The 144179-nt window shown below is 39.7% G+C and overlaps 1 protein-coding gene across 1 annotated transcript; it reads left to right on the top strand.

Moving 5' to 3' along the window:
* Positions 1 to 40828: 40828 nt before the first annotated feature.
* brinp1 (bone morphogenetic protein/retinoic acid inducible neural-specific 1) lies at positions 40829 to 123295 on the top strand (the record flags this gene model as incomplete). The annotated part of the gene is made up of 7 exons (XM_083902571.1): positions 40829 to 41046; positions 67017 to 67207; positions 76024 to 76193; positions 94603 to 94708; positions 109718 to 109954; positions 112980 to 113202; positions 122155 to 123295. The coding sequence occupies 7 exons, from the start codon at positions 40829 to 40831 to the stop codon at positions 123293 to 123295; spliced, it is 2286 nt and encodes a 761-aa protein (XP_083758697.1).
* Between the last annotated feature and the right edge of the window lie 20884 nt (positions 123296 to 144179).

Here is a 144179-nt window from a genome sequence, read left to right as displayed (position 1 = left end):
TGTTTTGACAAAATAGTTCATGCTTTTTTGTACATTGCAAATCGTATACATTTTTAGTTTATTTGATTGACAATGTTAGGCATTCAACAACAAGATAGTGACTATACCCATACATTATTGTTTCCTGAATACCTGCTCTGACTTCACTGATTAGGACCTGAGCTTTTATTAAGCTTGAAAGTTTCCGTCTACAGCACAGCAGCAAGCCCCCGTGATTTATAGGTGTATTATCATTGAACACTCTTCTCTAGAGTGCTCGTAATAATGCATATGTGACATCCACACTGCTCGGCTGTTGCTCAGTATTCTGAACAACAGCGTGGGTTACAAGTTACAATGAGTTTTGTTTTCCTTTGTACATTCATACATAACATTCAATATTCATCTTGTCATTCCTTTGCCATAAATTGCTTCCCATTTGAGTTCACTGGTGATCGTTGTATCATGTTGGCAACAAAAACAAAAAAAAACGGTTATATGTTTCGGTAAATAAAACTTGATTAAATCACCTGATTATTATTTCATGGGGGAAATAATTTCAATCTCACTGAATTAAGAGGAAAACACAGTAGATGCTTGAGGCACTGGTTTAACCTGTTTTAATGACAACACCAAAATATAATTAAAAAAGAAAAAAAAGATATGTTAATCTCCTCTTTAGAAAAAACAGATTGAATTTTCTCAAAAATATTTTTAAGAAGCCCTGCCACATATAAAATCATCTTTTTTTAAAATGCTTTGTTAAACTATAATGTTAGAAGCCTTGATGTGCTTAGTCTTTTGCTTTTCTTGCGTGTGCCAGATGGGCTATTAGAAATATGGTACCTGCATGCTGAGCAGCCACCCACACGCCGACTACAACATTACCACATGGGGTGAGATTACCTGTAACACTACTCATATTATTTACCTAATTCAAGGTCCCCGTCGCTGAGTATAAAGCATTTGGTGTATTCTACACATAGATTTGACACTTATGATCTTGTCACAGCGGGTTTTAAAAGATGTAGTCGCATCACTGTGTCCTTTGAAACCTTAGAAAGTTCATACTCAGCACATTGTGCCAAATTTCAAATTGGCAACCATCTGATTGCAACCTCTCATCTATGAAGACTGTCAACATCACTAGTTTGACAGTGTTTCAACATTCACCTTCACCAAGAACATGATGCACATGATGTCAGCCAATTGTTACAAATACAGTTTAATAAGCGTGAGATTAGACTCATTTAACCCTTTAACATCTAAGCTTTTTTGCTTATTTTAACCGTAAAAGGGCCAGAAAATGATACTGTCAGTCAATATCTCTTGAATGTGCATGCTAAAATAGTGTATTAACAATTTCAAATTCAGAAAAACCAAACATTTTAATTAAAAGAACACTGTAGTTGTACATGAACACCAGATTGTGTGTGTTAAATTTTAAATTTGAACAATACAACACATACATTTTTGTCTCGATTGTCCAAAAACAGGCCCAAAAATGGAAACTATGTGCAGGCGTTTTTCCAACTCTTTGCTCTCTGGTGACAAAGTCGCTGATTCAGCGGCTTCCTGTGACAGCATGGGTGAAATTACTGCAATAAACACACGTAGGCTTTGACGTGCGACTTCTCAGCTTTCAGAAACCGTTCCTTCCTATAGCACAAACCACCGCCTAATTACGGTCATGCAAAGTGCGCTTGCGCAAACATGTACAACATGATAAGTTACATTTTAAATAAATTTGTGTTGAGTGTCTGCGTCTGTTGTCCAGAGTGTACCAAAACAAGACTAGGTGCACGTAATCCCCCCTTGTTTTCCTCTTTAATCAGCAATAATATTAGCATTATTTTGGCACAACTAGTCTCCCATCATTGTTTTCCTCAATTAAAAGTGTGTTTTTATCCAGGAGTTGTATATTGATTCACGTGGGAGCCTCAACAGTGAAGTGATACTTTAAACAAATAAATAAATAAATGTTGTCATTGTGTTTGGATCCAGCTGGCTGACTGTCCTATTACCCAGAAAACTTGCTGAAAATGTGTTTGTTTTTCATTAGTGTTGCAGGGAGGCCCGGGATGGTATTATCTGCGTTCATATGTGTTTCTCCCCAATTGACCTTCCCTTTCTCAACCGGTGAGAGATAAAAATCCTCCTGACTGATGGACCTGATGGCTATTTGGACATCTGTCTTCCCCTTCATAGCCTCGGCAGGCAGAGGTTTGGGTACAATGTGACAGGTTTCCGCAACAGCATGTGCTAACACCGGGCAGAAACATCTATGTGGCCTAAGCCTCAGAGATCAGCCATTAGTAGGTTGTCAATCTAGCGAGCTCTAATAGTCTTCTGGGCAGCTAGGAGGAAGATTCAGCCGCGTGGTTTCCAAAAAGGAGGTATATTTGAGATCATTACAGTCCAGATAAATTTAGCTCCTGTAAGGGTGTTATATCTGGGCTGATGTAGAATGTGGCATAATTATTGTGGTTAGGTGGATGATGGAACTGAATCTGTGCAGCACAATATTTTTTTTTTTTTTAACTTAACAATGGTAAAAAGCCTCGAGGGCTGTGAGCTACAAACTTCTGTAATGTTGGGCGATAAGGAACTAGAGCTGAAACAATTATTAATCCGTTACTAAATTAATCGTTAACTATTTTGATCGGTTAATCGGTTTGAAACTTTTTTTCATGATTAAATCCAAGAAATCATTAAAACGCAATCATTTTGGTTTGTGGACAAAAGAAAGACATTTGAGAACATCGTCATTTCCAGGATTGACAAACAATGATCAACATTTTTTTTTCTTTAACATTTTATGAAAGTTTATTGACCAAACAATGAATCGATTAATCGAGAAAATAATCAACAGATTAATCGATTACGAAAATAATTATAATTTGCAGCTCTATAAGGAACACACACTGATCTGTACTGCTGGATTTATTGTATTAATGATAACATATTACTGTTAATTTCCCCTCATAAGTCATTAAGGAAGTTGGGCATTTATTTGGTGATTAGTTTGTCTGACACTGTCGGCTACAGCGCTGATATTGTATATATATACCAGAAGTGCTTGTTTTTCTCATGATTTGATGTCGGAGACAAGGTTTTGGCTTATTTATGACATTATAGTTCTGTTAAATCTCCAATACCTTGATTGAAAACATACAAAAAGGAGTAATGAGGGCCTGAAATGCGAGGAACCTATTTTTTTCTGTTCAGTTGATAATTTTTCTCCGATGTTGCGCTAATTTTTGAGGGGCTTAACGTGCATAAAAACTCTTGAAATTTGAAATTTGGCATGGAGGTCGGGTTGCCAGAAAAAATTATATAGTAGCAAAGGGCCCCAGCCCGTGCTTCGCCCCAGGGCTCTATTGCGCCCCCAGACGTCGGGCTATGGACAAAATTAGTCTGATCGGGGCAAAATTAGGAGAGTGTGCTATTTTTATTTTTTCTGTTTAAGTCGCACATAGTTGTTCCAATTTGAACCAAACTTGGTACAGTTGTTGCTCTCAGGATTCCAAACAAATTTGTAATGTACTTCCATTAGCTCTGCCCACCCAGAAGTCAGCCATTTTGGAAAAACAAAAAATGACTAGTCTATGCATATAAAGGAACTCCTCCTCGCACGTTTGAGCTAGCCCCGCTAAAAACTTAGTACATATATTCCAGACAAGTTAATGATTAAATGTTTTAATAAGCTTTTATATAACTCAAAAGGCGTGGCCTCAGTGCTCCAACAAAGTTGACCTTAAAATTCCAATTTTTGAAATCTTTAACGTGAACAGAACTACATATTTCTCAGAATCATCAAATATGATGAGTCAATTGATATTTAATTTTTATTTTGAATTGTTTGGTTTTCTTTAAACTTTTTTTTGTTGGCTTGATGTGGAACAGAGTAATTGTGGCTCAGTATCACCTCGATTCTGACCGAGCCGGGCACCAGAGCTTAAGGCATAACTCCCTGCCCTTCAACTCCAAACGCTCAAATAAACAAGTTTGAATCCCGGTGGGAGCAACTTTCCGAGTTCTCTGTCCAATCACGTGCAATGTGGGGACTAGGCATGTGATAGACCCCTTGGCAGCCTATGTCATGCGCGCATCACCAACTCTACTGCGCATTTCGGTTGCAGAAAGCACTAATTGTGAGCGACACAACAACATGTCTTGTTGTGCTGTCGGTTGCACTAATCGGAAACGTCTTCGATTGCAGGCCATCAGGAGGAGCGAGTGGAATATTGGACACTTTAAAGTGAGCATGACATTGAATGCTATTTTTTTTTGTCTCTCTGTGACACTGTGATGGACTAAAAAGTCACATTTACGCTAAACTTGACACGAAGATTAATGCATGGAATTTGGCACAAAGTGTGTCCCTGAATTAAAATATAGCGAGATGACCATCGAGTGAGGGAGGCGGTGAGGTCGGGGAACTGCTGAGCTCCCCGAGTTGCGCTGAGCGAGGGCCCTCTCATGACTGGATGCAGTCCTAGTTCAGCCTTGTTTTTCGAATTCAACTAAATTATGTCAAAATTCTGGCTAATTTTAGTCATTATAAATGAATTAGTATTGTTATTGTTGCCAGGAGAGCAGGGATTTTGAGATACGGAACAAACAAACCTGTCATTTAACTACAGTATGTGCACTCAAAACAGTGTTTCTTATTAGCAACGGTACCGAAGAATATGGAATAAGCTATTCAGCATCTTAAGAAAACACTGTTGACACGCTTTTTTGAAATAGCTCTGACTGCTGTTGAGTAATTCTGGCAGAATGCTGGTGGACTGGGGGGGGAGAGACATAAGGGGTGCTCCCACATTATTCCAACACAGTTACATCCTGTTCAGAGTTCTTTTGAGGGCAAAATCATATGCTGTCGCAGAACAAAAAAAAAAAAAAGAAGCAAAAACCCCAAGAAGTTGCAGCCTTATTCCTGCTAGACTTAAAGAGTTTGATATGAGTCCAAACTCACTAATAAGACCTTCATATGTCTGTGAAACTGCCATTCTGTCGGCTATGCCTGAGGCACACAGTCCCCGAACTAAACCTGTCTGTTAGGTATAGAATCAGATCAACAGATCATATCTCATGCTTTTCATCTGTAGTTACTTCTTCAGAAGCTATCGGGCTTGAAATGCAGTATGTTTTGATCCACTTGGTGACTGTGTGACACACACACACACACAACTACACGTCACATTCAAATACTTCATAGATTTAAAAAAAAAAGAAAAGAAAAATTAAATAATAAATCGACTATTCTTTCTTGCCAATTTTATTCTGTCATCTCTTCTCTGTTTGCCGCTTCTTTTAATCCCCCCTTCTTTCTTTTTAGCGTGCCAACAGCTCCTCACCAGCCCTTCCCCTCTGGAGTTGTGGGAATTTGAAATATGGATCCTTCCAACACTCTTCTTGTTATCACACACACACACACACACACACACACACACACACACACACACACACACACACACACACACGCACACACTCACACACTCACACATGTGAATAATATGAGAATAATACATCTGCATTTGCAAGTTCAGCTTGTCACGTGTCTCCATCACTTCCGTGCTAATGACTCTGTAATAGCGCCATTTATCCATCCAGCCTTGTTTGAGCACCGTGCTGGGCCTGCTATACATTCTCTGTCTGTTGGTGGATGATTCAGACACTTGATTGCGAGTGGAACATTGGAGAGTTGGGGGACTTGCAAGGCTGTGATTGCAGCCGCTACAGTGATGTCAAAATCCATTCAAGGATCATCTTTTCCCCGTGCTTTGATGGACAATAACATTTAGGTGCTGTCGACCTGTGGATCATTACATGGGAAATTAGATTTTTCTACATACAGCATGTGCTTTCGTCATATTTTATCATGCCAACCAATGCTGCTATATGTCCACTATTCTGAAACCACATAATCTGTAATCTGAAGGAAGAACAACCATGAAACTGACAAAGAGAACTGACAGTTTTAACTGACAGTCCACCCATTTTCTATGGAATTCACATGACTTAAAACTCTAATTAAGGAATAAAATATGATTCTATGTCCTACCTGGAAAGCTCAACATCTTGTGGAAATAGTTTGTTATGACTACGACATTAACATTTATTAGCATGCATATCATCACACCAATTAAATGATGAATGCTATTCATTATTTTTCTTGAATTATGCCAATTATTCATATAATTTGCATGTGCAGCCTTCACTATTATAATTATATTGCAGTCAAGGGTGGAGCAAGTTCATGCTATTGTGAATCCATGAACACAGTAGACACAGAATACAGCACAGCAGGCTAAATTCCACGTTATTTGGGCTGTGTTAAAACTAAATAACTTTCCAAATTCCTAAGAAGGCCAGGACAATAAATCATAGTCATCAGCGTTATGGCATTTCATAAACACTGATGCATTGCCTCTTCGTTGTTTCTCCAAAATTGTAAAAATAACCTGAAATAAACGTATTTTGTTTCCTTTGTTGCCTTTTTTTTTTTTAAATCCCTCTTTTGTTGTTGAAGCTAAGTTTTAGCCAATGTCTGTATTTGAGCTGCATTAAGCAATATTATTGACCACATTAACACAATAGTGGAATGGTCATTATTGGTCATTTAAGCAAATCCTGTGTGTATATTCCACATTGAATTCAGTTCACATGGTTTGAGCCCCGGTTGGAACAAGGGCCTTTCTGCAAGGAGTTTGCATGTTCTCCCCGTGTGTGCGTGGGTTTTATCCGGGTTCTCTGGCTTCCTCAGAGAGTCCAAAAACATGCAGATTTGGGGATTAGGTGAATTGGTCACTCTAAATTGACCGTAGGTGTGAAAGTGTGAATGGTTGATTGTCTCTACATGTGGCCCTGTGATTGATTGGCGAACTGTCCAGGGTGTACCCTGCCAACACGTCAGCTGACATAGGCACAGCACCCCCGCGACCCTCCTGGGATAAAGTGGTAGATAATGGATGGAAGGATGTTCAGTTGACATGACATGTTTACTGTTGTACATGTTTCTAAAGTTTACTTTAAGAAAGCCCACGTGGACTCATCACAGTTTGTGGCTGATCATGTTGTTATTGCAGTTTTCCCTGTTGGGCCACACATTGGTGTAGTGGTTAGCACGCTTGCCTTGACCCGGTCAGAAGAAGGGCCTTTCTGTGTGGAGTTTGCATGTTCTCCCCATGTGGACGTGGGATTTCACCAGGTTTTCTGGCTTCCTCTCACAGTCCAAAAACATGCAATGTTGGCATTAGATAAACTGGACACTGATTATAGGTGTGAGTGTGCGAGTGGATGGTTGTTTGCCTATGTATGCGACCCTGTGATGGACTGGTAAACTGACTTTCCTGTCTATATTAGATAGAATTGTTGAATTATGACTAGCACCCTTTAGTTTGGCATATTTGAAGCACTTACTTACTTCACTTATTGAAGGTTGCTTTAGATAAAAGTGTCTGCTAAATGACATATAATGTAATGCAATTAATCTGTGGATCTAACTCACCTTTTTTCTTTCTCTTGTGTGTTTTATCTGGTATTAAGTAAAACACGGTATTTTCTACTGTGTTTCTGTATTGCTTTTTTTCCTAATTCATATTGAGACCGCATGGTCATGGCAGTTTTAAATGAATGAGTGGAGCAGAGGTGTCATGTTGGCCCGCAGGCCACATGCAGCCCCCCAATCGATTGCATGTGGTCCATCACTTAATATCATGTTATCATGAAAACATGGTTATTGTGAGACATACATTCCCTAACCCTAACCCTAACCCTAACCCGTTGTAATTATATCATTACTAAATGTATTGCATTATTTGTTTCTCTTTTACTTTATTTATTCATTTAATTCATCCATTGACAAAAAAGAAAGTGACATTTCCATATTCTGAATGAAAGGGAGCAGAAAGAAGAAGAATTAGTCAGATTAAATCTGTCCCTTTGTCGCAATAAATGCTTTACGAGTATTGTATAGAATTCACAAAACATAAAACAACAATAACAAAAAGCAAGAAAACAAAACAATAACTTCAGTTTAACTCGCTATACAGTACTCTCTACTTTAAATTATCAATTATCATTCATAGGTCATATATGTACACATATGCAAGTATAACATGTTTTTAACCTGTCAACCCTTCACTAACACAGTTCTTTAACATACTTTGAAATAAATAAATGTAACACTGGATTTATGTTCCTTTTAAGTTAATTTAAAAAAAAAAAGAAAAAAGTTTTAAACATGATTCGTTATATACTTTGGTCTACTAACTAACTTAGTGCATAAATAATGGATTCAACATTAGTAGTGTAGAGTATAAGCTTGTGTGGTGGTTTAATTACAGTTACTTAATGTTACATTTATTTCGCCATACATGTTTTTATTGTTATTATTCCCATATCCAAACAAACACTTTTACTTTGAAATCGTGTGCAATACCATCATGAATACCTGTATTGTGAAATCATGAGGGAATATTGTGTTATGAATGTAAGCTCACCTTTTTAACCAGACGAGACACTCATTGACCCCCAGGTCATTTGAGTTTCACACCCCTGAAGTTGATCCCTATTTCTATTTGAGTGCACAATTAAAGCTCAGTTCTTATTCTGCTTATTGTACTTCTATATTTTTATTTATTGCATTCTGCATTGTTGCAGACCACAGCAGATTAAACTGTGAATAATATCCTTCCATATGAACCAACCCCTCCACCAGCACCTTGGAGAACCCATTTCTCCTTCCTTTTTTTTTTTTTTATACATTAAGACATTCATGAAACATGCATGCATCACGTTGAATATTTTATACACGTGGCACTTTCTGAGCAACTCAACGCCTTCTCACCTTATGGTTCCAGGATGCTTGGAAGTTATGATCCCACATTCATTTGTTTATTTTTTAATAAAAAGACCAAACCATTTAATATGTGGGTGGTCAAGCTTTTTTAGCTTTTGCAAGGAAAAGTAACGACACACAGCTTCATTCTGATCCTCACCCATCCCCTCACTGTGTGTGCCATGACCGTCCTCTACAACGAGACTGTGTTCTTGTTCCTCCCCTTCTTCGCCCTCAGTCTGTGCATCCCAGCCTCCCCTTCCTAGATATCCACCCGCAAACGGCTCCCACGGTGAGCGAGAGAGAGAAGACAGAGAGGGAGAGAGAGAGAGAGAGAGCAGAACACTTTCAAACACGTCGGCATAAATCTGACATCCACAGCTGCCCCCCTCCACCACCTCCTCCTCCTCTCCCCCCCACACCCTCCATTCTTTCTTCTCCTGACGGACTTCATCACTTTATCCCTCTGTGCAGTTCCTCCGATGCCCGAGACCGGGGTGAAACAACGGATTTTCCTCTCTTGAGCATGAAAAGGATTGCCAAATCATCCGCAATCCAACATCACCAGCAGCAGCAGCAGCGCCCGAGCCGCCAGCAGCATGAGCACTGGATACATATGCTCCAGCAGAAGTTGTGGGCTAGAGAACTAACACGTCTCGGACCACAGACACAGCAGAGAGGGGAGAGTCAGTTTTAGGTGAGTGCGGCGTGAGAAGCCTCCAACAAGCAATTTTGAAGGTATCTCTCTTAAGTGTTTCTGTCACTGGCCACGAGGTAGTGGTTTGGGTAGGCAGGGCTCTAATGTGGCACAATTATGGCGATATTGCGTGGTCAGCATGTTACTGACGTGTCCTTTGCGGGATGGAGGCAATTTTCCTCTCACTGTAAAGGTGCGTTTATTTTTTTTTATTTTTCTTCTTCTTAATTATAATCCCGATAATGCGTTACAGTCCACACGCCGCGCAGGACTGCACGTCGACGCGGAGGTTGTTAAATAATTACCCTCATCGTGTCCAAAATGTTCATGTGCAAAACGAGTTGTTTTCTCCCACGATGAATATGCACCTGGTTTGCTCCGTGCGCGGTGTGAGGCGGCAGCGGCATCCCGAGATGATGCTGCAGAAGTGCGGACACAAAGGAGCATTAAAACAGCCGGGGATAATAATAAAAAAAGAGAGCGAGAAAGAGCATGAGAAGAATTAGGTTATTGCGTAAATGTGCACATTTACGCATAAACCTGCACTCGGACTGAAGGAGTATAGAGTGGCGGGCCTGCAGTTCACTCTGCCGTGGGCATCAATATTTGTATTCAGGCTTACTCAATGTTTTATTTTTCTACATCCATGTAGATTCATTCATCCTGGAACCTGCCGCATCCATCAGGCTGTGCTGTCCCAGCTTGGATTTGGATGAGAGGCTGTAGTGGGATGCGCTCATGCTTCCTGTGATTATGCCCCCCCCCCCCCCCCCCCCCCCCTCCTCTTCCCCCTTTCTCTCTCTCCCATGTTATGGATGAATTGCTGCCAGTAATGATTTCTGTGACAGCAGATATAGTCAGCTGCTTCTGTGTTTATGTGAACGTGCTGGTCTGCCTTGTACGTGGCTCTGAACGCATTAGGGGGGGGAGGCGCGCGCACGAGAGCAAGCACGTACTTGTTTTGTTGTATGTGCGAGTGTGTGTGTGTGTCACAGTCACAGTCGCACCACAGAGGCAAAGTTGCCGCTCTGTGTTCCCTGAAGTTGCTTTGATTGCTGTTCCACTGACTAACTGCAAGGGGAGCTCATGCTCCTTTACACTAGGTGTCATTAAATGGCTAAAGGCAAGATAGATACCTTGTGTATGATACTGTTACCAACTCTATGAAATTAGAGAAGCTGTTTCTGGGTTTGAAATTGGTCCGAAGGCATTAATCTGCACTTCTATGCCTGCCAATGCATGTTTTGTTTTGTCGCTAAATGATAACCTCAATATAGTGTTAAGAACAAAAATAAACCTTGTGCATTTATGGTTGCCAGGTTACGAGATATTTCTGCCAAAATTAAAATGGAAAAAAGAAAACAACATGGAAAAGGCCACATCGAGCATTGTAACAACTGTTTGTCTTGTAAAGAGCAAGTCGAGAATCTGTCTATGTGGCGCCCGACTACTGAGAAATCCTGCACAAACTGAACATGAACTTTAAGTCACTGTTAAAAATTAACATTGCGCTGACAGCAAATCAATCCAGCGTGCGATGCGCTTATTCTCGCTGTCTTCTCCACATGTGCAGCGTGGAGAGAGAAAAAATGCACCAGCGGCTGAAATGGCAGGAGAAAAAGCCACCCTATTCAGTATGCCTCAGTCAATCTGGTGGCCTTTTCAATGGCAAAGCGCTGGCATCATGTAATCATTATCTGAGGGGAAAGCATTCCACGTGTCATAGCCAAAATGAAAATGTCAGCAGTGGCTTCAAACTATATTGTGTCACGGCTTCAGACGACCTAATGTTGATGATTATCCGACAGGCTGAAAGAAGAAGAAGAAGAACTTTGGAGTGGCGGAGAGCCTTTTGGCAGTGCAACTTTGCCTACTGATACATTTGTCCCAAAGCATGTTATGCCTCATAAAAAATGGAAGAAAATAATCTTTGTAATTATGAGGAATTCATGCACAAAGTGCTGCTCTTTATATACAGTACATATATAAAAGTATTTACAGTCTTTACACTGGGGAGAGAACGCTACAAGTCTTCTATTGGCAGAACCCACGTGCACTCTCTTTATCTCTCTCTCTGCCATTCTCTTTTTTTTTCCCTTTTTCTTTGTATTTTTGTACTGCTGGCACGGCGTTGTTTTTATGTGGGTGCTGGCTGCAGCTGTAATGGCCAGAAGGCGGCCTCCCAAGAGGCTTGAATAAAGAAAATCTGTTTTTATCAGGGAACAAACATAACAATATGTGACAAAATCACACGTGGATGCCAGGGAGTCCACAATATTTCGGGCTGAATCAGAGGCTGAATGATTTTGACCTCCACTAGAGGCTGCCCAACCCGTGCTGCTGCGATCCGTTCCGTAATTCCACATGGTATCCAACCATGCTTGTGCAGTGTAATGTTCAAAAAGAATTGTCAGCTTGAGACTCATAATTAAAGGCTTGGTAGCTGATTAGATGTGGTTAATTGCATTCTTGCACACCATAAAATTTCAACCATATTAAGCCTTAATTAACAATTCAAGTTTTTTTTTTTTGACAATGCCCTTTAAAGAAACCCTTGATTTGAACACCATCCTTGTTCAGCTGGAGGAACAAAAAAACAAAAACACAAAAAAAAAACACTGACTCATTGTCTGAGAGAGCGACTGCAGTTTTTGTGAGGGAATGTTTTGAAATTCAAAGCCGGAGCCACTGTTCTCCGCCATCTTTGTCAGTTACTGAAGCCTCAAAATATGGGCACAGTGTGAAGCCTCGGGGGAGCCGAAAGTGGGCTCAGGAAATCATCACAACAAGGACAATTTTATTGTTATAAACTACTTAGGCATTCAATACACACAATTCTTCATCTGAATGCAGTGGCCTCTCTCGTCTTTCTCTGTATTGCCCTCTTTCTTCCCTGCCGGCAGGGGACTTCAGTCTGAATGTTTGTGAGAGAATTTTTTTTTTAAACATATATATACAATCAAGAAACACGTCGCACATCAGACGAGTGAGTATAAGCAACGAGAAATCAATTATTTATTCGACAAACATATATGCACCTTCAGCTCCTGAAAGTACAAAAAGCTTGCTGTCTGATAGTAAAAAAAAAAAATATCATTAAATATTGCAGGAGCTGTGGCTGTGGAGGTTTGAAATGGAACATATGTGCTATTTTTTCCTGTTTTAGTTTAGTATTTGTGACAAAAAGAAAAGAAACATCCTCAGTAATATTGGAATGAATGGCATATTTTGCCTTTATTAGTTAAGTTTGCTCAAGATTAAGGTTAAAAAGGAAAACCATGTATTTGCATTTGTTGTCTAATGTGCAAAAACACCCACATTTGGTCAAACACGATGCTTCCTGACCTTATATCATATTCCAGGGAGGAGCAGCTAGTGATGCTAAATTGTGCGTCTACAAAGCCAACCCCTGTGTCATTAAACAATGCCAGGGAACGCACATTACAGCTTAGAAATATGATACATTTGACGACACAGTAATAACTACAGTAATTCATCTTTCTTGACACTCCCGTGGTCTTGGTGATAGCGCTGGTCGTACATTAGCTATGAATCCTCATGCTTCGTGTTACTGTGCTCTCTCTCCCACGTTGCATCAAGAGGTCTGCACTGGCCCGGCAATTATGGAACCTTTAATTTAATTTGTCGCTCACAGTCGCTTCTCACGTTTCGTCCAGTTGCGTAATCCGATCCGATTCCCGTCTCGAGGTTGTGTGAAGTATCTTCAAGAAAATTCGTTTGTAAATATCTCAGGACGTTGAATTGTAGGTATGAATGAAATGAAATACGACACCATTCAAGGACTGCTTTGAGAAAACACAGGTATTTCCTCAAATAATTGGCAGTTTTAAAAGATATTTTTAAGCCTCTGGCTTTTTACGAAGGTGGTGTGCAAACTTTTTTCTTTAATTGGCACACATCTGTGGCACAGTTTACAAACCAGAGCTTTTGTGGTTTACTCCGCCAAAGATTTAATCACCAAAATTATTTAAACGTGGTTTTATTACTGATTTAGTAAAACATTGTTTTTACTCAAGTATCTAATCAATCAGTAACTGTTTTGTTAAGGATGATGCCCAAGTCCATTCATTGACTTATACAGTGTAATACATGAAAGTCAGTGCTGTAGCAGAATGGCTTATAAACATCAATAACTCTGGTCATCACTGCCAGTGTGTTGAGCTCCAATATGAATAACGTGTGTGCCACGCACACACAGTCGATGTGTGTTGCTTTTATAAATAGCTCTATAGACCACAGAGGTGATCACGGAACAACTCAGGGAGGAAGTCACGTGTGACGCACATCACGTTGCTTATTAATCGTGTAAAAAAAAAAAGAAGAAAAGACAATTAAACGTGGAAACAAGATAAGGTTTAAGTAGTTGAAGAGAAGTGTTCTAATGTGACCACTTGAAACACCTGCAGATGTTCTTGTTGTTTATCCAGACGAGAGCTGAAACAATTAATTGCCAACTATTTTGATAATCGATTAATCAGTTTCATTATTAAAACAAGATTTCTGATTGTTTTAGCTTCAAAAATGTGAATATTTTCTTCGTTTCTTGTGTCCACATAACAAATAAATCATTAAAACTGAATCATTTTGATGATGATCGTCATTTCCAGGTTCGACAAACACTGATCAACTTTTTTTTTAACATTTTATGGACCAAACGATTAATGGAGAAAATAATCGACAGATCAATCGATTATGAAAATAATCGTTAGTTGCAGCTGTCATCCAGGCAAGTTCATATGTTTGCCGTTTGGTGGTTTTGAACAAACTGGCGCACGTTGTCCAATACATGGTCCATCGTCCGTCTCATGTCTCCTTCAGAAGACAATCACAAAATCATCAGATGTAAGTCATTAAGGAAGAGCACAGACAATACCATAAAACCCACAAACCTGGACCCATGAGCCTGGACAAGTCTGTTATTTACACAACTTTTTCTGTTCCCTCATTGTTAAAAAGTGGAACAAAATATTTATTGCTAAAAGTTTTATTAGATTCCTACCTTACATTCATTATTCCATTTATAATTGCCTATGTGTAAACAAAGCTATATTCTATTGACTGCAACCTATTTGGAATGAAGAGGAAGTTTGAACTTTTTAATTGTTACTGAAATCCTGCTCCTATCCATCCTTATTGCTATAGTTCATAAACAGACTTATTAGTCACAGTGTGTGCTGCTGAAGCCACACCACAGGGACTTTAATCTTTACTTTGCCTATTTCATGCTGTCTAGTGAGTAGTGGTGGTTCAAAAATGTTAGTTCGGGGATATATATTGTCTTCCTTCCTGGTGCAATTCGATAATCGATACGTCAGGACAAATAACGATATTTTAATGAATGAATGAAGGTGCTTTAAAGTAGACTTTACGTTGTGAATAAATAGAGAAATCCTGCACTTTTAACTCTTCGCGGACGTTTTCTTTTCTTCACCGTGACGTATCGCTCTTTGTATCATTGTATTATTGGAGCTGTGGACCATGCCAGTTTTTCTTTGTGAATAAATAGACATTTGCTAAAACCGTTTGCCATTTAATTTGAAGATAGGAGCGACTGGGAAACTGTTGCTATTTTCAGTTCGGTGTAGCTTGTCCCATTTTTTCATTTGATAAATTAAAAAAAAGTGGTGAGGTAATTTGGAAGAGAGAGGAGATTCATAGACCGACCAGTGACGACTGTGATGATAGTGAGTCAATGAACTCTTGGCTCACACCAGTGGTGGCTCTTTGCATATGTGACCTATATTGCAGTGCAGGGGAGCAGGGGCAATATGACACATTTGGAAATTAAAATTAGTAGAGTAGAAATATATAAGCAAGAGTGTATTTAAAGGATAATTTTTGTGACTAAGCTGCTTGGGATTCCTGTGTTAACTCCACAGTTATCATATTGATTCTTCATGTATGTACTGATTCAGTTTGGTTTGTAAGAAGAACTGTGTATCCTCACTTGATCTAAGGATTAATGTTGGCGATATGTCAGTGCAGGCTGCAGGAAACGAGATATGTACATTTTCTTCATGACCACAGCCTATGATCATATCAGTGAAACAACATGCAACATTATATATATATATATATATATATATATATATATATATATATGTATATGTATATATGTATATATATACATATATATGTATATGTATATATGTATATATATACATATATACATGTATATGTATAAAGACTAATTTACTTTAATATTACCAATTTTTCCTTCGATTAAGCATCGTTTTCAATGCCAAAATTCCAGTTATGACTAAGTAAAACTACATCGACCATTTATGACAAACATCAACTGCTTCCACAGGTAGATGAGGACCTTAATGTTGACTGTGCCACGTGGCAGGCAAGTTTAGCAGCAGTGTGATCCCTTACCAAAATGTCATCGCTAAGATAAAGTAGACATCATTTCAGGGATATGCGCATGGCACAGCAATCTTTTCCTGAACTACTTTCTTATTTTTAAAGGTGTTGTGAATCTGACTAGCACTTGACTTGACACTGCACTTTCACAGAAGTACAAACCTACTTGGATTATAGACTTTTGTTTACCTGACCTTGCCTGTGCCAGTATATATAGAGTAAAACCTGGTCCTTATAAAGAACGACCTAGAAACCGATTCAGTTTTAGGTTTAAGATTTGAATTTTGGTTACATTCTGGTAAGGGTTAGGCATTAACTCGTTATGGTTAAGGTTAGGGATTATACTTTGTTTATGTCCAAAACAAATGGAAGTTTCCCTAAGAAAAATAGCTGTAAACGTGCATGTGTGTATTGTTGTGTTAGTGTCTGTTATATTAATTCTAATTCTAAACATAGCCCGTTAATCCCACACTTCCCGACTGGTGAACCATGGCTTTAATTTAATTCCTATAGTGGATAAATTCTACTGCCTATAAGCACTGCATCCTGTCACATATAAGCGGAGGAAAATTGACTGATTACACATCTGCGCACATCTGTGATCATTTAACATTACCTTCAGGGCTGTTGCTATGGTAACTCTTCTAACCTTGGATCATGTTTTTGAGCTGTGTTCCTGTATTTGGCCAGCCTAATTCCTACAATATTACTATTATGATTTTTGAATGAATTCAGTGAATGAATGATGGTAAAAAAAAAAAAAAAAACTTTATGAGCTGTTGAGGTGGATTCACTGCTGCAGCTGTCGATTTTTATACCACTTTGGGTTTTTAGTTTAAACACAAAGTTACACCTGAAGGCTGCAATATTTTTCTGGACATTATTAAATATAAAGTGGATTTGCCTTGAGATGGAGAATATGATTAAAAAGCAATGAATAAATTATGAAGTTGCTTTCAGTTGTCTCTCCATTGTTGCCATTATTGCCTGGCCTTTAGACAGTCTTTATGTTTTGGTAGATGTTTTAAACCCTGTGTTCATGATTTTTATTTACACTTTGCTTGCATGGGCAGCAAACAAGGCATCAGTACTCGTACATTTTGTATGAATGCACATGTCTGTTGCACATTCATAAAAAAAAACATTTAAGTCGAAAGACACTGAATTGAGATTTCACATTTAAAAAAAAATAAAAGCAAGAAGCAAACCTGAACCCTGCCAAATCTCATGTGTAATGTCTGCTTAAGATGAAGTAAGAAGGCCGATGTTGACTGTCAGATGCTGAAGCAAATCGTATCTTAAGATGAGATATTCTCAGAAGCTACATTCTGCTGTATAATTTGCCAGTAAAACCAACCCACACACATTAGGAACACCTTGGAAGTAACAAAAAAAACAAAAAAAAACATACATTTCACTCTAGGGTGCTCAATGCCAGTATATTATTTTTTTGCATAAAGAATTCCAGCTGCGTTATTAAAAGTTAAGAAAAATCCCGGATTATAAAGGTCAATCTTCAAAAGCTCTCACAGTTTGTAGCACAGGGGGTTAGGTTAGCTGTCAGTGTGGTTTCACATATTACGTAATTTAAATAAAGAGAGGGCTGTGACCAAGGATGAATCTAAATAGAATAAAAAAAAGCACAGTGGAACAAACAGTAAACTCAATGTTAATGAGTTAATGGCTCCAACCTCACCTTTGTACTTGCTTGCTAAAAGGGTTTATATAATTTGTTCTGACCATGAAAAACCTTTACACTTACGTCAAAGTCTTTATAACTGTAAATATACTTCAAGATTCCTGCTGCTCTTTTCAGTTTGTTTTCATATACAGTGGTATGCAAAGGTTTGGGCACCCCTGTAAATGTTCATGATATTCCTTTATTGGTTGTTTGAATAATACATTTCAGTTAAATGTATCATATAGGAGACAAGCACAGGGATTATTTGAGAAGTGAAATAAAGTTTATATGATTTACAGAAAGTGTGCAAGAATTATTTAAACAAAATTAGGCATGTGCATACGTTTAGGCACCACTCAAGAAAAATAATGCAGAAATAACAGCCTCAAAACACTTCCTATAGCTTCCAATTAGAGTCTGGATTCTGGCGGGAGGTATTTTGGACCATTCTTCTTTACAAAACATCTCAAGTTCAGTCAGGTTTGATGGTTTCCGAGCATGGACAGCCCGCTTTAAATCACACCACAAATGTTCAATAATATTCAGGTCTGGGGACTGAGATGGCTGTTCCAGAATGTTGTATTTGTTCCTCTGCATGAATGCCCTAGTAGATTTTCAGCAGTGTTTAGGGTCGTTGATTTGTTGAAAGATCCAGCCCTGGCACAACTTCAGCTTTGTCACGGACTCATGGACATTGTTCTCCAGAATCTGCTGATATTGAGTGGATTCCATGCGACCCTCAACTTTAACAAGATTCCCAGTCCCAGCACTGGCCACACAGCCACACAGCATGATGGAACCACCACCACATTTTACTGTAGGCAGCAAGTGTTTTTCTTGGAATGCTGCGTTTTTTTTCCGCCATGCATAACACCCCTTGTTTTGCCCAAATAACTCTATTTTAGTTTCATCAGTCCACAGCACCTTATTCCAAAATGAAGCTGGCTTGTCCACATCTGCTTTAGCATACCTCAAGCGACTCTGTTTGTGGTGGGTGCAGAGAAAAGGCTTTTCCTGCATTACTCTTCCATACAGCATCTCCTTGTGTGAAGTGCGCTGAATAGTTGAACGATGCACAGTGACAGCATCTGCAGCAAGATGATGTTGTAGGTCTTTGGAGCTGGTCTGTGGGTTGACTGTGACTGTTCTCACCATCCTTCGCCTCTGCTTATCTGAGATTTTTCTTGGTCTGCCACTTCTGGCCTAAAACTGTGCCTGTGGTCTTCCAATTCCTCACAATGTTCCTCACAGTTGAAACTGAGAGCTTAAATCTTTGAGATGGCTTTCCTTATCCCTCGCCTAAACCATGATGTTGAACAATCATCGTTTTCAGGTCATTTGAGAGTTGTTTTGAGGCTCCCATGTTGCCACTCTTCAGAGAAGATGCAAAGAGGAGAAACACTTACAATTGACCTCCTTAAATACCCTTTCTCATGATTGGATTCACCTGTGTATGGAGGTCAAGGGTCACTGAGTTTACCAAACCAATTTTGCGTTCCAATAATTAGTGCCAAAGCTATTGAAATCAATAAAATGACAAGGGTGCCTAAATTTATGCAAATGCATAATTTTGTTTAAATAATTCTTGCACACTTTCTGTAAATCATGTAACCTTTATTTCACTTCTTCAGGAAAATCATGAACATTTACAGGGGTGCCCAAACTTTTGCATACCACTGTATTCCCCAGGTTCCACAGCACAACTTTTCACATGGCATAAAATCAATAGCAATGAAGAGGGGTCAGTGTGAGCAATGGAGACATCTTCTTATTGGACTGAAAGTAAATTGCAGTTGTTCATATTTTTTGGTGGTCACAGGAACTAATTTAAAGGGAGGAGAAATTACATAACCCCCCATTTTTTATTTTGGTGCCAAACAATTTAGTTCATGGCAGCGTCCGAACACACAGTCATTTATTATGTGAATCCCCCTGATATATCCTGAATCACAAAGACCTCCTCTGTTTCTTGGGGTTAGAGAAACAATAAACGGAGCCGGGTATTGCAGATGGGACTAGTAGCGAATGTAGTTTTTACTATGAACTGCAAAAAAGTTATAATAACATCCAAAATGGCAAGAATTATTAGTGTAATGGATGTAACTGTACCAGTTGGCTTATAAATGATTAATATGTAGTCTTTAAGTCAATGTAATTCTTGTATGATAAATGAAAAACTTTCATGGTGAATAGATCAGACACAAGTTATCAGTGGCAAAACAACTTTAGTCCCAGCCAGGTTTGCTTGGAGTTGTTTTGTATTGTGTTGACAAAGACACATGACCATGTACACCATGTATATTTCTCTACACATACACATAATTTTTCCATAAATAAAACTAACTTACCTATGCTATCTAAGGGGAAAAAAAGGATGGATGAAGCCATTTTCTCTGTTATGGATTATGGGAATGTGATTTATATGCATGCCTCGACTTCCACTTTTAAACCTCCAGGTGCTATTCATCATTCTACTCTTAGGTTTATCACTAGTGATAGCATCCGGTATAAAAACACGACTTGTCTTCTCTGTCTGATTGGCTTGATAGGCTTTTGAATCTTTAATTATGTGCCTTTCATCTAAACAATGTTGGTGTACACTTGGTGTAATGAGTTACTTTCTTTGCACATCTGCTTTTACTTTGTATTCTGCCACCACCTGAAACCCTCGAAGAAGCAGCCTCTCTTTGGCAACACTAATTCAAGTTCATTGAATGGACTCAAATTCCATCCATACAGACACCATTTAAAGGAACAAATCCTGTTTAAAGGGCTTCATCTTTATCTTGCATGTTAATAAACTGTCCGTAAACCCTAACCCAGTGATTCTTAAACAGTTGTGTTTGCCATTTTGAAATCTTAACCTTTGTTAACATAATTTGTCCATCCCAAAGCGGCAATTTAGTTTTTGCCGAACCAATACCCTCACTTGAGCCATTTTCAGTTCTACTTTAGCTCATTTACACTTTATAAATAGACTTTGTAGCATATATTATACCAAACATGGGCCTATTACCAACTTCAATGTATATTATGGTATTAAAAAAGTTACTGTATCAAAATTAGGGGTGGGAATCACAAGGTACCTCACAATATGATAATGTGATACATGGTCCACGATACCAATAATATCACGATATAACGATCCTGTGATGATCAATATATTGCAAGGCAATCGCATAGCATTACAGCATCTGTCTAAAGAAAACTAAACGTTAAAGCTAAAGGTGCGGGATTTCACAACGTATAGAACAAAGTGCATAAAATGTATATGTAGCAATTGAAACGGTTTACTCTAGAGTAACTTCATTTATTAATTAAAATGTCTATATCTGCCCTTGTGTATTTATTATCGTACTGCACGAGGAAGGACGACAATATATCACCAAATCAATATTTTGACCTCTTTTTAATGAGTAAAGGAGTAACTCAGATTCCCCTCTTCCTCCGGTGTTGGTACGAGCAGTCGGTCCGCTGTGATTTTAAAAGGTGCGATGGCCTAAAAAGGTGACATTCTAGAGCTGTAGTTGCAATACCGTGATGCTGTGATGTTTTTGCTTCAAGCCATCATCCTGTCACTAGCTTTTTATTCATTTTCTATGGTGTGATGGTATTGCCCAGAGCCTCAACTTAACAGTCAAATTCACCTTCATGACAGGACGGGACCTAAACAGTCTCACTGCAGCAGAGGCTTCCATGCACTATTGAACTCTAGTCATCCCTCTTTGGTTTTCATCAAGGCTGTTGGGGTTACCAATAAACAATGGTTGTGGTTTGCCAACTGGCAACCTATCAGCATGATTGCTTGGTGGAGGGAGGGGAGGGAGGGAGGACACTGAGCCAGCCGGCTATTCGTAAAGAATGGTGCCGTCATTGTTCCTTATAGAGAACACCTATAGTGTTGAGTAGAGAGTGCTTGTTCCGTTAAACATCTATCATCCATTGTAGGTTAGACCTCGTCATGGCCCGAAGGCAAGAGCTGTACTGCGTGTTTATAGTGGCAGTTTACCAGTGTTAGGTGGCGAGTGTAGTGCTGTGTAGTATAGTATAGTTTTGCTGCAGTGTGAGCTTTGTGCCATTGTGCACCGGCCGCAGTCTCCTTATTTGAGTCTTGTACTGTGAGCCTCACTTCAAAGAGGAGACGGTCGGAGGGCGAATAAAAGCTCGAAGTCAGTCAATTGGCCTTGAATAGCCTGAACTGCAATATCAGCAGTGCAAAAAAAAAAGTGGCTGGCGTGGTCAACTTTTCTCCCGGCTTAACTTGCTCAGCCCCTCACACTGACATCAGGGCCAGGTGGATGGGGAAGAAGTGAGGGGAGAGGAGGCAGTGTGCTCGATTTATCAGTAATTATGGAGTGCTATTTTCTCTGTCTCCCATCTATGTCTGCTCTGGGAAGCAGTAGCCATTCTTTAATCTTGACACCCGGTGATCATGTAACGCAAAGAAGTGCCCATTAGAAGCGGAGAGCAATTGGAGGGGGCCTATCTCCTGATTCTCTTCCCCAAGGGATTTTGGGTGGCATAGACTGTGAGCACGGGGGGATTCATGAGTGAGGGGAGAAAGGGGTCAACAGGAGATGGAGGTTGAAGTAGTGAAGGCAATTATGGAGCTCGTTTTCCAAACTCAAGGGGTTGTGCACTGGAGGAGGTGTGAAAGGGGGCATCTGGGGAATCTTCACAAACTTTATTCTGTTTTTTTTTTTTGTTTTTTTTAAATACTGTCCAAAGGACACACAGATTAATTTGATAAACTCAAATTCAGTCATAAAATAAAGAGTTGAGTTTAAGTCTGTGTTTAGCTGGAAAAAGGAGGGTATGTTTTCATTCCATGACCTGAAAACCCCATTAGTTACAGGCATTTGCATGAAAGAGCATAATCCTGAGTCACATTGGGTGGGTTATACATGAGGCTAATTAGACATTCTAAATTGACCATGGGTGTGAATGTGAGAGTGAATCGTTGTTTGTCCCCATGTGTCCCTGTGAAGGAACCTGTCCAGACCTGTGTCAGCTGGGAATGGCACCAGCGCCACCTGCGACCCTCATGTGGAGGATAAAGCGGGAGAAGATGAATGAATTGAAAACTACTTCAGTGGGTTACACACTGTATCTGTAACGCCTTTAAAATAGCAAAGGCGTTACAGATACACATTGAAATCCCTCCTTTAATTTTGTCAAAAGCATCAAATCAGATTGTGCTGAGATTATCTGCATCAGGCCTATATGCTGTTCTTTACACATAGAGGACAGACACATGCAGGTGCTAAGTGGTTGAACTATGAATAAAGAATCACAAATGGCGCCCACAGTGGGCCTATTTGTTACACTGAATTGCTGTTCTAGCACGAAAAAGCGACAAAATCCGACAAGGGCGCCCGAGCCAGACAGAGAAACGGTTTGTGTTTCAGTCAGATTTATGTTTGAATCAAACTGCTGACTGTGTACGGTCTGTGAGGAGATGCACAGTGTGCACTGCAAATGCAGAACAACCTTTTATATGATGCAAACAGCTGCTGGATACTCGCATGTTCTGCTCCTGTGTATTTAATTCCCAGAAAATTAATTATGGATCTAATGCTACAGTGATGTTGGTATTCCACTGCGATGCTAAAGTCACGTTAAAGTGTAATACAATCCCTGCTCGAGGTTTGCTGTGTGTTGAAAGAGTATAGTGTGCAGCAGTGTGGCGGCTGTGTGGGCCTGCATTCTCTTTGTGTTGCCTTGGAATTGTCTTGTGTGTTTGCTGATGCTCTTGTTGCTCTTGTTTGCTCTGATCCTGAATAGATATTATGAAAGCTCTTGACATTCTCATTAAATGTTGAACTAGCTGGAGTAACTAAGTGTAGATAAAGAGAATTGTCAGGGACAGAGGAATTATTACTTTTCTTATTTCAATTTGCAATAATTGGAAACTGCATATTAATTAGACAAGGTCCAGATTGCCATACGTTAATGTACGGAAGAGGATAAAGTCAGAATTCTGACTTTAAACTAACCTCAGAACTGGCCCTAATCCTCTTCCGAAATAATGTAACAGTGTTTTGTAAAATATGACACATTGCCGATATGTGTTTCATTGATCTTGCCCATTGATTCTATATTTCTGCTCACTCAACCATATATATGTAGATACGTACAGGACATTTGAACAGTCCAGAGTACACTATGCCATATTTTGCAAATGGAAAAACATTGATTGAATCTTTGGGTATAAGGACTAATATATATTTTACATGAGCACATACAAGTTCAGAAAGCACGTTCACACACACAACAAAAAAAACGCTTGTGTGCGATCCCCAGAGACCTCGCTGCTGCTGATGGAGCTGGTGTTGTTAGTTTTAATGATGGAGAGGCCAGTCTGGGTGAAGCTTGCCTGAGCAGTATCCTCTCCAGTGTTTATGCACACTCAGCACACACCGACATGACACCAATGTAGGACAGAGAAGAGGCAATGTAGCATATTCAAGTCAAAGTGGTGAGTGGTGAGCGGTGTGGGGGGGGGGGGGATACAGTAGCCTTTGGCTGGATAAGAATCTGGCTACATTTAGGGTGTTTGAAAACAGATCACATTTAGAGGAGAAACATAAAGTGATGCACTCTGCCAACATATTATTGGGCTCAGAAGGCATTCTATACAATGTGCTTGTACTTTGATGCTCTGCTTCAGTGTTCTTGGTTCATCAGACAAGTCTTTTATCACTGCAAATGAGGTTAGCGAAAGTTTAATAAGGAGGGCTGCTTCATTTTTAATTTCTTCACCTCTAGGCTTTTCTTTCATTCATTACTCATTTGGAGCCACACCCCCCTTGGCTGCCATCCTTCTTTTACCCAGCTCCTTCCATTATCCGATCAATTTAAAATTCAAGAGGCAACCTCCTCTTAGTTCATCCTCCAATCAAGTCAGCTTAAAAGTCACTCCCTCTCTGTTATCTGCATCTGAGCTGAGCACAAATGTGTGAACTCTGTTTTTACACAATCAGATTATTCTTTGTACGAACACCTTATTACCACTAAATGGAGAGAAAAAAAGAAAACGATATTCCTGCTTTAATGTATGACGGCCATCCTGTAATACAAATCTGAAAGAACTGATGCTTCATTATAACCCAAAATTAACCATAACTTTTGGTATACACACATATTAAAGTCCTGCAAATTAAAACTAATTAAATGAGACATATGCAAAATCAACTTTTTAATCATTTTAATACTTACATTTGGGACTCTGGAGACCCTATGAGTCGGCAAAGTGTGAAAAAAGATGACTCACTCATGTTTTTGAGTCTAAGTACAGGAGATAAATCACGCAGTGTTGACTTCCGCACTCATTGCTGCGTCACAACGACACGTTCCTTGTTCCTTGTCTTGCGGAGCTCTGCTTTGTCCCTAAAAAACGTGAGAGTGCAGATGAGGGCAATAGTATCCGGAAGAGCGGAAGTCTGCGAAGTGTTCTATTCTTGGCTGCACAGTGCTGCACAGAGTTCTACACAAACTTCCAATCCTCCTCAAAGGATTTACATTTTCCAAATGCTAACTGCTGTTAGCTGCCGGAGCCTCAGTGACGCTGACGTAGTTTCCTGTGACTCATTTGCATTTAAAGAGACAGGCACTCAAAACAGAGCTTTCCGAACAGGGCTGTTTTGACCGAAGCATGTCACAGACATGTTCATTAGGACACCAGGGAACTCACTTGGAGAAATAGGGTATACTATGTCTACTTTAAAATGGTATGAGAAAAGAGTACCTAATTAAATTGGTGGGAAACCAGTGAAGCGGGCAAAAAATAGAAATCAACCAACCGAAAGTTTGCAAGGGCATCCGTTCTTATCGTCCCAAAACACACCATCATAATAATAAATTCTGTGAACAAAATTCTCTCTCTGACTACTTGAACTAAGTGTTTCAAATTGAATTGACAGCTTCAGAATGTCTTCTTTGCTGATACATGCTGCATATCGTCCACCTGTTGGTTACAATCCCTGTCGTTTATACTCCACTAAACATGTGTTGTTTGAACATTAAACTCTCGCTCCCTGTAGGTTTGAAACAGCAGCTTCATCCATTATGGATCCACAGCAGTTACAATTAAATCCACTGGCTGCCTTTGTTCAAGATTTAGAAAGTGCCAAAGCACTATATAATGGAGCAGATAAATTACTTGCCACCATCTTATTTTACTATACAATGTTTATGTTACGTTTCCCTTTAAAGGGGAAACCTAGATCTTTAGGGAGTTGGACCCGAGTGCAGAGCAGGACACAGGCGAGTATATATATATAATAATATTTATTAAGAACGAGAACATAAATATATATCTATATATATAAACACAAATACACGCGCTAGAGAGGGTGTAGAATGTGACAGTATAAGAGAGGGTGAAACAGCAGCAGACCAGATCCTCAGTGACTCCTTCGTGGCAAACACAGTTCGTTCTTTCACGTTCCCACGGAACGGACTCACTCGAGATGTACAGCGAGGAGGGTGTGATGATCCACGAAGGTTGAGGAGAGGTGAAGCCGCGTCGTCGTGGTGGAAGAGACGAATGCGGTAGAGAAAAACAGGAGTAGGCGATTCCAGGAGTGGTAGGAAATCCGCGGAGACTCGGTGTTCTTCTCTCGGCAGGAGACGTGGAGACCTGAATACGGAGATTGAGGTGAGTACTGGAAACGTCAGGAATTCTAGTAGCGTAGTATGAAAGCATTTACCAGCTAAGCGAAAACGTGGAACTGACACCAGAGAGACGCGAAGTCCCGCCTTATATGCCCGGATGATTGCTGATCAGGCGCAGCTGGGCAGGAACTGCGCAGGTGGACGTCATCTCTGGCGTCATGTGGGAACTGGGTCAACCACGCCCCCTGCAGGGTGAACACAGAGAGAAGAACAGAGAGCAGCAGGCAACAACAACAATAAAAATAGACGCCATGAAATGTGGATCGTGACAGTACCTCCCCCTCAACGGGCGCCACCTGGCGCCAAGGCAGGAACATCTGGGTGGTCACGGTGGAAGTCCTGGATCAGCGTCTGGTCCAGGATGAAGTGGCGTGGAACCCATGACCTCTCCTCCGGACCGTACCCCTCCCAATCGACCAAGTACTGGTGTCCCCGGCCGCGTCTGCGAATATTCAAAATTCGGTTAACTGTAAAGGCCTCACCGCCTTCGATCATCCTGGGTGGTGGAGGGGGGTCAGAGGGAGGGACCAGGTCCGACTCGATCACAGGTTTCAGGAGTGACACATGGAACGTCGGGTGAATCTTCAGGGATTGGGGTAACTTGAGGCGAACGGAGGTGGCGTTGATGACCTTGTCGACTGGGAAGGGGCCGATGAACTTCGGAGCCAGTTTTCGGGATTCTACCTGTAGAGGGAGGTCCTTTGAGGAGAGCCAAACCTTTTGGCCAGGTAAGTATTCAGGGGCGGGGATGCGATGGCGATTAGCTTGCTTCTGGGATTGGAGTGACGCTTTTTCGAGGGATGCTCTGACCTCTACCCACACAGCCTGGCAGCGTTCCATGTTGGCCTGGACTGACGGAACCGCTACCTCCCTCTCCTGGAAGTCGAAGAGTGGAGGCTGGTAGCCCAGGGAAGCCATAAATGGGGAGACGCCAGTAGAAGCCGAGGTGAGAGAATTGTGTGCATATTCTATCCATGGGAGGAAACTGCTCCAGTCTTCAGGGTGGCGAGCGGCGACACAACGTAGCGCCACTTCCATGCTCTGATTAGCTCTTTCCGTTTGGCCGTTGGACTGAGGATGGTATCCGGATGAAAGACTGACGGACGCCCCCAGTGCCGTACAAAAAGCCTTCCAGACCTGGGAGGAGAATTGAGGCCCACGGTCTGAGACGATGTCCATAGGGAAACCATGGATCCGGAATACGTGTTGGACCAACGTCTCGGCTGTTTCCATGGCAGAGGGGAGGGCAGGGAGGGGGATGTAATGAACCGACTTGGAGAAGCGGTCTACGACCGTGAGGACAGTCGTGTTGTTATTGGAGGGAGGGAGTCCAGTGACGAAGTCAACGGCGATATGAGACCAGGGGCGATGGGGAATGGGAAGGGGATGCAGGAGTCCAGCAGGCGGGCGGTTCGACGACTTGCCTCTAGAACAGATGGGGCATGCTGAGACAAAGGTGGCGACATCCAGGGACATGGTGGGCCACCAGAAGCGTTGTTTCAGGAATTGGAGTGTGCGCGCAGAACCAGGATGACAAACCAGTCTAGAGGAGTGACCCCATTGGAGAACTTCCGAGCGGGTAGCCTCCGGGACGAAGAGGCGGTCAGGAGGTCCTCCTCCGGGATCAGGTTCGGTCAGCTGGGCCTCGCGGACTCTTGTTTCCACCGGCCATGTGGCAGCGCCCAGAATGCAAGACGGTGGTAGGATGGTCCCCGGTTCCAGCTCCGGAGGATCTGGTGAGTAGAGTCGAGAAAGTGCATCAGGTTTCACATTCCGGGAACCAGGGCGGAAAGTCAATGAGAATTTGAAGCGGCCTAGGAACAGAGCCCAGCGAGCTTGGCGAGAGTTCAGGCGACGGGCGTTCTGGAGGTAGGCCAAGTTCTTATGGTCGGTCCATACTATGAAAGGTTGGGCGGTCCCCTCCAGCCAGTGTCGCCACTCTTGCAGTGCCAAGACCACGGCCAGGAGTTCCTTATTTCCGACATCGTAATTCTTCTCCGCAGGGGATAACCGGCGACTGAAGAAGGCGCAGGGGTGGAGTTTCTGGTCGTTGTGGTCTCGCTGGGAGAGGACCGCCCCTACCCCGGTGTCAGAAGCGTCGACCTCGACCACGAACTGGAGCTCAGGATCCGGATGGGAGAGGATAGGGGCTGAGGTGAACATCTCCTTCAGGCGGAGGAAAGCAGTCTCGGCATCATTGGACCACAGGAACGCCTGTTTGGGAGAGGTAAGTCTGGTAAGAGGTTCGGCAATACGGCTGTAATTCTTTATAAATCTTCTGTAGAAATTAGAAAAACCCAAGAAGCGTTGTAGCTGCTTCCGGGTGGTGGGTGTCGGCCAGTCTTTGACTGCAGAGATCTTAGTAGGATCTGGTGCAAGACTGCCTTGCTCAACAATAAAACCAAGAAATGGTACCGATTTTGCGTGAAACATGCACTTCTCGGCCTTCACGAACAGTTTGTTCTCTAAGAGTCTCTGTAACACCAGTCGGACATGCTGGACGTGTTCCTCTTCAGTCTCAGAAAATATCAGGATGTCGTCCAGATAAACAAAGAGGAATTTGTCCAGCATGTCGCGCAAAATGTCATTAGCCAGGTGTTGGAATACTGCAGGGGCGTTAGTGAGGCCAAAAGGCATGACTAAATATTCAAAATGTCCCATGGGAGTGTTAAACGCCGTCTTCCACTCATCCCCCTCTCTGATACGAACCAGGTGATAAGCATTGCGCAAGTCGAGCTTGGAAAAGATTCTGGCCTTACTGAGGGGGTTAAAGGCGGCGTCTAGAAGAGGGAGTGCGTAACGATTCTTCACCGTTATATCATTTAGCCCACGATAGTCAATGCATGGACGAATGCGGTAGAGAAAAACAGGAGTAGGCGATTCCAGGAGTGGTAGGAAATCCGCGGAGACTCGGTGTTCTTCTCTCGGCAGGAGACGTGGAGACCTGAATACGGAGATTGAGGTGAGTACTGGAAATGTCAGGAATTCTAGTAGCGTAGTATGAAAGCATTTACCAGCTAAGCGAAAACGTGGAACTGACACCAGAGAGACGCGAAGTCCCGCCTTATATGCCCGGATGATTGCTGATCAGGCGCAGCTGGGCAGGAACTGCGCAGGTGGACGTCATCTCTGGCGTCATGTGGGAACTGGGTCAACCACGCCCCCTGCAGGGTGAACACAGAGAGAAGAACAGAGAGCAGCAGGCAACAACAACAATAAAAATAGACGCCATGAAATGTGGATCGTGACAGTTTAGGTATTATTACACACGCTTACATGCTATTGCGAAATAATTCACTTCATGATTTCATTTTTTTTCCCCCATTTTGATAAGGTGAATATGAATTGAAAATACCCTTAAGGCAAAAACCTCTCAGCTGTGGGATAAAACGAGGAAAAGCTTAGGGGAGAACCACAGCAGCAGTGGGAGAATTTCAAAGGCAAGGGGTCAAGAGACACTCTATTTTTAATCTTGACGTGGGGATGGGTACAAGTGGGCTGCTATAACACATATCAAGGGCACATTTCTGCGACGATAACCTCACACGAAGAGGAGACGAAATATTATGGCGCACAAAAGAAAGAAAAGGGCTCTTCTCAGCAAAATTCACAATCCATTTCGTTGTATCAGGCCCTGGATATGTCTTCTCAGGTTTGCCCTTGTACATGTGGCTCTGCATACTGTGATTGTAAGCATGCATATGAGTGCACATGACAGTGTATACTTCCATCTATACTCTCTTCAAGTCTCACCACTATCCGCATTTGAAGCACTCAGTGAAAGGCAGTGCAAGCCATGAAATGATGGCATTCAACACAAAAGTTAAATCAATAACTAGTAAAATTAAAAAAAAAAAGCTGTGACCTCCATTTTTGTGATAAATCTTTCAAATCTATCAGCCAATCATATGTGTGCCTTTAATTAGATAGTGACAAACTCTCTAAATGCATCCAAATGAAAGATTTCCATCCGTCGTGGGACTTAATTTTTGTTGTCCTTGGCACTGCAGGGTAATCACTAAAAACGCTCCTGGGGCTGAATAGCAGATGCGTCCAATTCAGCTGGAGGCGTGAAGCAAATACAGAGACTCTTTCATTTAAGGAACATTGCAAATGCAGCGTGGGTTCGAGTCTAAAAAGGGACAAATACAAAGGTTTTCAAGGTATTCTCCATGGGGGCAAGACCTGTAATGAACTTTACGACAATGAATTACAAATGACTAATACTGCAGGTTAATAGATGACTCTACATCGCAATTGACATTGGACTGTATGTCCATTCAAAGTGTGTGTGGGGGGGGGAATACATTCTGGCACTGGACAAAACATCCTTAGAATATAGATATTCATGCAGAGTACTGACGCAATACCTGCACACTATGGAACAGTTTAGCTTAGCAATGCTTAATCTGCAAGGAATTTAGATAGAGGCACTTTTTTTTTGTTGTTTTCACCATCTGCTCTGCATCTCTGCAGATTTTTGCTGATTTATGGTTCCCACCGAGTCTGTTCTTGCTCCCCTGCTTTTCCTTCTATTTCCCAAATTTATGGCTTTGAATTAGGAACAATAGGAGCAGTGGCCGTCGCCTTAACACCCCATTCTTCCTCCTGCCGGAGAGCAAAGCGGTTGGTCAGATAAGGAACCCTTGCCAAACGGCTTGTGATTAGCAATTCGTCAAAAAGGGCCGAAGAGAAGAGGAAAGTAAACATTAAATTGAGAGGAAAATGAGGTCGGTAAATTCAGGAATGGCATGTCATCAGAGTGCAGAAAGTAAAAAAAGGCGGAAGCAGAGGCAAACAAAAATAACCCACTGCACCTGGACAAAACCTCCCTCCACATACTGTCAGTGGTCCAGTCCCTTGAGAGGGCAGCAGCTGCTACTATGTATTTCAGTCAGAGATCCACCGTCCTTAAATATGGGTAAAAGACGAAGGCTGTCGTGAAAACCTAAGTTGAATCAGCATTAATACTTTCCCCCTCCATTTTTCCCATGATTTATAAACATCAGCACACATTGCTTGGAGTTCAAACCAGGAAGGAATGAGTTTGAGAGAAACACATTGGACTGTTCAGGTTTCATCGTGTGCAGGAACTGATAAAATCCAGAATAGGGAAGAAGAAGAAAAAAGAAGAAAAAAAGCAACATTTCTTTTCCCCATACCGGAGTCCTGTACCTCAGATAATGAGACTGGATCAGCAAATCTCGTCGTCACCCTGATAAGGTGACACTTTCTCACATATGTCTTTTCTAAAATAAAACGCAGCTCTGCAATCCCATTTCAGACTTTTTTCGGTTGCCTCGCAACAACGCCTCACACTCCTCCCCTCCGGTGCAGATAGTGAGATTTGAATTAATTGTTACAGACACGAGCAATTATGACAGATCACTCACAGAAGGCAGCAAAGAGGAAGGTGGAGCTGCTGTTTCATTCTGCTGGTAATTACAGCTGCATGTCGCGATTGTTTTAATTTATGGAACGCAACTGTGGCATCGGGAATGAAATGATGGAAGACCACGCATTCAAGTGTAAAGCAAAGTATAGTGTGGGTGTATCTATACTGTAGTCATATCACAGACATGTATATCATATTAGTGCATCAGAATGTCTCAGACTGTTTGTTCCTCCCCCTTTTTTTCGGTGTAGACTTCAAAGATCTAATTAGAGGAAATCATACATTTGATAACGTCGCTTGACATTTACACGCAGGCAAAGTGAGGAACTGCTGTGAGAACAGCGTCGTTTACATCCTCCCAGCAACTCCTGCTCAGTCTCTGATTCGTGTCACAGGGTCTTCTGGGTTCATTTTGAGTGTGACCAATTAAAGGAATAGAACTTACTTAAATTTTTTTTAAATTTCCTTTTAATCCTATTCTTTTTTTTCAGTGCAACATAATAAGAAGAGGTAGCATGGAAAATCAGTTAAGGTTGAAGGTTAAGCTTTATTTTTTTCCCCGTTGCCTTTGTATAGAACGGTGAGAAACGACATATTCAAAACGAAGAGCGTGGCCAGCGAAGTAAATCGAAGGAAAGCAGTCAGTGGTTTCTCATCAATAAAAACACAGAGTAATTAGAGAAAGCACTTGAAAGCCAATTTGCAAGTTGACAAATGATCAATCTTCATCTGTAATGTGGCCTCAGTTGCATATAGAAGCAGTGGTGGATGTGCTAACAGATGGTGTCCCTGGCCATAGCTAGCATCAGTGATGCTGGATAGAGCGGTATTGTGCTTCTGTTTTTGCTCCTATCAGCTCAAAACACCTTCTCCTGGAAAGGTATGAAGTTACCAAAGGACTAAATCACAGCTGCCATGAATTTCCACATGTATTTTAGAGACATATTGTGAGTATAATAAGTTGAGCTCTCTCAGTTGCAGCAGTCATCATCATGGATGGTGTCAGTGCTGTGTAATAAAATCACAGAGCGAAGGGAAAAAAATCCGCCTGGAACAAAATTAAAATTCAGGTGTTGCAGTGTTTTCATATCATTCCTCCAGAATCCTCATGAATTTTATTTTTGTTTCATGATATGTTAAAGTCAATATGCTTTATTTATCAGACAGATGCCCAGAAACCTTCTACCGTTCCACCATCCACAGTGTTTGCTCTAATGCTTAGTCTGAAACCTTATTAATTAGTTTGCTTTATGACAGAGATGGTGGTTGTTTAGAGCCATCTCATAAACCGCCCCCACACTTTTGATGTTCAACTGAGCAGCTATCAAATAAACCTCCCAGCAAATCCTTTGCACTGCTTCACATGACAAATGCAACACACTCCCCCTTCCGTGCCTCCCCCCCAACCCCCCCCCCCCCCCCCCGCTCGCCGTGCATTGATCCTTGTCCTCGCAGAAGAGGTTTGGACACAATAATTCAGCATCCAGGTAAATTGGAATAACTCTGACCATTAGTGAATTAGTTTGCTCTTTAAAATCAGCCATTGATCCCCGAGCGGAGCTGATTGGTTGCTGACCAACCAGAGAATTTAATTATCCAGCACGGGTGTTGCTTGCTCAGCCATGTTTTCTGAAGGTCAGGGTGCCACTGCAGCCCGTTTTAAAGAAACACAAGAGGACACGAAGGCGAGAGATTGAGGGGAAGGAAGAATCCACTACAAATGAAGTTAGTTACAGCTGCACCCCCGCCCGCCACTCCCATTCCTGTGTTGCTTCCCAGCAATTGCATGTGGCAGACCTTTACCACACTTTTTTCCAGACATGGCTGTGAGCACAATTTAAACACATTTAAACACATGATATGCTCTCTCTTTCCTCATTTTGTCATTCCCTTGCATCAGTCTCCGCATAACCCCTTGGTCCTTGTGAGGTCATATTAATATGAGCTAAGTTAAAATGACCCAGAGGAGTATACATTGCATTTTTAGGCTGCCAGCCATCTGTAACCTTAAAGTTTTAACGCCACTGTGCACATAGTACACATTTGATTTGAGGCAGTCATGCTCATAAAGGTTCACAGAGAACTCAATTTTTATTATATCTATACAGTTCCATAAACACATAATGCAGGCAATGAATATTACATATTGGTGACCAAGGGAACAAGCAATGGGTAGAAGAATAGCAGTGTATCTACTCTAATTCCCTCACGTCTACCTGTCCCTTTGCAAAAGGCTTCATTTTTTCCTGATCTCTTGCCTCCCCGGGATTTAGAATACAAATAAGGAGAACAAGCCTCCCTTTTCTTATGAACTTTATAGAATAAAGAGGGACACTAAGGGCCCCACACAGGAGAGAGGGGAATTGATTGGCATAGCAAGTGACTGGACCAGAATGGAGATTGAATCCCCTTGAATTAACCAGAATGGAGGAGGAGTTGCGGCATGAATAAGGCTGTTTAAAACGAGGATGGAGAAAACAAGCCTCCCTTGTCCTATCTTGTGATTTCCTGAAGCAGACATCCTCCCCTTTTTGCTCTGCTTATTCAAGGGTAAACACGATCCACTCTCTGTCTCTTCCTCTCTGTTTCACTAATCCACTATACAAATAGGTATAATCTGCAAGTAAGAGCAATATATATATATATATATTTTGTCATACCACACGGTCGGGCTGAACAATGGATCATTTTCAAATAAAAATCAATCGTAAACAAAGCAATTAGCAGATTGCAAAGGCTGCAGTATTTGACTGTTTTACGTTCTGTGCACATTTAAAAACATGGAATAATAACCTTTCATATTTAGATGCAAATGAATCCTACGCAATAGTCTATTAATGTTTGGATGGTGTCGTGTGCTAATGCTCTATCACATTTAGAGCTGAAATAATTGCTCTATTAATAGATTATTTATCGATTACTATATGAATCGTCAACTATTTTGATAATTGATAGTTTTTTTCATGATTAAAACAAGATTTCTAGATAGTTTTAGCTTCTTAAATGTTAATATATTCTTAAATTCTTAAGACAAAGAAATCATTATAAGTGAATCATTTTGGTTTGTGGACAAAACAAGACATTCGAGAACATCGTAATCCAGGTTTTCTGACATTTTATTGACCAAGACTCGATTAATCGAGTGAACATATAATCTACGGATTAATCGATGATGAAAATAGTCATTATTTGTAGCTCGAATCACATTTTGAATCTAATACAGAGAGATTATTGAAGTGATCCTGCTAAATTTGATATCTTTCTACAAAATGTTCAGGCAAATTTGTAAGATCCATGTCTGATTTAGTGTCGTTGTATGTGATGATCAATACAACAACTGGACACATGATATCAGGAGTAAAGATAGGGTGAGGAAAACATGAAATTTGCTTGCGCTAACATATTAGAAGGCATTGGCCAAACCAGCTTTGCATATCTAATCTCTTCCAATAAGATTATATTCCATATTTCCAGTATTATGCTATGGTATAGGCGGGTGAGGGAGTTGCGTGTTTGCTCTGCAGCCTGAACCATTATACATTTCCTCCTTTGGCAGCCAGGTCCTGTGAGTATATTTCTCTCCATCATAGCGAGATCAGCCATAAGCGTCCCCCTCTCAAGGAAAGCATTTCCTCTTTGAACATATCAAATCCACTTCAGTGGAGATCAGGGGCACGGTGCCAGCATCGCTCCAGTGCTGCACTGCTTCAGTCCACAAACTTACTCTGACCTTCATGGCAGTATGTCACTGGCTTGTGCAACTCGGCGTAAGGTTTTTGGCCGCTGTGTTTTCAGAACATGTGGAAAATATACAGCTTGCGTAACATTAATTACAGTCGGTGAGCGTTGACCACTAACTTGACATTTATAATGTGTGAGATATGGATGATTTTGTGCATCACGTTCCCTAAAATCCGCCAATTTCCTTTCATACTTTGTAGAAGCAGCTCTGTTTCTTCAATACCTGTGAGGGACCGGCCGTTGTAGATGGCACCCGTCCAGCTGTTAAACTGTCCCTGTGGTTCTTTGCCAAATGGTTTGGCTCTCCTTGTGATGGCATTGAATCTGGGCAAAGATTATTAACCAAATGTTTTATTTCCTCCCAAGCTAATTTAATATCATCAGAGGCTTATTTACACGGTTGTGTATTCCGTTTGAGTGAGTCAGCACTTACTGCGTGTGTGAATGTGTGTATTACCGAGAGAAACTTTCCTGCGTCGTGAACACTGCTGATCCCTCTCTGCAGCATCCAAGTTTAAGTAGAAAGCCTGTCCGTATTCTTCCAAGGGACATAGTGTGTGGCGTGTCTTATTCCAAATCTGTCAATAATTTCCTGCTGTGCAGCTGGAGAGCGGTACAGCTTGACTCCAAGCCTTAAAATATGACAGGTTCGTTTACAGCGCTTTTATGTGGACCGGGGGTTTTTGCATCAACGTTTATTGATTTAAAGTGGGGTCCTCAAACTGAGACGGTGGCAGTCTCGCCGATGTCGCGTTAAACGTTTCACTCCACCACCGACCCCGTCCTTCCCGTGATGAGAACTGTGCATCTTAACCCTTTAACACAGAGCGCATCGCAGGTGACACGTTAGCGCAAGCGTTACTGTAACAACTCGACTATCGGAAACGTTGAAATAAAGACGTGTTTATTCCGGTGATTTCACTTGCACTGTTTCAGGAAGCCAGCTTATCAGCCTCTCCAGAAAGGAGAGAGATGGAAAAACGCCTGTACATAGTTTCTATGTTTTGGCCTGTTTTTGGACATTCAGACAAAAACTCAAATGTTATTTAAAATGTATTTTCTACTTCAAATTTCAAATGTAACACCTAAATCCGGTGTTTGTGTACAACTGAAGTGTTTTTCTTCATTTTGAATTGTTTATACACCATTTTAACATGCAGTAAATTGTAAACAATTGCCATATATTGAAAGTTATTCTGGAAAAATGGGCAAAAGCACTTACTCACAGGACATTATCTGGCCATTTTCTGGTTAAAATAAGTCAGAAAGTCCAGGCTTAGGTGTTAAAGGGTTAAAGGTGTGGACTAAGTCACTTTATAAATATTGATGTACCAAAAAACTCAAATATATTCACGTTTTATTGTACTCAGAATGCACTAATGTCATGTTTACCTTGGTTTAATTTGATAGCCCTCAGCTTGTGTGCACGCCACCCACCCTGGTCCTCTCTAATTAGACACCTGTGGTGAGAGGAAGGGACATGACATGGACGCAAGCGCTCGGGACCAAATGTCACTGCCAGTCTGTGGCTACGAGTGCACGTATACGGCCCAAACTGCAGTGAACCAAAGGGTTAATTTTGAAGCATGTAATTCAACCATATCTCGTTAGTTTCGTCTTATTTAAGGCACAGCGGTGTCCATCAACGCTGTCTGGCCAGAGGGAACATTAGCGAAACGTCACAAAAATTAAAACCAGAAAGGTTTAACAATGCATCTTTGATCAATTGTTGATTGAATGTTATGAACTATTTTCATTATAAAGACACATCTCTACTGAGGAGATGATTTGCGTAATATTAACAAACAGATCAGCCACACCATTGCAGTCAGTTACCACTTTAATGGCGCTGTTTGTTCCGTCCGAGTCCCGTTTATGTTGCAATAACTTTCGGTTTAAGGTGAGAAGATGTTCAAATCTTGCGTGAGATCAATACTTTTTTTTTTATGGCTGTATAAAGTAGAGAGATCTTAGATGAAAAGAAACTTAAAGCGGCACGGATTTACTCTCATCACGTGGCCATATGGATGCAAATGTAACTCCCTGCAGGAGGTTTCAGGGATTCGGGGCAACAAAGATACCTCAGGTGGTGGAAATGACTAAGCCTCTCGGTCAACTGCAGAACTGATTTTCATGGTGGAGGAGTGCTCTTTAGAGCATGCACATCAAAAAAAAAAAAAACTTTGCAAGGTGGAAATGTTTTGCTCCTTTAATCCTCCCTCAGTTTTCTACATACAAGGTATGAACATAGAGTGGAGCAGCATTGTCTTTCTGCTTTAATGTCAGAAGGTTTCGTCACAGAGCACCAAGAAGCCATGGTGCCGTACAGTTATTTGAATGAATACTTAGGTTATATCTTGTAAATATGTTTGTATTATATTATGTAATTGCGAAACCGAAATGCACACACTTCGAGGTGCTGGAAGGGAAAGTAAATTACAAATGATTTAGTTGCCGCACACTCAGTCTCAATCTTAATCACGTTTTATTAACCAAAGTTTCGGCCATTTGTGAAACCTGGCAAGCACTGTTTTAATACCGCCCATGCCACACGGAGGCATTATGGGTAACAGATGTAAAATAGGCCGGATCCACATAAATATAATCAATAGTGATGCAATCAGTATATTACACTACACCACAGAGGAGCCCACCCATTACCAGATGTAAAGACAAAACATATAACTAACAAAATGTATATCACAAACATACAAGATACCCGTATCTACAAATTACATTCAATGAGAATCGTAGGTATTTCTACCATAATACCATCACAAGGGGAATTTTTCCACAATCCATGTATTATATTATGCAATTTGATTTATAAAGTACTTTACTAGAAGATGTGAAAAAATGACAATTGAAAAAAACTAAGTGTAACACGTCAACAAAATAATTAAGTCAATTTATTCATTAAACATTGATTCACTCAAGCTCGGCTTTATTTTCCAGACACATTTGCATATGAATTATCGCTCACTTACACTCGCACCTTTACACAAGGCCGTATCATTATCAATACCCTCCTCGGCATCATTCCTGTTGATCAAATTACATTAGGCTACGTAGTATTACTTTAGTGTGCGAGCCAACCCTAATTCAGTCAGTGTAATTAGACTAAACCAGGCCTGTTAAGTATACACTGTCATATCCTGTCATTGCTGCCAAGCATCTGCCTGATGTGTGAAAAAGACAACTTTGTTTTTTTTTTTTTTTACTTGTCAAATATACAATTATAGTTGAAATGTTGTTTTCCAAGTTTAAGTTCTAAGTTATAGAAGTGTCATGACAGCCACAAGCTGATTTTTATAAATATGGCAGCATAATTAGTTACAGAAGTAGACACCAGTTCTCCTTTTTTTTTTTTTTTCATGTTCCTTTAACAAGTTGGCGAAGCATAGTTTTTTTAAATAATTTAATAAGGAATTAATTCAAAATGTCAAGAAAGTGATCTGCCACTTTTAATCACGTTGTGACAGGAGGAAAATCTCCCCTTTAGAAAGCGGCTGTGATTACTTCAAGTTTTGCAATCAAGTAGTTTATCATCTATTTATCAGGGAAAAGATTAGGCCCATTACATTTCCTCTGCTCTCTTATGATGTGTTATTGTCTAATAAGCCATGAATAGAATGGACTTCTTTTTTTTTTTTTTGCACACAGTAACATTTGACAGCACACTTTTGGGCCCGCCACGGTCGGGGGGCCAAAGTTCTGGAATGCAATTGCTTATGAAAGTCATTTCCTTATCAGTGGAAGAGTTTTCTTTTTGCCGAGTTTTTACGAAGTCATATTACTGTTTTTGTTGGAAATCTTGTTTTTTCTTTCTTTGAATCATCATGATGTGATGAGTTTTTCTTCAATGTAAAAGGCTTTTTTAATGCAAGATAAAACAAGATAAGTAATTATGAAGTGCTGTTGAGCATGTATGCTATTCATTATTATCTCTAGTCTTTGTGATTTTTTTGGACTGGAAAAAGACGCGCGCGATGTCATGTTTACATGCCGCGGCACCAGAGTCCAGGCACCTTTTACCTGTTAGCTCCGTTAGCTGCTTTAGCTCCTTAAGCGCCGTTAGCGCGCCTACAGTCGAACTGGAGCGGTCTGTTTATTAAAGGTGCCATATGTAAGATTGTGGCCAAAAACGGTTGCTACATTCAAATTCAAAATACTTTTCTTTTAGGTTTTGTTTTCTGACCTAACCTGGCAACCCGTGGTTGGTCGGCAGCTAAGAATCTACTGACTGCAATAATTGGTATACGGCGGTAGGTGGCGCCACATGTCAAAACTTGATTTCAAAACATAAACACGATTTGCGGTCTGCAAAATATTTTGGCTGTACTGTTGTTGGTGGTGAGTTCAGTATGTGATATGAATATTATTCCTGAGTCTGTGTGACATGCACCTTTAAATGAAAAGAGCAGCGTATCTGTGTAATGCATACGTGTGCCTCTGTTTTTAATGTTTAGCGTTACGTTAGAGACTCATTTCAACAACCGGGAGTCACGTAAACATGACGTCACGCGCATCTTTTTCCGGTCAGTCGTCCTGGAAACCCGTCATGCATTAACGTGCGCCCTAGTTTAAAAAAAAAAATAATAATCCTGTTGAGATCTGCTAAATCTGCGTCTTTTAGATGACGTCTTCTGACAACCATAGCTCCTTTGCTTATCTGTGCATGTACAGTTGTATTTTTAAAAACGTTTCTTCACTGGGTCGTCTTCTATATTCCAGTGCCACTGTGTAATACCATGGGCAATATTGGAATTGAATTATCCATCACTTGAAACGTTAGTGGAACCAAAGTGAAGTCTCATTGTGTGTTTGATGAATAAAGACGGCATTTTGTCTCGCAACGTTTTTAAACTATTCATGAAGTTGCGAGTCAATAGTTGAAAGTTTCCTGCAGCAGTAATTGACACCACTGGGTAAAAGGGAGATGGTGCTCTTCCACATTAGTGGCTAGATGTCATAACATATCATGAGGAAGCCTTGTAACCTTGTCAGAATGTATCATGACACCAATTATGTAAAAAAAAAAAAAAATACATTCACACAGATCTGCATGTACTGTATGCTCATCTGCAAAAGCCTTATATGGAGAGGCACTATCTGTGTGGCATTCTTAAAAAAACGATCCTCCAGGGAGGAGAAATTCAGTGAAAGGAGAAAACAAATACACATCATGTCACAGCAAAGTGACAGTGACAAGGGCACCATCTTATTTTGTTCAGTACAACACAATTAACCTAACACTATGACATTTTCTTGTTTTGCTAAGATAGACTTTGTCATGTAACAGCTCTCTCGTTCTCTCTCTCTCCCTCCCTTCCCTTCTTCTTCTTCCTTTCCCTCTTTTCTTCTCTCCCATCAGGTCTCCACATAATGGAGCGAGAATGAACAGAGAGCGGCTTAAAAAAAAGCATGAACTGGAGGTTTATTGAGGTCATCTGCTTCCTGTTTATATGGGACCATATAACAGTTCAGTCTTCCCGCCAGGACCCATTGGCAACTGAGCAACATGTCACCAAGCAATATGACTGGCTCATCTCGGACCGCGGACCTTTCCACCACTCTCAAAGTTATCTGTTCTTTGTGGACAAATTCGGCAAAGGATTTACGACCAGATATAAAATTTATAGGTGAGTTCACTTTCAGTCTGTGGACTGATTCCACACTAGCTTTTTAGAGCCTGTTTTAATGCTTTTTCTATTTTGAGATTTTAACTCCGAACTGCAACACTGTTGACATTTGAAATCTATTAAGTGCCTTTTTTTTTTTTTTTAATCAACACTCGCATTCACTCACTCTCTCTTTCTTATGACTTCTGCACTCTTTTTGCCATACCATGTCTTTTGTATTTCTCAAACTGAGTGACACACAGTAGAATAAAAGTAGTTCCAGTTTGAGTTGCACATTTTATTTATTTGTTGTGCAGGTTAACACGAGGTTGGCGATACATTGGACGCATGGGACGCACAGAATGAGAACAAATAAAATAAAGCCCTGATTACAGCTAAAACATTTAATTTAGTAATCGATTATTAATCGATTACTAAATTAATCGTCAACTATTTGGATAATTGATTTATGGGTTTCAAGCTTTTTTCATTATTTAAAGAACATTTCAGAATTTTTTTGCTTCTTAAATGTGAATATTTTCTTTTCCACATGACAAAGAAATCATTAAAACTGAATCATTTTGGTTTGTGGACAAACCAAGACATTCGAGAACATCGTAAAGTTTTTTCACATCTGTTGATTATTTTCTCGATTAATCGTTTGGTCCATAAAATGTCAGAAAATGTTACAAAACGTTGATGTGAAAAATAACGAAATGATGATGTTCTTGAATGTCTTGTTTTGTCCACAAACCAAAATGATTCAGTTTTAATGATTTATTTGTTATGTGGAGCAAAGGAACTAAGAAAATATTCACATTTAAGAAGCTAAAACTGTTTTAATCAGGAAAAATCTTCAAACCGATTAATTGATTATCAAAATAGTTGACAATTAATTAACAATCGATTAATTGATTAATTGTTTCAGCTCTAGTGCATTTGTTGTGCATTGGCCCAACTGAGATTTTTGGCACAAATGAGTAATTTGACATTAAACCCAGCCTCCAGTATTTAAATTTGTAATGTGTATCCTTAATCTTTGTTTTACATATCATAGTCGTTTTATGACATTTAAACGTCCATTTCTTACCTTAACCTGGATTGGAATCTTTACAATTACATCCATCTTTAAAGCGCGGACACAATGTCCATCTATTCTCCAACTTATACTGCACAGTTGCTTTGCATCGCAGATCTTCTGATAGTTGACATACTGAGGTACAAGGCAGAGGAATTAGACGGCGAGACATCCTCCTTCTTACAGACTCAGGCTTTGGCTCAGTATTCTTCTAACTCTGAACTACAGCGAGACAGAGAAAGCATAAGAGTCATTTGCCACATTCCTTTGGCAGTTCTTTCACGGAGTTTGTTCTCGCTTTCCCTTTCTTCCGTTCTCTCTTGGTAACTTGCCGCAACCCGCAGTCCCCACTGGCTTTCATGCCTTGATATTGTCACATGAACAGTAAACAATGCATTTGCATAATGTGTAACTTGACAGAGAGCGGGATGTTGCACAGAGACATGAATCTCCGAGGCAAAAGTACTAAAGCAGCTTTTTCGCAGGCACCGTACAGCAGTGGAGGGTTGTGTGTGTGATGCTGCAAGTGATTTATTGAAATAGAGCATGCGTATCCTTGAGTTTTGCCAGACCCAGGTGGCTTTAGTTGTTTCTAATTCTTAACAAACTAATTATAAGCGCCAATCTCATCCATCACATTATCCCTTTTTTTGTGACAGTTACAAGAAAGTATTGTTTTTAAATCCTTATCGAAGATTTAAAACTCTAGGCTCTTGAGTTGGTTTCCGTGAATCATGACTGATTGAGTTAAAAAAGAAAACGTTATTAAATGCACTTGACTTCCGAACTAAGTGATTCATTTGTGTCACAATGATCATTAGTAGTTGTTTTTAAAAGTTTGACATGGTGATATAACCAAGGTTGACTTAAATAATCCATTCGTCTGTTGATTATTGTCTTGATAAATAAATAAATTGGATTTGATCCATGCAAAAAATCTGAAAATGTTGGAGAATGTCATCGTTTCAAGGTCGAAATGTTGACAACTTAATTGTTTTGTCCGCAAACCAAAGTTATTCAATTCGATTAATTTCTTTATTTAAAAAAAAAAAAAAATGTAAGAACCTGAAAAATCAGAGCTTGTTCTGATTATTGAAATCAACTCTAAAAATAATTAAAGGGTTATTAAAAGTGATGATTAATTGAGTACTTGGTTAATCATTGATCAGCCGTTAATCATAGTATTGGAGTCTAGGGTGTGAAATTTTGCCCAAAGGTTCAAGTGTTTTCCAAGGATTTTTAACACAATGTGAACCATCAGTTAATACCAATTGGTACAAAAAAAAAAAAGTACCATCAGCTAGTGTAGTGTTTAGTTGGAATGAAGTCATACATACGCTCGGTCCTCCATGGCACATGATTGCCCGGCTCTTGCTGTACTCTAACCAGCAATGAGGACTGAATCGCTTTGTAAATTTCCCCCGGGACTCTCCCTGCCTCGACGATTTAGTGGTGGAAAGTGGTTTGGATCAGATTTGCAGGGAGACAAAGCATCCAGTCCACTCCGGTTCTCTTCCCAAGAGAGATTATCCCATGAGGCACTCTGCTGCATGGACAATACCAATCTGATCAGCAACAAACAAATCTGCCCCCCCCCAATCTTTAATAACATGGGCATTGTGCCTAATTTGAAGGATAAACACAGATTGACGAGGGTGGCGTCCTCTCTTGCCCAGCGCTCTGGAAAGGTCATTGCGGCTTGAAGGGTAAAAACACACCACTGGGCACCAATTACCCTCCGCTGCTATAAACGTCTATCACTTAAAGAAAATGATTGGAGAGGGTTTTGTGTAAGTAATCATACTGTGCCGCCGCTGATTGCAATCTCCCGACTGGATCCTGTTTTTTTTATTTCCCTGTATTGTGTACATGAATGAATGTTTCCCCTATATTCATCAGTCAGAAGAAAAGCCACATTCACCGCCGGCTTCGTTCTGCTCTTGTATCAGAGCCACAGCTCAATAATGTCTATCAGCGTGTGCTTCAGTAACTGTTGAAATTCGATGGCCTGTTTTGGTCATACAAGCATCTTTCATTCAGTCGCTTGTACTCTATTATGGGGGGGGTAGAATGTGGATCAGATGATGCGTGTTCTCTGTTTGGTCTTTGTTCGCAGAGCTCTATCTCAGGTTCTTGTGAGCTTGAGTGAAAATCCAATATAAATGCAAATCTAGTAGCCATTAATGCATTTTAAAGGGCTCAAATCAGCATTGCACTGTAATCAAAGAAGTGAGATGGGGACTGTTATTTAGAATAAAAATATTTATGAAAATGCATAGCTCTGATTGATTACACTTTGAAAAAGCCACACTGAAGTGTCTGAATAGAGAGGGTTGATAGACCCACTCTTGTCATTGGACCTCAGCTCATCAAAAACCTCAGCATCTGTCAATGGAATTGAACAAAGGCAAAATAACACTCCATCCAATTCAAAGCTTTTTTTTTTTTTTTTGCCAGCAGTGCTAACAAAAGCTGAAATTAGTTGAATGCATACTCAGACACAGTCATCAAGAGTGAAGTCTCATATGCTTTGTAAGTGTGATAGCAGGATGTATTAAGTAAATGGAAAAATCCCTACTCATTTGCAATGGAAAAAAATTGAGCCATTGTGTGTTTTCGTTCACTGTGTCATTGTTCCGTGGCTTGGCAATTATCTGTCACTTCGTTAAATTTCTGACTCATTAAATTCTGCATTAACGCACATTATGTTCTGCACGTGGCCGCGTCTTTGTTCGAAGAAATACTTGTGACACACGTCACATGGGCAAAGCGAAGCAATGGACCCACAGTGCAGGTTTTTATATATACACATCCGTTCAAAAGTTTGGGGTCACTTAGAAATGTCCTTATTTTTGAAGGAAAAGCACTGTTTTTTTAAATGACTATAACATTAAATGAATCAGAAATACACTCTATACATTGTTAATGTGGTAAACGACTATCCTAGCTGCAAACGGTTGGTTTTAATGGAATATGTACATAGGTGTATAGAGGCCCATTTCCAGCAACCATCTCTCCAGTGTTCTAACGGTACATTGTGTTTGCTAATCACGTTAGAAGGCTATTGGATGATTAGAAAACCCTTGAAAACCCTTGTGCAATGATGTTAGTACAGCTGAAAACAGTTTTTTCTGTTTTTTTGACGAAAGGGCAACATTTCTAATCTATTTATTCTCTTTTGATGAATAAAAGTGTGACTTTGAATGGAAAATTCAAATACATTCAAATGTATAGGTGACCCCAAACCTTTGAACAGTAGTGTATTTACCCCACTTCATAGTGACTAATTCTAACTCTGCCCTTACGCCGGCTTCTCTCTCTCTCCTTGCACATACACTTCTCTTAAAGGGGCCGCAGCATTCTTACAACACTAGTTTGCACAAATTCATCTTGCAGGCTGGATTGGACATTCTGGTAAGCCGGTTCTGGCCTGCGGGCCACACGTTTGACACCCCTGTTCTATTAGGAACCTTGCTAGAAGGAGCAGTGGGCAGCCACTGAGCAGTGCCCAGCAAGCAATGGAGTGTTGGCCACCCCAGCCCTTTGACCTGGTGGGGACCGCAAACCCTCTGGTTACAAGCCAGGTTCCCTTTCAGCTTGGCCATGGGCTGCTCTCAAGTTCCATTCAGCGTTTCAGTTGATGCCTCTACGTGTGCATGTCTCACGTTTGTGAGAGCAGGCTTGACAGATTGGCATTTGCAAGGGGGAAAAAAGGTGGAGGCGTTGTTTCATGACAAATCTGTTTTTGTTATTTCACGGATATCCAAGAATAATCTTTGTCATCCACCTCTAACTCTGTAGTCCTGCATCGAAACTAGCGTTTGATTACCGTTTTTTTGACAGGCATGACGCAGTTTTCTCACAGCACATTATGCATATCTCCAACTGAACATTTCCTCCATGAATTAATTATTCCCTAACAACCACTTGATCAGCACAGAACCTTGAAATGAATAATCTGCAGCAGGGATTTGCATGTGCAAACAACTTTAATTCAGACTCTTCATCAAATACTATGTTGAGACTCACGGCAGCTGTCATTTGAACTTTTTTTTTTATCCTCATTTATTCCAAACAATGGTTCCCAATGAAAACACATTGAGGTGACTCATATGCTAAGTGTGGGTGTGTCTGTCAGTGGTGATCTGGCTCCCGTTTGTTTTAAGCAGCAACAAGGTGTAACATTTGTCTGACTTGGGTCTTGAATTAGTTTGGATGAGCCATCTGTAATTGGATAGGCTGAGAGAAGGCGGTTTTGATGTAGTCGGCAGGTTTGCTGAGGAGAGAGGGGGCTGCGGCGATGTTTAATTCAGCAGGCTGTAGCCAAAGGAAGCGAGCGAGAGCAACACTCAGGAAGTCAGCAGGGATGAAACAGGATGAAGAAAGAGGACAGAGACATCAGTGAGGCCTGCGATGCCATTAGGCAGCGAGACTTGGAAGGTGCAAAAAGTGTGTGATCGAGAAAAACTCGACAAAATAGAGGTACAGTGAGCGGAGCATCACAATGCAATGCAAATCACAATGCAAAACAATGAATGGGGAGGCAGGTACGCAGACAGTGAGGTCACAGTCAAAGGAAGTAGTGAAGGGGTGTTGTAAATAGCACATAAAAGTGCAGCACTCTTCTAGAAACAAACAAACAAAAAACAACCTATATATTTATTTTTTTTCTGCAACCTTTCATAGTTCATAAACCATCACACATTCTCATTTACATCCATGACTTAAGAGAAAGCTTTTATGCTTTTTTCCCACTACTTATTTTTATACGACGGAGCATAAGGGACAAACTGAAGAGAATTATTTTTTCAACACTTCAAGAATGAAGTGGTAATACTGAAAAAGTTGTAATATTTATCATCATTGCATGTATTATTATTATAATTATTAGTTTTATTATTAGTAGTATTATTATTATTATTATTGTTATTAATAAAGTAGACATATTATAGCCTATTTCTCCAAGTTAACCTAGTTCCCTGGTGTCCTAATGAACATGTCTGTGACATGCTTTGGTCAAAATACCTTAAGGATGAAGCACCACAGCAGTTCGATCACCCTGCCAAAACAGCCCTGTTCAGAACGGACGGTTTTGAGCGCCTGTCTCTTTAAATGCAAATGATACACAGGAAACTACGTCAGCGTCACTGAGGCTCCGACAGCTAACAGCAGTTAGCATTTGGAAAAGCCATAATTTGCCGACTCCAGCCGGCACATTGCAGTCATATATAAAATGTATCCATTGGACACGTAAAATCTGGCTGGAAGTTTGTGTGGAACTCTGTGCTGCACTGTGCAGCCAATAATAGAACAGATACTATTGCCCTCGCCTGCACTCTAGTGTTTTTTAGGGACAAAGTGGAGTTCCGCGGGACAATAATTCACAGGAATGTGTCATTGTGAAGTCACAATGAGTGCGGAAGTCAACATCGCACACTTTATCTCCTGTACTTAGACTGAGACGGACCACAAAAACATGAGTGAGTCATCTTTTTTCACATTATGCTGACTCATATGGCCTCCAAAGTCCCAAATATACATATTAAAATGATTAACAAGTTGATTTTGCATAATATGTCCCCCTTAAATAGCCAGCCATAGTTCCACACCTTCTGGGTCCAAAGATTTAATTATCAATCACATTGTTTCTTGGTAAACGACGAAACCTCTTTGAACAGAACACAGATGGTTGCATGGTTACCAGTTATGTCTTCCTCCTCCTGTGATTCTGTCTTTCTGAAAACAGACTCACTTTCCAGCACCGTCTTTTAAAAGTCCTGATGGTAATGATAATGTGGGCTGATGTGCCGAAAGATTAAGTAAATTTCCTTATTTGTGAAGCCCAAACCAATATAGAACTTCACAAAATTATCATCTGAGATTTGGCCTGAATAATAGTTATGTCTTTATTCTCCAAAGATTTAAAAAAAAAGTTAACTTTGGCTCTGTCATATATTTAGCATTGCTCAGGAGGTGAAACATACATTTGTTTATAACTTTGACGACAGCTTTATTATCTACGTGCGACTATGCACCCTCCACCAATCAACTCTCTCAACTCTCGATTTCCAGAAAAATTGGCAATATCTCTTGAGCTAAAATAAATATATATGCCACCTGCACTGAGCACTTATGTCACTGAGTACAATTCGATGAAAGAGTTGCAAGTGCTGACCATATAATGTCTTGTTTTGTCCGCAAACCAAAATGATTCAGTTTTAATGATTTCTTTGTTATGTGGAGCAAAGAAACCAAGACAATATTCACATTTAAGAAGCTAAAACAATCAGAAATCTTGTTTTAATCATGAAAAAAGGTTCAAAATGATTATTCGATTATCAAAATAGTAATCAATAGGTGATTAATAATCGATCGATCAATTAATTGTTTCAGCTCTACTTAAGTTTGAATGTCACTTTATTATATAACAGTATAATATTAATGTAAAAACTTTGTAAACTATGAATAGTTTCTTCCTCAATGTATCATACATTTTAACATGAGACAAGTTTGTTCTTTAGGAAATCACAATTGCTCTTCCAGCTCGGTCTCACACGCACGCACACATACACACACACACACACACAAGGGAAAAATAAAATCTGTAACTCACAAATTTTCCAAGTGATAGATTTATGGAGTGATTCGGAAAATCAGACAGTCACCAGTGCAGGATCCTGGCCATCACTTCGCAGTTTGGCAGCAGACGTGAATTTCCATTTGCTGCTGACTGAAGCAATAACTATTCCCAGCACTTGGATTTCAAGCTGTTGTCTTAGCCAGTCAGGCAAACTGAGAATACATGACTATTGCTGGGCATCGACGTTTTGGGCATTTATTTTCTCCTGAAAATAAAATGCTACCATGACACACAGACCTTTTTTTTTGTAATGTTTAAACTTCAAATTATTAAAACAGTGTTTGTGCAGGACAGCAAAAACAAAAACCTTAAACCCCCATTTGTTTTCATCTTTTAATCCGCAGAAACAGATGCATAGACACAGTAAACACTGTGTCATCCAGGGGCTGAACTGTAATTACATTCACTGGGAGACCGCTGATACTGGGAGTGGGTTTGTTTTTTGGAGTTGGGGAGGATCAACACGGGCTGATCTGGGGGAGGGTCTTCATGCCACTTCCTTTTTTTTCCCAACCTCCTGATAAAAAGCCACCCCCACACCAATCCACCCTTCTCCTGCGGGATGACTTAATTACTGCCAAGGAAGGGGATGGTAATTAGAGGAGAAACAGGAGGCTAGAAGAAACTGTCAGGGTTAAGTACTGACTAATTCACTGCGTGGGACGCCTGTGCCACCTTCCCCCCGAGAATGGCAACGCAACGTCACCGAGAACAACAAGCTTTGAAGCGGCCATGTTTGATATGACCATTTGCAAATATTTAATAAGTAACTCCTCTCTTTTCTCATACAATATTTACTTTAAATCCACAAAAGTAACACTTAACCCCAGTTTCTGATTCTTGAATTCACATTTCAACTTTTAAAGGTGGTGTCCACAGAGGTCGTTAAATCTCCTCTGATCGACTATTGTTTTAGGGTAAGGTTATGTTGGTGCGGAGTTTCTGACATCCTCAAATTCTGTTTATTCACCAGAGGAAATGATGTTAGCTGTGTTTGCCCTGATCGCAACACAATAAACATAGTGGGGTCACGTAGATGTCAGTCAAGCTGGTGTATGCCTGAGTCTACTGTGAAAATGCTTTAATATAAAAATGGGAAATAAACTGTAATGGAACTTTCATTCAATCAAGTGGTAAAAACAGGTCTAATCTGACTACTACTACTACTACTACTACTAATTATTATTATTATTATTATTATTATAATAATAATAATACTAAGTTGGTCATCTAGGACATATTTTTTGCAATTTACATTACATTTGTTAAAATGTATAACATTCAAACACACCTCAACAGAAATGCTATTATTCAAAATCCTCTTCCCTGGCCTTGAACTGGAACAAAAAAAGGCTAATGCCAGGCTTCCTGCAGAACATCTGAGTTTGTTCGCTTCCAACAAAACCACTTCAAATGTTGCACATGTCATCTTAACTGTGCTAGAAAAGTGGAGTGCAACACAATATTCTCGTGCTGCGGAAACACTTGGAAAAGGTTACGTGTCCACAATTCATTCCAGTCGGACTTTTTTGGGCTATATAGCTCTGACGCTTTGACAAATTACCAGGTTGTCCTGTGATCCAGTGTTCATTTGCTGCAGCTCATTATACTTAGTGTAATAAAAAAGATGAATTATTTAAACATCTGTGAAATGCAAAACTCAATGTAACCATTTATTTGAGAGCAGGTGTGTCAAACTCAGGGCCACATACAGCACAATCTGATCTCAAGTGGGCCAGACCAGTCAAATAATAGCATAATAACCTGTTTACAACAAGCATCCCAAATGTTTCCCTGCAAGTTCACATTATGATCAGATTTTTATTTTTTGCAAATAAGCATACTGACAAAGACAATCTGCCATTATATATGTTTATCAAATCAACATACAGTTCAGTTATTGGTGTCTGGGGGACACTTATACAACAGCTCATATGCAAATCCCATCTTCGGGAAGCTCATAATGTTCAAAGTGTGAGCAAATGTTCATTCAAATATGTGGTCATTTTTCAGGCTGTAGTCGAACCATTACACTGAGAAGTGTTTGAAATAGTTTAATGTCCACTCCCCATCTACATTCATGAAGGGCAGACCATAGATAAACATTAATGTTCTCCAAAGGTGTCAAAGAAATAATGAGAAAATGATATTATATGAGCTGGATGTTTGTCATTCACTGATCCTCATGTTAAACCTGTGGAAAATCAAATGGCGTATTCATGAGGATTCATGTAAGTGGGGGGAATAAAAAGGAAAGATCATTTTTCTTTCAGTGAAAAGTGCATAGTGGGTATAAATGGACTTTCATAAGGAGGGCACAGAGTTTGGCGGCCTGATATCCTCAGAAGGTTGTTCTGATCTCTTGAGGCTCACACACAGCAACGGCCCGATAAGTGGGTTTTAACAAGAAATTACATGTTTTTCATTTTCAGACGTGGAAAGCAGCAATGACATCACGGATCAACACTAACTTGTGCGTGCTTGTGTCCTTTATAACACTTGTTACGCAATTGTCTGAGAGCCATTGTTTTGATTTCAAAACACAGAAAGATTCTGGCAACACTCTTAACTATTGAGCAGGTCAGAAATTAGACTACACATGGTTTTCTTTCTTTCTTTCTTTCTTTCTTTCTTTCTTTCTTTCTTTCTTTCTTTCTTTCTTTCTTTCTATCTATCTATCTAGACATCTATCTAGACATCTATCTAGACATCTATCTAGACATATGTATATATTATTTACAATGGAAAATGCATCACATTTTGTACCGATCATGCAATATACCACAAAGAAAATGAAATTATAGAAAGAAATAGCTTGTAAAGTGCGGTGTCCTGAAAAGCATTTCCCCAAACTGTCTCTGTCCATGGTGCTGAAATCAAGGATCTTCCTTTCCTTCACACTTCTTAGTTAATACCTCACACGATGACTAAACAAGTTTAAATGTGGTTGCCTTCCTGCCAAATAGCAATATTTAGCTCATGTATTGTTCTCCTAATTTAATCTATTCCTCCATATTAGACCAGAGTCATGATAGCGATAAAAGTCATTTAAATATCATTGAATTTGAGGTTGTTGTTTTTTCCCACAGTTAATAAAAACAGACACTGGGGATTATTAATTTGAAAGGGTTTGGTGTTTTATATCAGCCATTATGCACAACAAACACAGTACACATAAATCATCAACAGAATGCTGTTTTATTTGGGCTATGACTGGCACTTATTATGGGGGCAAATTGAGTTCAGCAGCAAATTGTTGATACGTTATAGGCTGCATCTGAAGTACTAACAAAAAGAGCGCTGCTTTTTTTTCCCTCCACTGCATACATGCTTTGACCTTGGTAGTGTTTTGTTATATATGTGGAATGCAAAGGCATTGTTTGTGATTTCATTACAGGACACGGAAGGTGATGAAGCGTTTCATCAATTGTAAACAATGCACAGTAGTAGAGGAAGACTTTTCATTTGAGACCGTGAGAATAGATGGAATACATTTTTGAATCTCTCCTGGTTTTTGTGAATGCAGTGTAAACAATATTTTTCTGAGGTGATCATTCATCCGCACATTCTTCTCTCCCCCCCCCCCCCCCTTTGTAAGAAAATACTTTCAAGATATTTTGACATTCCGTGTAATGCTGTGTTTCACTTGAGTGCGAGCATCTCAGGGTCTCTCATCCCATTATTTGTTCCGTTGGCTCACATTGCCATTCAGTCCCTGCCCACACAGTCAGACTAGTTCATCAGCAGAACTTCTCACATTACACAGCTGATTAGATTCAAACACATGCTCGTGTCACTCACCCGTGCGTTAGCTTCTGGCGCCGTGTCCCATCACATTCTTGAGATTAAACTGAATTAAGAGATTGTTTTTGATTACATCCATTTTCATTTCATTGCCTCATCAGAATTACAAAGTGCACTAACAAAGCTATTATGCTAGCAGTCATATTCAATTTAGGCAAACATGTTCCACTGCTGATATAGCCCAATTAATGCTTAATAACTAGGAAGCTTGAAATGAAAATGGCATCTTTATGTATCATGTTAGAATAAAGTTTCAATGTAGATATCATAACACACAAAGCAATCTGAGGAAAACATGGTTACGATGTTGTGCTGTGTTACACTGAGCCTCCTTTATTCCATTATCGGTGTCATTATGATGGTAAGAAAATTAGATTTATTCTGTTTATTTCCCCTTTGCCTCCATTTGGTCTGCTGAGGTTCTATTATGGGGTCAGTCAATTTTCTTCTAGTGCAAAATGGAATAAAATGATGACCCAGCCAAAAAGACTTTCAGAAAACTGTTTGTACCAAAATCAGGGCAGGTAATAGAACGAAAAGTCACTCTTCAAATCATTTAAGTCCCTTGACCTTTCTCTCCTGTTTTGTACTACCTTTGTGGAACAAAAGGGGGGGAGGGGGGGAGAAAAAGAAACCTTTTCCTGAAGGAGAGGCAGTCCATACATAATTTGTCAGAGATCAAAGATCATCCCAGTCTAAGCCTGTACAATAAAAGACAGTGATGCTGTAAAGGAGCATACAGCACTTGATGGATCCTGAACAGAATTGTTTACAACGGCAAAGATGGCAGCTGTATGCATCATGGAAAACGAGTGCTTTATGACACCTCAGCCATCTGCTGAACTGGGAAACATGCAAAACATATTGTGTTGTTGTCTTGACCCAAGCACACACTTATGCTACTTTTTTCCACAATATGGTTCTAGCACTACTAGGCTCGACTATACATGGTTTGGGTACCAGGCGTGTTGTTTTTCATTACTTTATAGTACGGTGATGTTGTCTTTTACACGACACAAATACATAAACTAGTTCTGAGTTGTTTCCGATGTACTGAATCATTAGAATCAATTGATTAAAAAGATTAGTTCAGTACATCCTGCATGACCGGACTCTCTCTGACACAGTCATTGAGCTAAAATACAGCTGATTTGGCTCACAATTGCTAGTTTTCGCCAGTGCTGTCACTAAATACATCAGACAATACAGTATGCTGTTAAATATTGACATTTTAGAAAGTTTCTTGCTTAATGCTGGAGATTAACACAAGTTTTCAGGATTTTTTTAACTCATCTACAGTTCGCCATTTGTCGATTACAGTGTCTGCAGTCGCTCGCGTTCGTGACTCCTCCAGTGACGACACTCTCTGACCGATCAGTGGTCTGCAGTCTGTCGGCTCAGCTCGCTTGGAACCTCGCCAGAGTGGTTAAAAAAAAAAAAAAAAGGTACCAGGTACCAGGAGTAGAGTCGAGCTGAGCCCTGCTAGAACTGTGTCATGGAAAAGTGCCATCATAGTTTCAACAGACAGTGGCAGTTGGACATTTGATGTGAAAGGAGGAGGATATTAATACAAAAAAAAACTTTAACAAGACTTACAGGTTTGTGTCAGGAAATAAAAAAATAATCTGAAATGAGTAGTGCTATCTTTTTGAATATGGTTGACCACTGGAAGTGCAGTCGTGACTCTCTCTCCCCCTCATGAAATATGTCCTTAGCCTTGTTGCCAAGATGGCTGCCAAGGGGTGAGACTTATTCTGTCTTTGTTAAAGGCAGAGTTTCTATTTCAAAATGTTGGTCTTGTACTGTACATCGTGGCCATTTGAATAAACCAAATAATGTTGTTTCTTCTCTCTGTTTTCCCCCTGCTTATTTCTCCCTTTGCATCCTCTGCTCTGATAGCAGTGTGACCATTACAGGACTGATGCCACCATTTTACACAGATGGACACTGCAGGCAGCAGGAATGACGTCATACTGTTGATTTTTGCTACGCGCTGTAGTCACCGGCACTGTGGCCGTGAGAATATATCATTTTTGGCTGGAATTAACAGTATAATCTACAGTCAAATCTTCATCATCAAATATCTTATGCATGTAATCTCTTATAACTGTAAGACCCGCTGATAAAACACACTCATTATGGATGGGATCTTTTTTAAGTGCAAATTTTAATGAATTCATTAATAAAAAAATATGCAAAACTTTGTGTTGGACAGTGTGTGCACTGTACACTGCCCTCATTAACTTGACAGTGAATCTCACACAATTTGCTTTTAACAAACGTCTTATTTGATCCTAATGACATGGATATTTTTACATGGCCTCTATTCTGATGTTAGCTATTTTTTTCTCTTTTAGTAGCATGACAGAATTTCAAAATAGCCTGTCTGGTTTCCTGCACTATGCACACTGCTGCATTTAGAAATGTAGCCCATGCCAGAATTGATGTGAAGATAAATAAAACAAACACAGCTCGGTCCAACCAAAATAACATTCCGCCTGTTTCTGCAGAGTGCTTTTGTGCACCAGAGCATGGGATTAAGATTCATTCTGTAATATTTTCAATGGTTTCAGTGGCTGAAATTCATACAGGATTTCAATTGTATCTCTGTCTGTTTGATTTATTGCTGTGCTTTTCCTCCTTATTACCATGAAAGGCATGATTTTATTTTTTTCCATACCGTCAAGCTGCGGTATAATACTGTGGCAGCACAGGAACAAAGGTTTTTAGGAGATTATGGGGGCCTTTCCTGAAAGAAATACTGTTATTATAGCCTTCTAAGAAACATACACTCTGTTAAAGATTGTTAGTTGGAGGTGAGAAAAGCTACAAACAGGGAAAAAAGAGGGAGATGCTGCGTTTGTCAAAGGCAGTGGAGTCATTTGGGGCAGATGGTGAGGGTGTGAAGCACATGGATGTCAAACAAAAGGCCAGAGGTTCAGAATCATGTCTGCGGTGATGGGTTGAGGCAGCAAAAATCGCTTTAGTTGAGGTTTGAAAACGATTGTTGTTATTGTTACTTTGAGGCCTTGCGGCATTTGAGTAAGTTTAGTGAAAGTTTCTCATGCGGTTTATTTACAGGAGAGATTCAGTGGACTTTAAAAACTATAATGTTGTCTTGTGTTGGGATTCACACACTGTCAGATATGAAGAGCTAGATAGATAGATAGATAGATAGATAGATAGATAGATAGATAGATAGATAGATAGATAGATAGATAGATAGATAGATAGATAGATAGATAGATAGATAGATAGATAGATAGATGCGATGGGTCACACACTAAGTGATAAACTAAATTAAAATCAGAAAAAAAAAGAGTTAATTCATTTCCAAGACTCAAACTCAGTCGAGAAATGATAGTTGCCTTGTCCCTAGTGTGTCAGGATCAATAATATGACCTTTGGTAATGGCACAGTTTGTCCTTGTAAAGTCGAGGACAGTCCAAATGAAGTTTTATTTAGCAGGTGTTTGCCCTCTGGTGCTCAGCCGTCCCTAGCAAATCACATGAACCGGACAAATGAAAAAGCTACATGAGATGTAAATCACAGGCGCCCGCTCGGTTGGTGGCGTTGACAAGTTTTCTCTTCTTGGGAGGCAGCGCTCTGAAATGCACCACACATGGACGACCATAAACCCTGCAGATCTGCCACGCGGTCCGGGGGCAATAACCGTTTTTATTACGCCGCTGAAAACATATCATATCCAAGCAGATGAGCTCACACAGCGCTGTTGTCTGTGCAGGAACACCATGTACACATAGAAAGAGAATAAGTCAATATTGTGTGGCAAGACACAACAGCTTCACAAAGTCATTCATAGGGGAATTACCATTATTGAATAAAGCCTCTCCCAGTCCTAACAGCTTGCCAGTTTCTGTTGAGACCCTCATGGTGCACCACAGTCGGCTAAGCGTTGGCTCCATGAGAACAGGATGGCAAAAATTCAATCAGTGATGTCTCAGGAATGTTAAATGGGTTTGTTGTTAATAATGCAGGATGCAATAATGCAAAATCCCCCCATATGTTGGATAATTTTCTAATTAATTTTAATTAGCCATAGGCAATTCAAATCATCATAGTGAAAATAATCCCTCTTTCCCTAGTCAACCAAACTTTTTTTTTTTTTTTTTTTTGAAAGTTGCAAACTTGGACGGTGTCTGTGTTTCATTTGCACCTGCCCATGGCGTGAGTATAATTTCCTCCCGATTTGTGAACTTCATCATTCCTCTTAAAATACGTTGATAAATATGTGAATGTTGGGGGGGTTTAGCATGTAAATGAAACACAGCTGTTGATGAGATGAAGGTGCTTCACTCTCAATCGCCTCCTCTGCTTTAGGAAAAAAGGAAGGAAAGATAACAGACCTACAGGACTTTACAAGCTCGCTGCTATAGATCATTATGGCTGTTAATTAACCCTTTGAGCACAGAGCATTGCAGCTGCTTTTTTCCATTACTATGTTTAAACATACAGTATACAGCTATAAGAATCTGCTAAAAGTGCTCGAAATGGTCAAAATCGGATTGAATTTGTGGAATTTGGAAATACGTCACAGTTCAAAGTTCACCATAGAAAAACGGTCTATGTGACTTTTGCACAATTATTGCTACTTTCCATCATTACCAAAAAAATTGCGACATGAAATGAATCTTAACTTTGACTCAACGAAACAACACACACCCCCGAGATGTCCATATAAGGAGTTGTGTATTATTCCAAATTAGCATGGATGCACCTGCGGCACAGATCCGTGCTGCTTGAGCACAAAGGGTTAAAGCGGAGGTCCGTAACCAGTTGTTTGTGCTGTTATAAAGTATATTTTTAAGTTTACTTCACTCAATTGCAATCATCGTATGAATTGCCACGCCATTTTTTTTAAAGGCTAATGATACGTAAGACGAGAGCCGATACCTCTGCTCTTTCGAGTGGCTGTCGTGAATGGACTGTTGCATTCGGGAGATTTCTGGTTGCATGACTAAGATAGTTGAAAATGATGTTATTGCATTGCATCCTCTTCACTGAAGTATCAGTGAAGTCATCTCTAACAAACAAGTACTGGAACAAATGGCTCAAAATGAAAGGTTCATCCTTCATCAGAGCATGAAAACCCGATGCTGTCTGTTCCGTCTATCATCGGAGAAGGAGAGGACACTTGACGTAAAAAAAAAAAAAAAAACACGTGCAGCTTATTCAGACGAATGTTGCATCTCATCGTCGCCGTGAAAACACTGGGACTCCTGAAGCAGAAACACATTTGTTATTTAAATTCCAAAAGATTGATTCATTTATTTCAGTTTAGTAAAAGCTGCTTCAATTTCTGCTCTCTGTCCGTTCAAAAAATATGTTAAAGAATTGATATCATTTACAATACACTGAACGTCATCGAGAGCAACGCGTTAACGGCCGCATCGGTGACTCCTCTCACAGCCTGCAGCGTTAGTTTTCCAGACGTATATAATGATGCTGAATGACTCGAATATAAAACATGAATCATGGACAACTGGATAACTCCATTCTACCCTGGATGAGACGGCTTTCAGTGGACAAAAGTGTTCTACCTGATAACATAAGCCTAAATAAAACATTTGTTGTGGCTTCAGCGGCATCAATATTGTATATGTGAGTATAGCGAGACTTTTAACCTGATGAATATTGTATCTTTATCCATGAAATAAAACTTGGAGCCGAAAAATAAAGACGTCCGTCACAGATTGAGATATTTTTCGAGTCGTATAAATGTGACGCGGTTTTCCACACCGCCGAGCAACAATTGCTGTTGACTTCGCTGAAAAATTATACTTAATAAGATTTTTTTAAGTTTTACGGGGCAGAGCAAGAAAGGTTCATTATGGTGCAATTGGATTTTCTCTTTAAGGATTTAAAACAAATCATGATTCAGTTCAGTATGAGCCAAAATGTGCTATTAACTGAGTTCAGTAATAACTCTTACTAAAGAAATTCCATTTTACGGTGCTTTAAAAGTATCTTTTGCACTGATATCACATTATAGTACAGGTGTAAATATTTGCCAAAGCGCTGCTTTATTATCACTGCACAGTTTATATATTATTATTATTAGACAGTACAGTGCTGAGCAGATAGAAGAAGAGACCGCTGCACAAACTGCAGTTTTGTTCTTGTTTTATCGTTTTCATTCCGACAACAGACACGTCTTTCAAATCGTCCTCGTGAAATGCCGGATGTCACGCTGTTCCCCTTTATAGTCTGCTTCAAATAAAGTCAGGGCGTTTTTTTTTTGTGACAACAATGACATGTTTATATCGCTAAATGTAACATTTTTTATCTGACTTTGTTTCATGATAAATGTTTGTTGTTGCTTCAAGTGGAGAGGAAATTGCTCGGGCTTTTTGTGTGTGTGTGTGTGTGTGTGTGTGTGTGTGTGTGTGTGTGTGTGTGTTTGGGTGTGTGTGTGTGTGTGTGTGTGTGTGTGTGTGTGTGCGCCGTCACGTGTCAGAGTTCAAGCTGCAACTGAGCAGCGTTTTCCCTCTGAATTTCGTGTCGACATTTTTGCCTGTAAAGGAGACTTTGATACGGAATGAGACGAGGACAAGCAAGAAACAAGAAGCCAAATATGACAAGTTGCTGTAATTCACTGGCTTGCTTTTGTTTTTTTTGTTTTTTTCTCCTGTTGTCATTTATGAGGTGCCAAATAGCATGTTGTCGCTGCGCCACTTTCTCACTAAATTAGACATTTTCTCTCAACCAAAGAGTGTCCCTCTTTCCTCTGTACAGCCACACTTTCACTTCGCGCGACTGTCATCCTCTTGTGAATCCTCTTTTTTTTCTTCTTCTTTTTTTTTTAATAATCTGTGCTCCAATGTCAGGAAGTGCCTGTCCTGACACACTATATGATCATTTCCTGCCCCTGTCAGAGCATCAGGGAATAGTCACTGGATGTCAATACATCCCACCTCTAATTGAAGCAGACAACACGCTGCCTGGAAGGTGTCGTGACATGCCATCGTCACGCTTTCTATCCATTATTGTTATAGATTGTAGATATATTATTATTATTATACTAGATTGTACATATATCATTATTATTATTATTATTATTATAAAAGATTGTACATATATTATTGTTATTAGGAAACACTTTACATTAGGGAACACATATTCACCATTAACTAGGTGCTATAAGTAGCATACTAGCCCTTTATTAGTAATCATTGAGTGCACATTAACACCTTATTCTACCTCTATTACAACATGAATTAAGATTTTACGTACATATGGTGTTAATAAGTGCTTAATATTTACTAATAAAGGACGAGTATGCTACTTATATGTTAGTAAGCACATACTTAATGGTGAATATGTGTTCCCTAATCTAAAGAGAAATGGTTACCTTATTATTATAATAATAATAATAATAATAATAATAATAAATAAAGCAAATAATAATACAAATATACTGTAATTATACAGAATCTAGAATGCCTCTAAACTTGCAATTATATTTTATAGTACAGGATGCTGCATCATTGTAAAGATTTGTATTGATTTGCACGATGCATTATCCACTTTAAAAGCTCACAATGTTTTGCACGTTTGGGATTTGTAAAGATTTTTCCAACATCCCATTACTGGCAGGGAGTTGAGGCAATAATGCATGTGGTAGAAAAGCTTTTTTACACTCTGCTCAGTGCACACATTGATCAGATAGCAAATGTCTCCGCACGCACACACGCGCACACACACACACACACACACACATACTGTAAGTGTGTCAATTATGACCCAAAACAAAACACATTATTTCATGCACTCACTTTGCATGGGTGCACATTCGTTCTCTGTCGGCAAACATGGCAGCAGTTTGCCAAAGGGGGGAAAACACTGTACCTGGCTTTTAAAGAGAAAGGAACATTTGCAGCTGATAACGTGCAATTCTCCCAAAACCCACCAATGATAAATGCAGTTTATAATTACACCTGTGTCATTATTTAATTTATTCAGTCATGTCGTTCCATCATTGAGGACACAACCCTGTAAATATGATTTAAATGTATCCCTGAAGGAGTGCATTGGAACGGTTGTTATTGTGTTGTAACCTGCAGTTACAGCTCTCTGGATTATCAGAGTGGCGACGAATTCTCCTTTATTGCACACTTGTGTTGTATAAAATATAAGAGAAAAGAAAATGTGATGCTACAGTGAACGCCTCTGTTTACAGTATAGCTGGATGAACTGATTGCAAACTTAATTCCCGCTGTGCCTGGCATGAATACTTCCCCACACAGCCAGCAGGGCACAATAATAATGGAGGTGGTTGCCTTTCTGAGGAGATGGAGTTGCACAGTCTGTCACCTCTCCCATCTCTTCATCTAACGGCTCACTTTGGCACCTTTGTCTTGTTCTGTCACTCTCTGCAACATTTAGAACAGATCCGCTCTGAGTGACTATATCCTTGTTGGACACGTTTCTGATGAAAGATTGCAGGCAGTGCTAAAACTACGACTGACAAACACTCAGAAAAAAACCAGAAAAACTTTTAGTTTAGTATTAACTAAATTACAAAGGACTACATATCAACTTTTGGTAACACATTAGATTAGGGAAAACATATTCACCATTAACTAGGTGCTTACTAACATATATAAGTAGCATACTAGCCCTTTATCAGTAAGCACATATTAACACCTTATTCTACATAACCTTATTCTACTCTATTATGACATGAATTAAGATTTTTCCTACATAAGGTGTTAATATGTGCTTAATATTTACTAATAAAGGGCTAGTATGCTGCTTATATGCATGTTAGTAAGCACCTAGTTAATCTAAACTGTTACCAAGACTTTTTCCATTAATCTGAATTCATTGGGAAAGTGCACATTGTATGCATTGATGTGCAGAATGAAAAGCACATCAGAAATGAAACAAATATTTAATTTAACCCTTAGAACACAGAGCATTTTGGCTGCTTTGTTCCATTACGTACAGTATATACAGAGGTAATAAGAATGTGCAACATAGTGTCTTATATCCTTTTATTCATAAAGAAAAGAAAAACAGTCTATGTGCATTCTGCTCACTTATTGATACTTTATGTCACTACTAAAAATGTGATATAAAATTCATCCTAACTTTTCACTCAACACATATTAAAGCCTGAATATGTGACCTATAAACGTCCACTGACTGGATGTCCATATAAGGAGTTGTGAATTGTTCCCACGACAATTTACCATGGACGCAGCACTAAGGGTTAAGTCAAGAACACGATCACTTGTGTGAAACAGTTTAATTCAGTTGATCATGACTGAAGTCTTGCAAGATAAATGCAGTACAATAGCCATAAGTTACTGTAGACCCATTAATGCAAGAGATGGATAATTCCATCTTGTGTAAACATCATAAAATCCAACATAATAAAAAAAAAAAAAAAAAAATCTGGGACACTTGCATAAATGTGATAGTACATTCTGTTAAAATTTTAATTTGTTTTCATTCTTTCATCTCACTTACACACTGGATTTTGTATTCACTTGATCCTGAACTGATGAGTTCTCAGTTATAGCCACGAGCGTGTTTAGTAATTTGGTTCTAATAAGGACAGACACTGAAGACACTGAAGACACTGTACAATTCATTTAAGTGGTAAATACAGAAAAATACTGCTTTTTCCCCCCTGAAATTGTCGCTTGGGTGTTAACAAAGTGCCTTGAGTTGATTTTCTCTAATAAATGTACTCATGGTCAGATCATGTCTGCTTATATTTTAGACCCATAGTCAAGCAAAGGCCAAAAGACAATGACAGTGTCACACTGCACACACTGGTGCACAGGAACACACACCTGCCGATTTTGAAGCGACGTCAAGCGACATTCCAAGCGTTTATACACTACACTAAGTCACACTTTTATTCATCAAAAGAGTTGCAAAATGAATAGAAAATATAGTCAAGAATATATTGACAAGATTAGAAATAATGATTTTTATTCAAAATAATAATTTTGCCCTTTCGTCAAAGAACCAGCAAAACTGTTTTCAGCTGTGCTAACATCATTGCACAAGGGTTTTCAAGGGTTTTCTAATCATCCAATAGCCTTCTAACACGATTTGCAAACACAATGTACCATTAGAACACTGGAGAGCTGGTTGCTGGGCCTCTATACACCTATGTACATATTCCATTAAAAACCAGACGTTTGCAGCTAGAATTGTCGTTTACCATATTAACAATGTATGGAGTGTATTTCTGATTCATTTCATGTTATATTCATTAAAAAAAAAACGTTTGAACAGTAGTGAAGATAGACGACGGAGATGGTTGATCAATTGTCGGTTGTTGTTTTGTAAAAGAAAATGTTATTTCATCACAGATAAAATGTTAGTTGTGAGGGCACTGAGAGGGAAAAACAATCACAGCAGCGTATCTGTTCAATATACAAAAAAATGATGCTAGATATATAATATATTGCATCAATGTGTGGGAACAAGGCATGCATATTATTCATTAATCACAACTCAAATACAGTAAGGCTTTGCTATTAAGTGCACCAGCTCAGGCTTTTAGTGTCATAGTGACATGTATGCATTTAAGTATTTATTTATTGCTATTGTGTTGCACCACCCCCTCGTACACGTTACTCAACAGCATAATGCAATAATCACCTTTGCTCCCGCTTTCCCCCTATGCAGCCCCAGTGCCATTTATCTCCTCTTAACTTCTTTTGATAGGTCATTAAACTGGTCTTGGATCTGTGGAGTAAAGCACTGAATCACGTCGCAGGTTCCATCTGCTGGCATGTCTAATCTGGGTCAGAAGGGTCCAAGTACATATGGCCGCCACATAAAGTTTTATATAATAATTGGCAGTGACAGAGCCACTGAGGGAGGATTCACTGAAAGATACAAGCGGAGGAAGGACCCAGTGAGGGCAGCAGTGGATGAATGAACAGAGAGAGAAAGACGTTCTCCCGTGCATCTGCTGTAAATCAAAACCCAAAAAAAAGGTCTCTCGCTGTGTTCATAATTTGAATGTTTGTTCCAGATTTCATAAATAACAGCAGTGTGCGCCTTTTTACAAAGCGAAGCAATGGGAAGGGAGTGGAAGCTGAATCAGCATGTACTGGTATGAGATGTGAGCCATGTCCCGTCAGATGAGAACTTGTCCTTGCGATATATTGAGGAATTGCATTTTTTTTCTCTCTTTTTCGTGCAAGACTTTTGCAAGGCTGACACAAAAGCAGATTTTTTTTTTGCATATATGCTTGGGAAAACATTACTCAGTGATTAGAAAGTTAAAAGAAAATGCAGACATTTTTTTTTCCCCGTTAGCCGTGGCAGTCTGTTTTGTCAGATTATATGTCGTCATTCTGTCATTTTAATACTTCTGCACCGCCGCTCTCAGGCAGTTTTAAGGCTGTAAGCATTTACCTTCCTTTAGCGGAGATTTCAAAGATTATTAGTTGCATTATGAACCTATACGATGACATAACAGTACACCGGCAGAAAGGAATGAAACTTAAAAGGGTCATATATAATTGCTGAACGGAGCATTAAGAAGTGCTGCCGTCAAGATGTGCTGACTCCATGTCAGGGAATTCAGATTTAGTAACAAATCAATTTGAGGGGACCAACCTATTCATTATGTCGTCATTATGACGAGGACTTCAAAGAAACATACTTTAAGAAAACTTTGAAGTTTTGGTTTAACTGTATTAATGAATCTTCCCTGCATAAAATTGGTTGCCTTAGTTTTACTTTTTTATTGCAAACACAACAATTACTGATAGTGAATTTGACCTGTGTATTTAACCCATCCTTATTACACCAGGAGTGAACACACACAAAGCCGGGCATAGGAGCAGTGGCTTATTGGGTGCCTTGCTGGGTGGGGGCACCCCAGCCCATGGCCTTCGTGAGAGCAGTAAAAGATGCTCACGAACAAGTAATATGACTGCACGTGCGCAGATATTTCCATTGCACGCACAATAAACAAACAAGAAACAACTAAAGCCCAATTTCTGCTCCTGCGTAAAGTGCTCTGCATAGGTTACGCAGCTCACAGTGCGCACCGAGCGTCCACAGAGGCGGATCTGATCACCGCCGACAACGTCGCTGCCAAACTATAAATACGTCGTACACAATACCACATGTTTAGACTCTAAATGGCCAATTTCTCAAATGATCTTAAAACTGCGTTCCGTGACACAGAAAAGTGAGAAACGGCCACTGTTTCAACAACAACAGTCTTTCTCTCTCTTTCTCTCTCGGACGCCATTGCTCACTGTAGCCAAAAGCACAACAACCTTGCGCAGCAACCCCTACTGATCGGGCGGGAAATTGCAGCGCGTGTCCGTCCACGACGCAGAAGTATGAAGGCTCGAGGGGTCTCCGTGGTTACGCAGTCGGATAACGCATTACGCAGTCGGAGAAGTATAATGTGGCCTTTAGCTGCCCCTGTTTTACGCACCCCGTGGTCACACGTGTGCTTATGCAAGTCTGCTCGCAAAGTTAAAATCTACTTGTACGAGTCCACCAGAATTTTGACAGTTTAGGTGTGGTGACCAAGGGCGGGCACCGGCCCTCTTGTGATTGGCTCACTGTCAGTGTGATCAGTGAAAGCAGATTTGAACTTAGCGAGCAGACTTCACTTGCAAGTAGTTGTTTATCACTCGCGGGCGTTTAATTCTTCTTTTCCTTTTCGACTGCTCCCTTCAGGGGTTGCCACAGCGAAATCAACCTCCCCCATCTAACCCTGTTCTCTGTATCCTCCTCTCTCACACCAACTAACTTCATGTCCCGTTTCACTACGTCCATAAATCTTCTCTTTGGTCTTCCTCTAGACCTCCTGTCTGGCAGTTCCAACCCCAGCATCCTTCAACCAATATATTCACTAACCCTCCTCTGTACATGACCAAACCATCTCATTCTGGCCTCTCTGATCTTATCTCCACAACATCTAACATGTGCTGTTCCTCTGATTACCTCATTCCTGATCCTATCCGTCCTCGTCACTTCCAACGAGAACCTCAAAGAGAACTGTTTAATACGCAGTAATATCATTTGCTCGTGAGCACGTTTTACTGCTCTCGCGACCTTTTGACGTACATCTGACACCGTTATCGAACTGCCCCAGGATTGAACCAGCACCAATTCCTTTCCATTTGGACATGGGCTGCCCGTAACAGCAGTTGGCACCCACTTTGTGCTAACTCAGCTAACCATGCCTCCTGGTGTGTTTTGATTATAATTAAGAAGGTGTTCAAATTTTGTGTGTGCAAAAAAAAATGTGGAACAGAAATAACTTGGCAAAGAAACGAAGGGAAATGGCTGCATTTATAGCGACGCTGTACAGCTGTGTCTATGTGTTCTGTCAACACTGTCCTTCATCATCTGGTAATTAACAATGAATTACATTGCTTGATGAACAAGAATATTTCAGTTTCGATTCGTGTAAAAGCAACACGCATTTATTTCGCAGAGCTCAGATTACCGAGATGCTGATACCTTTGGTTTGTGCTCAATCTGAGGGAGTGTCTGTCAAACACTTGTCGTCTAATTACACTCATTATTCATACACCAATGTCTGCAGTGTGCATAATGTGAAAGAGTCCAGCGACTTACACTAATCAGTTCAAGGTAGAATGTGCCTTTCTGAATGTATGTACATGTGTACTTACACTGTGTACCCATCGCACACATAAAGGCTACAGGATACAATGACAATGAGTCTGATGAACTTGTTAAGTATCTGTACAGTCGATATGGATGAATCAGCCCCTTCTTAAATTATGTGCGGGATTAAATTTGCATCACAAAATGGTTCGTTCTTTTGTAACAAAAAAAAAACTCTGTTTGGTTTTGTGCTTCACAGAAAAAAAAATATACTGAATTGCATTAATAATCCAATTGTTTCATGACTATTACAGTTGTTTCACCACACAGACAAATTATTTATGTATGAATCCCTAATCACTGACTCTGAGTTCCTGGGTGTGCTTCAGCTATTGCTTTTGACTCAATAACTGTCTTTTTCTTTGCATGTTTTTTTTTGTTTTTTTTATCCACATGACATTAATTTTCCTTTTCCGTCCTTTTTAAGTTTTCCCCGACGCGGAGTCGCAGCGATATCAGTAATGTTTGTTTTTGAAAATCGTTTTCTGATGTGTGTCTCGGTTGGCACAACAGCAAACATGAACTTCCTCGCAAATATTCTGAAGGATCTTTTTTTTTAACAACTGTGCTGTGAAGTAAATCTTAGCTGCAGACGAACACAACAAGGATGCAGGGTTGTATTGTTCGTAAATGAATAAAATCTTTGGGTTTTTTATTGTGTAGATTTTGCGAGTGAAGAAAATAGCCTTCACACTGAGGAACAATGTACACCACCACATGTGTAGTGTTTCCCAACACTGTAATTGTGAGTTTTCAGTGTGCAATATTTGTTTTGTTTGTTTTCAGTTTTTTTGTTTCTTTTCCTGTGATTGACAGGGAATTTGCACGTTGGAAGGTGAGGAACACAGCGATAGAGAGAAGGGACCTGATCCGGAACCCTGTGCCACTCATGCCCGAGTTCCAGCGCAGCGTACGCTTGCTGGGCCGTAGACCTACGACTCAGCAGTTCATCGAGACCATCATAAAAAAATATGGAACGCACATCCTCATCTCGGCCACCCTGGGAGGTAAGAGTGGTTCGCTAGGTTTCATTTCGCTCTCTCGTGCTTGATTAACTAATTTGTTTTTGCACGCTATTAAAAATGCGTGCGGTTTGGGGTTTCGCTCAAATGCTGCACGTCAATTAAACTATTTCATGTGACAGGAAAATACATTTTCTTTGGCTGCAGATAAGACTGGATTTAAGAGCGTATTAAGTACCGAGCTGCTAATTATCAAAATGAATATTTTATATGAAGTTTATTAATTAAACAGAAATAATATAAATAATTGAAAAGCTGGCTCACTTTTTTCCATTGCATATATTATTACTAATCCCATATAATTAATGCAATAGTTCAATGACCCCATATTATTGTACTGTGAGACCGTGAAACCACAGCACTATGGTGTCCTGGATTATTCATCCGCCTGTTGGCAACAATGTCAAAACAGCCTCGTGGAAACAGTTTCAGGCCAAGTTGTTCTCTGGGGTGCTGCAAAAAAAAAACTATCCCACAGCAAAACTGCAGCTACATCACAGGAGAGAACAGGACAACGCTGAAAGGAGAAAATCTTGCAAACAAATAACTTTCCAACCCCCGAAAGCAGGGTGTGGGTGACTTTAACTTGACCTCGGTGAAAGACCATTTTAGAAGACATGTGGGGCAGAGCAGCAGTTCTGTCCGTCATTGACTGATGAATAGAAAATGAAAAGCCAGCACGAGTATGACTTTCCCAACCTTTACTTACGGCAAATTAAACATTTAGCTTTGGATCAAACAACAAAACTGAGTCATTTCTAGTCAGCGCCCTCCACAGGACCAACGTCCCACTACCTAAATGAGTCTCTCCCTTATGCCATTGCACCTGATCCATTCATTGTTTCATTTATTTGCTTTACATACGTGTGTACACTTATTTGATGTTGATTTTTTTTTTTGTATTGTATTTTGCTGCTGTGCCAAAACAATTTCCCCTCAAAGTATTTCTATTCTATTCTATTCTATTCTATTCTATTCTAAACTAAAGGGAGGCATCACTGCAGTCCAGAGGGTTTTGGTGGGGCAGGGACATTTTGCTCTGCAGAAAATGTATCAGTTTCTCACATATCAGGTTCTTTCTCACGTTGCACAAACTTGTGGGAGCAAGATTTAACTGTCCACTAAATGTGGAGAGCACAAACTTTCAAAACAGCTGCCTTTAATCTATAACTCATGCTGTACATTGAAAGTGTATATATAAAGTGAGCACTAAACCAAAAAAGTTATGTTGTTTGGTGAAAAAAGTGAAAAAAAAAAAAAAAAAAACACTTAAAATGTGTCAAACCAGATTGAGACACAGGGAAACAAATTTTAATTAAATAAAAAAAAACAAAGAAAACAGGTGGTGGCTCAGCCAACTCATCCACACTCTGTGTAAACATCTCATGAGGAGTTTGACAGCGACTTTGTGCGTATTGCAGGCAGCTATTTTAGCTCCACACATCCACATCTTATTTGGCACTTTCAATCAAAATTTGACACAGAGAAAGTGTCAAGGCTGTGTCTAAATCAACATTCCCTCGTAACAGACTTATACATTTTTGGCAAATTTCGTCAACAAGTAACACATTTTTTTACAGCAGTTACATTCACAGACCATTACATTTCTGTGCATATAATCCCCAAAATGTTCTTCATAAATGTCTGGATGTACTGTATAATATAGTATACAGATGAATGTTGAACAAAAATTTAAAAATACTTACTTTATACTTATAGTACTATGCATTCTCAAATGGTATGGGATTATCTAAAGGATGATTTCAGCATAAAAGGTAAGCACCTCTGCTGAAAATAAATGGCTTGTTTCTCAAATCTCTTATCTCCATCTCAAAGGGATTAATTAAGTCACCCAACTGTGATTATTTTGCCAACTTCATTTGAAAGATATAACACATTACCTCTAAGCCTGCAGTAGATAGTACGTGTATGCAATGTCTATAGTAGCTTGATCATTTCAGTCAATCATATAACATTGTGATAACGTCTTGTCATGTTTTTCCTCTTCCATTATGAAGGAGTAGAAAAAAATAGAATAAGAAATTCCTCTGGAAACCTTTTTAATCTGAAACCTTTTTACAGTTTGGATGAAGCTATGATAGTTTTGCAGTGAACGGTGCAAAGGGATATCGGGTGTCGAGGGTTACAGTTGCAGTATCGTGTTCGCTGCCTTGTAAGGTAATTCATGGTGCCACACTAATTTTGGAAATTGGAAATTCAGTATTGGGCTGAAACGTGATCGGACGGTTAAACGAAATTAAGTGTTCCTGTGCTCCGAGGATGCACCAGGTGGCTAAAATGTTGGGGAGAAAAAAACAGAAATAATCACAGTATCATATTCAACCACAGCATCCTTCTTTGTCTTGCGTTACTTTATATTTCCCGCTCTCTCTCTCTCTCTCTCTCTCTCACTGCATTTCTTGCCTTTCATTAATTTTAACCTCTGGCTCCTCTTTGCTACCTTTGAGTTATCACCATATTATCTGTAACCTTGAGGCCATTTTGTTTCAAGTTATGGGTCAGCACGCTCTTATCTCAATCTCGGGGGTTGCCCATTAAAGAACACAGTTATATGAACCAATAAATGGGCACACCTGACGAGTGATAAAGTAAGAAGAGGACAATTCTGTCCTTAGCCATCTATTCTATGTGGTCTCAAGAGTCATTATACACTCGAGAGCAAAGGGGGCGTGCTCGTATTCTCCAAGGCGAAGTAAAGTTGAGTGGTCAAGTGTAAAGAGACCCATTAGAGGTTCCCTCTGTCTGAACTCATGAGAAGTGGCTACAGTGCATAACCATTGACATGGAACAAGCACGTATACTTATTTTCCGGGGGTTGAGCCTTTAATGCGCACATTACTGAGTAGATGTAGACCGATCAAGGATATATATAATGGTTTTTAATTAGTAACGCTCATTGTAAACAGAACTATCCGAACTCCCTAAGGCGATTTAAAGGTATATAAGGACAAATTAAGGCACGTAATGACGGTGAGGGTTAAGGAAAGATTGATGCCTCGCAATTAAATCCACTGCCATATGCCCTAAACTTGTCTTTAAAGTTTCTATTTGCAAGTTTTGGCTATTGCCGCGCGGCCGACATTAGGATTAGCATATGTTTATTTAACGATGTAGCAGGACACCCTGCAGGTTCAGCATCAAGCTTCGTTTCTTTACTCACCGGGAGCTGTCTTCAGGTAATGATTTCAACTGATTATGCAAGCCTGTCCCTTATCCCATTTTTAAAACTATTTTAGCACAAAATGATATTTGGATGCTATTAATAAAGTGTGACCTCTTTCTCACTTAAAAAAAAAAAAAAAAAAAAATGTCTTTCATGACAAAAATCACTGTTTGTTCCTGGAACCATCATTTGAGTTTTTGCAGTGATGGACAAAATAATTTGATGATTTAGCCTTAAACCAGTTTAACAGCTCATGATAAATGCTTTTCTGTGGGTGGGTCAAAATATCAGATTGGGAATACATCCTCCCTTGTGCAATAAGATAATCGATATGCCAGGGCAAATATCGATATTTTGATTAATAAATGCCGCTCCTCAAACAAATGACGGACACTTGGGTGGAAGTTACACTTCAATATGTTTTGAACAGACTTTATGCACTTTGTTCTCTATGTTGTGAATAAAAAAGAGAAATCCTGCACGTTTAACTTTTCACAGACGGATTTCTTTTCTTCAATTAGACAGATATCGCTATATGATTGTCTTGCAATTGATTATCACAGAATCGCCGTATCGTGATATCATTGGCATCGTATTGCATAACCGTATCGTGAGGTAATAACCGTACCCTGTGTTTCCCACGCCCTATATCTTCCAGTCACAGCCCATTGAATGTGAAACTGACAAATTTTAAACCTTTCTTGTAGCCTTAACCGTCAGAGATGATTATTTTGTCATTATTGTCCGTTCTAGGTATTTAAAACAGTCATTTACTAGTGAGTGGCACCGATTGTTGAAAGCTTTTCTAAAAGTAATTGCCTGCTGCCTTACTCCTGTATGAAGCTTTTAATCGCCTCAAACCCCCGTCATGTCTGGGTATAACATGTGCTGTGTTTTTTAAAAAAGAGCCTTCAAGGGATGTGTATTTTGAACCAGACAACATTACGTGCACGCTGAGGCATAAGCCGTAACAGAGGGAAAAATCAAAACTCTGATTTCCCAACAAAAAAACACCATCAATCTATGTGTGAGTATTAACTGAGACCAGAGACTGGATCTGAAAAAGACAACAAAACCATGGGACATAGATGTATGGACGTCTGATTCGCCTCCAGCCGCTGTGAACAATACAGCGAAAATCAAGTTTATTGCCAATTCCCAAGAATTCTATGTGGTCAGTGGATCCCAGGGCTTTTAGAGTGATTACTGTACAACCAAGACTCTACAAGAAAGCTAGAAGAAGATAGTGAGGGAGAAAAAAAATGACGATTCATTTTTCATGTGAGGCAAAAAAAAAATTCATTTTCACATCCTCAAGCCTTTTAAATCAGTTTTGAGTAAGCTTCTGTTTCACTGTGAACTGTGAAGGGTCTAGAGAAGTTGTGTTGAGTTAAACTATGCAAAAAAAAAATCCCTAAATAATGTTTTGTAGTCATTTTCTAAAATCCACTGTTTAGACTGCAACAGTACTTGAATGACAAATAGATAATGGTGAATCCTGTACACAGCCTGAATGTATATTATTGTCAACCATGAGCTGTTTTTAAAGGTGCCATATGTAAGTATGTGGCCAAAAACGGTTACTACATTCAAATTCAAAATACTAAGGTCTTTTAGGTTTCGTTTTCAGACGTAACTGGCAACCCGTGGTTGCTCGGCAGCTGAGACTCTACTGACTGCAATGATTGGTAGACCGGGGTAGGTGGCGCCACATGCCAAAGCATGATTTCAAAACATAAACATGATTTGCAGTCTGCAAAATATATTTTGTTAATGCAAATATTTTGGCTGTACTGTTGTTGTTGGTGAGTTCAGTTTGTTATATGAACATTATTCCTGAGTCTCTGTGACATATTAGGAGGATTTTTTGGTCAGCTGATTTAGATTTATTACATAATGCACTTTAAGAAAAATAAAGTTTTTTATCATTATTATTATTATTTATTTTCTGGTTTTTTTCTTCCTCAGTTGCACAGTTTTAGTTTAAGAGAAACAAAAACACATTTCTCGCACTGGTGACCCCTTTGTTTTACATAGCAGCTCAAGATTTGACATATAGGAGGGACTGTGTCTACTCTCCAGTGACTACACAACCTGTGACTGCATCAGAGGCCGTTTCATTGCAATCACCTATTGTTTTCAGCGAAAACAGTTTACTGCAATGACTCGCAGTTGCTGAAGCCTGAGGCTAGAGTTCACGTGCACAACTCCGGCAGTGCCCTCGGTCGTTGCGGAAGACAACACAGCTTGTCAAAACTGCCACATCACGCTTGAAACTTCTTTGTAGTTGTTGTTGTACTGCTGTGAACAGAGTAAACGTGCAAGTTTAAAAATAAGATCAACATCAACCTATTTATGAGAAGAGAAGCCTTTTACTCATGTCTTGATTTAAGTGTAGTCAAGATTGTAAAATGCTAAACACCAGCCTTTTACAGTCGGTTCCACAAATATCCAAAGAGGAATACTTAAAGGTGCAATATGTATTAAATCTAAAGCAACTGATAGTAAAATCCTCTTAATATGTCACCGAGACTCAGAAATAATGTTCATATAACAAACTGAATTCACTAACAACAACAGTACAGCCAAAATATATTCACATTAAAACATTTGATTTGAAGACTGCAAATCATGTTAATGTTTTGAAATTATGTTTTGGCATGTGGCGCCACCTACCAATCATTGCAGTCAGTAGAGTCTCAGCTGCCGAGCAACCACAGGTTGCCAGTTATGTCTGAGCTACAATGGCGGAGAAAACGAAACATAAAAGTCCTCGGTATTTTGAATTTGAGTGTAGTAACCGTTTTTGGCCACATTCTTACATATGGCGCCTTTAAATGCATAAAATAATAAAGGGTATTTGGGGCTCATGAACATCACTGTGTCATGTGTGAATCCCTGTCCCTGAAACCCAAACAGGTCATAACACTCAAACCAGCTCTTTGACGGTGTCTCAGAAATTGAGGACCAGCCAAACTAAATGTCCCAGAATGTCCGAAGGTATAAAACTCAAACTGGTTTCTCCCGAAACTAGTGAGACGCATACATACACACACAAAAATGCACGAGTGCTTGCTGAATACGATATAGTATATTGTATTCTAGTAGCTATATACGATATAGCTACTAGCTACTATAGTAGATAGTAGCTACTATCTACTATAGTAGCTAGTAGCTAATTCCTAGTAGTTAAGTTAGTAGTTAGTAGTTAGTAGTTAGTAGTTAGTACCTAGTACCTAGTACCTAGTACCTAGTTAGTTGCTTTACATACATACACTCGTGCTGATTTTGAGGGAAAACTGTTTCTAAATACCCCCACAATGTTTTTCTTACACATAGGTGCACACAAATGATTTTTTTTTACAGCCACAGTGCTAATGATTTCTCCCTGACCGGAAGCAATGATTACAAAATATTTATGTTCAGAAGAAGTTACTTCATGCCACACTAAGTTGCGATAAAGATTTTTTTTTTTTAAGAAAACTACAAATCAAGAGCTTAATGATGGTCCATTATTCTTGTCCGGCAGTGTAAAGTCAAGTGTGTGTAAGTAACTCTGCAAACCCCTGAAGGGGAAAAGAGCATGGCAGCATCAGAGCATGGCGGCTTCTTCCCCTCAGTGCTTCTACTAACCAGGCAAGAGACTGCCATCTTGTAATCGATTAATCCGTCCATTATTTTCTCGATTAATCGATTAATCGTTTGGTCCATAAAATGTTAAAAAAAAATCTTTGTCCACAAACCAAAATGATTCAGATTTAATGATTATGTAGAGCAAAGAAACAAAGAAAAATGTTCACATTTAAGAAGCTGAAACGATCAGAAATATTGTTTTAATAATTAAAAAAGTTTCAAACCAATGAATTGATTTTCAAAATAGTTGTATTCATTAAGTAATCGATTCATAATCGATTCCTTTTTTTGGGGGGTGAGGGTGGGTAGACAGACAAGGATGGTGTGAGAGAGATGGGGGGAAGAGAGAGAGAGAGGAAGGGAGAGAGAGACACTAGATAGAAGTTGGTAGCATAACACACTAAGGCAATAATGATAACATTAACAACACTGATATGCATTTGTAAAAGTACAGTACCATTAGTATCGATTCCTCGATTCATTCTTTCAGCTATGCATTTTGAAAAGGAACGTCGCTTGTGGAAGCAAATCCCGTGTTTGCTTTTTATGCATCGGTTTCTGATTGTGCAAAAATGAAAGATGTGGTGCGAGGGGAGAAAGAAAAAAATACAAATGTTGCGCCGAGATTCACAGAGAAGCCCGCTCAATCTTTTACAATGTGTCAACAAGCAAACATATGGCATGCAAATAGGAGCGATTGCCTCGTGCTGTGTAAATATTTGGCCCCTGGTGCTGCTCTCAGCGTTCACATTTCCTCTCCTTTGCAGACACTCACTAAAAGGTCAGTCATTCAGAAAACATACAATTCCCCTATTTCCTGTGGAAATTATCATACAGCAGGGAAACACAAAAGGCAAGGCTTGAGAGGTTTTCACTTACCTCTCAGATGTTAAGTGTGTGCATAAGGGTACGGTATAGATTGGAGTTGTGTGTAGCAGTTCCAGGATTCAGGCGAGGGAGTGGCAGTTGTATGCAGAGGCAGAGCATTCAGCCTTTTCTTTTATTTGTTGGGGATCCTCTGGAGTTTGAGATTAAAGGCTGTGTTAAAATGTCATCTAATTAGTGAAATATTTGTCTCCACTTCCTCAACAATGATGTCTCATCAAAATGTCTCTGCCAAATTCCTTCGATCAGGTGAGACTGTTCACGTCTTCTTTCTTTTCATACCGTCAAGAAAGACATTTTACGAATTTCCTTCAGACGGTGTCAACAGGCAGGGTCAGACATTTAATTTGGACAAGAACCAGAGTTATATTCTTCAGTCAGCAGGCATGTGGTAATTGTGGAACATGCCAAACAATGTCACGATACAGAGAGAAGGAACAACACTTCTCAAGTTTCTAACTCAAGATTATAACACTTGTGGCGGCAGCTTGTGTGTTCATCCCCGTTTTCTAATTTTCTCTGCACTAATTAAGTTTCTGCAATCAGTAATGTTATTTTTTTTCTCATTATGCTTGTCTTTTCCCCTGCTTGGTAGCTGACAAAAAAAAAACACACACACACACACACACACACACACAAAATAAAACTAAACAGGATAAAGTCCCTGTGGTACTGAGGTAAAATATTCTAGCCGTCTCATGGAAATAATGCTGGGTATTGGGGCAAATCTAGGTATATTACAGGCGATGGTTCCTGCTTGGGGATAAGGTAACAAAATATCGAGACTGCTCCTGGAAAACTGGGGCGCCTGGTTTCTCAAGCTGAAACTTCCTGCTTCCCTTTTTAGACTTCTGACTTATCGCATGTGTTAAGAGCTCTACTGGTACCTGAGATGAGGCTGAGTTGGACAACACTCACAAACGAAGACATTGACAGGACACAGTCATTATTTATTAAGTGAACGGAAGCTCTTATAAACGCTTCTCTTGCTATTTTGCCACATCGCTTAAATACAATAGTCAGTCTTCCCCCCATAAAATTGCTGAGCATATGGAGCATGAACTTAATCATATTTCTTTTTCCTTGTCCCCACCTGCAGGAGAGGAAGCACTCACTATGTACCTAGCCAAGAACAGGCTGGACAGGAAGCTTGTTAACACTACTCAGAACGTGGAAGCCCTTCATCAGCTGGCCTCATCATACTTCATTGACCGTGACGGCACGATGAGGAAACTGCACGAGATTCAGATTTCTACCAATGCCATCAAGGTCAGTGCGAATCCAACACATTTATAAGACGCATTTGTTTTTTTTGTTTTTTTAACTTTGAATCGAGCATTAAGAAGGCGGGAGGTAATTAAAATGAACATTGACGGCAATTTCAGTTGTCACTCTCTGCCCAGCCAGCCTAAGCATCCTATAAATATTATTTGCTACTATACTCTGCCACTTCCACCTTTGCTGAATAGAGGCTAAACAGAAAATAAAAAACTATGAAAGCTGTTATGAAGAGATTGTTTTTGCCAGGGAAACATAAACACAGTGTGCCCACGCAAACAACGTATTTGACGGTAAACAACTTTTTGTTCACTCACTCCGCTAGCAGATGGTGTATACTACTAATAAATACACGGGAAAAACACTTAGTTCAGAGAAGCATTAGCTGTTCTTTTTACTTCTTTTCTACGCAAAGTCATAAAACTAACATTTCACAATTTACTGATATGGAAGTGTAGCGGTGACAAAAAGGTAAAGCAATGCAGTGAAGGGCGGACTGTAAAGGGTGGACATAGTAAATCCACCTGAATACATTAGCATAATTATAAACATGCACCTCCTGAACTAAAAATAAAAAATATATATATATATACATTCAGATTAGGGAACACATATTCACCATTAACTAGGTGCTTACTAACATGTATAAGTAGCATACTAGCCCTTTATTACTAATCATTAAGCACGTATTAACACCTTATTCTACATAACCTTATTCTACCTCTATTACGACATGAATTAAGATGTTTCCTACATAAGGTGTTAATATGTGCTTAATATTTACTAATAAAGGGCTAGTATGCTTCTTATATGTATGTTAGTAAGCACCTAGTTAATGGTGAATATGTGTTCCCTAAGTCTTGGGGATGCACAAATAACACAAAAAAACATAGTGAATCATTTTCACATAACCCCTAACTAGTAATGTGTATTTGGAAAATTGTTTGGGGGAAAGGAATAGAGTTTTTTTTTTTTTTTTTGGGTCAAGGAAGCTCATTGCCTTCCACCGCATGGATCGACTTGATCGCAGCACAAATACAGTTGCATTCCGCTTGCAGTGGATGGGTTGTGGACCACATCGCTTCCATTTGCAAACAAGCGTGTAACCTGTGATATCGCAGCATCTGTCCATCACACTCGCCTCATCAAAGTCAATATGGTGTCTTCTTCCCGATACGCCCACGCCACCGCAATGCGATGAATATCACGAGTCGTCAGTACGAAGAGTATTCATTCTTGTTTCATGTGGGAGGAGGGAGCCTGTGATCCCTAAGTGTAATTTTCAGAGCATACAATCCAGTGTCCATGAACAACAACAACAAAAAAAATAGCACTCAAGGCAGATTTATTTCAAGAAAAACAAAACATTCAATTAAAAATGAAGCTTGAGCCACAACAACTCGGGCAGTTTGGCAGGAGCAAGCATTACATGATTCCATGTGTTTACCTAAAATGACAAATAAATAATGCTACTGTGCCTGAGGGGCCCGAGGCAACATCTCTTGTCTGCAATGACCTTGCTCATATACGCACCTATTTTGCAAGGCAAGACATGCGTCACATGTAGTCGGAGTAAACCCGAGTGTACAGCACTGCTTCTGGGATGTTTAGTTGTGTGAGGATGTCAACTTGATGTTCATGTTTGCAGTTCAGCAGCAGGAAGTGCTCGCCTCTATTGTGCTCCTTGTATAGTTGGAGGATAACCCTGAACAACTAAGCAAGGAGTACAAGACCATTCAAAAGTTTGGAGTCACTTAGAAATGTCCTTATTTTTGAAGGAAAAGTTTGTTTGCTAATCACGTTAGAAGGCTATTGGATGATTAGAAAACCCTTGTGTAATTATGTTAGCACAGCTGAAAACAGTTTTGCTGGTTCTTTGACGAAAGGGCAAAATTATTATTTGGAATAAAAATCATTATTTCTAATCTTGTCAATGTCTTGACTGTATTTTCTATTCATTTTGCAACTGTTGAATAAAAGTGTGAATTTTAATGGAAAACACAAAAAAAATGTATCGGTGACCCCAAACTTTTGAACGGTAGTGTATGTCCACGAGAATTATGTCTCAGGATTTTGCAGTTACAACTAGAAATTGGTGAAATAACTCATATAATAAACAGATCATAACTATGTTATATTTGCGTGCACATAAAGGGAAATCACGCGTTTGTAAAAAATAATAAACACATATAGAGACAATACAGTGTGTTGGTGTACACACCATCAGCAAAGTATTGTGATCCGTATAAAAGAGTTCATCCTACTTTTAGACACTTACTGAAATGTGAATTCTAAAGGGCAACGCAAGATTGAAATGGAAAACAAGATGATTGTACAGGAAATGGCATTTTGTGCAGTTAGAAAAAGAAAAAAGAGTGGGTGGGTGAGAGGGAGGGAAAAAAAATAATAACAGCTAATGCCTCTGTACCAATACTTTGCTCTTATGGTCTGAAAACCTCAGCCATGAACATTTCAGGTAGAATTGTTACCTGCCACAGTCGAAGCAAAAAAAAAAAAAGGGGGGGGGGTACAGCGTGAGTTAGTGGGTGTTAATTTCAAGCCCTGGTGATCATAATTATTTAGTCTCCTCTGGTTTCCACCAGTCTGCAAACACAATTTTTTTAGCAGAAGCCAGATTGCAGATGTGGAAATAGGCTGCAACACCGAAAATCAGTATGTCTTATTATTATATTATATATAGAGTACATCCAGACATCACCTCTTGTGAATATCACTAAATACAATGTGACGTTGAATAAATTGAATAAATGTTTATTAAGTCAATGCGTATGGCTTACTGTCTACTGATATAGAGAGAACCCTGGTCTTTTTGCAGCAAGGCAACAGTGCTGTCCACTATGCCACCATGGATTTTCTGATAGAGGATTCTTTTGAAACAATGCAGGGAATAAATAATAAATAGCAAACATGGAGCTGCAGCGACAGTGAGCTGTTAGATGAAGAACTGGAGGCGAAAGACTGAACACCTTTAACTTCTCAGCAAGACAACTAACTCTTTTCTCGGCGCCCCGCTGTTTGCAGACAGATGCCGTGTGCAGCATCAAATGAGATCAAAGTCGGTTACAGAGTGATGGAGAAAAGCAAATTATTGGCTGACTTTATTTTTTTATTTATTTTCTCCTAATATAGTGTAATAGTGTAATTAACTGAAGCCACCAGTGAACGCAGATGTTCCCAAACCACCCTCAACTATAAATGTGGAGATTGAGAAAGCATATTAGCATTAAAGTGCACCGTAAACCAACAGTTGCTCAAATACTATTATCAGGCACTAGAACACACACAAACTATACAGACATGTACACACAGACAGCCTAAATGAAGTGTTATCCCTCACAATAGCCTAAGCACAGTTTAAATGTTAGAACTAAACTCAGAATTTAGGCTCTGCCTCTTAGGACCAGGTTTTGTTCTTCTGAGGACTACTGGTCCTGGCAAGGTCAGTGTTTATGTCCAGAAAAGGTCCTAAAGTGGCAAAAAAAATAAAAATAATAGTACAAATACACACACAGACAAATGCACTTATGGAAAATGTATTTACATTATGCAACAGGACAGGACGCGTCGACTGCTATTCTCACCAAACTATTCGTTTTTGCAGTGCAGACTGGCTAGTGTGCAAGCATCCTGCAGGCAATAGTGGACACACACTGACTCCAAAGATCCATGAAAACTAATTTAAATTTATGTCTCCTTTCTGCATCACCACACACCCTTAGGGTTGCCCATCCCTTACTCACCTCACTTCCTTCCACGTCTTCATCCCGGGCAGCTGGAGCACAACAACTGCAAGCCTTATGCTCCTCTTGCCAATGGCTCTGCCAAAAGAAGCATTAATAAAGGGCAGTTTAATTGCGTTAAGCAGATATATGGTTAAAAACATCAGAGCCTTGCTTAAAGAGTTTGTCTTAATTGGATACTGATGGCGCAAGGAACAAGTTAATAGTTTGTACAGCTGTTATAAAGTGTGTCAGGGTGCGAAATGAGACGAGGAACCCTATAAATGCTTCTATAAATGAAACTGTGTGTTTGTTTGTTTTTAAGTTACTCTTATGCACGTTTTGTTTCAAGCCTCTCTGTTGTCAATCCTCCTTTTGGCTTTTTGCTAATCAGCGAGTAGGGTATTGCAATCTTCTCTCCAGTGTCTCCAAAACTAACACAGCTGCTGCCACACCTGTGCCTCTGCACCTGCACCAAAGCCCCCCGAACCAGCAATCCCATCATCCACCAGTGCTTTACCTCCTTGTCTTCATTCAGGGAACACCATTCTGGCTTTTTTGCTGCTCTGAGTGACAAGTAGATTAAGGGGCTCTGGCAGATGAGAACTCAGGTAGCAGGAAGTCAACTGTGACAAAATTAAGCAAACCTGACAGTGGCTGCTGAGTCAGTTCCTAAGGAATGGAAAGGCGGGAGGTGTTGAGAGGAGAGAGTATCGATACAGCGCTCACAACTGCATATCTGCTGATCAAGACTGATGGAGCCGCAGCATATGCCAAGACGTTTTGTCTGAGCTTGGGAATGGGCTCGCAAATGGATTGCTGATTGAGTGAGTTAGTTAATGGTAATACAGGCATGCAAGATAGCCTGTCTTTCACCTATCAGATATTCCATCCTGGGAAACTTATAGCAGTGAGGGAACTGGAAATAGAAGTGTCTTGCAGTTTTAGCAGTTTAGGATAGAAGCTCGGTAGGTTTGATCTATGAAGTGAAACAGATATGTCAGTGTTTGCATAGGGTATTAAGTTAGTAGTGTATGTTGGGGGGAAAATGGCTGCTTTGTTTGCACTTAACACTCGCTGTTAAGTGCAGTTAAATATACATAATTGTGCCGGTACAGTATAAGTGTTAATACCTATTGTAGGCCTTTAGAGATTCATCAAAGTCACATTTTGGGACATGGTGTGTTTTTGTGTGTAATGACGCAGTTTTAGGCTTAATTAATGAGCAAAACAATCCACTACCCCGGGGGCCCTAAAAGCCCCAGCTTCTCTCTGTGTGTAATTTGTCTGAGGTAGAGTGATTAGCAAAATCAAACGATATGTCCTTTACATTACTCTCTCTCACAGTCTCAAGGTCATGTCGCATGAAAAAGTCTTAAAGGATTCTGCCCAAAAAAAATGCTGAAACTGTATTACACTTTAAATTGCCTAAGCCTTCAGAGCTGTAAGTAACTATTACAGAACTCCTTAACACCATATGCTAATTGTGTAAGATATGATTTGAAGTTGCACAGAGCTTCTGCATAGCACTTAATGTAATTATAACATCCTTCAGAAATTGCAAGTGCCTCACTGAAGCGTATACCGATCATGATGTTGTCAGACACCGACACTGTGAGGATTTAAATCCCTCAGAACGCCGTCTCAGACCTTAAAATAGATGATGTATGCAAGTGCGATGTTTCCATTTCCTTTGTTCGGTATACTCCTAAACAATGTGCGTGATTGCTGGATAGTTTGTGTCCAGAAATGATCTAATACTCAACCGCCTTCTCATATCTCTTGGCTACATACTATGGCAGCATAAATTGCAGATCTCCAGTCACGTCGCCAGCAGACAGACAGTGATCAGAATGTGCAGAGGAAGCAAAGTCCTGCAGAAGGCGAGGATCTATAAACACAGAGAACAAGGGCTTTGCTCCTCCAATATTGATTCAGAATGGCTGTGAGACCTGCTATGGAGTGCAAACTTACAATCAGGAGGAAAAACACATGTCAATACAGCAGAACTATTTTAGATATTTCCTGTCTGCAAGTAAGAAAGTTAAAAGTCACAGCCACTTTTTTTTTTCTTTTTTTACTGAAAATGCTGTGAGGCGGATGTCATGAGTTTTCTCTTATTCACTTTAAATTGTTTTATTTACATATTAGAAAAGTGCTGCATGGTATGTTGTGATTTTGCTGAACCCACAAGAGCCTTCTTTTGTTCTATGCTTCTACACGTTCTAAAAATCAATAAGCAAACATATCCAATTGTACTGTATGTCCTCATATAAACCCACTGGTGCACTGACTAAAAATGTCAAATATTTAGAATTGTTTTGTTTGTTTTGATAAAAAAGCAAACTGTATTTTTGATGCAATATGAATCTGCAAAAAACAGAATAACAAGCAGAAAAATGTTATTAAAGTATATATAGGGTTAGGGTTAACATATATTATATGTTGAATGTTTGTATGTGATAAATATAACCTTGTGTATTATTCAGTTTTTCATTATAATTTTATGTGTAGGGACAGAGGGCGTTGATTGGGGGGCCACGGGTTTGAGACCCCTCTCCTAGAGGATGGTTATTTTTTAATGTTCTAACTATTTTTAATCCTAAATTTAAGCATGAAACTTTAATCCCACCCCCAGCCCAAAAAAGAAATAATAATTAATGAATAGATTTTTTTTTTTTTAAATAGATACTGACTTATTTAGACTGATCCAGCAATATTTATGCATTCAGTGATCGTGTATTCTGTTAGGTCACAATGTAGACAGAGACAATACTGAAACCACCTTGACAGCTTTATTTTAAAACCCATTGAATCAACAGAACACAAATGGTTACACAGTACTCTATTAGGAAATGCACCTTCAAGCCAATGATTATTCAGGGTCTTACTGTTTGTTGTACTGTGCAGCAGCAGTGTCCTGACAATGAGATTAAACAGAGGAGACTTCAATATCAAGAAAAAAAACAAATGCGGACGGACCTTGTTGATGAAACCTTTGTTACCCAGGGAGTTTCCATTAGCAAATAAAGCCGAGCAGTTTTATTATACTCCACTCTGAGTTTTGAAGAGAAAAGAGGCCATAATTTGGAGATGGCTGCACATTGTGCAGATGTCAGGGACAGGCTGCTGAATGCCCCCTCCTTTCAACGAAAATGTCCCAAATGGTTCGCCGCCAACTTTGGTTTGGCTCTTCGCCTGATATCACAGAACTGTTTCCCGTGAACGTCTGTTATCTGAGGACCGAAATGTAACAGCAACAAAAAAAACTGTTCGCTTCACATTTGGAAAGATGGAATGTTTTGCTGAGTCATGTGGTTAAAAACCTGTCTCTATGCACAAAAGTATGGCTATACATAGGTAATAAGAAACTACCAGACATTATTTTGCATCTAAAGCGACTGCACATATTCTGCAATTCAAGCAATAAATGATGAAATGGAACATATGCATAAAATATGTATCTCTAGTATGCGAAACACTATGCATGTATGTTTGCATGTGCTATTATCAGAATACTAATGAGGCGGCGGAGGAGCGCGCAAACAGCAGGGCAGTCAGCAGGACGAAAAACAGTCAGTCTTTGATGACATCAGACATCTGTGCAGGCGCCACCGCTAAGCTCCCTTGTTATAAACTCTGCCGTCTTTTAATCAGCGAGAAATACAAACAATTGTTTGATTGTTATTGGACTCCGACAGGTTGCACACGCTGTGCAGGCGACAACGGTTGGAATAATGAAAACACATTTTAGCATGCTATTAAGGTTACATATAAAATTGGTCCCCAAGGGGCCACTAATGTTATTGTTAAATAAAATTCACTGGTAATTTAAATCAGTCAGAACAGCAAGCAAAAGATCCCCGTGTGTGTGTGTGTGTGTCTCGTCTGTGCAAATTGCTTGCCAATAAATGTGGGGACTGATAGATTATGTTCATAGTGGCTGGCTGAATTTATCAAACCTTTCATCCTTAATACCCCTCTCTGTCTACCTGAGGAGTTCATAGCTACATGTAGACGTTAATCAAAAGCCGGGTCATATCTCCACTGTGCAGCCTGTGCCATCGCCGTGCCCTCTTATTATTTACCTGAGACCCATCTATCCAGAAATGCATCACCTAAAATAAATGATTCTTGTTGCTGTACTCCCCGTCATGAAAAATACACCTTAAAAAAAAGGACCAATCATGAAACAAAAGACCAAATGTATTCGAAAAACAAAATAACACATCCTCTGCTGACAAAACTGTAAAATAAATCCGCTCTCTCTCTCTCTCCCTCTCAGTCTCTCATGTCAAATATGTCCATGTGCACAAACATATACGCATACACTCAAGAACGCAGTAAACGCACAGTACTAAACAAGCTGGCCTGGGGTTATGATCTAATGAGATTGTTCAGTATCAGAAGGCTTCCTGCTGAACATCATTTATCTTCATAATTGTATCAAAGCTCTTTTATTAAATAGAAAACACACACACACATGCGCGCACACACACACACAACAGAAGAGGTATTATCCATTTTTACTCATTCATCAATCACATTTCTGTGATTATTGTGCCAAAATCTGTATTCATTATCATCTTCATACACCACTAAAAACACCAACACACACAAGTAATAATCCTTGTGATGGTTTAATAAGTCATTTATTCATAGGGACAGGAGCATACACATATTATTCTTCACTAGAGCTATAGAAACAAAACAAATATATAAATATAAAACAAAGTCTCTTCCCACTGTGTACAATATCACATCTTGCTGATAAAAAATAAATGACGTGGTTGTTTGTCTTGGTCTGGCTGAACCTGGTTGCTGCGAGCTTGGACTCCAGTGGGGAGGGAGGGTCGTTTAGGAATGAAAATAAGATACCCAATGGAGTGTTTTAATGGAAAGAAAATGTCAATTTTACGAGTGAGTGTCTTCCTGTGGAAAAGTGTGATTATGCAGGAAGACTTACGATTAGGAATTGACTGTGTGTGTGTGTGTGTGTGTGTACGTGTCTGCATGCTTGATGAATGCGTGCGTGCCGCTGAGGAGTGATGGACTGAGGCGCGTCTACTGTACAGTCACTCATGCATTAAGTGTGGAAGAATGCATTCCTGCTGGGCAGTGTGTTTACTGCATCCCACACAAGGTCACCTATCCACACACACACACACAGCCACTCTGGGGCTGATTTACACCGCCGCTCAATATGCATATTTCCTGATGATGCTGCTGCAGTGCACTGACTGGTCGGTGGTGTTCGTGTGTGTAGCAGCCACAGCCGAATCCACTATCCCCTGTTTCATTTCACTCTCCAGTCATACGAGCCTCTTACTGTATGATATACGGGAAATTTTACTGGTTCACAAAATTGACCCAGATTTATTGTCATCTGTAGTATACAAATTTGGAGCTTTGCACAACACATTTTGCCACAAGCGTGATGGATCATTGTTAGCAGTGTTACTTATATGTATATATACATGTGTATATATGTATATATATATTGTACATTATATATTATTTAGAATGGAAAATGCAGAGCATGCGATTGACAACAAACAAAATTACAGAATAAAAATACAGAAGAAATGGCTTGTAAACTGTGGTATCCTGAAAAACACTTCCCCAAACTGTCTCTGTCCATGGTGCTGAAATCAAGGATCTTCCTTTCCTTCACACTTGTCAGTTAATACCACACGCATTGACTAAATAAGTTAAATAAGCAATATTTAGCTCATGTATTTTTTTCTCATATTTTATTCTATACCTCCATATAAGACCAGAATCATGAGAGTACACATACATCATCAACAGAATAATGTTTTATTTGGGCTATGACTGGCACTTATTATGGGGGCAAATTGAGTTCAGCTGCAAATTGTTGCTCCACAATCTAAAGCACTAACAATAAGGGAAGGTGTTGTATTTGCCTTGCAATGCTAAACTTGCACTAGAATGCGATTGGAATGTGTCACACGTGCGTCCAGAATCAGCTTTTTATCACAAATGACGGATCGCCTTATGTGATTTTCACATTCCCCTAGCAGATCAACGGTGATTGAACAAATGCGGCAAAAATGTCACTTCCACGGAAGCTCGGCTTCTCTCTGAGTCAATGGAGCAATGGGTGGGCGTGAATGTGGGAGCTGGGCTTCTGCATGATGATTGGAGTAACTTTCTGAAAGGCGGAACCAGAAGTCTGTGAACAAACAGTTGGGCGCGGTGTGTGTTTTGCTTCATGATATAGACCATTTCCATTTGTAATATTGTACTGTCAAGTAAAAAACCTATTATTACATTTCGGTTTAACATAATTAGCACATTTCCTTGTTCTAGTTGTTCATTTGCAGAATGTATATATAAATAACTGGGCCTGAAATGAGTGTCCCCTGATTCAAAGACCAGCAACCACTATTGGTATATACAGTATGTCATATTGGAGTTGACTAACATGAATAACAGATAACAAGAATATTATATATACTGCTACACGTTCTTCAAATACAGTGACATTGCCCCCCCCCCAACTTGACTTAAATGAACAATGTAAAAGCCACATGTAATATGATCTGAACAAGGCTAAAAAAAAACATATTCAGAGATCTTACACTACCAGCCTCGGAGAGTTACTGAGGAGCATGTCTCTTTATTTCTGTGTAGCCAGAAATAGCAAGTCATTAAGAGAATGGCAGGTGATGGGCAGATTAGTAAGGCTCAGCAGAGGCGATGTGTAATGAAGACATTTCAGCCTTACAGTATTCTTTCCTGTACCACTCAGCTATCTTATAGTGCCTTCATCCCTTGTTTTCCTTATCTCCTATAGCTTCAAAACAACTTTTTCTTCTTCTTCTTCTTCTTCCCAGTCTTTCTACTTGGAAGCACAACTTGAGCACACAGTACGCTATGAAGTGTGGTTTTTGAGTACATTTTCCTCTTAGTACGGTTTTAAAAACAATTGAAATTAGAACACTCTGCTCCCACGACAAGCTACAGGACTTATAGAAGTAATGAGAGCTCCATATGCTGTGATAATTTTAATGAACTTGGTGAAAAGTGGCTTTTATTGCACGACTGAAACACATCCAAGGGTGATATCTTAATGCACATTTCACTATCTCCATACTCACAGGGGCTGCAATGCTAATATAAGTCTAATACTAATTAAGTCTGTAGAGAGATTGTCCTTTTTTTCAATGCCATACATTCTGACTTGTTTACTGCAAATAAAAACAATGTTTCTCTTTACTGTCATTTCAATCAATACATGGAAATACAGATAACAATAAGTGCTGAGCTCACGATCGGCCGCTTTAAAATAACATGACTTTTTTTCCGAAATTGTCCACAGATAGAAAGGAATCAATACAATGTTGTATTTGATGGTACTATTTCCTGGATACGTTCAGTGGGAATAATCCCTGTACTTTTTAGGAGTTTTGACTGCTGAATTATTTTACATAATCTGTGTATTGTCAAGCTCAATGATCCAATAGGCAAAAGAAACCACATAGAAATTGCTGGTATCAGCAGTAAATGAAACAATAATATGCCCCTGCGAGACAAGAGCCTAATTAGAGTGGGTCACAAAAGCTCCTTGATAAACATACCGTCATTTCAGTTTATGTTTTGCATAAGCTTATTTGAATCACAATGTTTGTCCCCGCACACACTTATGGATGTATCTGGCAGGTGCATATATAGGATTGATTAATACAAAAAATAATCTAATATACTGTAATGTCTGGGGGCGTCAACACAGCATCACCTTTTTCCGACACACAGCTGATATACATCAGCTGTATTCTATGTACTGTATGTCGCCGGGAGGAATTCCGCATTTGCAATTCAAACAAAGTTTGCACAGACAGGAGAAACTTTTCCGACTGTGGCGGCTCGGGGGAATAGAACGTGTACATTCGGTTCTCCAGATCTCATGTGCATCATCTCTTATTTACTTGGTTAGATGATTTTCTTGATGGCAGATGACAATTAGAGAGGATGTTCCAGAACCGTGGTTTCTGACTGTGGGCTGTGTGATACTGTCTTGGTCCAGTGGGATTCCGCTGTTGTGTTCTGCTTAATAATCTAAATCCTCTTAATCCCCTTTGGCCCACTTCAGTCATTTGATTGCTCCTTGTATTTTTATTACGTTATTCTCCATTTTCATAATCTGGCCCACAGCACTCTGATGGTGTGTGTGTGTGTGTGTGTGTGTGTTGCTGGAGAGGAAGAAAAGACACAGCCTAACAAGTGTGCCATACTGCTCTATTGAGGTCATGCAGATTACAGGGGTCACTCTAATCCATAAAGCTGAATATGTCTGTGACCAATCAGAAAAATAAAAATAAAAATGCTGTATAATAAACGACTCTGGTAAAGCTACGCTCATGTGTTATGCACACCTGTCACAAAATGTGATGTGTGTTTTACTACCAATGTAAATGTGCCTGGGCTCACATGTGCATTAGCCTGCTTTGCCACCTGAGAAGATGCCCATAGGCGACAGAGGACAGATTTTCATTTTGTTCAGTCACCATGGATCATGCAACACAACCTTTTGAAGGAAGTAATTCATTCAGCGATAGGCACAACAAAAAGGGAGGGGAAGAGAAGAAAAAAAAGAGCACTGTCAGCAGCCATCAAGATGGTAGCGTGTGATGGCAAGTATGGCTCTGTAATCAATCTGCATATGCACTCGCAAGGCCATTTAAAAGTCCAACGCTTGGCTGGAAGGAAATAAATAGGATGGGAAAGAAATATACACATTAGTTGACATTAGCTTTAACCAAATTTAAAGCATTTTTTTACAGTCTGAATAAACAGAAAAGATTCAATCCCGTTTATGATCAGTAACTTTAGTTTAGTTACGCTTAACCCTTTAACACAGAAGAATTTTTGGTTAATTTAAAGCGGAACTAGACCGGAAGTTCCTATTAACGCTGTTTTTTGGTGTGTATCTGCGTCATTACCTTGTTTATGAAGTCCTGACGGTTCGAAACAAACAGTTCAGCCATTGCTGAGAACGCTGTGTTTATTGTAATCTCGGGGCTCAACGAGATCACTGAAAATCCCGTAATAGTTACGTAAGCAGCGGTTCTCCTGAACAACCGATCCTCCTGCTCCGGGCAGTAGTCCGGGCACATCTGGTTGCGTACATTGAACCGCAAAAGAAGAATAACGTCCATTGTGGAGGTGTTTCACGAGCAGCTGTGTCTTCTGACTCTGGGTCTGACTCCGGTTTAAAGTCAATAAAAGGGACTGCGGCGGGGAGTCGTGACGAAGCTATTTTTAAACACTGTTAAAACAATGTTTTTATAATGAGGAGCAGTGCATCCACCGTTCCAGAGGGGGGAGATGCGCTTCTGAGAACGGATGTGCTGGATAGTACTGGCCAATCACAAGACTGTGTCTTCTGGGGGTGAAAGTTCACTCTGAAATCTCGCAGCGGAAAAACAGCGGCAGAAAAGAGGATTTCTATCGGCTCGTTTATAGCAACTAGGAGGTTTTTGACCATAAAAACAAGTTAATATATGTAAGTTGACCTCCATAACTCACATTTATGTGCAACAGGACCACTCTGTCACCTTTAACCATAAAAGGGTCAGAAAATGTCCTGTGAATAATAGCTGACAGTTAGTTACAATTTGCTGCATGTTAAAATAGTGTATTAGCAATTTAAAATGAAGAAAACCACAAAAAGTTGTATTTTTTTGAAACACGGCAGATGTACATGAACACCAGATTCTGCGTGTCAAATTTGAAACACGAATGGTATAAAACACATATTTAAAATAATGTGCGTTTGAGTCTTTGTCTCAAAAGTCCAAAAAGAGGCCAAAAATGTCAACTTATACAGGTTTTTCCCATCCTCTCTGGTTGCCGTCTACCTGCAACAGCGTGAGTGAAATTATCGCAATAACCACACATTGGTTTTGACTTCCAACTTCTCAGCTTTCTGAAACCATTGGAATTTTTGGTCGCGTAATTGTAGTAATGCAAAACTGTCGTCTGCAATACGCTCAATAATAAATGGTTAATTAACTCAACTGTCAGTTCGATTATACTGTTATTATTCCACGATGTGAATTCAATGTTTTAAATAGTAGCTGATGTGTTATTAAGTGATGCTACTCTGTCAGTCCTTTATGGATTTACCTCTAACCATTAAAGACCTTTGTTGTCAACACATTTATATGAAAATGTAATAGAACATTAGCTGACAAAGGTGACAGGTGACAGTTCTTCAGGTGCAGTGTATGCAGATGTTCTTGAACAGTGGAGGTATTTAAAGTACACATAAAAGCTATGATTTCCCTGACTTGTGTCATTTGCAACAAAGTATAACTGTAGCGAGATTTATTCAGGCGTAAAACTCACTGAATACTAAGCTTGCATAGTCTTTCACTCTCTGTCTTCCCCCCTTTTTTCCATTAAAAGACTGATTCCAAGGGTAAGATATGCATCTGTCTAATTTTGTGCCTGTCAACCCGCCATCTGGTGCAGCATCAACGGCAAAGACAGTAAAAAAAAAAAAAAAAAAAATGGTATCATGTCATCAATCACAGACACAAACACACACGCGCGTACGGGTGTGGAATGCGCTAATTACTAAAGACCGTAGGTGGTGACATCGCACAGACAAATTGGTGTTTTTTCTTCATCCATCATGGTGATGTTTTGCTGGGTTCAGCGTGGCTACAAGACGCAAAGTCCTTCCTGGAAGAACCTCAATTCAATCTTCCGCTCATTTAATTAATTTCGAGTGGAAGTAGCTCATTGACAACTTGTGTTTTCGCGGGAGTGTTAATGGGTGTTTTAGCAGTTGAGGCACCTACAGCACAGTGTTACAGTGAAACAGTGAGGTCATTCCTCTTACAGAGCTTGGGGGGGGGGGAGGGACGGGGGACGTTTACAGTAGTTAAGATTGAGCTGCTCTCACAACTGACCGATACATGCTCCCTGCTCTTTTCCCAAGCACATGAACTACATCGGTCACTGTATTTGATGTAGCATTTAGTAAATGCAGGTGGTTAAAAAAACACAACTCCGAATGAATGCTTCTGTTTGGTGTTGAAACGCAGCTGTTCATACAAAGTGTCAGCCACGAACATCTAAAAACACAACAATCTGTCTTAACTGTTGACAGGACTGTACTAACTCCTGAAAACAGCTGTTTTTAAGATAATTTTTGTTGTACTGGGTGTTCAACATGATGGAGTACTAGGGCCAAATTGAAGAGAGAAAGAAACTATATTTTGAGAATAAAGTTGTTATTTAATTAAATGTATTATCATTATAGTAACGGAGCACAGTTGTAACCTGCGTTGAGCCTTGCAGTCGTCCAACTATCAGCCAGCCAAGTCTGTGTGATTCTTTCTTTGAAACAAACTGCTAATGGTAATGTGGTGCTGATGTGGCAGAAAAGTATTTCTTCCTTTTTGAAACCAAAACTTCACTTTTTTTTGTAGTCAACAGAAACCTTGAATGTTCCTTACAGACCCTCATACGGCATCTTGGAAATCGGACAAGTTGAAAGAACTCAATGAGCAAAAGCAAAATGGTAAAAAGAACTCTTTTACTTTTGGTGGTTTACATTTTTTATTTTTTATTTTTTTTTCTTCAGCAGTCTCTTCAGGTCCACTGAATAGCATCATTACTTCTTTTGACAGTTGGCCGCGGTTGGCTACAGGAGCTGCCGTTATAATTCTCTGTGATTTTGTGTGGAACGGAACAAGGATGCGGTTCAAGGAAAGTGGTCATCAATGTTTTACCTTCATGTGTTGCTTATCATGCAGTGAGGTCATCTGTTCACCGCTGAATAAATTATGTCTCACACAGTGTAAGGGGAAAAAAAAGACTGCTGTTATTTGAAAGCATGTTCTGAATTTGATTGCCATAGGTTGTTAATAGTGCTGGGCACCTTAGTGTGTTAACGGCGTCAACGTTAAAGCACTTTAACACATGACAGGTTTCCATGGCGACTGACCGGAAAAATACGTTTGTGACGTCATGTTTACGTGCCGCGGCACTGGAGTCCAGGCACCGTTTACCAGTTAGCTCCTTTAGCGCTGTTCGCGCGCCGGTAGTCAAACTTACGCAGTCTGTTTATCAAACGCAAAGAGCAGCGCTACAAATATCCAGCGTACCTGTGTATTGCGTATGTGTGCCTCTGTTTATAATGTTTAGCGTTACTAAAGACTAATTTTAACAATCGGGAGTCACGTAAACATGACGACACATGCGTCTTATCCCGGTCAGTGTTCATGGAAATATGTCATACATTAAAGCAGACCTAGACCGGAAGTTCCGATTAACGCTGTTTTTTTAGTGTGTATCTGCGTCATTACCTTGTTTAAGAAGCCCTGAAGGTTCAAAACAAACAGTTTAGTCACTGCTGAGAACGCTGTGTTTTATTGTAATCTCGGGCTCAGCGAGATCTCTGACAAAACCTGGTCCGGTTACGTAAACACCGGTTCTCCTGAACAGCAGATCCTCCTGCTCCGGGCACTAGTCCGGGCACATCCAGTTGCGTACATTGAACCGCAGAAGAAGAATAATGTCCGTTGTGGAGGTGTTTCACGAGCAACAGTGTCTTCTGACTCTGGGTCTGACTCCGGGTCAAAGTCATAGAAGGGACTGCGGCGAGGAGTCGTGACGAAACTAATTTTAAACATTGTTAAAACAATGTTTTGATAATGAGTAGCAGTGCATCCACCGTTCCAGAAGGGGGAGCTGCGCTTCTGAGAGCTGGTGTGCCGAATAGTACTGGCCAATCACAAGACTCTGTCTTCTAGGGGTGAAAGTTCACTCTGAAACATCGCGACTCAGGAACGGCGTCAGAAAAAAGGATTTCAATTGGCTTGTTTACAGCAACTAGGAGGTTTTTGACCATAAAAACAAGTTAATGTGTGTAAGTAGACCTCCATAACTAACATATATGTGCAACAGGACCTGTGTCCAGCACTAGTTGCTAAATACACTCAGTTAGTTTATGTAGAAGTTGAAGTTTTTAAAAAAATTCTGAGACTGTTATAGTATTCCTGAGCATATGTTGGCGACTGGTCCCTGTCTTTTCATCCTGTCTCACATCAGTGGAATATATCAGCGTATGGAGATAAATATATTCTTGCATCCAGCTGTTTACCACTGGACACACCTGTTCTTGTCGTCATTGACAACACACACACTAAGGGACACTGGCGGCAGGGTATGTGGGTCCTTCCCCAGAGAATCTGTAATGTAGATGCCATTCTGTTACGAGAAAACGATGCAATAACTAATTCAGAAACAGATTCAATCCATAGTCATCATTCAACTAATAAAACCCACTGTCACGGTCAAGATAATGACATTAATTTGACACAGTGCATTTTACTTGTGCCTTTAAAATAGTAATGGCTTTCGTGAAATGCATACAACTGACTTCAATGCACTCAAACTACGTATTGATTTATTGAGTATACATTTTGTCGAGCCTAGGCTGCTTCGTGATGTCCTACACGTGGTTGACAATTTTCAAATAAACGAGGCTCCATACAAGTCTGAGACATCACATTATATTCATCACTGGCCTGAGCACCTTTCATCGCTCACCTCCAGCAATGGAACTCTCTCCTCCGTCCCTCGACGCTGACCTCAGTCTCAAGCACCTATTTCATGAGAGGTGATGGAGTTGGAGTTTGAGCATTACTATGTTCATTGATAAACTGAAATAAATGTGCTTTAAAAAAAAAAAAAAAACATCAATAAATGACATGACAACTCGTTTCATAAGTGGTTGTGGTCACCTAGTTTGAACCCAGTGGTCTTCTCGCCAGCTGGATTTTATATCTGAAGTTCTCAGACTAGGGCCACACGGTGGGTGTAGTGGTTCGCACTCTTGCCTTTGCAGCAAGAAACCCCAGGTTCGTGACCCAATCGGAACAAGGGTCTTTCTGCATGGACTTTGCATGTTCTCCCCGTATATGCGTCCGTTTTAAGCAGGTTCTCCTGTTTCCTCCCACAGTCAATATGGGGATTAGACAAATTGCTTACTCTAAATTGACCATAGGTGTGAGAGTGGATGGTTGCTTGTCTATATGTGTCCCTGTGATGGACTGGTGATCTGTCCAGGGTGTGACCCCATCTATCGCCCTATGTCGGCTGAGATTGTCACAGCTGACTCCCAATAAACTTGTTAAATGTGTTTATTTTTATTCTTGCGGATAATAAAAAAAATACAAGCAATTGATGCTCTGTGCACTACACTAGGCATAGCTGGTGCAAGTAAAATCATTTTTCATCGTTTTGTTGAATTTAACATGAATCTAAACATGACCGAGAGGTAAAATTTAGTCTATGTAACAAAAACTAAACATTTTGACACGGCACTGGGGCTGACGTGACCTTGTCGAGGTTTGAGCAGCCCGCGCTGACGCTTCACTCGGAGCGATACGTTGTTTAGGTAGGTAAGAAAGAAAACCTGGAGTAGATTTTCAGTGCTATGGGTTTTCCTGATAACGATCAGGTGGAAATGGATTTACGGTGACGCAATGGAAACAGAGCTGGGTGGACAGATTGATCGTGCGCTAATATTTTACAATGTGCTAAACAAATCATTACAGATCTGCATTTGCTTGTTTCTCAAATGTCTAATATTTCATCTGTTCCTAATTCTCTCGCAGGTGACAGAGACACGGACAGGGCCACTGGGGTGCAGCAGCTATGACAATCTGGACTCGGTCAGCTCAATCCTTCTGCAGAGTCCTGAGAGCAAGCTTCATCTGCAAGGTAAACAAACCCAGCCTATCAATATTTTCCATATGCTGCCCTGTGGTGTTTCGAGCAACAGGCCAGCAGGGTCAAACTCCATTCTGGCCTCTAAAATGCTATATAGGTGGGCGATGAATTATGGTTCCTGCCTCCTCAGAAATTGAATATCAATGCTTTTTTTAATTGGGACGTGGATGGATCTGCTTCCCAACCCCCACCCTCGAGGGATTGTGATGTGATTCTCTGTGGTTATAGATGCCTGCTTGCATTCCAGCACAATTGTGTTCTTAAGATTCTGCCAAAGCTTTGTTCGAAGTCCTGAACTCAGTCCACCTGCACGAACCGTGCATAACTATTCAGGCATGAAAGAAGAAATTAGCACTCTTCATGCAACTATAATGAAAAAAAAATAGGACAATTACTCACATCACTCTGTTGTATCTCGTGTTGCAAAGGGGGCAGAACATTCCAGGAACTTTAGTTCGGTAATTTTGGAAATATTCCAAATCTCAACAATGTGTTCAACGTGTAGATGAGTCACTTTTATTTGAATGAAATAACATTTTACTGATGAATCACACGTCGCTGTGTTCAAATAGCAACTGTTCCCTTTAGCTGCTTTGTTCTTTTAAGCGGAAACAGTTCTGTCTTAAATATTGACAAGAGTAATAATTAGCCTAAGAGAAATAATTGCTTCCAGTGACAGTCTCCCTGCGGGACAGAATGATGAAAGATTCTGTAACTATGGTCAAGTGTTTGCGTAAAGCGATTGGTTCTTTGATTTATTTGAGTGTACGCAGGTTTTTGAATCACAGAGGCATATTTTCAATCCAAACCCCTTCTTTCCACATTCATCCCCCCTCACTGGAGGGAGTATTACTCAATTTGTCAAAGGAACACTTTTAGGTCCTCACTGCCACTTACTCAAAAGACTCTATAAGTTTTTGGAAAAAAGCTCCAAATGTAATGGCCTTGTGCTTTGAAGGCTGCTTTGTTACCCAATTGATAGATGACAAGTCAGGGAATGATTCTGTCTTTTTGCCTGATAATAGAATAGAAAAGCTTTTCTGTTGGATTCTGACTTAAAAGTTTTGTATTTCTTGTACTGATTGATGTATTATATTATAATGGGGTGTGTGTGTGTGTCCATAATGTGTGTGTGCGTGTGGGCAAAAGGTGAGAATTCTCCTAAAAATGTGTCCTTTTGAAAACAATTGTCATTGTTGTCTTTAATTAGAAGGACCGTTGAGAGTCTAACTTCAACAATTAAAGTCCTCGTCAAAGTGGTGGCACTTCAAACAGCCCATAAAGACACATGTAGTCACAAAGAGAGCTTTTAAGGTCCCTCGCCTTGAATATTGACAGTGTATTTATAACGAGATTGTCACTGAATTGAATTCAGCCTTCAGTTTTAATTTGTCATGAACTCGAGTTCAAGTCATAATTTGAATAGTTTTTAGTGAACGTCAACAACAGTGTGCGGCTATGTGTATGAAAGTGGTGCAGGCTAATCGTTTAATTCACTGAGATTATACAGACTCTGGTTTGCATTGAGTTCCAATCGTTTCCAGCGTACTTTACACAGAGAATTGTAATGCTGCCTTTCACAATTCAATGTCACAGTGAAGTTCTTAATCCCAGATTATCTCTTAAACTACAGCATAATATGCCCAAAGACCACACAGTATGTACGTGTGTCAACAAACATGGACATTTATCAACATTTGAAATATCAAAACCACAAAAAATCCAAAGTGTTCAATTATAAAACTTCAATTGATACATGTGTGCTGGTGAGGTTAATCCTAATCTAACATCTAACACTTTAGATTAGGGAACACATATTCACCATTAACTAGGTGCTTACTAACATACATACTAGCCCTTTATTAGTAATCATTAAGCACATATTAACACCTTATTCTACATAAACTTATTCTACCTCTATTACGACATGAATTAAGATTTGTCCTAAATAAGGTGTTAATACGTGCTTAATATTTACTAATAAAGGGCCAGTATGCTTCTTCTTCGCATGTCTGTGTCAGGGTTTATGAGGTGGTTGTGTATGAGATATTTAGACGCACCATGGAGGGAGAAAGTAACAACAACTTTGCAGCATTTATTAGTAGCACACACACAGGTTGAGGTTATAGTGCCCTTTCCTTAAATTCATCCCACCTCACTTCCCCTTCATGAAGTGTTTGTCCGTATGAAGTTGACTGCACTCTATAATTATTTGAGTTTCACATTCTGGTTTGCATTGAGTCCCATGTTGGGAGGAATAAAACTTTGTTGCTTTTAGGTCTCAGCGCTGGGGACAGCAGTTTGCCCGAGGCATTATGTTTTTGTCAGGTCGTCCGTTCGTTCCAATCTCCAAATTGTCCAATATCTCAAGAAAACCTTGAGGAAACATTTTTCAAATTTGACACCAACTCTCACATGGACTCAAGGATGTAGACGCAAGTGCATTAGGTGGTCAAAGGGTCTGGTTCTTTGTTCGTGGAGTGCTTGTGTAAGTCCTTACGACCTGTGTAGGAGAATAGCAGACGATGAGCATTAGAAATGGTGACACAACTAGAGATACCACACACATGCCGCTACACACTACAAATTAAATTCCTGGAACCAAAGACAGGGAAAGCATAAGAAAAATTATATATATATATATATATATATTAGCTGACAGATAAAGTGTGCCTCTGGAGCCGTGTGTCTCATTTTCAAATGCCTATTGACCTTTTACCAGACACTTAGCTAAAATGCAAAGTTTTGGCATTTAAACTATGGGGAGGAGTCACATCGTGTGGGAGATTGTGTCAACGGGCAGCGCCATAAAATATGCAACGTCCATGCAACATTTAAGGTGAAATGTAATTTTAGATTGTAGGAAGCATTGAAGGCTCCTCGGGGTTCATTGCGTGGCTATGAGGAGTTTGCATATTTTCTCCATGTGTGTGATAGTTTTCTATGGATGTCGCTGCTTCCCTGTGCCGCTCCCCAAAGATAATATGCAGAGTGGGGTTAAGTTGAATTACAGACTTTAGACATTTGTCAGACTCTTTTATGTTGGCCATGCCAAGCGTTCCTGTCTCTTGCGACTTCCAAAGGAGCAGCATCGTGTATTGATTTGATTCTTCAGTAATTACACAAAATATTATTATTATCGAGAATAGTCTTGCTCAGGCGAAAAACATTCAATAACATGTAGATATCAGCCTTGAAAGCTGTCCTTTTCCATTGTGATATCTACCCATTTACTTTGTACACACAGATAGTATTTATGACTCCTATGGCTAAATAGTCACTTATTTATTTGAATTGTAAAAAAAAATGCAATTTTTGCCACTTTATCAATGTAATCATAACTGAAATATTCACCAGTCAAATATGCAACACAACACAGGCTCAGTAACATTCCATAGGCGAGAGTATCTAAGTACAGCAAGACGTGTCATCTGACTGAGTGAAAGAAAATAATACAAACTTTTATGACACTCCTTGTTCAGGGTTTAATGCCTCCTGTGTATATTTTCCTCCTGCTGACATTGGGTGAGAAAAAGGCTGTATGAATTACCTCCAGCTCAAGAATGGAAACAGGGAAAATGCGGAAAAAATTCATTTTCTACTGATTCTGCAATTGCATTGGGTGCAGTTGCAGAATCATGTGTGATTTTGTGCACATCTAGTTTTCTATTTGTGTGAAGCAGGTGGGAAATTGATCTATGGTGTGTGTTTGCGCGCGCGTGTGTGTGCCTGCAAGCGCTGCAGAAGAACGAGAAAACTTTTATTATTAATGTATTTGTCAGCCCTTCTTATTTCTTTCTACTTTTGATTGTCTTTTTCTTAATCACCCATCACTCAATCAAAACATTTCTGTGTTTTTACAAATAATCAGTGTTCACGTTACTTTAAAAAAAAGTAATTATTTATAGTTACTGAGTTAGTAACTCAGTTACCACATTGTAAAAGTAACTTCTTACCAGGAAAGGTTAGTTTTTTTCTTTATGAAACTTTAAATTCAGCTTTATATTAAAAAAATGTTTTCATACAACTAGAAATTTTGTTTAATTAATGAAATTGACACGTAATGGAACAAATGATTAACATAAAACTATTAGACACTATTTTATTGTTGCTGTGTGACAATGTGAGACAAGACACCTATCAAATGTAATACATAATTGTAAATATTGTCATTACTATGCTTATAATAGTAGAACAGTGCTGTTCTGTATCTCAATGAGAGAAAAGTACTGGGCTTGCCTTTGCTGCATGTGTTTCACTCGAATGTAATCTATGCTTAGGACATGCTAAACATATTATTTCTTATTATTCTTTAAAAGTTGCTGTAAATCGAATGCAGTCCCTTCAGATATAATGCCACTGCACAATTGGAAATGACTAAACTGCGGGGGATCGTATTAATATGCAGCACCATGAGCTACAACAAGCATGCAGTAATAGGAGAGCCACTCTGTTTCATTATATTGTAATTAAACTTTTAATCATGTCTCCTTTTTTTTTTTCTTTCCCCACTTTTATTATATTCACTCCAAACCTCAGCACTTTAAAACACCTTGAGCCTTAAAACTTTGTTGGAAAAAAAAAAAAAACATACAAGAAAGTGACTACAAGCTTGCAACCACACATTTTTCAAAGCTTTTAGGGTGATTTGGTTCAGAGAGATTAGCTTGAAAATGGCCTGAGACAGCATCCAGGTTTAAATTAAGAGGGAAGAAATAAGCAAGCTCGTGAATTTAGCTGTGGTCAAAGACATTTTTTTTCTAAAATAACAGTATTTTCTAAAGGGATGTTTTTTTTTTTTTCCTTCTGCTTCTCACCCCTGTGGTCTGCTCCTTGTGAGCTGGTGGGGCTGCGAGCTACAGATAACACACTGCGGATACGACACTCCCTGGATATTCTCTCTGTCTTATATAGTTTTGAGTGCTGTGGTGGAATCAGACATCAAGGGAGCTACCTATCAGTCCAAACTCAGCCCTCTTCTCGCCCACACTTTTGCTTTGTGATGCGTTTGGCAAATTAACCACCGCTTTGTGTTTCCTCCGCTTCCCCCCCGTCTTTTTTCCCTCCCCAACAATCATCAGAATTAAAGATGGCACTGGAACCATTTCTCTTTTTTTTTCACGTTAGGTTTCATGCTTGACTTTGCAAAGCTTTGATGTATTAAACATGAAACTTTCCTTTGCTGCAACTTAATACGACTCTTGAGGTTTGGGCTCTACATGTTGGCACGCCTATCATCTGACTGCAGGTTATAGGCACCGCTTTACTGGCAGCAGCCGACTTCAGCACGAAAACGGGCATCAGACTGTGTCATTAGCAGACTATTTGCGGACACGCAAGAGGAACTCGTTGATCTTAAAACTGTCACCCAACATAAATAACAAAATAACCTTGCACTCACCGATGACTCCGAACAAGATATAATTGACCCATTTTGTGTCTCAAATTATCCACTGGACCAAAGGCAGACTCTGCATCTTTTATTTTATTTTTTTATTCATCCTTTATATATCCGGGTTAGTCTCATTGAGATTAAAATCTCTTTTACAAGAGAGACCTGGTCAGGATGGGCAGCAGAACACAGTTACACATAAAACACAATACAAAATACAAGTTCAGTATTAGGTGCAGTAGTAAAACATAAAAAAAAAAAAATAAGATTGAATAAAAACATCTGCATCTGCAGGACAACGCCATGAAACTGAGCTCAAACACTGGAACATAGATGTTGTTTTGTGTTCTAAGAACTCAGTTTGTTTATTCTCTCATGTGCAGATGGAAGGAATCTGCACTTTTCAGCTTTAGTGCAATGGGGATTTAAATGCACATTGGTACTTCCTCAGTAATGTGTTCTTTATTCGATTGTCCACTCTCAAGACTAAAGCATAGAAGCCTGATGATATTGCTTTTGGCTGGTTTCGCACCTTGTGCTTCCACAAGGACCTTGGAGTTAAGATATGGGTAGGAATTAAGTTAAATGTATATAGTTTTTATCTTCTAATTCCCTGCTATCTGTTAGTATTCATTCACTGAGTGCCTTTGTTTTTTGAATTGGTGATTAAACAGAAGGGGCTTTGGGTGTGTATCGGCCACAAAACTGGAATATCATTTGTGTCATTTGTACAGCGTAGTTACATGCAGCGTAGAAACTGGATCAAAGAACGATGAACAGCTCTGGAAGCTCAGTAAACCATTACCTTGCAAGGACCCAATCACCACCAATATGAGCTGTCGTAAAATTTGCACCAAAACAAAAGCAGACTAATTTGCTTCCTTCCCCCCACCACATGCTTTATCCCTTTTCTTGTTGTTCAGTTTCCTCAAGAGTCTGTATTGGAGGAGCCATGAGCCTATCTTGGAAGATTTATGAATATGTTAGAATAGCCTGAGCCAACAGTTTTCAAAGTGGTGAAGTGAAAATAAATTAAACTGGCCCTGTAGGCAAGTCATGCGGAGAGTGATGAATTAGATACTCATTGCTCTGTCGCTCGATGTATGTCCCTCTTTTTCGAGTGAAAAAGCTGCAAATGTTCTGGGGAAGACAAAACAAACAGACAAATCAATTAAGTTGTTTTTGATGACAGACTTGAAAAGTTCAATCGTGGACTAAAAAAAAAAAGAAGATGTATCAGTAAACACCGTGTCCTTGGTTTATTAGAGATTCATTTACAGAGGCAAAATCTTTTGAGCAAAACACGGAGCGCAAAAAAAGCTGGATGAGCACTTGGGTATTTGATTTTTCATCTTTCTCTGCCACCCTTCTCTAGCTCTGTATCAATTTGAATATTTCCATAAACAGAGTGCTTTTTCTATTGTCTTATTTCTCAAAAAAAAGAATCACATTTACCTATCGATTGTTGCTGAGGTGGTCTGCAGCACTGAGGCACCTTTCAGACAGCACTCATGTGTCAAACTGAGGCCTTCGTGAAAACATGCGTCCTTTTTGCTTGAGGAACTGACTGATAACGCCGGACCATTTTCAAGATGGATGGCTGCGCGCATTTACTTTCACGTCTCTCCCTAACATGCTGACTCTTCGGTACCTGATGAAATCCCTCCATGTTGACCGGGAGGTCAGCTTTCAATCGGAAGTGGTCAATCAAGTGTGAGTTTTCATTTGGGCAAGGATGCTCGTAAATCTCCTTCACCCCCAACCCAACCCTCACTCTTGCCAGCTGCTGCCTTTTCTTTATCTCTGACAGTCTCTATATCATCAAGAGACTTTGGGTTCCCTTACCTTATTTTTCCTTTGTTGTTCCAAGAAAACTACAGTATAGGTTCAATTATATGGACTGTTGTTAGTTAAATTATTGATAACAGTGAGTCAATGGCCATGAATCATTCGGGTGTAATGACACATGCAGAATTAAGCTGTCATAACTAAAAATACTGAGGTGCATAATGAGGCCTATGAAGAAAGAATTACTATTTACATACACTACAGTTCAAAAGTTTGGGGTCACTTAGAAATGTCCTTATTTTTGAAGGAAATACACTCTATACATTGTTAATGTGGTAAACGAATATTATAGCTGCGAACATCTGGTTTTTAATGGAATATATACATAGGTGTATGGGGCCTATTTCCAGTGTTCTAATGGTACATTGTGTTTGCTAATCATTGGATGATAAGAAAACCCTTGAAAACCCTTGAAAACCCTTGAAAACCCTTGTGCAATGATGTTAGAACAGCTGAAAACAGTTTTGCTGGTTCTTTGATGAAAGGGCAAAATCATTATTTGGAATAAAAATCATTTCTAATCGTGTCAATGTCTTGGCTATATTTTCTATTCATGTTGCAACTCTTTTGATTATTAAAAGTGCGACTTTTAATGGACAACACACAAAAATTGTATAGGTGACCCCAAACTTTTGAACAGTTGTGTAATTTATCTCCCCAAACTTTTTTTTTGCAGTAAATTAGTGAAGCATTTACGGCACCAGAAAGACATTTGGTAGTGTCTTATCGTAAATGAGTAACATGTTAATGCGCACACACACGCACACATCGGAAATGTGCAACTTTGAGCCAGACACATGAATCAGCAGATGGTTTATATTCAGCAGAATGATGTAAAGCAAATATTTATGTTGATGTCTGCATTTAGAGATGTTTGATGTCATGTTTGCTTAAAAAGTCTGGGCTTTAAATCTGACGCGTGCATGTACAACATCTTGACACTTTGAGGGCAGCAGCAGTGTCTTTTCTAGCTGAAATGGAAATGTCAGAGCTTGTCAAATGTCCCCCCTCCTCTCTCTCTGGGGTTCTTGTAAAACATGTGAGTTCTGCACACTGGGCGTGTGTGTATACGCTTGCATGTACATGAGCATATGTGTTTGTGTGTGTGTGTGTGCGCGCGTGCATGTGTGTGTGTGTGCACATTAATGTGCAACACTGGTGCGATATCTCACCAGCCGAGGCCCTACTGCTACCGCTGTGCGGGGACACATGGCAGCGCATGATGGAACAGATTGAGCAGTGTAACTGAAGAGCACGAGCAGCCAACAGCATCCAGATCTCTAATTACATGATGAAGCCTTTATTTTGTAAAACAGCGAGTATCCGCTGTGTTTCAGAGGATCTTGGAAATTGAGTACATTAGCACTTTGGGGGCACCGTTTCAAAAGACAAAAAATACGGGGATTGTGTTCGGTCTTGTGTGGTCTCACACACAGCAGAGGGGAAAGGGGAAAGTAATCCCTTACTTCGTTTTCAGCTTTTGTGTCCGTCTGTATCCAGTGTGCAGCACAACTGGCAATAACTCAGCACCATGCCGAGCTCATCTACCCCTCCAGACTGTCTGCTCTCCTCAATCCAGCAACATGCAATTTTCAGAAGGCATTTTCAGAAGTACTGAATGTCAGGACAATCATGTTAGTGTGTAATTTATGCTTTTCTGTGATCACTGCTCGTGCATCCTTGCTTTGCTTTCTCTGATAACAATGCTGTATCGCCATTGTGTGAACCACAACATACAGTGAAGTAAGTCTTTCTGTAGCACAGAGATACAGTGGCGTGTATCCATACATGAATATGCAGACATTTAATATGTTCTAGGAAATGGGATTTTCCCCCTCTTCCCTTTGTTTCAAATACATACATAGACAAAAAAGCCAGATGAGGAAAAACAAACATGCACTCGCTGCCTTGCGCACATGACAGGATATTTGAGATGAACACACTGATTAGATTCAGGAGCTTGAACCCACCGCATTATCCCACACAAATGCTCAAATAAGATGACATCCCTGTTTGACAACACAAGCTGCTACCTTCCAGAGCGCTTAGAACACTTATGATAATCTACAATAATCTACTCAGCTCAGGCTCGGCAACACAGGATCCATTTGAATGCAAAGTACACCTCATTCACAACTTTAAAAAATGCTAACATATTCTGAGAGGTGAGAATAGCTTCAGTGAAACATGTTATTCTCTGTCAGACTCAACACACACACACACACACACACACACGGTCACAGAGAGCAATTTATGCACTTTGCAGGAAAAGTGGATAAATAGCTACTTTTGCTGCACCTTTACCTCAAAGCTGTCACTCAGGTGAAATGGGCCGACGCAGCAAATCTTAAAACTATGTGCCCCTTCTGTATTTAGTGCCTAGGGAGCGGTTAAGCGGACTGGGCAGACCTGGACTAAGGAGAAACAGACAATCTTCCGGTTCAGAGGTCTTTGGTTTTGTATCATGGCTGCAACAGTAATCTCCAATGGTAATTTAATGCTCCCATTGAAGTAATACACTTTATTGCACTGGTGGATTAAGTAATGATTATTTTGCAAAATTGCAGCCACACAATGGTCAATTAATCTTTAATGAAACTGTAACTTATGAGGCGGAGCGTGGCATTGCAATAAGCAGGCAACTTACTGCCAAGGCAGTTACAAGCCTCAGTTGTGGCCCACACTCCCCATCTATCACCATGTAAAAAATAGAGCTCTCTAGAAAGACATAATGAAAAGGCAAAGTCACAGATGCATTCTCGTTTTTTTTTTTTTTTTGCATTCATGGAATGTTTGAAGGCCTATGTATGCCCCTGCAACCTGTGTGAAGAAAATGCATCAAACTCTGATGTGCGCGCTGAGATTAACTGCCATTTTGAGGTCCTATTTATTTAGAGCAAGCCAGGCATAGGGGTTGAAGGGAATTATGTGCACTGGCAGAGCATGAAGTTGGAGGTTATCAAATGGTTGCAAGGGAATTCCAGCAGGCGCCTTTCATTTAATCAGCGACTCTTTAATGATGGAAAGTGTTGCTTCCTATTCCAGGAGCTGGTGTTTATCTCAGCAACATAAACGACCACAATGCCATAGAAAATGCAGTCGCAAGGGTCATTTACATGCAACATGTGAAAAAAAAAAACGGTAACACTTTAGATTAGGGAACACATATTCACCATTAACTAGGTGCTTACTAACATGCATATAAGTAGCATACTAGCCCTTTATTAGTAAATATTAAGCACATATTAACACCTTATGTAGGAAAAATCTTAATGAATAGAGGTAGAATAAGGTTATGTAGAATAAGGTGTTAATATGTGCTTAACCTTGAGTGTTTTGAAAGGCACCTTCAAATATAATGCATTATTATTATTATCATTATTAATTATTACTAATAAAGGGCTAGTATGCTACTTATAGCATACTAGCTGCTACTTATACTTACCTATTATGTGAGTTAGCACCTAGTTAATGGTGAATATGTGTTCCCTAATCTAAAGTGTTACCAAAAAAAAAACATGTGAAGGAAAACCACGCCTGGGTTTGGGCTTTTCTTGCATCCATTTTTCGTAAGCAACCAAAAATCTGGGAGTTGCTTAGATCAAAGATCCCCAAACCAACAGGATCATTTGGTACCGGGCCCACAGAAAGATTAAACACAAGTATTTCGTCAATTAGAAGAGTCTGAAAGAGCTTTTATTTTGAAAAAACTCACACAATATGGTACGTCAAAAGGTTAGCTTACAAGCTAGTGAAAACAAACGTCTTTGGAGAGCTTCTTTGGAAAGGAAACAAAAAGGCCCAAGGATGAGGCAGAAGAAGAAAAGAAGATGAACCATCGATTTCCCTGAAAAAGAAAGCTGCATTTAGATGTTGCCCTGCTCTTACACACCTGATTGAGATGAACAGCTCGTTAGCAGGCTTCTGTAGTCCTTGATCACAACTTGAATCAGGTGTGTTGGAGCAGGGCAGGGCAGTGTTCCCTGAGGACCAGGTTTGGGAAACACTGTAATAGACAATATCAGGATTTACCTTATTCAAATTACAGGTTTATCGCTACAGGTGATTCTCACGCACCAAGGCCGCTCTCTGTAACTCTGTGGCAACAGGCTAGCAAATGATGCTATGAAGCTCAGAGCTCCCACTAATTCAGTGGGATGGTGAGTTGTATTTTTACGCACTTTGTGTTGAGTTGTTTCTGTACCAGACCCTTAAAAGGTTGGGGACCGCTGGCTTAGATGACTAAAATGACTGCTGCATCACTGAATTAATTAAAATATTCAGTGAATTATCAGCACCACATTCCCCTCATAGCAGCTTTGGTGCTTGATGCATATGGAAACAAATGTGAGATTTTAGTCATCTTTAGTCATAATGGAAGTGTCACAGTGTCCCTCTTGCTATTATTATTATTATTATTATTTGTTTTTATTTAACCAGGAAAATCCCATTATTAAGAGATTAAGAAACTGGCCAAGATACATCGGTAGCAGACAAAACACTCAACACAGTACACAGTTAAAACACTAGCAAAAGGCAAATGTAAAGAAAACAAGTGCACGCTGTGGAGTCGGCCTCAAGATTTCTCAGTTTGGATTTAAAAGTGCTCAATGAAATTAATGTGGTTAGTTTCCCGTCTTTCTGAAACATATTCCATCCAAATGGTGCAGAACGGACAAAAAAGCCCTTTTGCCCAATTCAGTATGGGCACTACAGTATATATGTGTCTCAGTTTAAAATAATGTATTTTTGCAAACAAAAGATGCTGCAGGCGAATGACCCCCTTCTTGTACGGTCATTCTTTGTGTGTTCCTACACTAACACAACAAAGCTGCAAAAGTCACAAAGATAAATGGTTTTTACCTTGATTAGTTTCTCATTTAATTTTTTGGCCTGTGGGCTCGCAATTCTCTTACCGACTGCAGCCCCCACTGCACGAGCAAATGTTGATGGATTTACTTTTATTACATGACATCATTTCTGCACCACAGTGGGTGGACAAGACATTGAATTTCCAGTAGTTGGGTACGTGCTCAGTGGGAGAATGTAGGGGAGAGCAGGAGAGGTGAAAAAACAGGAATGAGGGGAGTGATTGATGGAGTGAATGAGAGCCAAAGGATGATGGGAGATGAGTCAAGGGGGCATGTGCATGAGTGTGGCGGGAGTTGGAGTGAGTGTAATGAAGTAAGACAGAAGAGATGTGTACGGAGAACAGAAGTAAGAGGTGGAGAGACGGAGTGAGAGAAGCACGGGAAAATGCAGGGACCGCAACACTGTGGGAAGAAGAGAGTGGAAACAAGAGATCACAAGAGTGATAGTACTGACCTGAATGTCAGCATCCCGAATGGTTCCTTCTGCAATCTCCCAGCACCAGGAGTCTGATATCAACAAAAGAAAGTCTGTGTGTTGAGGGTTGGGTTGGGAGGGCGGGGGCAATGAGGTATGGTTAGACTGAAGTGGGAAATAGGGAGGCACTTGCTGTTATTGTGCACCCGGCCGCTGGCACCAGCACTGTCAGTGAGCTGCGTTGATCCGTGAACTTGCCATCTGGATTCTCCCACAAATCACATTAAAGTTTCAAGCCCAGGAATACATCAAGCTAAATGAATATTGGTTCCAGGGGCCGCAGACAGGCCTGATGGAAGAAAAAAAAAAAAAAGCCCCGTGCAACCCCAGTCTTTTGTGGTCAGACATGATCAATCCGTTCCCTTTGCTCCATTCCTGCTTCTGTTCCCTTCAGCACTGATGGCCAGCAGTTCTGGTGAGGTGTCGAGGAGGAGGAAACGGAGTGATATTCAAATTAAGTCAGACATCACAAGCAGAGGTGGCTTCGTAGCGGGGGGCACTCTTTGCACCCTAAAAAGCGTGAAGCCATTATTCTTCATGGTGTCCTTATATTATAAAGTAATTTACATTAATCAACGTCATTTAGCTTATGAGATTCAATCGTGATTATGAACCAACAGACAATTAATACCGACAAATATTAATTGCATTATTACGCAATTAATTAAACTAAATATGGGGATATTTCACTATTCTTCAAAGGCTCTTGTCATGATTATGGATGGTGAATCTGGGCTTTTGGCTTCAGGGCCAAATATTGACGCGTGCTGTAATAAATTCTTCATTTGCCTATAAATTACCCACTGTTATCAGTTCAGCATATGCTGTAGGTAAGTATTAATTTCCACATGCAAAATCAGAGATACAATTTGACTCCATGACAACACCCTGAAAATGATTCATGTGTTCTGGATGAATTATAGGCTTGCGTTGCCTTTCATTTCAGCTACATTACGCTGTTTCATAAATGTTTATATAAATGGATTTCACCTTTGGGTGAGAAAAATACCCGAGTAGGAAAAAAAAAAAAACCTCACAGTGAAATAATTTATCATTCAATCACATATTATGTTCTGGTTCCTGGTTGCATATTTCATGCTGAAGCATTGTTTGTGCCCAGGTAAACCTATTAGGAAAATACTGCCTTGCAAGATGCAGTTTAATACACCAATGGGGGAAAAAATGGTTTAGTTCATTTCCAATCCAGTGGCTTGTAGAGCCAGGGATTTATATTTCCAGACCTGGACTGAAAGAGGAAGCCTTTATCGCTCGCTCTCCCAGCTTCATTTCAATGAGATCTCCAGAGTAAGGGATACAATGGCTCATTGTGAAAATGTATTAATACCTTGTGGTGTGAGTTATAGGTACATACAGAGCTGACTATGGAAACCTACGAGCAACTAAATGGACACGCAATGAAACGTTGTCTGGCGTACGCTAATTCCTCATGAAGGGAAACAAATTCTGAGCTTAATAAATCAACATGTCACAGGAGAGCATTCATCAGTCACTGGCAAATCATGAGTGACCAGCGACAGACGGAGATGACTCAAGTTGAAGACGACTGAGCTTGAAACCCTTTTTTCTTTTCTTTTTTTAATATGAATGAGTGCTTATGACACAAAGCAATCTTGGAAGGGCAGTCAGCCATTTTACAGCCACTTTTTTTTTTTACCCCTTCAATTCAAGATACTTTTTTTTTCCACATCTGTGTTTATTCTCTCAGTGGAGATGACATTTGTCAATGGAGTCTTACTCTAGTAAGAATAAAATACATTTTGGTTAAAAGAGAGATGATGGAGAAATGTTTCATCCGAGTCGGTTTTTGTGTTCTATACATTTTAAAAAAAAACACTTGCTGGGCACGTTAACGGCGTTAAAGGCGTTAACGTTAACGCGTGTTAGCGCAAGGCGCGTTTCCATGACGAATGACCGGAAAAAGACGTCTGACGTCATGTTTACATGCCGCGGTACCGGAGTCCAGGCACCGTTTACCAGTTAGCTCCGTTAGCTGCGCTAGCTCCTTTAGCGCCATTAGCGCACGCTTACAGTCGAAGCTGGAGCGGTCTGTTTATGAAACAACTACAAATAACCAGCGTACCCGTGTACTGTGTATGTGTGCCTCTGTTTTTAAAGGTTAGCGTTACTTTAGAGACTCATTTTAACAATCGGGAGTCACATATACATGACGTCACGTGTGTTATGGAAACGCGTCATGCGTTAACGTGCGTTAATGTTGATGCCGTTTACGTGCCCAGCACTGTTGCTTTCTTAAGAAACGTGTATTTCATAGAATGAGATCAAATAAGAGTTTAGTGTCTACTCATTAAAAAGCACTCTGATTTACTTGTACTTATACTTATACACTTATACATATAGTTCATATAGTAAACTTGCACTTATCTCTCTTTCAGGTCTTCAGGTCATTTTCCCTGAGTACCTGCAGGAGAAGTTTGTCCAGTCAGCTCTGAGCTACATCATGTGTAACGGAGAAGGAGAGTACGTGTGCCGCAACAACCAGTGCATCTGTCAGTGTGCCGAGGAGTATCCACAATGCAACTGTCCCACCACCGACATCCAGATCATGGAGAGCACCCTGCTGGGGATGTCTGAGTCATGGGCTGCCTCTTACAAAGACTTTGAGAGCTCTGGTAAGAGGGGGAAATTCTCTATTTCTATTTAACTTGCCCTAATGTGATTTGAGGAACAATACGGCATCATTTTTGTTTGTTTGGACGGATTTCTGACATGGCAACTGTGCTTCTTATTTACACTAGTTTTATTACAAAAATCAAAGTGGACTCAAACACAATGTGCCTTTAAATGTTCTCAGCAAACAAAGTCATCTTTTAACGACAATGAACGACAATGAAAAAGTGTGGGGGGGGGGGGGTTCCTCTCCTTTCGGTCTCTAACCACTGGTAAGTATTTATAACCTTGAGCCTTCTTTGTCAGGAAAGATAAATCAGAAAAGTGTCACATGGGTCACATTTGGGCTGCTCTGACAAAGAGCCTAATTTGTCATTTAGATATGGGATGGCTGTAGACACCGAGACAACAGAGAGGCTACATAAATACAGAGCATTTACAATGTCATTTACATACGATTGGAAACAGTGACAACTTTCATATGTATGTTTTCCTCTATGCACATTTCTCGGCTTTCGCTGATGCAAAGATTAAGGAAAAGTGCATTACAGTGCCCAGCTGTTCTATATATATTATTGATGTGATGAACAAGGGTCCCTATGAAGCCTGCCAGCAACAGATAAATGTATTTATGTCTCATAGAAGGAACAAAATATGACTCTTGGAGGTCATCGAATGCAAAATATTTTCATGAGTGAGGAAAAAAAGTACCAAAATCACCACTTGATTTATAAATTGAGAGATGTATTTCATGTTGAAGTGACTCGCTAACACTGAAGCTCCACAGTATGTAGGCATTAAACTAAGCACTGGCATGTCCCACTCTATCAGGGATAAATGTGGTGTGGCCCACCGCGGCAAAAGAGGGAACAAGTCGGCCCAGCACAAACCGAGTAAACAAAAATTTGGGATTTTAATTAATTTTTTTTCAAAATTGTGCAAGTTGAAGTTTCGAATGAGCCATTACATGCTTCAAATCACAGTATTGTGGTTCCTAAAACCATGAACTTTGTATTTAAATTAGGGTTGTCTGATTGCTGTGAATCACTTCCTAGTTAGGGTGTGGTGATATCACATTCCATTGCTTTTGTTGATTTCTCGGCACATGGCTAGTTAATAAGCAGCCGAGGCAGCGACGGCTCCTTACTGCTGCTGTGGAGCTGTGTGTGTTCACTGTTGAATGGAGATGGACAAGGAAAAACGCAGAAGAGCTAAATTGTGGCTGTAGTTCTTAATGAAGACAGAGGCTGACACAGATCTCACTTCTGCTATGTGAGTGGACTAATTACCGTTAGCATTTAAGCTAACAGACTTTATGCTAACGCTAGCATAAATGTTAGGGTTAGGGTTACTTTCAGAATCTGTAAATAACTCAAAAATGTCTCTCGGCCCACTTGTTCCCGCTTTTGCCATGGCTGGCCACAAATAAGAAACTTGTGTGACGCAATTTCTGATTCAACAACTAACCACTGTTGCCAAAGATAAGTACTATGTAAAGGACGTGCACCATGACAACTTTCTCCTGCCCATAGTTATTATGCACAGTGCCTATATAAAAAAAAAGCTTCCTCTTAGAAGAAACTTTTATCTCTTTGGGGAAAGTGGTATTTTATCACAACAGGTAAGTTGTGGAAGAATTTCCAATGATGTCAAAATGAGTGTTTTTCACCTGGCTATAAGATCACTAGCTATTTGTTCATCCGATTACAAACCATTGATTTCAAAGAAAGTAGCAGGCAATTTTAACTGTTGGATTTTCCTAGGTACAATTACAATACAAATCTCAACTGCCGTCAAGTGGGATGCCTATAAGACTTCTAGACATTGCGAAGGATGATGCTTATAAGCCTGAGAGGCAACAAATTGAAATGTAATGGTACGAGGGGCAAAGTGTGGTTGCACTGTGAAAGGCTGTAATCTTAAGATAAGGTGTGCTGGCTGAGTTGTGATAAGAGTCGTTCAAGGAGACCATTTGGACCATTTGGACTCTATGTCAAAAAGAGTATCTCAGGTGGGTTTGATGCTTGTGTGAAAGGACTTTGCAGCTATTCGCCTGCAAAGATAGACGTTTTTTGGGGAGGGAATACGACTAATTTGAAGGTGCTGAGTAAACCCAACTTTTCTAGGAAAACGGCAAGGGCGGTACCTGACATCTCGGAAAAGTGGGTGGAGGAATATGGCAAGTTCAGAACAAGAAAGGAGATTCTAGCATCTTTAAAGACAAGTGGGAAGGGAGTTCTGACAGGCCTGGAAGGAAAGCGGAGGAAATCCTGACATTTCTCAGCTGTGACTGAAAAAGAGCTCCCAGCTCAGTGGTTTATGCTGTTAAACTGTCTTGGAGAGGTCCGTAGGTGGGTGCTGGCGTACAGCACATGTCTTGAATTTGAGGATCTTTGGGTACAGAAGATTTCCATTTTGTCTGTACTCTTTACACAAGAAACTTATTCAGTCATTGGTTCAGCATTATGTGCATTAGAAAGTTGTGCATCACCTAAACTATGCTTGTGTTGATATCATTCTGCTGCTATGAGCTGCTAAACTTGACCAATACCATTGCCCAGAACCAGCTTGAGGCATTAAATAGTTGACATCAGATTTCACTGGTGTACCTTCATTGATCCTCAAAGATAATTACAATCTAGTCTGTGACAAGACTCATTTAAATAGCACACCGTATAACTGTTTGTGCTCCATCCTTCTGTATTTGGCAGTGGAAGTTTTCTAACATTTTCGCACCCACTGTTGCTAATAAATTAATTAGTGCTAGAGTTTAAAAATCAGGGTCAGTCAGACGGGCTCATCAGTTTCCTGGGTGTAGCGTCACCACTGCTTAGCACAAATGTGTAACTGTGTGGGGAGCACGGACTAAAAGCATGTTTATATTTTCTTGAAATTCCCTCACAAAAAAACCACAAAATATCTAGAGACATTCAAAAATATAGCAGCAGTAATATAGAAACTTACTCTCTCCTTTCTTCTAAATAAGATTTCTAAGATCTCTATTAAATCTCTCTTTCTCCTATGCAGATGAGTTCAAGTCTTTCCTGAAGAGGTTGCCCTCCACTCACTTCCTGCCCATCAGCAGTGTGCATCTCCTGTGGGGCAGTGACTGGGATCTGCAAGCCCGCTATAGGCTACTCCAGAGTTCCCTGGAGATCCAGCGGCTCAAGATTCAGCGCACCGCCCGCAAGCTCTTTGGTCTCAGCATCCGTTGTCACCACAACCCTAAACACCAGATGCCTAGGGAGAGGTGGGTAGAAATACGACCTCCACGTGAAAATTAGATGTGGGTTTACTCAGCAACACAAACCCATAGTTTCCATTTTTATTGAGGATATTTTTGGGGTGATAACTTTCAGCTAAAGTTTTATGAGAATACATACTTTTGTATATTTTATTTGAGACAATAAGGGATGCCATCCATTATATATCTGAACTTATGGTTCTGTTGTTTCTGTCCGTCAAGTCAACTTAGTGCTGAGGCTTGCACATGCCAAAAGCAATGTTGCTCACTGTTGTACTTCACAGTGCAGTCTGGAAAAAGAAATGTAACTGTGGTGGTTTTCTTGATAGGTCATTGCACACATCTGTCACCACCCTCTGCAGTTGCCACTTAAGAGCCTTGCTGCAGATGTGGCACGATGACGGCACTGCATGAAATACCAGGAATGTCCCCCCTTTGCTCTTGCAACATCAGTGCGAAATATGGAAAGATCCAAGCTGCCACATGGAACAGTCGGGGTGTTTCATGTGGCAGAACTTAGGGGATGTCACCATATTAATGGAATCACAAACTGGGAAATACTAATTTAAGTGGTCTGAAAATGAGGAACTGTCACTGATGAGAACCGAGAAGCACATCCACATTTGTCTGTGAGAGTTGGCAAAGGTTTGTTCTCGAGTGTTATCAAACAGCCACAGTGTGCGCCGCCTCTTCCGCGGAGTACACATCAAGGGTGCCTGATGGCCCTGGAAATGAGAGTATCATGTTTATTTGCTTGCCTGGGTGAGAGACAGCTTTGCATCAGATGGAGGACTTATTTTGTTTTCATCACCTCTGTATGTGTTGCCCAAATTCAAACATCCCAATTTTCGTTACTGGGCTTCATGATCTGTCATTAGTTTGGGTAAGAAACAAGAAACTCCCCAAATAAACTTTTGGTAACACTATATATTTGGGAACACGTATTGATCATTAACTTGGTGCTTACTAACATGCATATAAGTAGCATTAAATTAAGTAGCAGTAAATCATGTTGCAATAGAGGTAAAATAAAGTTATGTAGAATAAGGTGTTAATATGTGCTTTATCCTTTGTGTGGATTACTAATAAAGGGCTAGTATGCTACTACTACTGTATATGTTAGTAAGCACCTAGTTAATGGTAAATATGTGTTCCCTAATGTGTTAAGTGTTACCATACTTTTATACACTTAATATGCATGAGTGCGACATATGTAGTCCATCGATTTCTAAATAAAACTTTATGCCTCTATATAAAGCTATATCAAATTTGACACTGTCAAACATTTTGAAGCCTCAATATTCAAGATTTTTCCAGCGCACACAAACCTGACGTTCACAGACACCTCCTGCACTTAAATGGGACAAAATTTGTCATCTATTTACCTCTAAATGGGAGCATAATTTCCAATATCATCATCATCATGTGCAATTTACTTCTCATAAAGATGTTATTAACATAATAAATCAAGAGAGAAGTAAGCTAAATTAGTTATATTTGCTAATATCAGTATCCCACATGTATATGATGTTAAGAGGTTTTGTTGTATTACTTATTTGTGAATTTAGGAACCCATTGCTTCAGCTCACTGCTGCATACCTGCCTCTTCCCTTGTACTGGATTCAAGAAACACCAATTCCATTACACACATTACCAGCCCGACCCTCTCCTCTGGGCAGTGCATAACAGCTGATCAAAGGATGAGGGAATTGAAGCAAAGCTAGAGGCCCTTTAAGCATCAACCCACAAGTCTTTTTCAAGGTGTGTGTGCCAAACACCTCAGGGAGGCCTTCTAGCACATTTTCAACCTGTCAGTGAGGCGGCACAGTGTGCTGATGATGATGTGAAAAACATCTTGCCTGGCCCAAGTGGCCAAGAATGGGCATGCCAGGGTTCTAAATGACAGCAGGCCAGATCCCTCGTGAGAGACCATTTGGATCCCCTCCAGTTCATGCATCAGGCCGACAATGGGAAGGATGACGTTGTCATCTACCTGCTACTCTGTGCATAGTCCCACTTGGACAGTCACTGTGAGAAGCGTGTTCGCTGACTTATTGGTTTAACACCGCAGAGGCTGGTCTGCTGGGAGAAGTCCTCTGAGCGAGGCAAGTTGAACCTCCCAACGGTCACTTGGATCATCGCTGATCCCACTGGCATACTGCAATTTGTTCTAATATGCAACTCTGTGTCATATCACCAAATGGAAAACACACTCACAGGCCCAAGGGTCTGTACTGTTTTTTTCTTTCATAATTTTACGTCTCAGAGTAGAGAACCATTATGATGATATTGTTGTGCAAGAAGCTAGAGCGTTACATTCCAGGAAGTAGCAATATAGCATCCAGTCAGTGCTTATTTCTGGTTTCTGTAGCATGAAGTGACTAGGAGTAGTATAACCCCCCCTGGATAACCCTAACCTTTTATGCTGAGTGGTAAGAATTATTTATGTCTTTGGTATGAACCATCAACCTCCCACTCCAGAGGCAAGCACTCTAACCAGCAAGCAGAATAATAAATACATGGGTTTGACAGGGGAGTCAAGGTAACTAAGAATTCCACATGAGATATTCAATTATCCTTGTTGTTTTTGTTTTTTTAAACCCACTGTATCTATTTTTGCACATACAAAGTGACTACAAGAGAAAGTGATACTTTCAAAGAAGGCCAATACTTATTAAGATGGATGTATTGTTGGTGTGCCATGCTAGTTATATTAAGAATGAATCAAAATGAATCACTTGCTTTTAGATTCATTATAAAAAGCGACTTCATCATGGAGGTCAGCCGCCTGGATTGAATTTGAGTAAATAGTACAATAGATTGCTAAGTTATTTAAAGATAGAGTTACTAACATAGGTAGTAAATTATGTATCCTGAGAAGTGCAGCTGCTCTTTAGTTTCATTTTATTTTTTAAAAGCATCCTTATAGTTGAACTTATTATTATCAAAAAAAAAAAGTCAGTCACGAAACATTTACATCAGCTAATGAAAGACAGGCATCCGATGCATTGTTGGCGGCCCACAATTACAACTGCACATCACCTCATCAGTTATGGTTACCTCACCGCAAGGATTCCATTTATTAAAAGCACTGTAAATTCCTTGTTGTGAACACTCTGCAGTGAATGTGTGGAAACATAATACGTGGACCGTATTGGCTTTGCTATTGCATTTCCTGTAATGGGTATTGCAGCCTGTATCAAGTAGAATGAACGTCGCAGTCTGTCTTTGGTATAAATGATTCATAGTGACAGATACGAAGTAGCGTCACTCGCAGCCAAATCATTTGCATCCATTAATTATTCATGCTCAAAATCAAGTATATTTACAAAATATGTATCCTCAATATGATTAACTACCTTCCTCTAGTTAAGATTCATTTTGACGTGACACTGCGTCTTTAAAACATTTGTGTGTTGGCTTGCATTCTATGCCATATCACATGGAATCAATAATATTCTAATAATAATAAACGAGGCATAAATAATATAATATATTTTAGTTCAGTTCAGGTGTCCAATCCTATAATTAATAGCGACAAAAAAGGCACATAAAATCTATTTTTTTTTTCGCCTCCAGTGCTTTATTTTTAAACAAAAGGTGTTTTATTCTGCAATTACCAGAAACACTAGCCATGGCTAAGTTACTGTGGCAGCAGGTCAAGCAGAGAAACTCGGGTAACATCATGGGTTTATATTCACTTTAATATCTTCATTATTTACCACCCACCAAATTTAAGTAGCTTTTTTCAAAGGGTTTCTTGGAAAACCCAGCGATAAATAACTTAACCACAGTTATGGGGCCAATTCCAATTCCTATCTCAAGCTCAACCCTTAATCTTAACTGGCCCTCAAAACCAAGTGTTAAGGGTTATTTTGTCACTTAGAAATGGGACACCCCTTAAATGCAGATATGTCTGCAGACTGTAGGGGGCAGAGTAACGCGAAAGCTGCGTCCAGTTTGTCAACTCAAAAAAACGGAAGAAGAAGAACACATTTACGTCACAATTATTTATCACGATCAGTTTGTCAGTCAAGTTATTTGGTTGTCAGTTAGTTATAAGATTATACTAATACAAAAACCACAACCACGGACATATTCAGCTGACAGTTACCACACACCACGGCTTATTGAAAAGTAAACGATAGCAAACAATCGATTGTCCGCACCGGCCGACTATTGACAAAAGATCGTAAAATAAAATAAATGTTACGCAACAATGACGTCAGTAATTCATAACACGGGACTAAACTAAGATAATACAATGGTTTTCATGATTTTTATATCTCTATTAACAAAGAAAATACTTAATTTGCTGCTTTCGCCGCCATCTTTGTTTTGTCAAAACACGCAATGCATTCTGGGTAGCCCTTGCTCCCAAGGGTGGTCTCGGAAAATCTCGATATTGAGGGCGATACAGCCCTTAAACTTGCCCCTCAACAGGAATTGGAATTCACCCATAGTCTTATATCCACGGTTGAAACACACAACACACTTACATTGGCCACTCACAAGACTCAAAAAGGAGCAACAGTACAGTGCTGCAGTGAAAACTTAACACAGACAAACAAGGTGTGCTGCCAACATGAACATAATACCAAGTGGCACCAGGACTAAAGCTCACTCTGCCAACCTTATGGTAAAAAAAACAACAACTTTAAGTTGTTAATCCAACTCAATACTCAAAACCCAGAACAAATCAATTTTCTCACCCCGCAAAGTCAATCCAACTCATTAAAGAGGAAGTAATGCTGAATGCCAAAAGTGATCAAATGAAACAACTGAACTAAACAAACTTTACAGCAAATCACTGAAACATAAAATACAACTTCACAATATTTTAATGTACTCAAAATTCACTCAAATGTAATATTTGTTGCACAGTTCAAGCAGAACAACCAAAGTTTGTCATATCCCCATCCCATGGACACATAAAACTTGAATTCTTTAATGTAAAGAATAAACAGGATAGACTGTTAATGAATGTGAAGAGTCAGTGGTGTGAATGCTGATACGTGTGTGACTGAACAGTGTAGTGTTGTAAACAAACCAAAGGTCAAAGAATACACAAAGGGTTTGCAATTAATGCTGAGCACTGACCACTGGACCCGAGCGATCCACATTTTAACCTAATTTCTTCACGTAACAAAGGCTCTGACTTAATCAAAAAGTTTCACCGACACTATATGTAAAGGTAAACTGTAGGGAAGTGAGAACTGTGGACTTGTGATAAAATAAAAAAATATTATGGTCCCACAGTTCACAGTTCCCCAGAAAATAGTAATAATCACGGTAATGATGAGAGCAGATATTATTGGCATTTGAATGTCTCACCAGGGTATATACAGTAGTAAACCCTGTACACAAGCGCATTGTTGTTTGCTGGTGATACTTTTATATTTCTGTTGGAGGGGACAGCAAACACAGGCCTGAGGAAGACAACATAATACATCCATCTCTCTAAAAAACTGCCAACAGTGCAATAGAAAGTGATGTACAGTATAATCACATACACTGTCTACACAACAAGATTAAGACATTTCATCTCACAGAGAGAGAGAGAGAGGAAAAAAGCAGATATCAGCACACTGTTGCACACAAGCAAACAAACTCAAGAAATAGCAACTTTACACAAGGTAAAGTACAGCGTAATGGTTTTCAAATGTCTTCCTTTTTTTTATCTCTCTCTTATGATATTTAATATTAAGCATCCATGTCAGCAGGAAAATCATTCTTTCCAGACGGAATACAAGTGTAATTTTTGTCCATACAAACAACTAGACTTCTATCTGAACTCAGTTTGCCCGTGAGAGAGATATACAATTCAAGCAAACTGAATTATAGTGATGGCAACAAGCAACTTAATCAGAGCAATTACCCTTAATCTGCAAGACATTCACAAGACTCTTAAAGGTATTTCTTCAGAGTTATGCAATCAGCATTTTAGCAAGTTTTTGTTTTTTTTCACCCATACATTCTTTTAGATCTCTTATATTCTACATTATTCCCTAAGGTTTCTACTCTTTTTCCCTGTTATAAGGGTTTTTCCCTGGTAGTTTTTCCTAACCCTCGTCGAAGGTCTAAGGACAGAGGATGTTACAATCCCTGTGAAGTTCCGTGAGACAAACTGTGTTTTGTAAACTGTGGTCTATACAAATAAAGATTGATTGATTGATTGATTATAGTGTGGAGTTTACATGCAGTCAAATGCATACTTGGATTAGGTTAATTGTAAACTCGACAGAATATTTCCTGTAGGTCTATAATGTGATTGTGAACAGCTGTCTGTCTCCTGACCCCACAGAGGAGTGTTGACTTGTCCATTGTGTACACTGTCTCTCACCCAATGTCAGCTTATATTGGCTCCAGCCTCCCCTATACCCCTTGAAGTAAACACAGTAAGGACAACTGGTGGGTGGATATTTAATGTGGCATTTGTGACACATTATGTCAGTGAAATTAAGACATTTATGAGGGAAAACCTGAGATACTTTCCTGTCAGATTAACCCTTTAACTGGATGTATCGCAGATGACACGTTTGCGCAAGTGCACTTTGCAATACTGTAATTACACGACAGTAAGAGCCTTCGGAAACAACAGTTTCAAAAACCCAACCTGTGATTATTACGGTGATTTCAAACGTGCTGTCGCAGGAAACCAGCAAATCAGCATCTTTGTCATCAGAGAAGTGTTTAGTTTTAATTTTATGGCCTGTTTTTGGAGAGACTCTCCAAAAAGAGAGACTCATTTGAGACTCAAACAAATGTTAATTTATGTTGAACTGTTCAAATTCAAAATTGAACACGCAAAATCTGGTGTTTCTGTACTACTACTTGTTGTTTTACTTTTTGAATTGGTAATACACTATTTATACATGCAGTAAATTATAAATAACTGCCAGATATTGAAGGTCATTCTGGAAAAAATGGACAAAAGCACTTGGTTAGACGACATTTTCTGGCCCTTTAATGGTTAAAATAAGAAAAAAGGCTTCCAGGCTTGGGTGCAAAAGAGTTATTATCAACAAAATATCCCAATCTCTATCCATTCAGTGTTGCTTCACAAGGAAGTCTCATTGTATCAGTCTCATTGTATGCCGATGACTCATTGATATACATGTCAAATACCAATAAAGTTGCTGTTTTAATTCTATAGGGAAATATAAAGATTGCAGAAGGTCTTTAGCTTTACAAAATTGATTCAGTTCCTTTGTCATTAACAGGTTTAAGCGATTTCAGATAACTAATTTCACCCACTACTGTTATGAGCTGAAAAAGTACAACACATTTCCTCAAGGGAAAGGACAAGAGAAAAAAAAAAGAAAGTAAAAAAAGCAGGATAATCATGTAGTATGAGTTTTTATTCCCAGCCATTCAGTAACCTGTTACTTTATTTATACAAGTTGAAGTTTGAAGGGAAAGGACACATTTATCCTCCATTCAAATCTGAAGAAAGTGTGGAAAAGTAAGAAGATAAAAGATGAGATCAGTTAACATAAAGTTAAGTTTATGGAGATAAAGTTTGTGTCTATGAAGGCAAAGTTAACTGGATCAAACTGTGCTTCCATTGTCCTCTATAGGTGATCTGTTCTGGGCTCATTTTGGGTGTAGCCTGGGGGCTCGCTGGTCTGCTGAGAATGCAATGTCATCCATCATAGTTAATGCTTAGGTTCATTAACATGTCAAGCTAACCTTGACTAGCCCTTAAAAAAAAGCAGGATTCAGATTGAATCTCCTATAGTCAGAAAAGAAGTTCCAATACTGTCAAGATGACAAGAGAAGATGCCTTAGGGGGGAATGGAGAGACAAGATAAGAATAGCAAGTAATGTCTTCCACTTGAGTGAGATACCACACCACCTCCTTGTTGAAGAGAATAAAATGATCCTGTTCCCGATCCTGACTAGATGTTTTTAACTGACAATGGCAACAACAAGTGAATCCATTGAAATGATCTTCATTTATGCACGAGTGTGGCTTCATGATTAGATTATATCTACGCCCCAGTGGCAACAGCGTGCACCAGTCCCTCAGAGGATGCTACAATGGAGTGTGCTTTTTTTTTAAGCATCTGACCTAATAGAGGTCGTGGAGGTCACTCAGTGCTGTTCCAGCAATTTTGCTGCACACCTTCACGATACCCTGTAAGCATTTTTATTTTATTTTTTTGTTTAAAAGAAAGTGACCCCTGCCAGCAGATAAAAGAGAAAGTAAAGAGCAGATTTGATAAAACATTTTCATAAAAGTGGCGTCGGCATTAAAACTGCGAAGCTCGTGATAAAAATACATGCACTTTACAAACAGCATCAACTTGGGGCTCAGCACGGTATCGATCACAGTATACAGAGGTGTTTGTGCTGATGTACGACTTCAACAGTCTGGTTGTCCTTCACCACGGGAGGAATAAAGGAAGGAATTTTACGCAAAAATCAATCCGTATCTCTTCTGTTTTATAAACCTTAATATTGAAAAAGAATGATTCGCACCACTTGATAAAATCCCACACAGCAGGACACTGACAACTGTGGAGGAGGGACACAATAACAGAATCATTTGCAGATTTAATAACAAGTGATTATTTTACGTTCCTATCTGAACTCAACAATCCAATCCAATCCAACTTTATTTATCAAGCTCTTTAAAAAACAACAGCTGACACAAAGTGTACATCAGAGAGAAATAAATAAAACATACAAGAACCTAAGAATGAACAATAAAACAATAAAAATGCTCTGGAAAATATAAAAACAACACAAATTAACAGGTCATACAATAAAACTAAAAAAGATCAAAACCAACGTCTCATACTGGGTCCAAGAGTTAAAATGTGTTTTAAAAGACAATGTTAGTGTCGGCGAGTATTTCCTCAAAATGTTCTGACATGGGTAGTTTAATAAATTTGGAGCCTTCTTCTATCTCACACCTGTTGTTTTTTTTCTTTCTATCCTGTTTGTCTCCAGGTCTGTGATGCAGTGGCTAAACAGGGTTCAGTCTTTTCTCTACTGCAATGAGAACGGGTTCTGGGGGACCTTCCTGGAGAGCCAAAGGACCTGCGTGTGCCACACTGGTGTCACCCTGTGCCAGAGACCCATCCCATGTGTCATAGGTGGCAACAACAGCTGCGCCATGTGCAGCCTGGCCAACATCTCACAATGTGGCTCCTGCAACAAAGGCTACAAGTTGTACCGCGGCCGCTGCGAGCCCCAGAACGTGGACTCAGAACGCAGCGAGCAGTTCATCAGCTTCGAAACCGATTTGGATTTTCAGGACCTGGAACTCAAGTACCTATTGCAGAAGATGGACTCGCGGCTTTACATTCACACGACGTTCATCAGTAACGAGATCCGCCTCGAGACGTTCTTTGACCCTCGGTGGCGTAAGCGCATGTCCCTGACACTCAAAAGTAACAAGAACCGGATGGACTACCTTCACATGATCATTGGTCTGTCGATGAAGATTTGCCAGATGCGAAACAGCAGTATTGATCCCATGTTCTTTGTTTATGTCAACCCTTTCAGCGGCAGTCACTCAGAGGGCTGGAGCATGCCCTTTGGTGAGCACGGTTACCCTCGCTGGGAAAAAGTACGCCTGCAGAACACCCAGTGCTTCAATTGGACTCTGCTGCTGGGCAACCGGTGGAAGACCTTCTTCGAGACGGTGCACATCTATCTGCGCAGTCGTGCTAAGATCCCAACTGGCCTGCGCAATGACACAGGACAGGGTCCAGTGGATCTCGCAGACCCCAACAAACGGCAGATCTACATAAAAATATCCGATATTCAAGTTTTTGGCTACAGCCTGCGTTTCAACGCCGACTTGCTCCGTAGTGCCGTGCAGCAGGTGAACCAGTCGTACACGCAAGGAACTCAGTTCTACTCATCCTCGTCTGTTATGCTCCTGCTACTGGACATTAGGGATCGGATTAACCGCTTAGCCCCTCCGTCGGCTCCCGGCAAACCCCAGCTGGACCTCTTCTCTTGTATGTTAAAGCATAGGCTCAAGCTCAACAACAGCGAGATGATTCGCGTGAACCATGCCTTGGACATGTACAGCACAGAAATACTAAAACAGTCAGATCACCTGACTGCTAAACTTTGTTGAGCATAATAACGCTCACATAAGGACAAGAAACTAAACACAAACACCCAACAAGCGGACTATAACGGGGTATTAATCTTAATTTCTTTCTCGTTTTAATTTTTTGGACCTTTTCTGCCTTTTGATGTAATATTAACTTTGTAACCACAATTCTTAACAAGAAAAAAGAAAAAGAAAAAAAGAAAGGCAGTGATAAAAAGCATTTCAGGAAGGTAAAGAAGATCAATGGATAAACTCTAAGGACTGTATCATATTTGTTCCAGCATGTCTGTCATTCCCTAAAACAATTTACGAGAGAGAAAGAGAAAAAAAAAGAAATATAAATGTATGTGGAAAAGAGGCCTTGATTTTAGTCCAAGGGATCAAAGGTTTTATCTTAAACTGCCATTCTTTACTGAGCAAAACTAAAAATAATAAGAAAAAAAAAACAGGTTTTTAATGGAAAAATGACAACACAAGGGCAGACCAGATATCCTTTTATTTCCACCAGTGTTCAAAGATATTTGAGACGTAACAGAAACAGTTTAATATCACAGATGTTTATACATTGTAAGGATAAAATAGCCCTAGTGAGTAAATTAGTCAACCCATTACTGATAGACTCTTTATAACATTTCAAACCCACAGTGAATCTGCATCGCTCTTTGTGAGTTATGAGGGCACTCTGTCATCGTTTTTGACACATAAGGCACACAACAGGGCAGTAACGAAAATAGTCATGTCAAATAACAAAAGCCAGCTGTTTATATATACATATATATGTGGGTGAATGTGTGTGTGTGGGAGTGTGCATAACTTTTGTTTCCCTTTCTTTTTATTTTTTGTTTGCTTGACGCTTATTGCTGTTCGTTAATTGAATGTGTCATTTGAGATTGACTCCAGTCTAGAGCTGAATCTTGCATTTGGATCGCTTCTTCCCGTGTTTGAAATTTCGAGCTGTGTTTTTTCCACAAGGCAGTACCTCCTGGTGCGTGAGTGCAATATTGTGGTCTGAAGATTTAACAATCAATGCTATTTTGTACAGCTTTGCAAAATGTACATGTCGTGACTGCTGATTTGTGGAGCTTGTCAGCACCAAGAGCAAAAATGTAAACATTCATTGTTCAGGCACATTTGCAAGACAACTTAAGCCATACACTTCCCTGAGGTATAGTCATAAAGTTCATCCATGTTTTATAGTACTTAGTTCATGACATAGGGGTGAAAAAAAAAAAAAAAAAAAAAAGATGTTCCGATTGTATGTTTTTCTGTTTGTTTGTTCTTTTCCTCAATTTATTGGGCAGATGAACAGAGGTAAATGTGGGATGGAAACTGTTTTGAAATCCATTGACTTTTAATGTGTCAGTTAAAAAAAAAGAAAAAAAGAAGAAGAAATTGTACATTAAAGCCTAAAATACTATTTTGGCAGTCATCAGTCTGTAAGGTGTAAAACTGTCTGAAACTATGAAACACTCCAAAGTTATTCTGATGACCACCCCTTTTTTCTTTTTTAAAACAAATTAGAATGCAAAGAAGCAGTGGCTACTTGTAAAATAAAAATGAATACGTTAGATTAAATGTCTAAAAAGAAAAACAGTTAAGCCCCCCCCCAAAAAATAAACTAAACAGTCATGTAAATGTGATAAAAGAACTGCTATTTCAGCGAGCTACCATTTTTCCTGCAGCCATGGGAGCCAATTAGGTTCTGAAAGTGGAAGCAAAAAAACGGGGAGAGAGGAAAAAGACTCATCCTACAGCAACATAAGGACCCTAAAAAACATTAGAGGAAAAAGGAACCCAGTCAGACATAAACTCCACTGAGGTTGTTTGGGATAAACCTGGACAAAATGTGGATGAATAAGAAAACTGCAAAGTTGCTGAAGCGTCTGAAACTCAACAATCTTCAACAATCTCTCCTTTTTTTTTTTTTTTATTACAGGAAGAATGTGACGCTGTAAGTGTTCGGCTGCTTGATGAGGTCGGCGTTTAAGAAAGAACGTACAATAACACTTACCGTGTTCTGACAGGTGGCGTGTATCAACATTTTATTTGGGTTTTCCGTCTTGTTTGTCTTTGAAGTTTGTTTGCATTATTTCATTTTTTATTTTTTATGTTTTATGTTAAATTTTGTTGTATTTTTTTTTTATTGTCAATTGTGAATTATTTGTTTTGTTTTTTTATGTTGTGTAAGCAGAGCTGTGACTTTTGAGAGTGGAATAACAATGACATAAGGGACCCAGTTCTCAGAATCTATAGTTCAATTAAAAAGCCTTTTTGAATGTATAATTCAAAATATTCAAATTCAAACAGCCCGGAGGCAAGACTTTTTTTGGATGTAACTTAGGATGAATGTTCAAATGCATTTACCAAAGTATTCAGACTTGTTGCTGTGGGACTTTTCAGATTGTGGCCAAGGTGCCTCCTGATTGCTCTAATTTCCCCCCGCCCACCTGTGGTGTGTTGCGTTGATTGGACACAAAGGCAAACCTTGTGTGTTTCCCACAATTCATTAAACTCCAACTGGGGGCAAAAGCGTGGGTCAGGGACAGGGGTATACAAACCAATTCCAGGAGTTTTTGAGGAGTTTTAAAGGAGCCCAGTGGCCTCAATAATACTTTGAAACAGAAGAAAGTTTGGAACCAGGACTCCCTAGAGTCTTCAGAGACTTTGACATCCAGCTAAAATGGCCCGGCCGCACAAAAATTGCCTCGAGAATACAACAACAATCACTCCACAAGCGCTTCAGAGGTCCTTAATCAGGTAGGAGAGAACATAACAGAAGAACACGCTGTCACTATTTTGTCAATCTGACCCTGATTGTTGTTTGGCTAGAAGTACTAAAACAAGTGGGACACGGCAAACTGATGAGACGTATTATTTCACCGTCTGAGCAGAGCTGTGTGGAGACTTGAGAGAGGAATGAATGAATGAAGACAAAATTGTCTCCAGTCGTCCTTAAATAGTGACTTACCCTGTGCATTTGTGCTGTACGTGGAGAGTTTTGTCACAGCGATGTGTAGTCGTGACACATGAGTGACATGTACCCATGGTCAAATGGAACAAAGACGACAAAACTGGCCGACTATAGCGCTGAATGCTTACTTCCCTCAATCGGATGTTTTCACAGGGGGTTGAATGGAGACCAAATTCAATAGGCGTATTACCTTGAATAGCACAGAATGTGGATTTCTATCGATTTCTAAAGTTTTTTTTTATTATTATTTTTATTCAACAAAATCTATGACATTACTTTGGTCGTTTTTTTTGGATATTTTAAAGCAGAAACGTTATATATTATGACACTAAACCCCTGTGTTTGAAGTGACTGGTGGAGCGTAAAGAAAATGTGCGAATAAGAACAGAATAAAGCAAGATAATCCAGGTGTGTAAAGCATGTGGAGACTTGCACAAAGCAGGCGTGAATTTGTAATTGCTGGAAAGAAGTTTGTGATCTGAATACTTTCGTAAACAGCAGTTTTCAGTGTTTGACTTTTAATCCATTCACACACAACAACAAAAAAAAAAAAACAATCCAAAAGCATGTTTTTACACCTTGTTGCTATGGAGTTTAGAGTCATTATTAATTAACATTTTCCATTTAAAGAACAATCCAGTAAAGTGTGGGGTGGAAAAAGTAAAGGGTTTTGAATAATTTATGAAATCACAGCAGCAGCTTCTGCATATCTAATTGCATCCACACATGCAACTTAAATGGATGTGCATTCCTGTCATGTTGTAGAAAATTATACTCTGTGCGATGATCGAGGAACCGTTTATGTTTGTTCAGTCCACAGGAAGCTGTTAAATACCTGAAAGGTGCAAAATCCAATGAATTTCATGCTGATTGAGTATTCTGCAAAGTCTCAGCTCTGCGTTTAAATAATAACTTAACACCAATACAAGTAGTCCCAATATTTAATTTTATTTAAAAAAAGCTTTTTCAAGGCGCTGGGGTGCCGTTGTTTCAAAAAGTGCTAAGGACGACAGCTTTTCTTCAGAGAAAGTAAGTAAACAGCAGCTGAGGAAGGAGCACAGTGGACCAATGGATAGCAGTAAAACGTACTCTTTTGTGACCGCTACATCTGCTTGAGCGTAGATAGTAGCCGTGGTCGTAATCGTTCCGCTGCAGCTCATAGAGCAACTTTTTTTTTTTCTTCTGAGGAGCTGACACTGTGGTAACTGCAGGCTGTTTCAAAGACCCCGTGCTATTGTTTGAGTTCATCAGACCCAGCACTAAAATTGGAGCTTGCTTGTATTATTACCGTGATGGCACTTTTTTTGGGGGTGAAAATAATGACTGCTTTACCAGTGTCAGTTTTGTATGCCAACAATATTTCCTGACAGATTTGACACACTAAGTCCGACAATAGTCACGAAAGGAACTATTACCGAATTGTTGCCATGGTATTATTATTATTATTATTATTATTATTATTTATTAAAGTGCCTGTTATCTATCCCTTTAACTTGTTTAAAGCCTGAGAAAATATTTAGATATTACACAATGAGCTTCAGAGTTTAAGAGCGTACATGGTTACGTCCAGACGCGCAATCTCCTCCTCGCTTCGCGGAGGTTTGTGCATGCGGGGAAGTCCGTCACGTTAAAAAGTAAGTACCAAACACCGTCATTAAAACGAAACTCTTTTTTTTTTTTTTAGTGACGCTGTTTTTGACATAATGTCCCCCCCCCCGTTGTACAATAATATACCTGTAAATATTAACTCTGCTAAAGTGACAATATTATATAAAATATAAAAAAAAACATGGAAAAGTAATACAAAGACTACTTAAAAAAAAAAAAAAAAGCCCTCCATTTGACTACATTAGCACAAAATACAGGGCGCCTATGTCTTTATGTAATTAATTAGACTCATGACAATGTATGACTGTTTTTATATTGTCAAAAACATGCTGTACATTTCAGTTTAGTTAGAGTCACTTGCAAGGTCCATAAAACAAGCACATTTTACTCGTATGGCGTGATGCTACCACAGTGTTGCTTAGATGTATTCATGACTCTGTCTGAAGATTTTTACACCTAATACCTTGCCTGTGTGATTTTTTTGCTGTTCTGTTTGGATCATTATATCAGCTTATTTCAAATGAATGTTTCATATAATAATCTATTTCTCATTAAAAGGCTATATTTAATAAGAAGAGCAAGGCTTTGTTTGTACGATTCTCCCCATTTTATAAGTATCATGCAAAGTGGTGACGTCCTGGCATCTCTCACCGTGGACATTATCCAGTCCCTGACGCACGCTGATAACAATGGTTTCTCCCATTGCAACTGGATCGTTTTTGTGTCGTCACGTTTTATTGTGTGTGGCGTGAAAAGAAACAACACTTATGCTTAAGAGTTCCAATCTAGTCGTTCATTCATCACCACAGGTTTTTTTTTTTAACAGCGTGCACGCAGGACCCAAACTGTTCAGTCAATCTTTTCATCCGTTGAGTCATTTCCTGTTTTCTTCTCTGTCGTACTCCAGTGGCTAAAAGCAGTCAAATCAAATCAGTCGTATTTGTGTAGCACCAAAATCACAGCATCTCAAAGCACTTTACACTTTAGTTTACATAGTGAGGTCAAGACCTGACGATATTATGGAGAGAAACACACGTCAGTTCACACGATGAGCAAGCACTTGGCAGCAGTGGGAAGAAAGGAAATAAATCAATTTGAACAGGAAGAAATCAGTGCTGGCAAGAGCTTCAGAGGAAAAGAAACAGTTGTCAGATTTTACATTTAAACATGGGTCCATATTAAAGCTCTCATAGACCCCAAGTTCCAATTAAAGCTGTTTTTTGGTGTGTATCTGCGCCATTACCTCGTTTATGGAGCTCTAAAGTTTCAAAAACAAACAGTTCAGCCACTGCTGAGAACGTTGGGTTTATTGTATTCTCGGGCTCTGCAAGCGGTCTGAGAAAGCCTGGAATCATGACGTAAGGATCACTTCTCAACAGCAGATCCTCCTGCTCCGGGCAGCTAGTCCGGGCACATCCAGTTGCGTACATTGAACCGCAGAAGAAGAACGTCCGTTGTGGAGGTGTTTCATTTGTGACGGTGTCTTCTGACTCTGGGTCAAAGTCATAAAAGGGACTGCAGCGGGGAGTCGTGACGAAGCTATTTTTAAACATTGTTAAAACAATGTTTTGATAATGAGTAGCAGTGCATCCACCGTTCCAGAGGGGGGAGCTGTGCTTCTGAGAGCTGGTGTGCTAATTACGTCACTTCCAGGTACCTGGCCAATCGCAAGACAGTTGGGAAAGCTCTCGTTGGCTGACCAATCACAACACAGTCTGTCTTCTGGGGGTGAGAGTTCTGAAACGTGGCTGACGAGAGCTTCAGTGAGGAGAGATTTCTATCGGCTGGTTTGCAGCAACTAGGAGGTTTTTGACCATAAAAACAAGTTAATGTATGTAAGTAGACCTCCATAACTAGCATTTATGTGCAATAGGACCACTCTATGGGAGCTATAAAAAAATCTGCTTGACAGATGGCAGCTGCAAAAATGTACAGTTGAGTTTAATTCATACATTTTTCAGAACATTTATACACTAAATATGTACAAATCCTCTGTCATTTGGAAAACCATACATTTAGTACATGGATCGCTGGTTGGCACAGTGAAGCCGACAAGATTCCTCTACATTTTTACAGAAATCTGTAAAAATGTGCTGTTTTTGTTCTCAGCTCTCACAAAGACTAGAAGCAGAAACTCAGACATGCTTTGTGTGTGTGTGTGTGTGTGCATGCGTGCGTGCGTGTGTGTGTGTGAACACTGTCAGTTGTGTTGCTTGGAACGCGTAGTAAAGCTGCGGGAACATCTGCCAAGCACTGAACCCATGGTTTGTGCAGCAATGTGCCACCTGGACCGTCCTCTGAGGAGATATAAAGCCATGTTTGTCTGTGAGTATCTGAACATGGGAAAACAAAAATTGTAGCGGCCGCATACATTCATCCTTCTTATTTTATGTATTCTTTTTGTTCATTTATTAAATATTTTCTGCAGAGTCCCTTTGATGCGGTAAACGTCCCTCGTAGCACACGCCAAAAGTATTCTTTCCGATTCAGATCTGCCGTACTACAGAGGCTAATGAAGTTTGAGAGCACACGGTGCATTATCTCTCTGGAAGGAGTCGGTAGAAGAACGGAAAATTGTGTCCATAAAGTGATACACGTGGTCGGCAACAACACTCAGATTGGCTTTGGCGTTTAAACAATGATTGATTGGTATTAAGGGGCCCAGAGTGTGCCAAGAAAATATTCCCCACACCATTACACCAACACCACCAGCCTGGACTGTTGACAGACTGCTGGCTATGAATCCACGGATTCATTATGTTGATGCCAAATTCTGACCCTACCATCTGCTTGCCTCAGCAGAGATCGAGAGTCATCAGTTTTGGTGAAGCGTCGCGTCCACTCCAAACTCGGATGTCTGCTCTTGGCTAACAAGAGTAGAATCTGATGTCGTTTTTTTTCTTCTGTAGTCGCCCAAAGAGCTCAGGGTTTTGACATATCGTGCATTTCGAGATCCTTTTCTGCTCATTATGCTTTTAAGGTGCGGTTACCAGAGAAGCCATGGCCTGAATCCCCTCATGGACATAGTTTCATCCACAGAACTGTCAGTGGAATAATAGGATAATATAATTCTCGACCCCACTGTGTTAACTATTTCGTAATATATAATCATAAGATGCATCATTTTCTCCTCTACAGTGTTAAATGTGGTAACAGATCGTGTGACCTGTAGCAATTCTGCCACATAATTGGTTCACATAATTACACAAAATGTAAAGGTAGTGAAAATAAAGTGCTTGATGAGTGCTTAGCATTTTTGCATAAAATATTGCCACGAGCGTCAACAGTAAAAACAAAATTCTTTTTTTTTTTCTTCTTGTACATCTGGTCTGCGAAGATAAGTGAGATTTTAAGGAGAGCACATTAAGGATGAAAGGCAGATGATAATGTCTTTAAAAGCTACATATATATCATAAAGATGATAAACATATACAGAGAGAGAGCTCAGGTCAACACAAAGAGTCGGAAACGGGGTGAAAAATAATGTCCTTACGACCTCGACCATACAAACCATGAACTTTCAGTCCAAAAATTGAACGGATGGCGAGACGGAGTGAACATGAACTATGACATGTTCCCTTTCATGTGCACGAAATTCAATGTCCATTCAAACATGAATCGCAGGTTATTATTTCCCCATCTGCAAAGACGCTAAGCAATGCACAATACCACTTCCCTTGCAAACGTCGTGAGACAAATTCTTCTGGAGATTCTATCAAACTTTACAGCTCACACCATAGATAACAGAATTGTGAGTTTATTTATACATGTTTTCATGAAGTCAGTCAGAACCCGGCCCACCAGAGGGTCCAATCCGGCCCACAATTTCACATTATGATTAAATTTTAAATACTGTCTTTTTCACTTACAGATACACGTTGTGTGCCTTTATTGAGCCACTGTGGTCTATAGGTCGTAATGCACATGTGTAAATGGTAAATTTGATTAGATTTTTTTTTATACATTATACTCATATACACACAAACATACCCACATACATTCAAGTTTCCTCATAATATTGTTCATCATTGCACTTGTTTTTCTCAATAAATAATAATAATAATATATGTATATATATATACTTGAATGTTGAACGAAGGAAAACAAATTCAGAGTTCTATTATTTTACTGGTCCGGCCCACTTCCGATCAAATCGTACTGTGTTTGACACCCCTGCCCTGGTATAGTCCAAGCTTCACTGCTTCTCTCATTGCATCAAGTTCTGACCTGTCAAACTCCCACAGTTGTAACATAATCCCACTCCAGATGTTTTAGTGGAATAAATATCTGGTCACTTTCACTGTAGTATACGCCAGAAAGTATATGCCAAGTAGAGCTGGTGGGGAATGGAGTATCAGAATCAGTGATCATGTGTTCCCAGTACCAGCTGCAGGTTCCAGGTGCACATACTGTGTGTTGCAGCTGGGACTGCAAAGCAAAACCAGGTCAGGTCTGAACATAATGTTTATGTAATACAGTGAGCTGCTCTGGGCAGTGGGGAGAGTCAAAGTTATAGCATTTGCCTGCATGTCCACAAAAGACACGTTTCAATAATTTTCAACGATGACTGACTCCATGGAGAAGAACGTAGTCCTATTTCAGGATATATTTATTTTAAATTGCAAACATTGGAATGAGGATGTAATGCTTTTTCACATTGAACAGAACAATGTGAAGCTGATTTTGTTCATTTCAAATTTCTACCTAAAGCCAAATATGACACATTTGACTACAATGTGAAATTCGGCGTCACCAAATCCTGAAATGTGATTAATTTGCTTGATAACCACATTTTTCAAGAGTGTGTTGCTGCACCGTGCATATTACCGTCTCTTTAATTGAATTACTAAATTGAAGTGACGTGTGAATAAAGCATGGATTGATCTGATCCCCCACTGAAAAATCATTACCTCCGATGCCATTTACAGCAGATCCCTGGGGAGGATGCGATGATGTCATGTTTGCCTTAAATAAAGATCATTTAATTATCCTGACCCCGGACTCTGGACATCCACAGATATCTCCTGAAGTGAAGGACATGAGAAAGACCCGCTGCGATTAAAGAATTAGACCCAAGGTGCCGTGTGGTGAATAATTTATTCCAAATTTTTATAGTAAGATTGGACCAAAGCGAGATTATTTTTCCGTTTTATTTGAGTAAGGAAACCCACTTCCATGTGTTCAGAAGAGATTATTTTAGTTCCATATATAACTGTCACATTCCCATACACCCAAATCAAAGCAATTCCTCCACTTTCCTTCTGAGCTAGTTAGCTCTAGCAAAAAAAAGAAAAGTCCTTCATTTGCATGCTCCATACAGGTTAGATGCCACACCTATACAAAATGGTAATTGAAACCTACGGGTGCCTTTTATGTAATGTGGCGGAGAATGCAGTGAAAAATCATGACTGATAGCTGATTCCCCCGAGTACAGAAGGAATCAAAGACGGTTTCATCTCCTCCTCGTCTCTCAGTACAGTCCCTTTTATATTTTGAGGTTCCTTCAACCACAGGAGATTACGACTTCTAAGAATAATGCCCCGGGTTGCATCACTTTCTCTGCTTTTTTTTTTTTCTAGAGGGCCAGATGTGGCGCTTGAAGTTTCTTTGATGTGCTTTAGTCAGGGTGACGGTAGGTGAAAGTCAGGGTCACGCAGAGGATTGATGATTATAAGTTAAGACGCTTTAAAAAAAAAAAAAAAAAAAAAATCAATATTATTATTATTTTCATCAGAGGCAACTGAAATAACACCATTGTTGCATGCTGATAAGAATACAGTAATTACTTTTTTAAAGACTGGTCAGTAAAAAAAAAAAAAAAAGAAAAAGCTAAATTGCTTGATAAACCACACAAATGAACACAAGCCCATGTCTAATTCACAAAGTATATAGCTGTCAGCATCATTGTTATTTCACCCGACAAAACCTATCCCTAATCTATAAATAATGTGATTTTTAAATCTTGCACCTTTTTATTCTATTCCAACAGTTATTTTGTTTGCCTTTCACTGCTGGCATCAAAGCAACAACACGTACCAGCATGTCACACACTCACTGTCATTTTTCATTCAAATGAATGACAGCTTGTTTTCCATAACAATGGTAAGAGTGCGCTGAAAGTATACCACCTGCATTAGTGTCATCCATTCCCTAAATGTGTATATGTCTGTATGTCATATCTAACAGCAGCTGTGAAAGGATTGTGTCTTTATGTATGTAAGGACGCATTGAGTTGTTTTTGGTGTTTGGACGACTGTCAGACACCAGCAGCCTCAATCCACCTTGGCATTGTCTCTGGAGGGATGGATTTTCTTCAGCCAGCAAAATACAGTACAGTACATCCCATAATTTTCGATGATATTGGGGAGAGTTCTGCCGGGTCCAAAATGAGATGAGATGACTGGACCGCAGCAAATGAGTCACAGTCGTTGTGGGTCATCAAACCATTACATTCTAACTCTTTAATACCTAACCCTTAAAATGTCTAGATAGATAGATAGATAGATAGATAGATAGATAGATAGATAGATAGATAGATAGATAGATAGATAGATAGATAGATAGATAGATAGATAGATAGATAGATAGATAGATAGATAGATAGATAGATAGATAGATAGATAGATAGATAGATAGATAGATAGATAGATAGATGTACACACAAGATAATAACAACACAATGAAATTAAGAAACAGCAACAAAAAAAAGAACAAACTAGACATATTAACATAGTAATATATAAAATAAATATATTTTTTAAAAATATAAATAAGGAGTACTGATTTTAGTGTAAAATAAAATTTCAGGTACTGTGAACAGATTATTATTTTATTCATAAAAGTACCATAGACTGTCCTGTAAACTAAGTGCTTTTGCTCATAATTTTTCCGGAATAACTTCCAATATCTGGCCTTTTTTTACAATTGACTGCATGTTTTAACGATTTAAAATAAAGAACATTTTGCAGGTTTAAATTTGACGTTTGAGCAGTATTAACCAAATTTACAATCTCTAAATGTCCCTTTGTGCAAAAACGCATGACAAAGAGGCTGACTCTCCGGCTTCCTGAAACGGCGCGAGCACATAATTTTAGACGTGCAACTTCTCAAAAAGATCTGGATTTTTTTGCGATGGCACAAAACGGCGCGTAACTACAGTGATGCGAAGTGCAAACGTGTGTCGTCAGGCCTTATTTTTGAACCTTCACGATACACTTAGCACAATTTCCATCTAAACGTGAGCTGTGAGAACCACTGAATCTTATTTGAATGAACCACTGTGAAACTCCACACGGTACAAAAAGAAGTGAGATGGTTTTTTTCTTTAGTTGTCTAATTTTGACACAACAACAATAAAAGAAAGCGAAAAAACATAAGGAAGATGCTTCAAAGACAAAAAAAAAAAAACATTCTGAATGATACAACACAATATTTTGTAATTGCTTGTTAATTGTGTCTGTGACAGTTATACTGAGTGAAACGTTCACTCGTATCTTTTATGGCTTCGTCGCTAAAAATGATTTGAAATTTTCACGACGCCCCCCTCGCACACACACAGTCCATATCACACTGAGTTTCATGCATACATATCCAGTATCTACAGCATCTGTCGATCTCCCTGTCACCCTTTCTATATATCACTCCTTGCATTTCTGTCTGTGTCTCCATGTGTGTGTGTGTGCCTCTGTCCTCTGTCTGCTCATGTCCGTCTGTCTGTGTGACACAGTCTGTCAGCTGGCCAGAGCCTTAATAGAGGCGCCTGTCACATCAGTCTTGGTTTATGTTGCAGGGTCCTTCTCAATCTGTCAACTGCTTGTTGTCATCGGCAACTGCTTTCTGGGAATCTTGACCATTTTTTGACCTGCCTCGCCGACACTGTTGAACTTTCTCCCGAGAGCCGATATGAGATTGCGATATTGAAATGTCCGTTAGTGCGGGGTTGGGATTGGAAAAATAACAGTTAATATTAATGTTTCTTCTTCTAATAGGTAGAAAATTGGTTCTCATTTCTTAAGAAATACTGGTAACACTTTATAATAAGTACACACTATTAGCATAAGTATTATTGAATTCATCATTTATAACGCATGAATACTCATTAGTATGTAGTTTATAAACACAGTTATACATGTTTTACTCATCCCATCATCATCTGAGGAACAGTGTCCAAATAGCTGCTGTACTCAAGCAGCCAATCAGCATCCAACTCCAACAAATCAGCTCTTTGATTGACTACAAGGGACTGCTCTCTCACCTCTCTGTGCCCAGCAGTCGCTCAGTACATCACTTATAACTGTGTTTATAACCTACATACTAATGAGTAGTCAAGCATTATAAATGATGAAATCAATATGAATTCATGCTTAAAGCTCACATAGCGTGGTGCTGTTGCACATAATATGTTAGTTATGGAGGTCTACTTACATACTTACAACTTGTTTTTATGGTCAAAAACCTCCTGTAAACAAGCCGATAGAAATCCTCTTTTCTGACGATGTTCCCCAGCCGCCATATTTCAGACTCAACTCTCGCACCCAGAAGACAGACTGTCTTGTGACTGGCCGATACCCGGAAGTGACATAATCAGCACACCCGCTCTCAGAAGTGCAGCTCCCCCCTCTGGAATGGTGGATGCACTGCTCCTCATTATTAAAACATTGTTTAACAGTGTTTAAAAATAGCTTCGTCACGACTCCCCGCCGCAGTCCCTTTGACGACTTTGACCCGGAGTCAGACCCAGAGTCAGAAGACACTGTCGCTCGTGAAACACCTCCACAACGGACGTTATTCTTCTTCTGCGGTTCAATGTACGCAACCGGATGTGCCCGGACTAGTGCCCGGAGCAGGTGGATCTGCTGTTCAGGAGAACTGGTGTTTACGTAGCTGGACCGGGTTTTTTCAGAGATCTCGATGAGCCCGAGATTACAATAAAACACAGCGTTCTCAGCAGTGGCTGAACTGTTTGTACAAGGTAATGACGCAGATACACACTAAAAAACAGCGTTAATTGGAACTTCCGGTCTAGGTCTGCTTTAAGTAATGCTAATAGTATGTAATTAGTGTTACTGAAATACTGAAAAGACATTGTGCCTTGTGTCAGATGTTATAAAAGTGAATTTGCTCTCTCTATATAGTGTGCGTTTTCTTCTCTGCCTTATATATTATTCAGCCTGAGATACACATCCCCATGCCCTTAAAAAAAAAATATATAGATATGAAATGCGAGGTGCATTGCATAATTTCAGCAGCACACTGTGGCATGCACATGCTATGCGAATTACCGCTGCGAATCGACCGCTGCCAGAATAACTCCACAAATATCTATTCTCCTGAACATTACACTTAATATTCATCATTCCGTATGAGGATCCTATGCAGTGAAATCCACTGTAGCATTAAAGACACTTAGGACACAGTGGTTTGGAGAAATTTCATTATTATAGCAAATTAAAGTTTATTGTCAGCAGTGTTTTATATAGTATGTTTGTGAAAGTGTACCACTTTAAAATGAAATGTTTTTTTTGGGTTTTTTTTACTGCAGCCCCGAAATGAAAAACTAGCCCGAGCATTTGTTTAGAATTTTAAAGCAGACGCCAATGAAGGAGAACGACATCCTTCCTGGTATACGAAGGCCACTGTATTTCCTTTATGCACTCGAGAAAGGGAGGTTTGTTTCAATCTATACTTTCACCATAAGATGTCATTCAGTCTTACATCGTGGACCTTGAAACTGAATTACAGGAGCGCCAACTGTGTGTGTCATCAACAAGGTAGAATGTAGCCTCAGAATGTACGTTTATAATGGAACTGGTTTCATCCATATTTTAACAGTATTCATTTTTTTTTTTCACTTCCAAATACAACTGAATAAAAAAAAAAATCCCTTGATTTGAGTAAGGCCACGTCCAGACGTGATTTTATTTTTTTTACTGCTAACACTGACAACCTTATTGAGAAGGTTGCTGTCTTTAACCTTCAGTGATTGATACCAACAAATTGAGGAGAATGTGATGACAGATTGGATAAAAGAATGATAAAACATAGTCATGAGGGACGAATCAACCTCGAATTTAGATTAGATTTCAAAGACAGAAAAGGCGTTGCTGGCTTTTCTTATACACCGAGTCTGTGTTTTTTCCAAATGAGAGTTTGTTGTCAATAATAGTGCCTAAGTATTTATAAGACGCCACCATTTCAATTTCTTGACCGTCAATCCCGTTGCTTACAGGAGAGGGCTGCACGCAATCAATATACATATCCTGTTTTTAAGACAAAGGATTTTCTGTGTGCATATTTAGCAACTTTGCACACTCCCAGTGATTTTTTTTTTTTTTTTTTTTAAATTTCTAGTGACAGATCTTGCAACTTCCTGTCATAAACCTAAATCATTTTTAAGAATGCACAATTCTGCTGCATGAATGAGATTTATCTCACTGTATTTACTCTGGGCAGAGAGTCGGACACATACACCCCCGTGTGCGAAATCTCTTAAGGCAGGATGTGTTCTCGTGATATCTAGCCTCTTTTCAGGCTGACTTTAGTTACTTTTCATTGACAATAGTTGGTAACATTATTTATATCTGTATATTTAGCTCTTGTTTCCTCGTGCTGTATTTCTTACCTAGTTTGCACGGAGCATCTAGAACAAAAACTATTTCCCCCCCCAGGGGATTAATAAAGTATTCTGATTCTGATGAAACACAAGACAATGAATGACAGCGCAAGAGAGAGAGAGAGAGAGAGAGAGCTGGGATTATGATGTCATCATTTTTCTAAAATAGCATATTTGCTGTCAATGTGAAAATGCGAGGCTGCCGTTTTCAATTTTTCCCAGTATGGAAGGCATTTCAAAAGATACCATTTCGGGTACCCTAAAACACCGTCTTAATGTGGATGGAACTTATAGTACATCAACAGATTCTTCAATCCTGTATCTTTAATAAAGGTTCACCCGCCGCACCCTTTTTCTTATCCTACTGGAATATCGCTGCAGGTGATGTCACACACACAAAACACTTGTGTTTATGAAAGAGAATATATTGTTGCCTGGCAGACTCATGTCTGAATTGCAAATGGTTCTGAAAGCTCTTAGTTCCTTATCATACTTCCGTGGGCCGTTATTAAAAGTCGCACAGCTACAGGCAGTCAGAGCAATGAAACGTAGGCCCAAGCACAGAATGACAGGAAAAGGAAACGTGAACACAGGTTTACAGCATTCATTTTGTTCCTCTTTTCATGAAAACAAACTGTTTTTTAGATTTTAACAAACCTTTCTACACCTCCTCCACCAGCCAGCAGCAGCAGCCATCTTCTTGTTTACCAAACCTGGCCCAGTTAAGATAAAGGATTGTGACAGACTCAACCAATTTCAGGACGGATTGGAAATTGATCATGTGCAAAGATGAATAAACATGAGCGGCAGTTTAGTTTTCAGGATAAATAATTTTATCACGAGGACATAAACATGGCAAACGGGTCCCCTCTTCTTGTTGTGTTGTTTCCCACCTTTCTCCACTTGTCATTAAACACTTCCCCTATTCTCTTTTCACATCATCCTTTGTCCCGCTCCCATTTGTACCTATTCTCATTTACTCTCCCATTTCACCTTGTGTACGGACTGTGATTCAAAGTATATGATGATGTTGCCGCTGAATTATGAGCATGAATTAAGCAGTAAACCATACACTTGCCTGCGAATAGAACCTTTAAATCATGAAAAGAAATGCTAACTGTTGTGCATTCTGTTGCGGTGACTTCGGGACCTTAATTTCATGAATGCAGTTGCTTGCCTCTCATCAATATCACATAGGCCAAGACACGATAAGCTATGTGGAGCCATAATTTGAAAGGCTCTGCAATCCTCATTAAGAGCTGAGAGGGAAATTGTTTTTGTCAGCATGAGAGGAAATAACCTAAGCTCTCCACTAAATGTGCTGTAATATTGTAATGGAATGTATGCGGCAAGAGTGCATTTCTGTATGCAGCAAAAGAGATGGATGTGATGGAGCAAGAATGAGCAAAACACTACACTGACCTTGATCACACAGTGCACCAGTTGTTTTTTGCCACCCTTGTAAGTGCATGCGAGTGATTCATACACCTCCTGAACTAACTCCGAGTTTTAAAGCGAAGGGGTTTGCAATCTGTAATTGCTTCTGCCGTGGTGCGAATTTGAATAGAATTAACCGAGTAAAGTAAACTCTGTGTTTCCTCTGTGTTTCCTTCCATCCATTTCCTACCACTTTATCCTGGGTCACGGGGGTGTCTCAGCTGACATAGGGCCTGATTTACTAAAGCTTTGCGCGTGCAAAAACTTGTGCAAACTGGATTGCACACGCAGATTAGCGTTGATGCTGATCTACTCGCAACCCATTTAGCGTTCTTGCCTTAATGCATATGCAATATGGGGCGTTTACACGCTATTTTGCGTGTGATGGGAGGAGAAATTGTAAATATGTTATTTTAGCACGCGCAAAGTGATTTATCAAACCTGAAACTGATTGCGCTGCTTATTTCTGCGTCTATATTTAGCACGTTTGAAAGGCAGGTCTTAACTGGCGCAGCGGTGCGCACACATGGCTGCGGTTATTTAAAGTTATATTATATTTGTAAATCAGGAAATTACGCTTTTCCAGAGCATGTTCAACTATGTGTTCACAGATGACTCACATTCATTTCTTATTTGGTATATCTGAATAAATTAAATATAGATATCCATAAGAGAAATGCGTGTTTGTACTGGTATGGGCTTACCTTGGTCTGCATTTTGTGGTTCAAGGAGGGGTCGTACCTATGTTCCCCGGGTTAAGACCGGAGGAACGGGGAACCCCGCTTTACCTTAACGGGTCCAGCTCTAACCTGGTCTACTCTCGGTGCACGGCGAAGCGCAGGTGGCACAGTGCGCACACGTCACCAAAACCTCACAGGCAGGTTACCCTAACTCGAACCCTTCCAGTTCCAGACACATTTAAATGCAATAAATAATCACAACAATCACTATTTAATGTAACTATCTGAATCAGCTATAGATATATCATCTATATCGATTGTCCCGTCGCCTCTGACGTCAGATCAAAGGCTGTTGGCACGCGTAATGGAAACTCAGCCTGACTGAATCAACACAGAGGGACGGACTGGGACTAATAGGCTGTTGTGATGATCCGCTTTATTTATTTATTTACTTACTTATTGACAAGAAAGAGACACATCCATTGAAAATAGACTTATGTGTAGTGTAATCTTCAGAGAAACAGCAGAACTCACTCCCTGGCAGCTGTCAGTGAGCTGCAGGTGAGTCAGGAGGAGAGCGCAGCACCTTCTTGTTTCTTTTTTTTACGGCAACATCCATAGTCCATAGTTTTCTTTGTTTGATACGTCAGGTAATGATGGAGCTGTCCAAAATACCGACGCAGGATTAAAATAATAATAATATAAAATGGTCCTATGGACCCGGGGAACAAGGACGTCATATATGCCTCGATCCCAGTTATATGCTCATCAAGAACGTCAGCTGTACTTTCTGTCCAATGGCTTCAAATTTCATTCTGCGCTTCCGTTGAGTCTGCTCTTTCTCCATGTGGACAACTCTTGACTCGCGCAAAATCCTCATTTAAATAGGGCGGTCTTAACCACTTCTGCGCCTGTAGTCAATTGCGGCCGCAATCTTAGTAGTTCACCGCAAAAAACGTAATCCTGTAACAGGCGCAGTCTTTCTGCTCGCGCAAGCAATTTAGCGCTCGCTATTTGGAATCTTAGTAAATCAGGCCCATAGAGCGATAGGTAGGGTACATCCTGGACAGGTCACCAGTCCGTCGCACAGACACAATATATTAAACGTATCACAAACTTGAGTATCAGTGGTGTCAAACTGGCCCACCACTTGAAATCATTGTGTTTAAACGCAATTTAATGCTCATGTGGCACAGATCTGTGCCGCAGTTGCACCCATGGTAATTTACCATGGGAATAATACACAACTCCTTATATGGACATCCTGCAAATGTTGTTTTTATAGGTCACATATTCAGGCTTTACAATGTTTTTTTTTTTGTCTTTTTATGTGTTGTTGAGTCAACGTTATGATTCATTTCATATAGCATTTTTAGTAGTGATATGAAGTAGCAATAACTGTGAAAAAACGAGCCAAGTGAACTTTGAACTGTGGCGTATTTCCAAATTTCACAAATTCAATTTGATTTTAAACACTTAAAGGTGCATTATGTAATAAATCTTAATCAACTGGCCATAAAATCCTTTTAATATGTCATAGAGACTCAGGAATAATGTTCATATAACAAACTGAACTCACCAACAACAACAGTACAGACAAAATATTTGTATTAAAAAAATATTTTGCAGACTGCAAATCATGTTTATGTTTTGAAATCCTGTTTTGGCATGTGGCGCCTTTAAGAGTACTTTTTGCTCAGGTGTGTTTATATAAATTGTATATATTTGAAAATGAAATACATTTTTCATCAGCTTGCTTAGGTTGTGCAGAAAAAAGGATATACAACATGTTATGTTTTAATGTTTGCGAGCAGTATTTATTTTAAAATAGCAAATAAGACATTTGGTTGTTAATATCACCATATTTATTAATTGCGTTCAACAGTAAATTACATTATGAATACATATATATTTTTTATAAGCCTGTTTGGTGTTTTGATTACAGTTGTCTATGTTATAATTGACTTAATTTTAGATTGAATTCCCTGTTTTTGATATTCATAGATTTTCTTGTCATGATACTGAAGTACACATGGTTCTATTCCAAAACAAACCCTTTTATATTGAAATTCTGTGAAATATTATCATGAATATCGTTAGTGCGACATGACCCACCAGCAACTGAACAGTTGTGTTTTCCCCATTTTCTCGATAGACCAGCCCGCTCTTGACCAGATTAGACGCTCGTTGGCCCTCAGGTCATTTGAGTTTAACACCCCTGTAAATTTGATGATGAAAAAGATAATACCTACAGGTATTTCAAGCTATTTCAAAGACATAGTTATACAAATAAGTAAAATATTCTGCTACAATGAAGGACAAATGGACAGCCCATGCACAACAGGACTTAGATGCTGTTGCTGATTTTAATTTACATATTTACATTTATATAGGATTTTTGGATTGCATCAGAGTGTAGATTTGTATCTGTCCGCTTTCCAATCCATGCAACGTTTCTGATTTTGTAATGTAAGAATAAACTAAACACTAAATCTAATAAAAAATGTATTGTAATATTATCTTCACATTCTTCATATTCCATGCATTAGCGCCACAGGTTAAATTAATATAATATTACACTGTGACCTAGAATAGCAAGCAGTACAGTGCATTTGATCATTTTGCTTATTTTTCAGCAAACAGGTTTGGCAGGCACGGGTGTGTTTGCTACATTGTCTCCAGACACATTTGAATATTTCTTTTATTAAAATGTTCTTTCGGGAAACTTACTTTTGGGAAGTGGCCACTGAAGTAACAAATCTTTTTTTTTTTGGGGGGGGGGGGGCAAATAATTTATCCACTCACTCAGATATCCATTCATCAAGCTGTCTCTGGGGGAAGCAAACAACAAAGCTGCACACCTTAGCAGTCCTGCAGAGTGGATGCAGTTGACAGTGGGGGCAAACCATTAGATCCCTGCGTGCTACCTGTCACAGAGGAAGTGACAGCACCCAGTGGTTTCCTCGCCACTGGATCACGTCCGTATAACCCAGGAAAGCTGGTGCAAGCCAGAGCCTGTTCTTGTTTGTTATGGACTCAGATTAGGTCTGCGTTTGAGTTGTTTGTCAGCCCTATAGCTGAACGCTGGTCAGCTAAAAAGCTACGAATGACTATTTTTGGATGTTAATTTCTTTGATTGTCTAAGTCGTTTCTAAATGTGCCAGTTCAGGAACAGATCAGAGAAGCTAGGTTTCTGAAAATGTGCCTCTGATGTTTTTGACTGATGTTGTTGATCCTGTTTGTCGTCATAGATTGTAGATTTCTTTCAAAATGTTAGGACAGTGATCAAAGTCATTAAAATTACCTCTACATACTGAATTATATAAATAAGGCCAAAATGCACAGTGTGTGTGTGTGTGTGTGTGTGTGTGTCTGTAGTGTGTGTGTGTGTGTGTGTGTGTGTGTGTGTGTGTGTGTGTGTGTGTGTGTGTGTGTGTCTGTGTGTGTGCGTGTGCGTGTGTGTACGTGTGTACGTGTGTACGTGTGTATATATACATAAATATATACAAAATAAAATGAATCATAACTTTGACTCAACAACACATAAGACAAAAAAAGCCTGAATGTGACCTTTAAACACAAACCCCCAGGATGTCC

Source organism: Microchirus variegatus (genome assembly GCF_963457635.1).
Source record: "Microchirus variegatus genome assembly, chromosome: 16".
Classification (NCBI taxonomy): Eukaryota; Metazoa; Chordata; class Actinopteri; order Pleuronectiformes; family Soleidae; genus Microchirus; species Microchirus variegatus.
Note: the sequence above shows the minus strand (reverse complement) of the source record. Positions and strands in the feature narration are given on the sequence as shown.